The 144179-nt window shown below is 33.9% G+C and overlaps 1 pseudogene; it reads right to left on the minus strand.

Annotated features, from left to right (window-relative positions):
• Positions 1 to 120226: 120226 nt before the first annotated feature.
• Positions 120227 to 123001, minus strand: LOC149538276 (1-aminocyclopropane-1-carboxylate synthase 3-like; annotated as a pseudogene).
• Positions 123002 to 144179: the final 21178 nt, after the last annotated feature.

The following is a 144179-nucleotide window of genomic DNA, read 5'->3' on the forward strand; positions in this document are numbered from 1 at the left end:
ATGTTCAAGCTCAAAAATAAATGTGTATCTTGAACCTTTCCTCACCTTACATTTTTTTCCACTTTTTCCAACTGTCTGCATACTTTAATTAATACAAAATAATCTAGACAATGTTGGGACCACCTCAGTGGTTTACCTTCATAGCCTCCAATTCTGAGATAGGTGAATTAGGGAAACTGGGTGAAGTAACTACCATAGATATCAACCAACTAGGGTGGCTTCTTCCATCAACCTCATGTTTTTCTTTCCCTATAATTCAAACACCAATATAGCTAAAAATGTGTCTTGAACTATTTTGAATCCATCTATGTTTCTATTCTTTTGTAAGGGAGTGTAATATTCACAAATAAGCATACTTAGGTTCCAATTTGAGTGTGGTAGACCTTTCCATTCTTTACCAAAAGCTATGATATAGAAAAAGTAGGAGGTCATGTAAAAGATAGAGGTTCTAGAAGCCTACGATAGTTCTTCTTGTAACCTAGTTGCTATTATATTAGCCTAGTCAATGTATTTATCTTTCCCTAAAATAGTTTGAATGAAGAAATACATCCAATTTTCCCAATGGAAGGCATGTGGATTTTCCTTGACCATGTTAAGCAATGTGATGAAATACTTGATTTTAGGGATCATATGCTCTCTAGTCAATGGTTTTGCAAGATGAGAACCCTCTCTTTCAAACTTGAAATGCTAACTTTTAGCAATGTTGTTGTTAAACTCTATGACACTTGTAGAGAATTGGGCATAGGAGGAACTGATGGTCCAATCTTCATATACTTCATGTGGGAGAATTCTGAAAGCACCCATAACAACTACTCAACTCACATATACTAGAACATCACTATTAGAGGCACAAATGCATTTTTTAACAACATCATATCTATCCCTGCATGCTAAAACTAACTCAGGTTAGGGAAAAGCTTCTAGGAAAGTGAATGCAACAAACCACTGTTTGCAACCTTTTGTGAGATGGAACTAAGTTTTGGGTTTTCAAAACTAGCCAAAAAATTTCTCATATCTTCCTTGGCAAGGAAAGTATCTTCCATATTGGGAAGGATACTAGTAATAACTGACTCTCTAACCTTGTCAGGTAGTTTTGTGCAGAAAGGAGTGGCCATGATGGAAATGAAACTAGAGAAAAATGATATAGAAGAATGCACAACTTCTCAAGAAATGTAAAAGGAAAAGATGCTTGCAAAATTAAATTTTAGAGGCTCACCAAGTTGAGTGCATATAGGTTTTAAAATAAAGGCTTAACCTATCACTACAAAGCACCAGATAAGACAAAACAATTTTACCAAAGTAGAAATAGTAGGGGAATGAAAATAAGGAAAGCTTCATTTAAAACATAAGACCTAAGATTAACATGTGTAGATGGGTGACAATATGGATAAAAAGACAAGAGTTATGATCATTAATAGCTCACCCAAGTTTTGAATGTGAAGCAACATACTTCTTCATTATTACTCTTAACTTCTTATTAATGCAAATCCCTTTTATAGATTTAGTAATATTGCAATGCTGCTGAGCTGTCCCCTAAGATATGTGACACCAGAGGCATCAATCTTTATGACCAAGTGAACATGAATAATTTAACTATAAAATAGTTCAAATTTTGAGTTTAATAGTTGCGATATATGGGAGACTATTCTCATGACTAGACCGAACATGAAAATAGACTTGTGAACCTTGAACCTTGAACAACATGTTAAAGGTTCAAGTTCAACTTCAATGATGAGAATTAGTATTTAAACATGACTAACTTAATAAATCAACCAAGATACCTAATGAATCTATGAAACTTGAACCTTGAACCTTGAATGACATGTTCAATGTTCAAGTTCATGGATTTGTTCAACTGAGAGGCTTAAAAACAAGGAACGTCGAAAGAGTTAAGATTTACAATGAGACTTAAATAAGAGATCACCTCTTAAAGAAATATTTAATCAAATATTACTATGAATATGTATCTAATAAATGTGGACTATAGATGGGTAATAATTGTCATCATGTAATGCGTGAGAAGAGTTATTCTCCATTATAGTATTAAGATCATGAGTAAAGATGTGGGTGTCATCATGAGTCCTAGGAAGAAAATAGGAATCATGATCGGAGGAGCTCATGAGCCTATGAATTCACCTAATGGGATGCTAAAGGTTTTACAACATGTAATTAAGCTCATAAAAGAGATCACAAAAGGAAAACCTGATGAGATCTAACCATAAAAATATAAAAAAAAGAGCATAAAAGAGAGATATAATCACACACAAGATAGCCAAATCTAACTCTATGAAAGACAATAATATAACTCAAAATAAATGAGCTAAATCCAAAAATAAAGGGGCACAAGTTAGGTTCACTAATATGTTTTTGTGAAGGCGATGCCAAATAAGAGAGGTAAACAAATCTAACTCTAAAATAAAAAAGAGGGGACTCGTTGGGTTCACCAAAATGTTTAGTGGTAAAATGGAAGAACTTTAATAAGATGTATGTGTCTACTTTATGGGGTCACTAAGACATTCAAATATGTGTGTGAGGGAAAGAGAGGAAATTCCAAATATGATTCCACTTATGATTCAAATCAGATTAGCTAGGACTCAAAGGAAGAAGGGAGCTAATACTCAATTTGAATTACAAGGAGGAATGGAATAGAAGGAAATGCACTCTCTTTGGATCTTAATAGGATAATGTGAATGTAAAATTGAACTAATTTCTCAAATAATGTAAATATGGATGCTATATAAAGACAATTATCCCAATTAAGATGTAAATCTATGGTAAAGATATCAAAGGAAATAAAATATAAAACACTCACCTTGAAATGTGTAGAGGAAGATGTATTTTCACTCCAAAACTCATAAAGTTAAATTGTATCTAAATATCAATTCACAAATCTTGGAATGAAATGATGAAAGGAACAAAACCCAAAAATCTCATGGAACCTGAGACTAAAGGAATAGGTCAACTTGGCAAGATGTCCTACAACTAGGTTGACATAGTCTACTGATCTATAAATGACAACTCTAGATATAGTCTACTGATCTATAAATGACAACTCTGGATAGCTTGTGAATAGCAGGTTCCAAATCTATAATCATTTATGCTTCCAAGTTGAAAATCAACATAGAGAAGAAAGGTTTGCGGTTGGATTTTGATGAGGGATTTCCATGGTCAAGACCTAGGCTAAGGAATTGATTGTAATTAAGAAATATAAATATAAATGACTGAAAGACAAGATAAAAATTAGTATTCACCTTTCCTGAAACCCTTGTTTGTAAGGATTTTATGTTAGGATTAATCATAGACATAGATAATAATTATATACATATCAAAAAATAATGAAGCACAAAGATGAGAACACAAGACACAAGGATTTAACATGGTTCACCCAATCCTTGGACTATATCCATCAACAACAAGTCCAATATTATTATTATTATCTAGTAATTACAATCTACAATCCCTTATAGCTCAATACCACTATAAGAAGCTATAATATCATAATTCATTATGAAATCCCTAACCCTAAGTCATTTTATACAATCTTTTACCTCTTAAAAATTAGGGCCAAAATAAGTCATCCAATAGAAAAACAACAACTAACACCTTTTAGAATAGTAGAGTCATTTTTGGCTTTAGGGGTACTACCCCTCAAAACTCTTATAGGGGTATTGCCCCTTTATCCCACCCTATACTAGGATGGGGAGCACACTTGGAGCACTACTCTAGGACCCCACAAGAGGCACTATCTCTTGACCCCATCTTTGGGGCACTGCCCAAAACCCTTAAAGAAATAATTTGGAGGGAAACTATGTCGAATAAACCTTTGAGCCTGATTAGGCTCCACATCACAACAATCTCCCACTTGGAGATTGATCAAACTCCACAGCAATAATATTGTGTATGTAAATGTAATGTAGATCTCGAATTAGGAATGTAGGCTATCTCTACTCTTTGCAACCTTAATCCCGTCATGGTGTTATGGATATAAAAGTGCATCAATGAAGAAGATGATAACCACTTTAATACAGATCTTCTCCCTTTATGGCCAACAATAAGCTAGATATTAAAGACAAAATTCTCACAAAGGATCCTTCAATTCTAGATAGAAATATCCTTGCTAAAATGCTTGAAAGTATTGAATACATGAATTCTTTGAATACAAAAGATAGAAATCTTCACTTGAGAGAAAGAGCTTAAAATATTGGAATTGAATTATGAATATGATATGAAAATGAAGCCCCCAAGCATCCTTATATATGAGTTTTTGGGTGAGAAAAAAATAAAGGTTGATTGGGTAATGGTAAGAAACTAATTAAACCCTTGAGGCCTTTCGGACCCTGAGCTCTATAACTATCATAGCATAGGTTGACATGAGTTGACTTGGTCAAGGACTAGGTGAACATGAATTCCAAACTAGGTCAACTTGAGTTGACCTAATCTTTGGAGGTCAAGTCCTGGGTGCCACAAAAAAAAGGGGTAAGTTCCAGAAAGATAGGGTGAAAAGATGAAGAAGATAAGAGAAAAAGGAGATCGAGAACATGCATTAACATGCTCTACAGAGGGAATTATAAATATGGAGCTAAAAGGTCTTAAAGTTTTTACCCACATATTAGCTATGTCACACCTATTTGTCACATGTCAAAATAGAATTCTCTTTTCATAAATGAGTTTGTAGTGTGAAACAAGAAGTCAAGGTGTTCTTTAGTTTATAATTTTTAGGCCCCTTCCTCTTAAAACATTACATCCTTATCATGAACCTTAGGTTGAATACAAAATTTGAACACAATATATTCAAAGGTTCATAGTTCATTGGTTTATAGGTTCAAAGTGTCAGGTCAGTCTAGACTTAGGTTAAGTTGTCAATCATCAGACCTTGTCACTCATTATTGAAGTTGAACTTTGAACACTTTATGTTCAAGTTCAATTTTTTACTTGATAGAGTTTTGTCTTTTTATGAGTGTCAATTCTAAAATTTTAAGACTCATGCACTTGAACATTTAATTTTTTCTAGGTAGTTCAATCATTCATAGTTCATAGACCGAGAGGTTCTTCCTGGCAACGACAGGTGTAAAAACAAGTGGTGGCACAAAGGTTTTTTTCTTTCTTTCTAAGATCATGGGAAAGATACACATTTATTGGTAATTAATGGTAATGATGATGAGGTATGCTCCAATATGTCTGAAATTTAAGGAATGATTTATAATGGAAAGTACCCTATCTTTTCAATTATGCTCTTTTCCATCCGCACACTTTTCCCTCTAGGTTGCATGCCTTAAAAGGCTATTTTATTTTTATTTTTCCTTAGTTATTTAAGGTAAAAAAAATATATTATTTTTTGGAGATATAAGGAGATAGAAGTAGACCACATTATCAGCAATTCTTATACAACCAACACAGTGAGTCCTCTATTTTATTTCTGTTGGCTATTGTTTCTTTTCTACAGATTGAATGCTTGTCTATGTATTTACTTTTCGTCTTTCCTCTACTTGTTGTAAGTCAAATCCTTCATGGCCACTTTTCACCCCAAACTATATGAGAAAGATAAACTATTGGCCATAAGTAATTTTCTACCCAAGATTAAAGATACATTCCTTGCTAATGAGGACATTGGTAAGTTAGTTGCTAGATTCTCTAATGCAAAAATTGGGTCAATACTTGAAAGGGTCTTAGGGAGTGTGTTGTTGGAAGCCTCTAGCTTTCCTTATGCTATCCCATGTCTAGAATTGATTCTAGCATACTGTGATAGGTATGATTTTGATGAAAGGTGTATCTGCAATACAACGATGAAGTCTTGGTATATGTGAGCAAAGTTTCTATTATGGGCATATTGAGAATTCCTATACACAAAGTTTATGAAGATTGGAATATCAACTCTTCCTATGCAAAATTCACTACCAATTAAAATGAGTATAATAATGTAATTTCCAAGGGTTGGTTACTCAAGCTTGAAAGAGGTGGTTTTGATCTTCTGTATCCTTTGAATAGAGAGCACATGATCCTAGAAATTAAAGATATCATAACCTTTCTAAAAAGAGTGAAATGGAACTCTCATGCCTTCCATTGGGAAAATTGGATGTTCTTTTTCATCCAAACTATTATAGAAAAGGATAAGTTTATTGATTGGACTAACATTATTGCACTAAGATATCAAGAGGAGCTTTCTCAAGTATTTGCAACCTCTAGTTTTAATATGTCATTATATCTATTTTACATTCTAGCCTATGACAGAGAATGGAAAGGCCTCCCTCACTAGGTGTGGAACCAAGACATGCCCATCTATGAATACTAACCCTTATTACAAAAGGATAAAAACTTAGAAGGTTTTAAGAGAGGTCAAGATACCTTTTTGGCCAAATTAGTGTTCAAACTCCAGGGGAAAGAAAATAAGAGGCTATCAAAGGAAGCAACTCACCTAGTTAACATTTTTGGTAGTTTCTTCATTGAGTTTCAAAAATCTATGTACTTAAAGATTGGAGGATATGAAGTAAAACCTTCAAGAATTCCTAGACATTACCTTGACCATTATGTGTTAATTGAAGTATGCAGGCAAGTGACAAAGGACAAGAAAAATTGCAAAGCCCAGAAAGGCTCTAGTTATACCTTTCTAGTAGAAGTTGGACATTATAGATGTAAATATTTTCAAGATGCTCCGAGCCTAAAGGAAGAGAATAAAACCATGAACCTCTCATCCTATGCTCCTCACTCCAACTTTGATAATCAAGATTTTTCATTAAAGTATTTTGAGATGCGTTCATCTTTCTCCCATGTTCCTCAAATTGAAGATTATTGTGCAGATTGCTGAGATGATTATGAAGTTAGGAAAAGATTGTGGTTGAGGCTTACTTTGAAGGAAATCAAATATTTCAATCTTTAACTTGACATCTCATGAGTGCTCAAGGAAGTTAATGGAGAGGTAGTTAATTTGGTGTATATTGAATAGATTGAAGCATACCCCCTACCTGATATCAGTTGGTCAACATAAGAAGAGGATGATTTTCAAGATATAACTCTAGCCATAATAACCATAACTGAATAATAGATTGCAAGAAAAATATGACCCTTACTAAGTGTTCTTAATGTTCAAGGCACATATGCTAGCTCTAGTTCAACTCATCGTATTTGTGACACTAATGAAAATTTTCCCTCTCACACTGCATATTTTGCAAAGTAGAACATTGAACTTGAACTAAATATTCAAAGTATTTTGAGATGCATTCATCTTTCTCCCATGTTCCTCAAATTGGAGATTATTGGGCAGATTGCCAAGATGATTATGAAGTTAGGAAAATATTGTGGTCAAGGTTTACTTTGAAAGAAATCAAATATTTCAATCTTCAACTTGAAATCTCAGGAGTCCTTGAGGAAGTTAACAAAGAGGTAGTTGATTCAATGTATATTGAATAGGTTGAAGCATACCCCCTTCCTATTGTCAATTGGTCAACGTCAGAAGAGGATGATTTATAAGCCAAAACTCTACTTGTAGTAACCAAAACTAAACAATGGTTCACAAGAAAAAGATGACCCTCACCAAGTGCTCTTAATGTTGAAGACACATCTACCATCCATACTTCAAATAATTGTATGTGTGACACTAATGAAATTATTCCCTCTCACACTATAGGTTTTCCAAAGAAGAACATTGAATTTGAATTAACTATTCAAAGTTTAGTTCAAATCCCTCCCTCAGTCAAGTAGACTTGTTCATGCAACAGGAAGAGGTTAAGTCATCAAAGATCTATCAAGGAAACTTGTACAAAGCCTATTGAAATAGATCTAAAAGAGAAATTTCTATGACTAAGAGATCAAGTAACAAAATGGATCAAGTAAGAAAGCAATTGAAGGAGAAAATAATTTAAGTTAAATGGCACTTGACACATCTTCTACATCTCAAACAACTCATCTAAAGGATAGTTATTTGGTTCCTAATTGGTTTTATTTATCAATAGGGAAGAAAAGAAGTCTGGTTCCTACAACCCTCCCAATTGAGGAAATGGTGAAAAAATGTCTTGGGAAAACTCCTAAATACAAGAAGTCAAAGGTCAAAACTATACTAGAAATTAATGAAAAAATTGAACATTGGTTAGAAGATGTTCTAAAGCCAATAATTAATAAGAGTTTAGATGAAGTACTTCCTCAAGATTATGTTGTGGAAATGACCAACCTTGGTGCTACGTCTAGGGTTGTAGACATGAAGATAAAAAGTACTAGAAATTCTAGGATCTCTCATTGTATTTGGAAAGACAAAAGGGATAAGTAGGAACTCAAGCAATCCTTGTGCAAAATGGAAGAATATATTTATGAACTTCAACATCCAGATACATAGACCCAGCCAAATGCAATTTCTATAATGGATGTTACTTCTCCACCAACAAGGGATTCATTGAATAGGTAAAAATAGACTAGTTAGTCCCTCATGCTTATGAAAAATGGTTAAATGTGGTGAATGCTTAAGCAACTAGCTATTTCTTCCATTTCACCAACACCAATGCCAAAGCAGAGAATTTGATGACCACTCTAGAATTTGAGATGAATGCATGGGAGTCTGAAAAGGTAAAGTGGGATGAATATATAATTGATATTTCTAAAGTTTAGGATTATGGAGTGAATATATTTCTAGCCAAAAAACATGCAGCTAATGTAAGAAATGATTTCTTGTTCATAGCTTGAGCCAACCTTGAATGGAGGAACATTGTAATTGAATAATCTCTAGATGAATGTGTTGAGTTACAAAAAGAAATGAACTGCCTAAAAGAAACCCTAGCTACTGACATCAAATGTATTGATGCGAAGATCATGGAAAACACTGACTAACAGGGAAATACTTCTAAAGAATTTGAATTGGCTACCCTATCCAAAACAAATCCATTGAAGCAAGTGGAGGAGATTACTATTAAGGATCTCACCATAGGAGCTAGGGCCAATTCAATGATGATATTTTGTGTTGATCACCTAGAAATATAGGACAAGAAATTTGAACATGTCAATCAAATTATAATGATGTGGAAGCTACATCTATAACAACTCAAAGTTCCTCAATAAAATGAATTGACTAAATTTATATCCATTCACAAAGCCTAGAAGGAAGCTAGTGGTAGTTACCCTAAGACTTAAGAGCAGAATGTTGATGCTAGAAACCTAGCTAAAAATTAGTTAGGGATCTAGGGGAAGTGGGTCATAGTGATTTTATTACTTTTGGTTAATAGTGTCTTACGAATTGTTTTATTTGATAGTTGGTAACTCCTTAAGGAGTTAGTTTTTAAAATTGATTCGAAAGCCTTACATGGCTATTTGACTTGTTTTTGGTTAGATCCTCAGGGTCAACTAAATAGTAGATATCATTTTTGGTTGAAATATGCTAGTAAATAAATGACAAATAGTGATTAATTATATGGTTATTCTCTAGTTATCACTCATATGATCGTATGTTTGTTTGAATTGATTGTAATTTTCTGTGAAATTCAACCTCCCTATGATGGCTTATTTTCATTGATTTGTTGAAGTAGTGTATGTATTTACCTTTACGATTCAATAAGTTTGATCAAAAATTAGAAGAACATACTGATAATGTTGTATGGCATAAATTGTATAATATCTATCCTTAGGATCTACAACCTTCTTTTGTGTTTATAAGAAAAAAATTGTTTTGTTATGTTCTTTTAGGTTAAAAGAACCATTATTCAAAATTATTTTATAATAATATTTTTCATGATTAATCTTTCAAAAAGGGACTTTTGCCTTTAAATAGAGAGAGTCTTTCGTTTGTCTTTCTAAAGTGATAATAAGACTCATTTATGGCAAGTTAGTTTTTCTTTTGTTATTAAAAGATAACAACTCTCAAGAGGGAAAATTGTTTGTTAATAGTTTTTGGTGACTCTACTAGGGATATACATTGAAACAAAGCATATAATGGTCTTGATTCATCAATATATTTTATGTATTCTCCAACTAGGCTTAGGTTTTGATAATACCCAAGAAGATATCATCTTCGATCTAAATACATTGGCCTAAAACAAAAAAACTAGTACTAAGCAATATCTGTGGGTTAGCCAAGTTCTTAAGCATAAAAAAGAATTTACAAAACTAATATGAGGTATACTTGTAGCCCAAGAAGAAATAGTGGTGGAAAGATTAGTTCAACAACTAGGAATAAATAATAATAATAATCTAGTTCAAAGACCAAATCCTTGAATTTTAATTTAAAAAGGCTAGCTAAGAGTAACTATTCTCATGGTGATAAATATAAGGGTTCCATAGATGAATCTTATGAGTTTGTAAAACCATAGAAATTCACCCTTGACCTCACCCATAGAAAGAAAAGAATTAAAAAGTGTAGGAGTAGGCCGCCTTCCCCTAAAAGGCCCACACCAATTACTACAATCCTATAGGCCTTAGTACTACCTTAAACCCTAATCCCAACACATTTCAATGCACAACCAATTAATTATATACTACCAAACATGGATGCAAACCCTTGGGGTGCCTAAGTAGGTTCTCTTGCCCTAGGACCTAATCCCAATCCTCTTCCAAAGAGAGCTAGGGAAATCCTTCCCAACTTTAATGATGATGGGAAGAAATTGATAGATGAAAACTTGAATGTATTTTAACACCACCTATGGAGTTCTTTCAGTTTCTACTAGAAATGTAGTAGTTAGGTTGTTTGTTCAAACTTTGATTGATGATGTTGTCGATTGGTTTCATCGTCCCTCAAATGGAGCCATTACAGATTGGCCCTCTACAAGGACTGCATTTGAGGAAATTTTTAAGATTGTTGATGATGAGCATAATTTGTTATTGAAATTATCACAACTTAAGAAAGATGTCCATGAGTTTGTGCACAATTTCATAACAAAGTTCAATAGGATCCTGCATAAAATTCTTTTTGCAAAAAGACCTAATGCAAGAAATAGGAAAGGCTTCTTTTTTTAATGTCATGTCACTTGACATAAGCTTCCATCTAAGATGTCAGAGAGTAATATACATTGAAAATGTGAAGATTGGTTTGTGAGTTAGAGGATGATATCCTTGCCGCAAGTAAATGGAGAAGAGATATGCAAACTCTAAATTCATAGGTGTCCACTTTTGGTTCAATGGACTCTCTAGTTCAAGGGTTTTTGAACAATGTCTCAGAGATGAAAATAAAAATTCTGAGAATAGGGGCACTGTATTTTGATATCCCTAGGAACTTCCAACATCCTGGGGTAGGAGGAAGACAACCTAACATGCTACCAAGTAATTAGAAATTGGCTATTGAAGGTCCTTCAACTAGAGAACAAATATGTGTGTCTTCCATCTTATAGATAAACATGATAAGCTTTCCTATTTGGAAATGACATGTTATCAAAAATTGCAAGCCAATAAGGAGACTATAGAAGAGGTACCCACTAATGAAGAGTCTTCAAGAGGACTTGGAGACTTTATAAGTTATTTCCTTAAGTATGAGTCTAGCTAAGAATGAGGTGATGATGTTTATACTACTATTGAAGATCCTTGATGTATGGTGTTCCCTAGAAGAAATAATAATGACAAGTCCCCTACTATTCAATCCTCCTCCATGCCTACAAGCAAGTGACATGAAAAAATAGGATAGTGCAAAGACAAGTTCAAAGCTCAAAAAAATCTTGTTCAAGAGGTGAAGTTCTTAAAAAGACCCAAATCTAAACCCATATTTGTCAATTTTAAATTTTGTAAATCTACAAAGATTCAAATTTATCTTTTGATTATTTGAAATTTAATCCCAATGAGCTAGATAGATAGATTGAATATGTTAAAGGTTTTTTCCCCTCTAGTTAATCTCAATAGAGCAAGGGTACCCATTGAATGTATAGATGAACCTAAGATAGATAAGTCTACCATTCATGTCAAAACAATACAAACTTTCTCTATAGATGAAAAAACTAACCCATTTTGTATATTCCTATTTATCCATGGTCATAAATTGAGCAATTGTATTATTGACTCTAGAGATTCTAATAACGTAATGCTAGCTACAGTAGCCAAAGCCCTAGATTTACCCTTGACCAAAATATTTTTAAAATGTTATGCTATGGATTCCAAGAAAGTCCCCTTAATGGGTTAGATCAAAGATGATCAAGCTTCCTTGGCCAAATTCCCTAACAAAAGAGTCAAATTGACTATTCTAGTTGATGACATGCTGACTAGCTATGGGTTTCTTTTGAAAATGACCTTTTGCAAAGATTTGGGTGGGGAGGTTAAATTAGATTGGTCTTAGACCACTATACCTAGTGGGCACAAAAAGGTTATCTTGACACTAGAGAACAAAGCCAAGTACACAATTTTTCCATCTAAAAATCCTAGGTCACATATCCTATACCATGAGATTGATTTTGTTAAATGTCTTGTGCTCCTTGAAGAAGACATTGCATGACCAGAAGAGCTGATAGATGAATAAATATGGATGTTAGAATTTGATGGGAGTTGTGCTTCTATTGGTTCTAGAGCAATATTTATTCTCATTATGTCCTCTGGTAAGATGATGTAGGAGCATCTTGAGTTGACATGTTATCTTGCTCATTTGTGTTCATTTGAGAAGTTTTTGTTGAGTTTTAGTCATTACCGAGTTGCAACAATTGCTAAGTGCTAGTAATTTTTTAGTTTAAGCCAAGTTGAGGTTATCCCACATCATGTTAATACGTAGGTTAACATGTTATCCCATCTCACTCAGCAATGTGTGCTAATTTTCATAGTGTGTGCCAAGTGATTCTTCATGTGCTGAGTGGCTCTTCATGTGTAGAGTTTTCCTATTTATGCTGAATGTCAACATTTTGGATGTGATTTTTGTGTTTTTGGTGTGAGTTGACTTGTGGGATTTAATTTGATCATGACATTTATGATGAGATTTTGCCTTGGGATGTGTCTTGACTATTGTCAGGTTAGCCTTCCTATTTTGTAATATTCTAGAATGTTCTATAAGCCATTTTAGCAAGTATAAATAGAGGTCTTGTGGAGTCTTTTGGTCATTTAGTTTTAGAATGAAGTATAGATGCAAATTTTGAAGAGCTAGGACTACAACTTAGGAACCAAAGAATAACTTGGTGGACTTGAGGGTACAAGTGTGGATTCTTTTTGGTGTTCTTGTCTAGTTACAGATTTGGATTAGCTGGATTGGGTTTGTGAGTTAGATCTTGTGGGATCTTGTAGAACTATTATTGTATTTGTTTTTTGGTTTTTCCCTAACCCAAAAGGCCTTACAAATGGGCATATTGCATGTAAATAATTTTTTTATAAATAAAGAGCTATGATTTGGTATCAAATCTTACATTATTTCTTGTTGTTGTTGTGTTTCTATTGTATGGTTATTTGCTAGGGGCTAGGACATCTCCTTTGTGGATTCTCCTACCTTGCATTGTGTCAAGTGGTATTAGAGTAAAGGTTGTTCTTGAGCATGTACATAGATTGCCAAAACTGAGGTAGTTTGCACTAGGATCATGGGTTAGAGAAGGTTGATTTGGTGGAATCAATTGATCTTTTGGATTTGTGGATTTATTACTCAGGGTTTGTGAAAACCTTGGAAGATGCCTCCAAGAAGATCAAACACTAGGGATATTGATGATCTTAGTGATGCTGTGGAAGAAAAAATCTTAGGGAAGGTTAAAGCATATTTAAGATCTAAGATGGAGGAGTCTAAAGCCAATTTTAGGATCTTAAATAACATTGATGAAGAGTGACATGATTGCTGAAATCATAAGTGCTTTAGGTGGCATACCTAGGAATGTGGGTACTGAAGATGGTTATGAGGAAGTTTCTAGATTGAGTGGTGAAGAAAAAACTAATCATGTGGAGAGACCTATTGGAATTAGGGCTAGTTAGTTTCTAATTTTTTAGGTACTTTGAATCCTGAAGATCTGATTGATTGGATTGGTGAATTGGAAGACTACTTTTAGCTTAAGGATATTGAGGATCCACTCAAAGTGAGGTTGGCACAAATTAAGTTGAAGGTACATGTTTCTCTTTGGTGGAAGGAATTGCAAAGAGGCAGAGAGGAGGGAGGTGAATGAAGATCTCTAGATGGAGATTGATGGTGACTAAATTGAAGGCTAAGTTCATTCTTTCTAATTATGAACTTGAGTTATTTAAGAGGTTGTAGAATCTAAAGCAAAAGGATATGACTATGAAGTGTTAGGATTAAACCACATACATAAATAAAAATTGCATGCAAATATAAATAATATCAAAAAATAATATATCACACAGAAAAGAACACAAGACACCAAGATTTAACGTGGTTAACCCAATTCTTGGGCTATGTCCACCAAACAACAAGTCTGATATTATTATGATCTAGAGATTATGACTTGATTGCAATCTCTAATCTCTTACAATTCAATACTGCCACAAGAACCAATTTTTGCATCACAACAATGAAACAATCCCTAACCCTAAGCCCTTTTATACAAGTATTTTTATTGCTTTAGGGTTATAATTAATAATTACATGTATAGTACTTCCTTAATTAGTCACCACAAACTGAAAATCTTCCACTTGGGGACTGATTAGACTCCACACTAGATGACAATCTCCCACTTAGAGACTGATCCTATAGCAATACTAATAGATCAAACCACTCAGGAAGTTGCTGTTCATTTATTCCTGTTTAGTCTAGAAGACCAACCAAGAATTCAACTTCTCCCTTGTCACTACCTTTGTAAACATATCCACTAGATCTTTTTCTGTATGTATCTTATCCAGCTTTAATTGACCATCATCCAAAATTGACTGAATGAAATGGTACCACAATTGAATGTGTTTAGTCTTTGAATGCAGAGTTGAATTCTTGGCAAGATGAATGACACTTTGACTATCTGTAAACAAATAATTATCTTTTTAAGGGTGTCCCAATTCTTCCAAAAAGAACTAAATCCATATAATCTCCTTAGCTACCTCTATAGCAAAAATAGACTTAGCCTTTGTAGTGGATAAAAAATTTAACCTTATGTAACCTAGAAACCCAACTCATGGCTACCCCACCAATAGTAAAGACATAACCTATAGTACTCCACCTAGTATCAATATCCCCTACCAAATTTGAGTCAACATAGCCTTGTAAATCAGTAGTAGAGCCCCCAAAGTGTAAACACTTATTGGATGTTCCTCTCAAATATCTAAGAATCTAGTTGATTGCATTCCAATGCTCAATTCTTGGATGACTCATATACTTGCTAACGACTCCCACTACATGTGAAATATCTAGCCTTATACATACCATAGCATACATAACACTTCCTATAGCTAAAGCATAGGGTACCTTTGACATCTTCTCATCCTCTTCTTGTGTCTTGGGACACATCTTCTTAGTCAACTTCAAATGACCAGGTAAAGTTGTGCTAATAGCTTTAGCATTCTCCATAGAGAAACATTGCAACACCTTCTCAACATAATTAGCCCAAGATAGTATCAATTTCCTCTTCTTCCCATCTCTACAAATCTTCATACCAAAGATTTGTTTTTCTGCCCCCAAATCCTTCATAGAAAATGCATGTGCTAACTGGCATTTCAACCCCTTAATCAAATCCATGATAGACCTAGCTACAAGCATATCATCAATGTATAAACAAAAAATAATGTAGTCATCATCCAACCTCTTAAAGTAAACATAATGATCTAAATGACACCTACTATATCCATGCTCATGCATAAAACTATCAAATTTTAGATACCATTGTTGAGGTGTTGCTTCAAGCCATATAAACTTTTCTTCAATTTCCACACTAAGTTCTCCTTACCTTTGACCTCAAATCCCTGTGGTTGAGCCATATATATTTCTTCATCCAAATCACCATGAAGGAAGACTATTTTAACATCAAGTTTCTCTAAGTGCAATCTTCAGTAGCTACAATACTTAAAATAGTATGTATAGAGTCATCTTAACAACAAGATTAAATATCTCATCAAAATCAATGTCCTTTTTTTGTGCAAATCCTTTTACGACTAACCTAGCTTTAAATCTTTTCTTAGCCCCATCCTCTTCTTTTAACCTATATACCTACTTATTCTGTAAAGCCCTTTTACCTATAGGCAACTGGTATAAATCCCATGTCTTATTTTTCAGTAAAAATCCATTTCTTCTTTCATTGGAGACTCTCACTGAATCTTCTTTCTTCTCATGTTGCTGCAATAGTTCTTTGTACAACACTTTCTCATTGAATATGACATCCTTACTTCTTACAATTTTATGATTTTCCAAATCCCAAAGCCCGTAACCAAATTCATTAATACCATATCTGATAAATACACATTTCTTTGACTTAGCTTCCAACTTGGTTCTATTTTTAGAATCTATGTGAGAAAATGCTTCACAACTGAAGGTTTTGAGAAAAGAATAAGTTACCTTCTTATCAATCCATGCTTCCTTTGGAATACCATAACCTAAAGGAGTAGAGGGACCTCTATTAATCAAATATACAATAGTATTGATAACCTTTGCCCACATGTGTAAGGGCAACCCAACATGTAACCTCATGTTCCTTGCATGCTCCATTACAATCCTATTCATGCATTCAACTACTCTATTTTCCTATGGAGTCCTTGGAATAGTTTTCTGTCTACAAATACCATTAGTGGAGCAATAATATTCAAATTCATGACTACAATACTCACCACAATTATCATATCTAAGATATTTTAATTTCTTACTAGTCTCATTTTCAACCAAGCATTTCCATTTCTTAAAAGTTTGAAATACATCAGATTTCTATCTAAGGAAATAAAGCCATACTTTTCTTGTTGCATCATCAATGAATGTAACATAATAATGAGAGCCACCAAGGGAAGATACCTGAGCCAGTCCCCATACATCAGTATGCACAAGCTCTAATATCTCCTTTTTATTTTCCTTCCCAAACTTCACAAAACTCACTCTCTTTTATTTTCCATACACACAACTTTCATAGAAATCCATATTAATAGATTTTAGACCTAGTAAAAATTTCTTTGAATGAGGTACTTTCATACTTTTCTCACTCATATGCCCAAGTTTTTTGTGCCACAACACTGTATGAAAATCTACAATAGCTATTTGTTCTCTCTGCTCAACTGCAACAATTGTTCCTGAACATTCATTTTTCTTTGAAACAATTAAAGTAGAAGGAACAATATGACCTATACAAAGATATAAGGTGCCTACTTTCACATCTTTTCCTAATACAAGGGAAAATTTTGAAGCCTTCCAATTTTTATCATTAAAAGTAACTACACAACCCTCATTACTGAGTTGCCCTGACAAAATTGAATTCTTACTCAGCCTTGGAACATGTCTTACCTCATATAGTAGCCAATGATTCCTATTTTGCAACTTAATCTTAACTTTTCCCTTTCCAACAATCTGACAGGGTTCATCATCCCCCAAATAAACAAGTCCAAAATCCCCTTGGACATAATCAATGAAATAACCTCAATGAGGTGTAGTATGAAATGAAGCACCAGAGACTAAAAGCATGAATCATCAAAACTTTCTAAAGACAAAAGAAAAGCATCCTCTTTGGATTTGTTACTTACCACATTTTCCTCATCTCCATCTAGTTTATCTCCTTCATTTTTCTTTTGAGTCCAATAATCTTTATTTTTATGCCCTAGTTTCCCACAGTACCAATAGTAGTTCTATCCTCTCGATTGAGACCTCCTCCCCTTTGAATTTCCTCTTGATTTCCCACAATTTCCAGAATTACTTCCCCTCTTAGTCATTTTGTCTTGACTTTGTGCATTCAAAACACTTCTTGATGTAGATCCACCTGAGGTTTTCCTATGATTTTTCTCACTCAAAATAGCACTGATCACATCATCATATTTTAGGGTACTAGATCAAGGAATAGAATTACTCATAGCCATTACCAAGCCATTCCAGCTTTCAAGAAAAGAACACAAAATTAAGAGAGCCCTAATTTCTTCATCAAAATTGATACCCATAGAAGATAACTAACTAGTAATAGTATTAAACTAATTTAAATGATGCACAATAAATCTACCTTCTGCCATTTTTATATTAAATAAACACTTCATGAGAAATACCTTGTTTGAAGCAAAAGAATTTTCATATAGTTTCGCTAGGGTTTGCATCAACTCTTCTATCATCTTCTCTTTTGTAATATTAAATTCCATTGATGGTGCTAGGCATAATTGAATGCTTCCAAGTGCCTTTCTATCCAAAAGATCCCAATCATTATTTGACATAGATCCCTGATTCTTGGTTTTTCCTTCAAATGGCTTCCATAAATCCTTCTGATAAAGATAGTCTTCCATTTGCATCTTTCATAATTGAAAATTATGCCCATTAAACTCGTCAACCCTCAGCTTACCCTCATCTACCATTGCTCCCACTAAATTGTGAGACACCCACTCAACCATGAGACTTTCCTATAGAGGATAATTGGAAAAAATAAATCACAGACATAAATAAAAATTACATGCAAATATAAACAATATCAAAAAATAATAAATCACACAGAAAAGAACACAAGACACCAAGATTTAACATGGTTCATCCAATCCTTGGGCTATGTCCACCAAAGACCAAGTCTAATATTATTAAGATCCAGTGATTACAACTTGATTACAATCCACAATCCCTTATAGCTCAATACTGCCACAAGAACCAATTTTTGCATCACAATAATGAAACAATCCCTAACCCTAAGCCCTTTTACACAAGTATTTTGATCTCTTTAGGGTTATAATTAATAATTACATGTATAGTTCTTCCCTAACTAGTCACCACAAACTAACATGAAGAATTATACTAAGGAGTTCTACAAGTTGACTATTTAGTCTAGGTATAGAGAATTGTCAAAGGAGAAGGTAACTTGGTACATTAATGGTTTAAGATTCAATATTTAGGATGAGATTGGTATGCTAAATATTCCTTTGGTTGAGGATGCTTATCAATACACTTTGAGAGTAAAAGAGAAGCTAAAGAGGAAACATCAAGGAAAGGAGAAGCAAGATAGTTCAACACAAGATAAACTGAGTGTAGAAAGTGAACCAAAACCTGTTGATCAAAAAAGGAGGATAGGTGGAGGTGTGTTCAGAGGTAATTATTTCAAACGTGGCAAAGAAGGGCATAGATCTTTTGAATTTTTGATTGGTAGGACAATTGCTGTTGTAAATGAGGTTGAAGTCTAGGATAGTCAACATGAGCAAAGAGAGAATTTGATAGCTTGGTGAATATTGGTGGGCTAGAGAACATTGGATTCTTGTCAGAGGACTAGTTTGTTTAGGACTTCTTGTAAGTCTGGTGGTAAAATCTACAAGGTGATTGTGGATAGTGGTAGTACTGATAACCTTATTATTGAGGAGATGGTTTAGGAACTTGGTTTGAAGAGAGTGAAACATCCTCATCCTTATCAAATTGGCTGGTAGCAAGGTGAACATGCTTTGGAAGTGAGGGAACAATATCTTGTTGATTTCCAGATTGGGTAGTCTAAGGATCAAGTTTTGTGTGATATTATGGATATGAATAGTTATCATGTGTTACTTGATAGACCTTGGCAATATGTTCACAAGGATGTGCATGATTGTGTTCACTATTGAGAAAGGTGGTAGGAAGTTTTCCCTAATTCCTTTGCAGAATGAAGAGCTCAGTAGGAAGAACCTGAGTGTTGGTAGTTGAGTTGAGTTGAAAATTTTTGAGAAGGTTGAAGATCAACATGGAAAGTAGACTTATGGAACACCTATGGTGGATGTGAAGAACAAGAAGAAAAATAAGGGAAAGAGTGTGCAAGTTGAAGACTTGGAGGATATGTATGTGAAGAAATGTGAAGAACTAGTTTGGGATTTATGTGATAAACCTCAGAAGCTATTCTTCTAGCTTCTAGAAAATCTTTTTGAACCTAGGGTGTTTGATGTAGGAGCATCTTGGGTTGACATATTATCTTGCTCATTTTTATTCATTCTGATAGTTATTGCCAAGTTTTAGTCATTATTGAGTTACAACAATTGTTGAGTGCTAGCAATTTTGTAGTTTTAGTTGAGTTGAGGTTAACCCACGTTGTGTTAACACTTAGGTTAGCACGTTATCCCATCTCACTCTATAGTATGTGTCAAGTTCCATAGTGTGTACCAAGTGACCCTTCATGTGTCGAGTGACTCTTCACGTGCTGTGTTTTCCTATTTATGCTCAGTGTCAGCATTTTGAACATGATTTCTGCATTTTTGGTCTCAATTGACTTGCAAGATTTATTTTGATCATGACATTTATTATGAGATCTTTCCTTGGGATGTGTCCTAACCATTTTTGGGTCGGTTGTCCTATTTTTTAATGTTCTAAAATGTTCTGTAAGCCATTTTGGCATATATAAATAGGGGTCTTATGGAGTCTTTTGGTCATTTAGTTTTAAAATGAAGTATAGATGCAAATTTTGAAGAGCTAGGGCTATGGCTTAGGAACTAGAGAATAGCTTGGTGGGCCTAAGGGTACAAGTGTAGATTCTTCTTGGTGTTCTTATCTAGTTACAGATCTAGATTAGCTGGATTGGGTTTGTGAGTTAGATCTTGTGGGATCTTGCAGAATTGTTATTGTATTTGCTGTTGTATTTGGCTCTAACCTAGAAGGCCTTACAAATGGTCATATTCATGTAAATAGTTGTTTTATAAATAAAGAGTTTTGATTTGGTATCAAATCTTGCATTATTGCTTCTTGCTATTGTGTTTCCACTATGTGGTTATTTCTTAGGGGCTAGGACATCTCCTTTGGGGATTCTCCTACCTTGCACTGTGTCACAAGATCATTCCAAAGAATTTTAAGCTTGACTTTGAAAATATAAATAATACTACTAAATATGAGGCCCTCCTTTTGGGTATTGAGGAAGCCAAGAGGAGAGGGGTTAAAATACTAAAAGCTAAGGAAGATGTTGAACTAGTTGTCAAGAAAGATAGAGACATCATTACTATAAATAATGTAAGGCTTAAACATTATAGAAACAAAGTAAATAATGTTTCTAAGCCTAGGGAATACAATGCTAGAGTGGATGTGTTAGTTGGTTCAACTTCTCTAATGATACTACGTCATAATTTTTTTGACTATGTATATACCAGTTTATTAATACATCACCCTAGCATAGCAAAAAATGTGGCCTCCTGGAAGGTTATTGGCAATGACTTACATATTAATGCATTTCTCTAAGGAATTGAGCAGTTTTAATCTTCTCATCCTGAGGGTTCAGGTCATGAATACCGAGAAACCCCTTTAGGAGCAAGGGAGGGTTGTGATGATAATATTGTTCAATTGAAAGGAAATAATATTCTATGAGGTTTGGTAACCTTAGAATCATTATTTGATAGGAATGATTGTTGTTTCAACAAGAATGCCAATATAGAGGAGGAACTTTTAGGGGAATGCAAGAAGATCAATATTGGTATCGATGACAATCCAAAGTTGATTAACTTAGGTAAGTGTTGCAATGAATCTGAGAAAGGAAGATTCTTAAAATTTCTAAAGGATTTTGGAGATGTGTTTACATGGTCTTGCAGAGACTTGAAAGACTTTTAACAAGGAAATTTTAAACATTAGATTCATTTGAAACCCAAAGAAACTCCTTTTCACCAAATATTGAGGAACTATAATCCTAGGGTAGGTAGTGCCATTTTCAAGGAAGTAGATAATATGTTGAAAGTACATATAATATACCTGACTCATCACTCTACCTAGGTAGCCAATATAGTCCTTGTCGAAGAAGAAAGTGGACAAATTAGAATTTGTGTAGATTTCAGGAACCTAAAATAGGCTATCTTAAGAGACAATTTTTCCTTACCACGTATGGATCAACTTTTTCAAATGGTAGCAGGTTCAAAGATGATATCCATGCTTGAAAAATTATTGAGATACAACCAAATCAGTGTGCCTCCATAAGATTAGCACAAAACTACCTTCACTACTCCTTGGGGTAACTTTTCCTATAGTATAATGTCATTCAGTCTTATCAATGCAGGTGCCACGTCCAAGAGTGATATGAACTCATCTTTCAGGAATTTGTTGAAAAAGATAATAGTCATATACCTAGATGATATGATAGTTTTCTCAAGGAGGAGAAAGAAACATCTGTGTGACTTGAGGCTAGTTCTTCAGAGATGTAGAGAATATGGTGTTTCTCTTAATCCCAAAATTTTAATGTCTTGTGTAACTGAAGGGAAATTTCTAGGACACCTTGTGTCAAAGGATGGAATTAGGATAAATCTTGAGCAAGTTCAAGTGATCAAGAAATTATGTTTTCCTTCTAACTACAGTGGTATTTTCTCTTTCTTCATCTAGATCAAATTCCTTAAAAGGCTTGTGCCTAATTTTGCTGTAACTACTAAGTCTAATGAACATTTTCTTAGTGGAAAGGTAACTTTTAAATAGAATGATGAAGCTAGAAAATGTTTTGACAAAGTGAAGGTTTCTATTGTGAATGCTCAAGTTCTTTCTCACCCTAATTACAAGAAGGATTTTATTATGCACTCTTATGCCAGTGAGCATACCATGTCTTCCATTATGTTGCAAACTGATGAAAATTGTTTTGAAGTTTTGATATACTTCATGAGTTTCCCTTTGAAAAATCATGAATTAAGATATTCTCTCATGAAGAAGCAATCCTTTTTAGTAGTTAAGGTAGTAAAGCACTTCTGATATTATATCATGCACTCTCACTCCATAACCTTTCTTCTGAGAATAGCTGTAAAAAGTATTGTTACCCATTAGGAATTTGTTGTAAACAACAAATAAATTTGGGTTTCAAAGGTTCAAGAATTTTATTTAGAAATCAAGCCAACTAAATTGGTGAAACGACAAGGTTTATACAAATTAATAGCTGAAAATATGTAAAGAGCTAAAGAAGCAGAATCATTGGCATTGTTCGTGGGCCTAAAAGACAATTTATTTTTAGACATTGCCTATTACCTTACCTATGGTAAATTTCCCAAGCATCCAACTCACAAAGAAGAAAGGAATTCGAAGTTAAAATCTATTAAGCATGTGACTGTTGATGATGTTCTTTATAAGAAGGATCTCAATGGTATATTCTTGAGGTGTGTAGATAAGGATCAACAAGATGAACTCCTTCATTCTTTCCATGATTAAACTTGTGACATTCACTTTTCCACTACCATGATGGCTTTTAAGATATTAAGAAGTGGGTATTATTAGCCTGACATTTTTGAAAATGCTTATAAATGGGTAGGCAAGTGTGAAAACTGCAAGTTATTTTTTGGTAAGCCTAAATTAGTAGCTATCCTATTAAGACCTATTGTTATAGAGAAACCTTTCAAATAGTGGGATTTGGATTTTATAGGACCTCTCAACCTAACTACTAGTGTAGGGAATACTCATATCTTGAATGCCACTAACTATTTTACCAAATGGGTTAAGGCAACGGTTGAAAAAAAAATACTTCAGAGGTGGTGAGAAGCTTTTTGATGGAAAATATTTTGGTTAGGTTTGGAGTCCCAGAAAATTTGGTGATAGAAAATGCACAAAATATTTCATCAAGGGAATTGCAAATTTTTTGTTATAACAATGGGAACAATCTTTCTCATTCTTTCGATTATTTTGCATAGGGAATAAGATAGGACAAGTCCTCAAATAAGAACCAAGTCTCTATTATGAAAAATTTGGTGAATGAAAATGCTAAATACTGGCACAAGAAGATCTATGAAGCAATGCAGGTGGATTGCACAACCACTAAAAGAGATATAGGTAAAACTCCTTTTAAACTAGTGTATGGGATTGAGGCTTAGTTATCTCTTCCTCTTAAACTGGTAGCTATCAAACTTCAAAAAGTCCTTGAAGATGAAGTATTCCAAGATGCTTTAGAAAAGTGGATTTGTTATCTCATGAAGATTTAAGAAGATAGAGAAAAGGTGGTCAACCACATAAATTCCCATAAAGCCCAAGTTAAAAATATTTTTGATTGTAAAGCAAGGCTCCAAAAATTCATGGAGGATGAAAAAGTGTTGTTATGGGATAAAAGAAGAGAACCTAAAGGGTTACATGGTAAGTTTGAATTACTTTGGAAAGGTCCTTTTGAAATCAGCAAGGTGTTGGTAGCTATTTCTTTCAAACTAAGGTATTTGGATGAAATTGAAATGCCCTTTTCATATAATGGGAAGGATTTTAATCTTTATCAACTTTAGTCATACCATTTGTATATTACAATTTTGTTGTGTCTTAGCATAGTCTTTCCTTCCTTTCCATTTTAGCTTAGTTTTAGTCTAGTCATTAATCTTAGTATGAAACTAGAAATGTCTAAATTCCTTTTTAGTCCTTCACAGTTTGAATCTCTAGTCAGAGCCAACTATTACCCATGTATTAACTATGTCACACCTATTTGTCACATGTCAAAAGAAAAACCTCTTTCTGTAAATAAGTTTCCAATGTGAACCAAGAAGTCAAGTTGTTCATTATTATAGAGTTTATAGACCCCTTCCTCTTAAAACATTACATCCTTAGCATCAACCTCAAGTTGAACACAATGTGTTTAAAGGTTCATAGTTCATTGGTTCATAGGTTCAAAGTTTCAAGTTGGTCTAAACTTAGGTTAAGTTATCAATCATCAGACCTTGTCACTCATTATTGAAGTTGAACTTTAAACACTTTATGTTCAAGTTCAATAGTACACTTGATAGAGTTTTTTCATGTTATGAGTGTCACTTCTAATATTGTAAGAACCACAAACTTGAACATTGAACTATTGCTAGGTAGTTCAATTGTTCATAGTTCATGGGTCAAGAGGTTCTTTCTAATATAGACACATGTCCAAGAAAGTGATGACATGGATCATTTTTCCTTTCTTTCTAAAGATTGTGGGAAAGATACACATTTATTGAAGGAACGAGTAATGATTAAAAGTACCTTATCTTTTTCGTTATGCTATTTTTCATCATGCCTTAAAAGACTGTTTTAGTTTCATTTTTCCTTAGTTGTTTAAAGTAAAAAGAATTATGTTTTTTCTAGAGATACAAGGAGATAATAGAAGTCCACATTATTAGTAATTCTTATACAACCAACATGGTGAGTCCTCCATTTTTTATTTGTTGGTTGTTTCTTTTCTATAGATTCAATGCTTGTCTGTGTATTTTCTTTTGGTCTTTTCTTTGCTTTCTATAAGTCAATCCAAAATCCTTCATGGCTTCCTTTTTTCCCAAACTACCTAAGAAAGATAAAATGTCAGCCATAAGTAGTTTTCTACCTAGGATTAAAGATATATTCTTGGCTAATGAGGACATTGGTGAGTTAGTGACTATATTTTTCAATGTGAAACTTGAGTCAATATCTGAAAGGGTCTCAAGGAGTGGGTTGTTGCAAGCCTCTAGCTTTCTTGATGCTATCCCTTTCCTAGAACTAGTTCTAGCATGTCATGAAAGGTATGATGCCACTAAAAGGTGTATCTACACATGTAGTGCTGAAGTCTTGGTTTATGTAAACAAAGTTGATGTTATGGTTGTGTTGAGAATTCATCCATGTAAAGTTTATCAACACTGGACTATCAACTCTTCCTATGCCCAATTCACTACCAATGCCAATGAGTACAATAATGTAATTTCCAAGGGTTGGTTACTTAAGCTTGAAAGCGATAGTTCTCACCTTCCACATCCTTTGATGTCCAAAGAGCACATGATCATAGAAATTAAAGATATCATAACCTTGTTGAAAAGAGTGAAAGGGAACTCTCATGCCTTCCAATGGGAAAATTGGATGTACTTTTTGATCCAAACTATTATAGGAAATGATAACTTTATTGATTGGGCTGACATTATAAAAACAATATTGCAAGAGGAGCTTTCTCAAATATCTGCAACCTCTAGTTTTTATATGTCATCATATATGTTTTATATTCTAGCTTGTGGAAGAGAATGGAAATGCCTCCCTCACCAAGTGAAAAAATAGGACATGTCCATCTATGAATACTACCCCTTATTATAGAAGGATAAAAATCTAGAAGGTTTTAAGAGAGTTCAAGATGCCTTTTTGGCCAAACTAGTTTTCAAACTCCAAGGAAAATAAAATTGGAGGCTATCAAAGGAAGCAACTTAGCTAGTTAACATTTTCAATAGTTTCTTCATTCAATTAAAAAAAATTACTTACTTAAGGATTGGAGGATATGAAGGGAAGCCTTTAAGACTACTTTGACATTTCCTTGACCATTATTTGTTAATTGAAGTATATAGGAAATTGACAAAGGTTGAGAAAAATAGAAAAGCTCGAAAGGCACTGGTTATACCTTTCTAGTAGAAGTTGAACATTACATATGTAAATATTTTCAAGATGCCTTGAGGCTAAAGGTGGATATTAAAACCATGAGCCTCTCATCCTATGCTCCTCACTCCAACTTTGATAGTCAAGATTTTGCATCAAATTATTTTGAGATGCATTCATATTTCTCCGATGTTCCTCAAATTGAATATTATTGGGTAGATTTCCAAGATGACTATGAAGTTAGGAAAAGATTTTGGTTGAGGCTTACTTTGAAGGAAATCAAAAATTCCAACTTTCAACTTGACATCTCAGAAGTCATTGAGGAAGTTAACAAATAGGTAGTTGATTTGGTGTATATTTAATAGATTGAATCATACCCCCTGCCTGTTGTTGATTGGTCAACATTAGAAGAGGATCATTTACAAGAAAGAACTCTATTGTAATAACTAGAATTGAACAATGGCTAGCAAGAAAAAAGATGACCCTCATCGAGTGCTCTTAATGTTCAAGACACATTTGCTAGCCCTAGTTCAACTCATCATATTTGTGACACTAATGAAAATGTTCCTTGACATTGTAGGTTTTCCAAAGTAGAAAATTGAACCTAAACTAACTATTCAAAGTTTAGTTCAAATCCTTCCCATGGTCAAGTGGAATTGTTTGTGCAATAGAAAGAGGTTGAGTCAGTAGAGCTATATTGAGGAAATTTGTATGAATCCTATTGAAATAGATCTAAAGGAGAACTCTATGGTTGAGAGCCCAAGTAATGAAATGGATCAAGGAAGTAAGAAAATGGTTGAAGGTGTGAATAGCTTGAGTTCAATGGCACTCAACACTTCTTCTATATTTCAAAAAAATCATCCAAAGGATAGTTCTTTAATTCCTAATTGGTTTTATTTATCAATAGGGAAGAAAATAAGTTTGGTTCTTTTAACCCTCTTGATTGAGGACATGGTCAGAAAATGCCTTGGGAAAACTCCTAAATCCAAGAAGCCAAAGGTCAAAACTATACTAGACATTGATGAAAATGTTAGACATTGGGTAGTAGATGTTCTAAAGTTGACAACTGATAAGAGTTTAGATGAAGTACTTCTTCAAGATGATGTCATGGAAAATACCACTCTTAGTCCTACCTCTAGGGCTATAGACATGAAGATATGGAGTGCTAGAAATCCTAGGATCTCTCATCACGTATGGAAAGACAAAAGGGATAAGTAAGAACTTGAACTATCCCTACCCAAAATGGAAAAATATATTCATGAACTTCAACATCTAGATAAAAAAACCCAACCAAACATAATTTATGTAATTAATGTTACTTGTCCCACCAAAAAGGGCTTCATTAAATAGGTAAAAAGGGATAGGTTGTTCACACATTCTTATGCCGAATGGTTAAATGTAGTGAATACTCAGGCAACTAGCTATTTCTCCCATTTCACCAACACCAATGCCAAAGTAGAAAAGAAGATGATTACTCTAGAATCTAAGATGAATACATAGGAGTCTAAAAAGGTAAAGTGGGATGAATACATCATTGGAATTTCTAAAGTTCAGGAATATGGAGTGAATATATTTCTAGCAGAGAAACTTTGTGCTAATGTAAGCGCAAATTTCTTGTTCATAGGCCAAGAAAACCTTTAATGGAGGAACATTGTAACTGAACAATCTTTGGATGAATGTGTTGAGTTAAAAAAAGAAATGAATTTTATAAATGAAATCCTAGTTGCTGACATCAAAATTATTGATGTGAAGATCATGGAAAACATTGACCAAAAGGGAAAAACTTCTAAAGAAGTTGAATCATTTTTCTTGTCCAAAATAGAGGCATTGAAATAGGTGAAGGAAATTACTATTAAGGATCTCAACATAGATTCTAGGGCCGATGCAATGATGATCTTTTGTGTTGATCACCTCAAAACACAAGAAAAGAAATTGGAACATATCATTTGAATTATGTGTTGAAAATAGATTGATGCAAACATGATAAATATGTTTCAATTATTGTTTTGTCACTGATGTCAAACTTGCTAGTTTTTGGTAGGACAATTGCTTATATGATTTAAGTACTATCACTTATTTGATTGATGATGAGGATTTGATCAAAAGATGTAACAATAGCACCTAGAGAAAAGGTTGCGTTATAATATAAAAAGGAGTACACGAATTAGTTAATATAGTGATAACATAGTGCATTGATAATCTACTTAAGGTTGCAAAGGTTGGTTACATTAAGAAAGTTAAGAATAACAAGTTAAAGAAAGTTTTTTTGCCAAGCTTGACCAAGTGGACAATAGGTGCTAAGAAAAGTTAGTTCAAGCCAAGTAGAAAATCAGTTGGAGTTGAGTAAAAGTCTATTTTAGTGTATGCTGAATAAAATAGTTGATGCTGAGTAAAGTTTAGTTGATGCCGAGCAATAGTAAACTTTAGTTCATGCCAGGTGATTTTATAGAGGATGTTGAGCAACACAGTATGTGTCGAGCATCAGAAGAAAGTTAATGCTGAGTGTCATCATTATTTGAAAGATCATGAATTTGATAGATCTAAACTGACAAGTTTGTTTTCTTGGATTGTGTGAACCATGTGGAAGATAAGGTTGATGAGATGGTGACATAGAATCCATGGTAAACCATTTTGAGGTGAATTCAAAGAGGATTTAAGAAGAAGTTTCTAGAAAGGGATGAAATGAAATAAGGGGTAGATTCATTGAATCCTACCTAATCTAACCTAACCCTAAATTGGACGATGGAGAATGAATAGAAAAATATCTTAATTATCAATTTATAGGGATGGCTAGTCAAAAGAAAAGGTTGTCATGTGTGAGACCCTAAGGAAGACATGGAGTCTAGGGTATTGCTTCATTCAGTGACCTAGGTGAAGATTCTACATTGGCATGATGAGAAAGAAGGCTTAAGGATATGGATTCTTGAATGGTAAACAAGCTATTAGAGCTGAAGTGTGTGAAAACCAAGTAAAATGGAGGATTGAAATAGAGATATGTAATCTACAAATGGAGTTGTAAGTTGTTATCAGATCAAACTTTACTATTACTCTCTAATAATTGTAATCATTCTAGGGTAAATCCTTTGGATTAATGTTGACCTAATAGTCATTTGTAAATCCTTTTATTGGGTGATATTCCAAGTAAATGGTCTAAAGTCCTCTAACAAGGCTCACTCCTAACATTTTGATTGAAATCCTTTAACTAGGTCATATTTAACTGTGTGCATTGTAACCTTTAATAGGGTTGGCTTTTCATAGGCCATCACTTCAAAAGAGTGAGAAAGAGTAGCATGTTACTAGTGGTTTTTTTGAAACTGGGTTTCCACATAAATCATTGTGTCAAGCGTGTTATTGAATCTGTTATGTTTCATGTTTACATTTTTGCAAATTGATTTGATAGTAACCTAAAAGTTTTTAAGTGATTACATAATCTTATGGATGCATGCATGATGATAAATGTTTTATGGGTTCACTAAGCTATAAAAAGTTTTAATTGTACATCTAGACCTTGGATAATAGATTGACTCCCCCCTGCCCCCAACGCCCCCCAGTTATTCTAAAGAATTCCACCATTATAATGATGTGGAAGTTGTGTCTAGAACAAATCAAAGTTCCTTAGTAGAATGAGTTGGTTAACTTTTTGGTCACCCACAAATCCTAGAAGGAAGCTGGCAACAATTACCCTATGAATGAAGAATGGAATGTTGATGCTGGCAACTTAGCTAATAATTAGTTAGGGATCTAGGGGTTGTGGGCCATAGTGATTTTATTACTTTTGGTTAATAGTTTCTTAAGATTTTTTTTATTTGATAATTGAAAACTCCTTAAGGAGTTAGTTTTCAAAACTAATTCAAAAGCCTTGTGTGGCTATTTCACTTGTTTTGGTTAGATCCCTAGGGCCAACTCTATAAATGTACAAAAATTGATAATAGTTCTTTTTGATACAATAGATATGATAGTAAATTAATGAAAAATAGCGATTAATCATATGTTTATTCTTTGGTTATCACTCATATGATTGTATGGTTGTTTGAATTGATTTTAAGTTTGTGTGAAATTCAATCTCACTGTGATGACTTATTTTCATTGATTTTCTAAATTGGTGTATGTATTTACCTTTCTAGTTCAATAAGTTTGATTGCAAATCATAATAACATATTGATATATGTCACATGACATAAATTGTGGAATAGTTATTCTTTATATTTGCAACATTCTTTTTTTTTATAAGAGAATTTTTAATATCCATATGTTCTTTTAGGTTAAAAGATTCATTATTTAGAATTCTTTTATAATAATGCTTTTCATTATTAATCTTTCAAAAAGGGAGTTGTGCCTTTAAACAAAGATAGTCTTTTGTTTTTCTTTTTGAAGTGATAAGAAGACTCATTTGTGGCAAGTTAGTTTTTCTTTTCTTATTTAAAGATAACAACTCTCAGGAGGGAAAAACTATTTTCTAACAAAGGAAAAGTGCATCCATTTTAAGACTATAGAATACGTATTTATTAACTAGTGACATACACTTTTTTTACTATTAGCAAATGTAATATTTGAATTGTTATAGGTAAAAAAATCTATCTTTTGATGATAAATAGTGGTAAAGTGATTAATTTTACACCTTTAATTTCACTAGTTTACTTTAGAGGAAAATTGAGCATTATCTGACAATTGTGCAAGAAAAGATTTATTTTTCAAGCAAGGAAATTGTCATTGAGATTATCATGAGCCCTACCTAGTCATTTATGAGCTACTAGTTTTTATTATTATTGAATAATATTTTATATAAAAGAATGGAAAATAATGTGAAGATGATTTCCTTGATTAGTGACAAGGAGGAATTAAGACTGGTGTGCATGCCAGAGGTAGATAAAGTGTTGTCCTTAATATCCTTGAGATTTCTACAACTAAAAGATATTAAAACATTTATCCACTATAAGATTGAGAAATTGGGAGCTAAGAGTATCATAAATGTTTATGAGAACCTATGCATAGATAATTTATTGAAGGATGAGCACAAGCATCTATAAGAAAAAGGATTAACCTATATTGTAGACATCCCTATTGAGCTTCATCCAAATTGGATGATATTTTTATTGAGAAAAGTACATGACCATTATATGTGGTTGGATAAACTACATAGGTTTTCAAATAGAATCAATCATAGAGTGATAGGATTTCAATCTCAAGGAAAGGATTTGAAACTTATGGATAAGAATGAGAAAATATTTTTTACCCTTGAAGAAATGGTTGTAGGTACTGTAAAGGAGATGAAGACACTAGTCAAAATACAAAGAAGGTTTACAAATCAAGCCTTGTAGACACCTAGTGAAGGAGATAGAATATATGGTATATTAAATATGGTGAGTAGGATCCATCTATAAATATTCCCTCTACCTACCTAAGAGTAAAGAGAAAGGCTAATAGGTTAGCCAAAAAGGAAGGAAAGATATAATCGGAAAGGAAGAAGAGAAAACTAACCAAAGAAGATGCTAGGAAGAAGAAATTTCATAAGAAAAAATAAGATAAAAAAGAAGAATAGTTTACTAAGTTAGATCTATAGGCCACTAAACTAAATAAAATAGGAGTGTAGAGAAAATAAACTATAATTGATGAATTTGTTAGAGGTATAGTACAATAAGGAGGTTTAGTAGGTTTAAAGAGAAGATACAGTTTGGAAAGTGAATAAAATTAAAGAGGTAATTACTGTATATTTGCATAGGTTCAAGAGAACACCCTTAAAGGTATATTAACTACTTCATGATGAGTTGCAAAAAAATTTATATGCTATGTAGACATATTCATTGCAAATGGACAAGTATATAATTGAGAAAGCCTTAATAAAATCTCACATGGAGTTAAACTCAAAAGATGCAAACAAAATATATGAAGATCATAAGAATAAATTTGGAGTAAAGAAAATGGATACCAAAATTCTAGTAGAGGACACTTAGTCATTGCATCATGAGACAATAGAAATTTGGAGAAATATTCTAAATCTTGATGATAATTCACAAGGACAATTATCACCAATACAGATTGGTGATACTTTTAATATTGAAGAGATAATTGGCAGTGTGGTATAGGACATTCCTGAAGAGGTAGAAGAGATAAAATAACAATAGATGAAGAGACCAATTGGTGAATCTAGGGATGCTAATACAACTAGTTAGTCAAAAAAAGTAGAGACACTTGTATTAGAGGAGAAATTTGAAATGGTTGGAGAAATGCAAAAGGAGAAATAAGAAAAGAGTGAAAAAGGGTTCCAAGTAAGAAGAAAGTTAAATCAAGAGCCAAGTATGAAGAAGAAAGGGAAACTAGTAAAAATTATAATAGAAGAAGTTAAAGATATAGGTGAAGCGGAGATCATTCCTATACCTATGGATGTGAAAAAGTTATAACCTAAAGAATTGATGGAGTACTCAGAAAAGGTAAATAGGAAATCCATTAGAGATAAAAAGAAGAAGAAACAAATGCTAAAATATGCAAAAATTATTTTAGTAGAATTGGTACCTAAAGTGGATTACAAAAAGGATGAATCAATAATTGATCACCTAGATAAATTAATCAAGCATAGCTATGATCAAGACACCAATTTTCAATTTTTAGCCATGAGCATGGTCTAGGAAAACTTGGAAAGAATATGGCATAGGAAATTGCTAAAGTTAGAGATTGGCTTTACTGAGTTAGTAAAAGAAGTAAAAGAAAAATTGAGTGCAATAACACACTTATTAACAAGTATATGAAATTATTCATAAACTATGAAAGATTTGGAATAATAGAAGGAAGAAGTAAAAAATGAATTGGGGGGCCTATGAAACCAACTATATTCATTATCAAGTTCAATTACCTTATTCAGTGAAGGTGTGAAGAAAACACTAACCAAGATCTTATAACTATAGGATGAACAAGATAGAAGAATGTTGGATATACTAGAAATACAATCACTTATAACTCCTATCATTGAGGCAATGGAGAAAATAATAAGGACAACAATGGAAGATTTGGAACTTCCAAGTGCAAAGTCAATTGATAAGTTGGATGACATTGGAACCAAGATGCAAGAGTAGGTTATTGCATTGGGTCATCTAAAGAAGATATGGGAGACATCCTTAGAGTTAGTCTAAGATAATTAAAAGGTTATATTTGAAATATAGTAAATTAATGTTGATGTTAAAGATTACGCATTGGAAAAGTTGTAAAAGGGGGAGAAGATGACTAAAGGTTGAAGATGATAGAAAAGTGGAGAAGACTGAAAAGATTGGAAGAAGACTAGAGGAGTGAATTGGGAGAAGAAAAAGAAGATAAGTAGAAGATATGATCTAAGGGGGAGTATATTAGTGATCTCAAGTATTAGGAGTTAAGAATTTAGGTGTATTTTCATTAATAAAAAAAGAGGATATTGTTGAGATAATTGGCATTGAAAGATACAATGAAGATGATTGTCATTACCTAATAATTTCTCTTGTTGGAAGGCATATGAATATAAGATAGTTATCATTGATGGAAATCATACATTGATAAAGCTGTCATCAATGGAAATCATACATTGATATGTGAGAAATATATTTTCAATAGAGGATTGGTAATCAATATGTGACAAGTGGTGATTAAATAAAAACAATCAGAAAAATGGTCAAGGAAGAGGTACATTTGTTAATGTCAATCCAAATAGTGAAGGATAAGAAAAGATATACATATTACCCTAGGATATATTATATTATTGGACCCCATATGTAATATTTTTTGACTAGTTCAACTGGTGGACAGGTAAAATAGAGTTGAAGGCTGACCCATTGAAATCTAATCATTGAGATTTGTGAAAGGCATAAGAAGAAAGAGAGGTGGAAAAATTTAAATGAAGGGTTGGGATTAAGGGGAAATAAGTTCACATGTAAACACATAGGATCTATAATAGACATATTGACATGATGGAAAAGGGTATTTTACCAAAAGAAGAAGTAACTAGTGAAAGATAATTGGTGCATAAAGAGAGTGATCTAGACATAGAGAAGATAATTGCACATTGAAGCATAATTAGATAAGATATCATAAGAGATATCATAGGAAAGAAATTTTTATAGTAAGATTAGATATTTAGTTATTTCCCAATAGTTACAACTAGTAAATCTCTTGATCAAGTGGACTCTAACAGGTTCTAAGCTATAAATCCCTTAATAGGGTAGACTCTTAAAATAGTTATGTAAATCCTTTTACAAAGTAGATCTTAGAAAATATATTTGTAATTGTAATATGGTAAAAAGTCACTCATAATAGGGAAAACCCCCAGAAAGGGTAGTTGTACGCTTTTAATTGGACAAATTCATTTACTGCAATACAATGAAGATTTTTGGGTACCATTCCCACTACAGTTCTCATCTTCTAGCCAAGGGGTTTTTCAAAACCAACATAATTGTGTTATGTGTCACATATTTGTCATGAATTGATTTTATTATGATTTATTTGATGATATTGGTTATATATTTAGTAAGTGTGATGTCCTTGACAAAAAATAAATGTAATTAATTATTTTGTATAATGGGCCGATTATTTTAATTTAACTCGGACCCAAATTTAATTTTTGTCATAGTAATTTGTGTCACTATTGGCTAATCTTTGTACACCCTCGAAAAAATTTTCTTGATGGGTATTTAAGCACAGCTCATAGTAGTCAATAGGTATGCCTTTTGGATTTCAATTATCTGTACTGTGGATTCTTGTTGGAGTTCGGTAATTATTCACCATTTTGGAAGTGAAAGACCTTCCATATTTGGCCTGCGTAGTTTCGATGGGATTCAACCCTCACCCTATTTTGTTGGTGTCCACCTCAATTTGTATTTGGTAATTCGAAGACTTAATTATACAAATATCTCCGTTGGTGATTGCTCTTGGTTTGGTATTGGCTAATTTTATATGTAATTATTGCAATTAAAGTGGCATTTTTTAGTTTATGATGATTTATAGGAGTCCCCTGTGCAGTTCAAGATATTCATTCTAGCTGTACGACTTGGTATTTTTCCATTCAACTCATTACCATTCATTCCCTATGGAATTCATCATTTTCGTATGCCATATCTTTGTATATACATCCGTACAGTATTTCCTATGCTCGTACAGCCTTAACCAACCACTGTACTGTTATTCTAAGCACATACGACCTTTCCAAGGAAATCCTCAACACTGTACGGTCAAACTAGTTTGTATGGCTTCCTTCATGCTTGTTATTATATGACCCACCTTTTATGTTTTTTGAGTCACACCATATGGTCTTTCTTGCCCCCATATAGACACACTCCAAACTCTGTATGGACTTTCTATAGGAAAATTTTCCATCCAGTTCAGGGCTTAACTTGCCTTGGAACATTACAATGGTATCAAAGAAATTGATCCTACTAGCCTGTGATCGGTGAATGCGATTTTATAGTCAAAAGAGAAGGACACATTCCGTTGATCAAATGGTTGAAGAAAAAGAATAGGAATGAGAACTGATAGGTGCCAAACTCATTGCACTTCTAAGGAATCTTGCATAGAACCAAGTACAAATCACTAATACTTAGTGGGTTATGGAAGAAACTCTCAAAAAGTTGGCAGAAAACAAATTTTTTGGAGAACCAAATGGACATAGCATAGATTCAGTGGTGGGTAGATCACACCCTCACACTGCACACTCTTGACCATCCATGTCAAATTTCCCACCATGGAGAGAGACTTCCAACCTTCGAGGAAATATGAGAGGATTGGTGGAATGCAAATCTTGAAGAAGACATCTCCTACAAGGATTATGCAGATCTAAGAATGAGATATGTAGGAGGTGGAAATAGAGGAGGATTTTTTAATAATGACCTAATGAGAAAATTGAGTAAGGTGAACCTGTCTCCATTTGATAGTTTAGGCTCCATTTCAGCATAGGCATGGGTAATGAAAGTTGACACTTACTTCCAGCTAAATCCTATGCCTAAAGAAGAAGTGATCAAATTCGCCACGTTACACTTGGAGGGCGTTGCACATGAATGGTAGCACCATGACACTATCACTCTTGGGCATGATCAAATAAAGACTTATGTTGAGTTCACAAAGAGACTAATTGAATGATTTTATGGAAAAGACCCCAAGCTCAATTTCAAAGATCTGGCATAGCTGAGGCAAATGAGATAAGTAGATCAATTCATCACAGAGTTTTAGAGACTTTTTGTGTTGGTGATAGACATCTCTGAATGAAGGCGGGTCGTTCTCTTTATGGACAACTGGTAGAATCACTGAAAGGTTGGGTGAAAGGATTCAACCTGTCAACCTTGACGGAGGCAATTAGTAAGGCACGAAGCATGGCATCGTCATTAGCATCATCCTCATCCTCTCAGATTCATTCGCATCCAAAACCATCGATGTTCTCGAGGGACAAACCTCTGCCCAAGAAGCCATCACTAGATGAAGCATCCTGACAAGAAATTTGAAGAAAGAAGTTATGTTTTAATTGCAAGGGGCCTTGGGAACCTAGCCATTGATGCCTCAACAAAGGGAAAATTCATTACATCGAAGTGATGTCTAATGAAGAAGATGAGTAGGATCGAGAGGAAATGCCAGTGGAAGACATCCAACCTAGCAGAGACATTGACATGGCCAACTTCAACCATATAGAGAGGATTGCCGCTTTAATAAAATGTGGAGGTTCCATTGCCTTGGCTTGCATTCAGAGGTGCAAAGTTTTCCATGTGCGAGGTACCCTTTAGGGACAAAGGGTCACAGTGATGTTGGATAGTGGAGCTACATTGAATTTTATAATTCATCTTTAGTATAGTGAAGAAATCTTCTGATGAAAGCACACGTGGGCTTTCAGGTCAAAGTTTTCAGAGGGACTTTCCTACCCTACATGCACCTAGTTCCTCAGTTGAGCATCAGGATGGTAAATCACACAGTGACAAAGGACTTTTTCATAGTGGATCTGGCTGACATGGAGGTCATCCTCGACATACAGTGGATGGAGATGCTTGATGAATACACTCAGAGTTTCAAGTGAATGGAATTCACTTTCATGGTTGACAGGAAGAAGGTGGTCCTTCGAGGGATGGAAAATGAAGGATTGAAGGAAGTGTTTGTGCATCGGATGGAGGAAATCCTATGAAATGATGATGTTACGTGGGATGCACAATGTTTCATCTCGGTGAAACCTATTAAGGGCACCAAATGCCTCCACAAGATAAAGAGCTTTAGTATATTTTAAGTAAGCATGTAAGGGTTTTCACGGATATTCCTCTTGGCATACTGCCACATCGAGGATTTGAACATACAATAGAGTTAGAACCAGGAGCAAAACCTGTTATAACCACACTGTACTGCCACCGAAAGAAGTTCAAAGATAAAATTGAATGGATAATCTAGGAGTTACTTGATAAGGTATGGATCCATCCAAATTGTAGCTTGTTTGCATCATCAGTGGTGTTGGTCAAGAAGAAGGATGGAACATTGCGTATGTGTGTGGACTATTGTGCACTAAACAAGAGGACAATAAAGAATAGGTACCCCATTCTGAGGTTCTAAGTATCATGGAAGAACAGTCCCTATTTGCCAAACAATCCAAATGTGAGTTTGTAATGATGGAAATATTGTACTTGGGGCATGTTGTCAGTCAATATGGGGTTCAAGTGCATCAAGAGAAGATCCAGGCTATCCTCGATTGGCCTCCCCTAAAATCACTCATGGATCTATGAGGGTTCTTTGGATTGTGTAGCTACTACAGGAGATTTTTCAAGGGTTTTTCTCAGCTCAGCATACCTTTAATAGATTTGATGAAAAAAGGGGATTTCTAGTGGAATGAAGAAGCACAACTCACATTCAATAAGCTAAAAGGGGCCATGAGCACTTGTCTAGTGTTGGCACTGCTTGACTTAACCCGACCAATCATTTTGGAATGTGACACATTAGGGGAAGGTATTGGAGTGGTTTTGATATAGGACATACACCCCATCACCTATGAGAGTAGGAAGCTTACACTAGCCAAGCAACTGTATTCCATTTATGATAAAGAAATGTTGGCCATTGTTCATGCACTGACCAAGTTTTGATAGTACTTGGTTGGTGCCAAGTTTGTTTTTTGTACAGATCATAACAACCTAAGATATTTCTTGGAGCAAAGGCACTTGAATGAATGACAACAAAAATGGGTAAGCAAGGTTCAATCTTTTGATTTTGACATTGTATATGTAAAGGGAAAAAACAATATTGTTGCAGATGCCCTGTCCTAAAAACCCACCATCTTCTCACTAGAGCAGATCTCAGCTGATTGAAGGGCATAGCTACTGGTGGAATATTCCAAAAATAAGGTGGTGAATGACATCATTTATTATAAGGATCGGATATACCTAGCGCCAGAATCCAAGCTTAAGTAGAAGATCCTAAAGCATATGCACAACTCTCACTTGGATGGTCATCCTGGCTTCCTGAAGACTTATAGAAGTATGTGGGAAAGGTTATCATGCAAGGGATTAAAAGGGGACATGTTGTAGCATGTCATAGAATGTACTATTTGTCAATAGAACGAATCCAAACATACTAGTCTTGCCAGATTGTTATAGCCTCTATCGATTCTCGAACATAAGTGGGAAAGTATATCAATGGATTTCATAACAGGTCTTCCCTGGGTGAATGGAAAGGGATTGCATCTTTGTGGTAGTTGATAGATTAAAAAAGTACACTCACTTCTTCACATCCGCTCAGACCTTTGGGCTACATAGGTCACCGATCTATTTTTCAAAGAAGTCTTTCGTCTACATGGATTACCCCGAAACATCATTAGTGATCGGGATGGACGCTTTTTCAGTATCTTTTGGACAAAACTATTTCGGATGGCAGGAACTGAACTATCATCAAGCACAAGTTACCACCCAAAGAAAGATGGCCAAACTGAAATTGTGAACAAATGGCTTGAAGGTTATCTATGGAACTACGTCTCAACACAACAATGCACATGGGTGAAATGGATCCACCTTAGGGAGTACTACTACAATACCACTTATCACATGTAAATCAGGATGATACTGTTCAAGGCTCTATATGGGTACAAACCACTCTCCTTCATCGATATAAAGCTGGGCGATAGCTGCACTCCAAGGGCCAAGGATTTGCTTCAAGAAGGATAGGACATTTTGAAAAGCTTGAAAGAAAACTTGCAACAAGCACAAAATTGAAAGAAGGTATACGCCAACAAACATCAGTTAGAGAGGAGTTTCAAAGTGGGGGATCTAGTCTATCTCTAGTTACAACCTTATCAAAAGTCATCATTGAAGGGAACAAGGAAGGAGAAACTAAAGCCCCAATTTTATGGCCCCTACCATGTGATCCGACGCATTGGTAAGGTAGCATATGAATTGGAGCTTCCTGAAGGTAGCCGCATTCATAATGTCTTCCATGTTTCTTGTCTGAAGAAGGCTATTGGAAAAAACATCACCATCACTACAGATCTTCCACCACTCAATGAAGAGGGGAAACTCATCCTGGAACCTATTGAGATTCTCAAAGTGCACAAAAAGGTCTTACATAATCGAATTGTGAGAGAATATTTGGTGCGTTGGTGACATCTACCACTAGACGATGCAACGTGAGAGGATGAACACATTCTACAACATCCAACACTGCATTTACTTGAGGACAAGTACATCTTGGGGTAGGAGGACTATGATGTCCTCGATGAAAAATAAATGTCATTAATTATTTTTTGTAATAGGCCAATTGTTTTAATTTAACTCGGACCCAAATTTAATTTTTGTCATAGTAGTTTGTGTCACCATCGGCTAATCTTTGTACAGTCTTGAAAAGGTTTTCTCGATGGGTATTTAAGCATGACTCGTAGTAGTTGATAGGTATGCTTTTTGGATTTCAATTATCTGTACTGTGGATTCCTGTTGGAGTTTGGAAATTATTCACCATTTTGGAAGTGAAAGACCTTCCCTATTTGGCCTATGCGCTTTAAGTGGGATTTAATCCTCACCCTATTGCGTTGGTGTTCGCCTTGATCTACATTTGGCAATTTGAAGACTTAATTATAAAAATATCTTTTTTGGTGATTGCTCTTGGTTTGGTATTAGCTAATTGTATATGTAATTATTACAATTAAAGTGGCATTGTTTGGTTTATGATCATTTACAGGAGTCCCCTGTGTAGTTTGAGACACTCATTCTAGATGTATGGCTTGTTATTTTTCCATTCAACTCATTACCATTTATTCCCTGCAGCATTCATCATTTTTGTACACCATATCTCTATATATACATCCATACGACATTTCTTATGCCTATACAACCCTTGACCAACCACTGTACAATTATTTTAAGCATCGTACGGCCTTTCCAAGGCAATCCTCAACACTGTATGGTCAAGCTAGTTTGTACGGCTCCCTTCATGCTTGTTACCATATGGCCAACCTTTTATGTTTGTTGAGTCACATCGTATGATCTTTCTTGCTCCCATACAGACACACTGCTAACTCTATACAGACTTTCTATAGGAAAATTTTCCATCTAGTTCGGGGCTTAACTTGCCTTGGAACATTACAATAAGTTAGAGGTTGGCATTTTAGGTTTATAGATCAATAATTAAAGTTTGTAAAAGTTTGATTGTATTGATTCACCCCCTAGTATACATACACATTGATAGGTACTAATTCACCCCCCAGTACCTGTCAATGGATATGTTTATGTGTATGTGTATGTGTATGTGCATGTGCATGAACATGTGTATATATGTATATGTATATGTTACATATATGTAACATACACATACATATACATATATCACATGCTATTCACTTAATGAACCTACAGATTCACATATCTTTTTTTGTCAACCTTGCTAAAACCCACCTAATATCTCCACACTTGTTTTCCTATTGTACCATCTTAAAGGTTGGAAACCATTAATTTGGAAGGTAAAACTCTTCTTAGGCCCCACTTTAGCAATATATTAGAACATGGATGCCTTTATTGTGTCTTTTCCTTGAATTTATGTTTCGAACCTAGTCATTTTCTTCTCCATCCCCAAGATCCAAGAGGGCATCCTGATGTATGAAAACCCTCATGTTTAGGTAAAGGTCCATTGTTGGGATTAGGATCTTGGGACCATTTTGGGGTTTATAATTTGTTTTTCACCCATGTGATTGACATTTTTTATTTCGTGAAATTTCTATAAAACAGGGCTTACTCATTTTATTTGATGATCCATTTTTTCTACAAGTAATCCATACTTCCAAGCATAAAATCCATCATTTGTAATCAATATTTCAAGAATAATTTAGGAGTTCAAGAAAATAAAATATAGATTCATTTGAATACCTCATTTAATGTTATCAATCATGTATTTCCTTCTATAGATGTATCTTATTTCTTTATTGAAGATAGTGTAGTTGGCCATCAAGAAAGGAGATCCACATCCATCCATAATGTACAAGCATTAAATAATTCATCCGCTTAAGCATTGTAGCATTATTACATCCATGGGTGTTTGAGTTGACACTTGTATATTTATTGCATTTTTTGAGACATCCTACATCACCATACTTTTACATAAAATCATTCATACATATTTATGGATAACGGATTTGAATCCAGCCATAAAGGTTTGGAAAATAAGGTGAATATTTATTTTTATCTTAATTTTACATGTTTTATTATTTGAATTTTAATTCCTAAATGAGGGCTTGAACAAGGAAGTCTCCCTGCTCCAATAATTTTCATTATTCTTTTGTAGGAGAAAAATCACATACTTTTGGATTGATAAATTCTAGATTATCAATCTTGGATTTTTTCTTTATGTTAGAGCTTCATATTTGTATTTTTTTTGTGCAGAGAAAGTTAATGTCAACCTAGATTATTAATCTCAATTTTGATCCTCTAGTTTGATGAGACATTCATATTTTCCAAGTTTACAAATTCTAGCTTCCTAATTTTGGATCCTATATGATTCCAGTTTCTTATGTAGTTGACAATTCATTTTCAAATCAGAATTGATATCCTCTACTAGCCTTCAAGGTGAGTTTGATTTCTTCTTTTTCATTTAGTAACACTTAGTTTTACTTGTTGGATTATATCTCTTCATGTGTTAGGTTATCATATGTGTTCTTGCTTATAGAACCACCTAGAAATCTACCATAGGTTTTACTCCTTTTGAGCTCATCTATGGAAGGTAGATGTAATGTGTGTAGAGTTTAAATATAAAACATTGAGATTGCTTTGGAGCTCTATATGGAACTCAATATTACACAACAAGACCAAATCCTATGTTTAAATGGTCTTGATGAATGATGCAAATCTACATTAAATAATACCAAACTCATCCAACATTAATGGAAACAATGACATGATAAGTTTATCAAAGATAAAATGTTTTCTGTAGGGGATTGGTTAGTTCTTTATGATTCCAAGTACCATCACAATCTCAGAAAGTTTTGGACTCACCGGTTAGGACTGTATGAAATTTTTGTTGTATTTCCAAATGGAGCAGTCTAGTTGTCCACTATTGATCCTATTAGATTCAAGTTACTCATCAATGGGAATTGCCTCAAGCTCTACAAAAAACTAGTAAGTCGTAAGGAGTTCTTGCAATAGTTTCAGTATATCAAAAGATATCCTTGTTCTCGTAGCCAAACAATTTAGATCTTCTACCTTGATTGCTAACAAATCTTGAATGCTTTCTTGGAAGTACTTTCTCCATCTTGCATTTTATCTCACCTTCTCTCTTTACCATCCTTCTACCCCATTCCATCACTCCATCATTTCTGATGATCTTTTTCACAACTCTTTCCTACAGTGCCTACTAGGTACATAACACATACTTTTACATATATTTTATTTTATTCACTCTTTATTTAGAAATTCATGTTGTTTAACTTTATTCCTCTTGCATTTCCTAGCTTGGTGGGGCCCATGCCTAAACTTCTTTGGGGGGTGGGGGAACATTCATTTTTTCAAAATTTCAAATCATACGTAAAATTTAAAAGCTATTGTCTTATATAGTGTTTGTTGTCACACATTGATGACCTATCCTTCTATGATTGCGTCATTAAAGGAGTTAAGGACATTAAAGTTGAGATTAACCTTTAATGATAATTGGCAATGTGTTTAGGGTGATAGACCTATACAGGAGTGTTAATTATGAGACTAGATGTAAGGAAGGATATCATGAGATTGTGTGCATTAAAAACCTTTATGAAGCATGAAGTGATAGTACGCCATTTTCTTTTTCTGATGCCATAATATTGAAAATTTAGTTAACTTTCCATTGTTGAACTTTGGAAAATGCCATGATCTTGTCAAAATTTTTCTATGAGTAACAATGGGTGGAGGTCTCTAGAGGTATGAACCAATTGATCACAAAGTTTTTTTGGGGGACATGACTAGTTGCAAAATGTTTTAGAGAAGGGGATGGTTAGATTCCTTCCTTCATCTTAAAGGATTTGATGAGGAGTTTACCTTCAATTTATGAGCACCTTGTATGATGGTTTTGTAATGGTTAAGGTCTTTAGAATTTAATTTATAGAAGAAGTGGTAGTTGAATTATTGGGTTTCCTCAGGAAGGAGAAAATTGGGCAAAAGATTTTGACTTATGAATGGCTAGGGCACAGTTTAGTGTACATTCTAATCCTCCATTGGATATTGATAGGAAGGAGGGTACCTCCAAACTATCATTTCTATTAGAGTTTATCCAGCCAACAACATTCATCATTCAATACTTCACTTGTGAAGGTCATTACAAATACCTACATGCCCTACATTTCAAGATTTTGGCTCATCTACGACACAATTATTGACAGGTATATCTTCCCAATTTCCTATTTAACATTGTCAAGAAGCAAGTTTCTCTAGTACAATTGGGATAGGATCAATCTATTTCCCATCATTTCTTAATAAAATTAGTTATGGAAAAAGAATTGAACAAATAATCAATTGGGACATGGGAAGACCTTTTGCAGTTAAAAGAGGTAGAGCCTAGGTTGGTTGGCCTTAGAGGCCAAGGGGTTGGATGAAGGGAAAATAAATCTACTAGTTTTTGTAAGGTCATTCCCAGGACTAAAAATGTTCCTAAAGCCTCTCCCTCTAGTTCTAGACTAGCTTAGAAAAGAATCTAAAAAGTTGATGCCTCTATCTCTAGCAAAAAGAAAAGTAAAAGTAGGGAAGCTGCCAGTGCCCCCAAGACCCTATCATTTGTTAAGACTAGGTCTACTATTAAGGGAGGCAAAGGTAAAGCTATGTAACTTGAACACAAATGAGAACAATAACTTGATGATAAAAGTAATGATAATGAAACCTTGAACTCGCAAGAAGAGGAAATTTCAGAAAAACCTCCTAAAGCACCTATCATTGAAATGACTATAGGAAAGAGGAAACAAAAGAATCCTCCATGCCTATCTACATCTCGTGTGAGGCTTTCTAAGGGAAATATAGTTACTAAATCTTCTATTCTAGTGGTTAACTTGGAATCTTCTAAGGTTGAGGAGTCCTCTTTGGAGGAAAAATTGCAACAAAACATAGCTAATGATAATGAGTGTAATAACTGGAGTCCACAACCTGAAGTTGACCTTAGTGTTAATTGTGTGATTGTTGATAGTGATAAGGAGTCTAATGAGCTTGAAGCATTTGAGGAATTTGAAGAACACCTTGTTATGCAGGATATTGGTGAGGATCCAAAAGACCTTCCTTTTAAGGACTATCTAAGATTTAGGCAAGAAATTATTAAGTAATGGAAAGGCTCAATCAATATGGGCTAGATACACTGAACATAGATGCATCTGAATCCATTAAGGAAGAGAATGTGGTGACAATAATTGTCATAAGAGAAGGAGAATGCTCCACACCAAAAAGTGTCAACAAAAAATCCTCATTTGACATTTGAATAAATAGACATTTTAAACCAGGAACTATTGCCACCACCCAATTTGTCCACACCTTTGTCTATAGGAATTAATTTGTTTCAACAATTGTTATGGGAAAGAGCTCAATAGAAGCTAGAAAAAGAAAAATTGAAACATGTTATTTATGAACAGAGCTATCAGTTGAAACAAAGATTAGATCAAATTAAGATTTAAAAAGGAGGATTGAATAAGTTATAGGATTGATTCTTGAAATGATGGAATGTAGATCACCCTCACCAATGTATACATTGTTTCTCAAGGAGCAACTTGTAAATTTTATGTTGACTAGAATTGTGGAAGGGATTAATCCCTCTATTGCAACTCTGCATGAGTTTTATGATGCATTCTAATATATTCCAATGCTTTTAAAGAATCTATAGTGTGAATTTTATCTCCATAATTTAGCAATGTCCAATGACATAGAGTGGAACTCACTCTTGTATGGAGGGGATGTGCAGTTGAGAGTAGTGATGTATTGGATGTAGAATGAGATAAGTAGAACATCAAGTTGCACCTTACAAGAATAGTCAAATGATAGTACCTTTGCTCATGAGACTAGAAGTTCAACACTCTAGAAAGACATTTCTAGATTGGATTTCTATTCTAGGTAGCCCTACTAGAGCTAGTAAAGTATGCCCAGTCAAAGAACAAGCCTTTGTAGATTGGGAACAATACTCCTCTCAAGATGTTGAGACAACTATTGTTGCTTCAAGATAAAGGTGGATACAAATGCCACATGACCTAAAGATAAGAGAGCCCCACTCTCCTCAAAATTTAACTCTTTCTACTATTAGGATTCCATGGTATATTGATTGAGAAGGAATCCATGTAAATATTGGCTTCCATTAAGTATCAAACCCCTATTCTCTTGCAGCCACTATTAGTAGTGAATGACAATGCAGAGGGGATATGACAACAAAAGTTTGGTGATGAAAAAGGCTCAAGGAAAATTATGGGCACTTTGACTATTTTAAGAATGAGCTAGGGGAGAGGATAACCAATGATTAGAGAGTTTTGGCTAGAATTAGAAACATCATGGTTGCTTTGGACCAACAATAGCCAAGTTGGGGGGAATGATGGGCCTATAAAAGGCCATTGTTTTGAGATCTTTTTATCTTACTTTTAAGAAGTTATCTTGTAGAAAAAATCATGACTTTATGGTTTTAAGAAAATGGACTTATGTTTTCATGTATATGCTCTATATATGATGAGACATTAAGTAGAAGTATGAATAGTTCAAATATGCTATAATTGCTTGGATCTATAGAAAAAATCGTATAATGAAGTGATTTTGCATGCTGATAAATGTTTCCTCATTTATGCTAATTTTTTTGGTAGTTTTCCTCTTGTAGCCATAGGATTTGCAAGAGTGGTAGTTTGAACTTACACCTTTTCTAATATTGATGATAAAATAAATATATGCATGTAGAAGTGGTGTGCGCATTGAATGCTTTTTAGGTACTTGTCACAGATATTCAAGAGTCAACACCTTACCATCAAAGTTAGAGCCAACTAGATTGTTGAATCATCATGAGTGGAGCAAGTCATTATATGCATTTTATTGGACTAGTGCACGAATGTAGCTTTTGTAACTTGCTATACTCTTGGAGGATTTATTCATGGTTAATGGTTATTTTGTTTCAAACTTTATGAGTCTATAAATGATCCTCATAAATAGAGTGATCATAGAGTTAGGGAGTAGTTTTAGTTTCCTTTTAAATAATGCCTGCTATAGCTTCAAGAGCAATTTTTGAAAAAGAAGAAGATAGGTTGATTTTCATAGTAGTTAAATGGGATTTGATTTTTCGTCAAGTGTAATTTCTTCACCATAAATGAATAGAATGAGAAGTTCAAGTTTATTTCTCTTATCTTGATTATATTTTCTATTCACTCATCCAAGGGGGCCCACTTAGTGAGTGAACTATTCTATTAGAATACATTTCATTTCCTTGTTTGATTCCTTGCAAGATAAAATCATGTTGCTCCTACAACCATTGATAATAGAATCAATGGATTATTCTTGTAGCATAGGTGGATAGATAGGTTTATAGTTGCAATATTACTTTCAAGATTTAAGTTGAGTTGTTATTTTAGTTTCTAGCATAGGATTCCTTCAACATTTCCTTCACATTAGTTGTAATGACTTGAAGGAGAATTACAGCATAGACTTTGTAGTCATCCTTTCAAGTTTACACTCCCAAGTTGAAAAATTAAATGAAGCTAGTGTACTATTTTAAGTAAACACATGATGTTATCTAACCATTAAACCATTGTGAAAGGATGTCTAATCCTTTGTTATTAAAGTAATAAGTTGACCAGACAGATGGTATGTCAACCCCCTAATACATATCTCTAGCTAAAGATGATGCACCATCGTGACCACCTTTAGATGTCAACTATGAGCATGTTATGAATTTGTGCACTTGATTAGTATACATCTCATGCACCTAGGTTGAAATAGTGGAAATCCTCTCTTAAAATTCTCTATGTGTATTATATGCTTCTCTATCTCCAACAATAACTAACTCTGAATATTTTTACATCACCAAAAGGTTTGGACCAATCAATGCCCATCTATTAATGGGAATAAAAGAATTAGGGTGTCTAAATTTATCTAAAGACCTACCCTAATTCTGCCCACCATGTATATGGATATTCATATAATCAACATGATGATGTAGATGAAATTCTACAAATAATTGTTTACATAAATTGAGGGGAAATTCATCCTCTTGGATCCACATGTGATATGCAACCAACCAATGATGATATATAATGAGATCCACCGAGGGGTCAATACACCGTGCCATATGGTACTCTCTAACCATTTTAAATGGTTGAACATGCTCTTTACATTCTATACTGAGATCATATCATCTATCTCTCTCCACCTCATACCACCATTGACACTGTGGGAGAGAGCACTATAAAATGTGTCTAAAATCATACTATCATAATGGTTAAAACCTTGAAGAGTGTTGATCATGCCAATCAACTCAGCTCTAATTGAAGTTACCTTGTCCCTGTGTTTTAGGGTAGGTACTGAAGCCTATAGACTATGATCAATGAAATCAAGTGCACCCTATAAGTATTGAAGAGTCTCAATGAATAATGTTTGCCTATCTTGGGTGGTATTCATAGATCTATGTGATGATCTACTATGTGAACGACCATGTACAATGGCCTCTTGAGAATCACTACCACCAGATGGAACAATTATGAAATATATTTACAAACAAAACAAGAGATCTAATAATAGAGATTTGCATATGCACACACACACACACACGCGCGCGCGCGCGCGCGCGAGCGCACATTATTTTAAAAACTAATGTAATCAAAATATACTATATGAACCCTTTTAAATGAATCTAAATGAAATTTAAGTACAACTTAAGTCATATTTTACAACATAGAAATAAAACTTAACTACGTTACATTTTGATTTTAGTAATAGGTATCAATCAAATTTCTAATAGTTTAAATGAACCTAACCATACTTAAAAACATAATCATGATTAGAGAGATGGTGTTCAGAATTATAGAGACAGGTTTATGAGTTAGATAGATGTTAAGGGATTAGAGAGATGAGGTGAGGAGTTAGATATAGGTTAGGGGTTAGGGGGGCGAGAGAGAGAGAGAGAGAGAGAGAGAGAGAGAGAGAGAGAGAGAGAGAGAGAGAGAGAGAGAGAGAGAGAGAGAGAGAGAGAGAGAGAGAGAGAGAGAGAGAGAGAGAGAGAGAGAGAGAGAGAGAGAGAGAGAGAGTTGGGTTGAATTTTACTTTTAATTTTCATCACTCTTCATTTGTTTAATGTTTCTAAATATTCTTAAATAACATTTTCAATTTAGTGGTAAAAGTTTATATGTAATTTTCTAATCTCTTTGAAAAAGATTAATTTTTTCAAATATATATAATTTGATAGATTAAAAAGATAATTTTATTTATATGATGGTTTTGGTTTAATTTTATCCAAAATTAGAGCACTCATAACCTCTACAATAACAAGTCTTTGGATAGCTTTGCTTTGAAAATCAAGAATAAATGATGGAGCAAATGTTTTTAAGGAAAGTCCCTAAATACCAATGCATCAACAATTATGTTCCTTTCAAATAAACTAGAAACTAACACTGAAATACATCAGTGATTTAGTTACTTTAGTAGATGCACTTATATTCCTTTCCCAACATATGACACACTTCAAGAACTCTATGATGAAGGGTCCTCCCCTTAATACCTTAACACATAACAAAAACAAAGAAATAACAACAATTTGTGAGAACAAAATATGGGCTTCTTATTATTGTCATAAATGTAGAATTAAAAAATTTAGAATTACAATATGCTAACCCACATGGGCACCTTCATTATAGTAATTTGCAAGATGAAGCTGTGAACTATCACCCAGTGCTGTCCTAGAAAATCTATGGGCATTTCTTAAATAGATAATTTTATGTCACTCGGGAAGGTTCTAGACACTCAAACTTAATACCTAGGGCCAGCAGAACCTAACAATACATATAGAGTCAACCAAATACACATTTGACATTTATTTTGGAAGTTTTGCTTGGCCCAACTTTGGAAGGCCATGGATTTTAAACTATTGCTCCAATTTTCTATTATAACCCCTTTTCAGAATCCCCAACTTTTGATCTACATGCTTGGATCGACACAAGTGCCCAACCATCGAGCTTTTGAGCCTGATCTAGGCATATTTAGGCCTTCAAAATTGAGCCTAAAGTTCTTTTACCAAAAATTCATACAAAAAATCCACACTAACTTTATCGATACTTATGATATGACTGAGACGAACCTCCATCTCTAAAATTAGGACATTATGAGCTTGCATGATTGAAGTGGATGAAGAGCAAGCCTCCACAAAAAGGAACTCTACATTAAGACAAACCTTATTCAAAAAACTAAAATGGAATATTTTTGGTTGATGCAAGATATCTCTTACACCTAGGTTGCTCCTACATCACTTTGATTGAGTAGATAGAAGTTCATTGCTTTTAAAGCTATTTCCTTGTTTAATTTAACAAGTCTCTATATAAAGGAGAAAAAGCACACCTATTTTTATCCATTACTTCTCATTTCAAATGCCTTCTTTTCTCATTAGTAAGTAAACCAACATGAAGTTGTGTAATACCATTACCATCTCCTTTCTTATTTTTCTTCTAGTTAGAAAGTTTGTAAGTTAGAAAGTTTATAAGCTCTACTTTTCTTGCAAATTCATCCACATCCAATTATGGTCTCCCTACCATGTTCATCTTTGGAGATTCTCTTCTAGATAATGGCAATAATTATCATATTATAAGATGCATTAAGGCCAACTTCTTGACTTATGGCATCCTTATGGTATTGAATTTAACTTCACTCTTACAAGACATTTCTCCAATGGTAGAGATATTGGTGAGATTGTTGGTAATGCTCAATTCTATCATTGTTGGTATTGACTTCAATTCCACTCCCACATGATATTTTCTTTTAAATTTTGCATTAGATTGGATATTTTTTAAATAAATTTTTTGAATTATGGTGTATATATTTTATTTGAAATTGGATTTTCCCAAAATGAGTGTTTTGGCTTTATGTTTTTGACAACCAAAGAAATGGGGCTGACACAATCTCCACCATCCTACCTTGCACCCAATTCCACTAGAAATGTCATTCTACAAGGAGTTAACTATGTTTTTTCTTTAACTAATATTTTGGAGGAAAGAGGCAACTCCTTATATGGCTTCCTTCCCAATGATTTCAGTAATGCCTTGCTGAACAATATTCTATTGACCAACATATACATGGTATGTACCCCACATCACAAAGCTCATTGAAATGCTTCAAAAGTTTTGAATTATTACAATAATTATAAATATTAAAAGGAATTCAATACTGATTCATAGATGGTACAAATATGACAGGATTTTAAGAATGATTGGCTAGAGTTTGATACCACCACAGTTCTGTTTGTCTATTTTATTAGTGAATTTTAGATAATTTATGTAATCGAATCAAAGTTTTGAATGTTTTATTTGAATAAAATTTAATTTGTAGACCATAGCATATGCTAAAAAAATAAGTTAAAAATTAATGAATTTAATCAAAGATTTAAATGTCTAATTTAAATCTTTGATTTGTTTCAATTCCCCATCTAAAATTGCACTTATTTTCTATGAAGACCCATCTATTACTGTGGTTTTATTATTTGCATTAACAAATCACTTGTATAGATCATATCAAAACAATGTGCAGATTTTTCTCAATTGGATTTCTTAGTTGTGGATGTAGATAGGAAGGGTGACCTTGCAACAACAAATACTCTTCTTTGGGAAAACTAGATCTCAATTTATCAGCATGTTGGGAGAGAACAAAACCAATGACTTGATTTCTAAGTCCTTATTCATTATATATGTTGGCTCCAATGACTACCTTAACAACTATTTATTCCCACTGATCTTTGATCATTTCTACAATCAATACAAGACAAAGAGTTTCAGGGATTGTTTGGTCCAAACATTGAGCCATCATATAAGAGTAAATTTTGACTAGTTTGAAATTTTGAGACATAATTTTATATACATTCTTTCTTTTTTCTTGTGAATATAGGAAATCTTATAAAATAACCATTAAAAAAACTTATTTTCTTTTTTTGCTATATTGTATTATAAAATGTACTCAAACAAATAGGGTTTTGTTTTTGCTAGACACTTTATGAGATGGGGGCATGAAAGATAGTTGTGGTTGGGATTGGGCCCCTTGGATGAAATTCAATCCTATGTTCAATACTTGTGAAGTTTGGAAATGGATGTGCATTGGGTCCCAACATCCTTGTCAATGATTTCAATGCTAGAACAAGGGAAATGATCACCCAACTCAACCAAAATTTGTCTGAATTGTTCATAATCCACATTGATACCTTCACTATCCTATTTGATATTGTTGCCCATCCACATAAATATGGTAAACCAAGTTATTATTTAATGTGTTGAAATAAAAAATATCAAGAATTTATACTAAATATTATTATATTATATTTGATTAATTGATTGGTTGTGATTAAGAAGGCTTTACGAATTCTAAGGATGCATGTTGTAGTGTTGGAGGACATTTTGGTGGCATTATATCTTGACTTCCTTTTATTAAATACTATAAAGATAGAAGGAAAAGTGTGTTTTGGGATGATTATCATCCAACATAAGCTACCAATACTATTATTTCCAATGCTATATTAAGTGGTGATATTCAATGAGTTTATCCCATAAATAGTCTTCAGTTGTCTAGCCTTTAGCACTTCTTTCTATGAATTTATCTCAAATTTTAAGTTCATATTCTTTACAATGTAATTATCTATACATAATGTCCTATATAAATCTATGATGTTTTTAGTCTCTTCCAATGTTATTTGGTCTTTTCTTTCTTTGGTTTAAAAACCAAAAATATATGCTACTTCAGTTTCTTTAAGCATATGGGATTGAAGTTTATTTTGGCCTTCTCTTTTGGGCTCCTGTGACAAGATACGATTATATTTGAGATAGTGATGAATAGTTTGGAGCAATTTCATCTTTACAATTTATGGGCTCCAGTCAATTGGGATACTTAATCAATTAAGAAAGAAGTTATAATTTCAAATTTATTACTATTTCTTATGAATTTAAGAAGTTAAACTTTTAATAGGTAAATTTTTTTTCTTTTAATTGGTACAATTAAAATTGCCTTATTGTATTGTAGCATCCAAATTTAATAGATTTTCTTTTAGTTTGCAGCAAGTGAGGACATTATAAACATTTGAAAAATATATTGTTAAATATATTTAGTAATAAGTATTCTATAACTATTAGGTTATTTTAAGGATGTAAAATAATGTATGTGTGTAGAAGTTGAAAATTATTTTTATACTATTGTATTCTTAGTATCATTTATTTTAATTTATTTTAAATTTTTCTATATATTTTATATCATATAAAAAATCCAAATTAAATAAGGTAAAAGTATAAAACATAATTCTAAATTATAAATATTTTATAATTGAGGTCTTAGGTTTGACACTGCTTGAGCTTATCCAAGGCACAATCCTTCATAAGAAAGAACAATTGCACATAGTAAACAAGTTCCACATAAGCTTAAAGAAAGAAGGTACTTAGAGAAAATGATAAAGAATATACAATTTTTCTTGCCCCCAAGCACGTGACAAGAAAATGGAATCTATGATGGATTATATAACAAGATCTTGAAGAATATGAAGATGAGTCATAAGAAAAATTGATAGCCATGCACAAAATGTAAACTCATTATATCCAACAAGAGAGATATAATGATATACAATAGAAAGGATAAAAGAAAGAAAAATCATAATATAATCTATTCTAAATAGAGAAAAAATATCACATATGTAGCAAGTTAGAGATGACCATGATACATGAGAAGAATTTAGATTCAAGATATGATAGACACTTTGTTGAGAAAAATACATAACCAATAGATAAGAGTGTTCTATAAAATAAGACAAATCTATAGAAAAATAAAAGATGTGATTATGACATCTAAATAAAAATAAGAAATATAGTGAAGAAATAAATCAATACTCATGTAATGTGATATAGAGGTAATACATCCAACAAACATGCAATTAGGAATCACCACATTGTATAAAAAGAAAAGAACATATAAGAAAGAAGGATTAAAATTTCAATCCCTATGTCATGTTGTTTATTAGTGTCAAACATTTAATCATTCACAAGGCAGGTTTATTTGGTCATCATTGTGACCATGTCATCTTATATAGGCCAAGATAAGTATTGAGGACATGTATATATTTCAAGTTATGTGCTAAGAAGAATTTACTACTGAGCAAGCTAGAGGTTGCTGAGTACTTTAGTGATTGCCAAGTTTATTAGGGATAGTAGTTGACATTGAGTGATAAATAGTTTGAGTAATCTAGTATATGTTGAGCATAGGTGAGGTTGAGGGACAACATAATGAAATGATTTATGTTGAGTGTCAGTATGGTGTTAGTGCCAAGTGATACAGTTATACATATTTATTTGGAATGACACAAAATCTAATGTTAACCATTTTTATTGAGCTAGAAGCATATTTTGAAGATTGAGGATGTAATGAAGGATTTGATTACAAATCAAATGGAAGATCACTAATCCCTATGTGAGGAAATCCACTAGGAAAATAATTGCAAGGACTAAGTGGAAAAAGAAACAATTCTAGATCATTCATTTGGATCTAGAAGGTACACCCAAACTACTACATAAGGATGGTTTATGACCTAGTTCATTTGTGTTTATGCATGAAGAGTTTGGTTGCATGTAAAGTTTTTGGGGTGAATTAGAGTGTTAATGATGCAGGTAACTTCCCTTAATACCATAAACTCATAACAAAAACAAATGTGAGAAACAAAATATGGACTTCTTATTATCACCGCAAATGCGGAATTACAAAATTCTCAATTACAATATGCTAATCCAAATGGGTGCCTTCATTACAGTAATCTACAAGATAGTGTTGCAAACTATCACCCAGAGCTATCTTAGACAATGTTTAGGCCTTTCTTAAATAGGCAGTTTTATGCCACCTCGGAAGGTTCTAGATGCTCAAACTTAATACCTAGGGCCAATAGACCCTAACAATACACATAGAGTCAGCCAAATACATCTTTGAAAAATAGCCCAACTTTTGAAGGCCATAACTCACGAACCATTTCTCTGATTGGCTATTATAACCACTTTTTGCAAACACCAACTCCTAGTCTACAAGCTCGAAATAATGCTAGCATCTTTCTATTGAGTTTTCAAATCTCATCTGGGCACTCTTAGGTCTCCAACGGTGAGCCTGAAATTTTTTTTGCAAATTTTTCCACTGAAAATCTGCAATAACTTCTTTGATACTTAAGCTGGAGCAATGCGATTTTTATGGTAGGCTTATATCTCTAAAATGAATCTTCCTATAGAAAATGAGAAAATTCTAACATCATATGACAAACTTACTATAAATAGCAAGTTTCCATAAATAGTAACCACCCTATCTACTAGTCCTTCTTAAAATAGAAATGGCTGAAAATAAATTATTTTTGGGTGATGCAAGATTGCTCTTACACCCAGGATGCTCCTGCATCAGTTAAAGACATAAGAGACTGAGAAGTGAAATGAATGGCTTGAACTAGAGATAAAGAAGATCAATCATAGTAAGGTGATATTATATTGCATAGAGGAGTTTGATATTAGCATTATAAGTGCATACCAAAGGATTAGACACTTAAAATTCTAACAAGTGTTTTAGAGTTTAAATATCTTAGCATAGTAGCTTTAACAAGCTTTTATAAATATCCTAATAGAGGACTCACTTAGTTATGATGTTAAAATTCTTTAACCAAGGTAGAACTTAGTATTTCTTTTAGCCTTTAATGGGGTAGACCCCTCATAGGGTAGATCATTAGAAGTGATCAAAATATTGTAGCCTTAATAGACACACTTTATTGCTACAGTAGTGAAGATTTTGTAGGTGTCGTCCCCACTATAGTTTTAACTTCACCTTGGAGGGCTTCTACATTACCAAATCCTTGTGTCAATGTTTTATGTGTTTGTGAGGAATAACATTCTAAATGAGGAAGTTAAAGCATTGAAAAGAGAACATGAGATAAAATCACTAAAGCTATGTGAAGTGACTGAACAAAAGAAAAAGGTTGGGGAAGATAAAGAAAAGGCTAAAGAAGGCAAGGAAATAATTGATGAAGACAAAAGAAAAATGACTACAAGGCTTGATGAAAGGATCAAATAAGTATAGAAGCTAACCACAATCAATTTGACATGATTAATTGGTTACTAAGGGAAAATCATGAGATTGCAAGAAAGGAGCTAGAGATTGCAAATTTGAAATATGAGAATGATAAATTGGTGAATGAGTTGAAAGATGAAAAATAGTTTTTTGAGAGGTTGAATAAACCTAAATAGGCTATGAGATTTATTAATGAGCATATGAATGCACCATGGATACCTTGTGACATCTCTGGACTAGACTATGTCGAGTTCCTATTTGGTGACAAGCAAGAAGAATCATCAAAGTAAGGAGAACAAAGGAATATGAATGGAAAAGATGTTGGTATCTCTAACCATTTTTGTCTATTAGTGTCAACACTTACTCATTTATAATTTAGATTCAGACGGTCATCATTGTGACCAAGCTACTCTATATAGGATGAGTCATGTACATAAACAAGAATGTACTGAGCTTTGTAGGAGCTGAGTAATTTTTTGGGTCTATTTTCTATATGAACCAAGCTCATTAGTGACCAAGAAAATTCCAAGTACATAAGTGCCAAGTTATATAGTGTGTGTCAAGAACAATAATTTTCAAGCATCAGAAGGGTAGTATAGACCAAGCAACAAAAAATTCTAGCATCAGGAAATAGTAAAGACCATGCAATACAGAGTTTTACATAAAAGTAAGGAATGGAACAAAGTTTGAGGCAAAAAAAAAATCAAGCTAAGTTGGAAGGAATATTTAAGTTTTGAAGAGGTTGTTACAGAACATTTACTACTTACATAGGTTGTTATAGAATATTTACATGACTTGGATCACAAATCCCTATGTTGTGTGTTCAACGATCAAGATGAAGAGGAAAAACATGGAACCTTCTATAAAATGGCTCATGAATCACTTTAAATAGCGATGATCTTAACCTAGATCATAGGAATGTGGAGTAAGAGAAAAGACAGAGAGGTGTATGCATGCAAACAAGAAATAAAGAACAAATTAGAAGTCAATGAAGGGTTATGCTATCATCTAATAGAGAAAGTGACCCAGTCATGGAAATGAAGTGAAAGGGAAAGATTAGTGATATTGGATTAGAGGAGAGGATTAGTTGGCAAGGAGAAGACTCAAAGTAAGCTTGTAGAGAAAATCAAGAGTCAGGTATTGAATCAATTTTAATAGACTTTAATTAGGGTAAATCTTTTAAGAGAGTTGTCTTATCAGATCTATGTAAAATCTCCTAATAGAATCCTTAGTTTTAATTGTTAAATCCTCTAACAAGGTGAGACCTAACAATCTCTTAAGCCTTTAATAGGATAGAATCCTCACAGGGTATATCATATCTTATGATGAAATATTATAACCTTAACTAGTTAACTTTATTATTGTAGTAGTGAAGATTTGTGGGTGTCATCCCCACCCAAGTTTTAACTTCACCTTGGAGGGTTTTTGGGTAACAAATATTGTGTTATGTGTTTTATTTTCATGCATGCAATTGATTAGATTTATATGTTACAAAAAATTTACATTACAAGTTTTACATGCACAAGTTATTGATCATAGATGTGAATGAATTGGTTAAAAGTTTAAATTTTTAAAGATCCTGATTCACTCCCCCTCTCAGCATTTTTATTATCCTATTTACTCCATATATCAACAAAATCTAAGAACAATAAGCCTACATGCTATCACTATGGAAAATCAAGCCATACAATAAATAATTTTAGGAGCAAGGTTGGTAAGTAAAACCCTAAACCTAAATTCACTAGTTATTATTTCACTTGTAACAAACAAGGTCATCAAGCACATGAGTGTAGATCAAAAAGAAATAAGACACTAATTACATCTATATTTGAAGTTTATTGTTATGCATGTCAGAAGTATTGTCATAAGGTGCAAGATTGTACATCTAAAGAAAAGAACAATTAAACACCTAGAGGTCAAGGAAAAGCACCTAAGCAAGGTAATGCCATTAATTGGGATTACAATACTTGGATGAATTTTCAATATTGTGGAAAATATGGACATATTGCAAAAAATAATGCTAGAATACATCTTAGAGGAAGATACGGGAAATAGAATTTTTTTGGACTAGTATATTTTGATTGTTAGAATGTTGGTCACCTTAGAAAGGATTGTATGAACTGAGCATTAACACCTAATGTTGAAGTGAACAATGGAAAGGAAAAGGTCAGTGTTGAAGAAATAAGGAATGAAACAAATCAAACATGGAGGAATAAGTTTGATGGAGGCAATAGTTCCAATGGTAAAGTTGTGATCACCAAATCCAATAGATTAGGTGATTCCCCCACCTCAAACTAAAGTGAAGAGATGTGTACAAAACTATGTTTAAAATTTCTATATCATACGCTAGTTCCTAACGCTATATGCATATAAATCCAAATCAACATAATGATAGATGTACAAGGACATAATATAAAGTTTGAAAAGGGAATGAATTTTGATGTCAAGTTGAGAATCTAGTAAGAACCCAATGCTAGTATTGAATGTCAGTATGAACTGAGTTGTTATACTGATCAAGAGAAGTTGAATTGTGTGTATGTTTCAAGTTTCATAGAGTTGACCAAGACAACTATTGGGCACTTACACTATGTACAAAGTATTAATTGAAGACCTATTTTGACCATTTGAACTTATATAGCAATTTTGAAGCTCATTTCAACTCATAAGGTTCTCAAGAATTTATAGAGTAAAGTACTTAGGTGATTGCAGAGCAAGTTTGTGCAAAGTTGCAAAAGATTTAAGTGTGTGTTGTCAGCTTCACAAGTATTCTGCACATAGTTGTATTTGTACTAAGTTGTGAAGTTGTTTTGTTTTAAATCATAGACTGTAAATATGGTGTCTACCACATCTTCTAGTGAGATGAATGAGGTATTGAAGGAAAAAAATGCTCAAATTGTTTGGATTGAAGCATGTCCTCCACTAAAATTCAAGGCATACCTAGATATCACATTGACTGGAGATTCTTCAAGGGAATTTTTAGGTATTCCACAAAGGGTAATTATGGTTCATGATGTTAGATCATGCTACATGTGTAAAATCAGAGAGATTGGAGACTATGAGATGAGGAGTGCATATGATAAGCTTTGTGAAAATGACAAATTGAAAGACAAGCATAAGGTAGTGGCCAAGAAAGGGTTAATACCTGCCCTAGATTTTCCAAAGGTTTTTAAAGTGGAGTGGATCAAGATTGTGTTAAGTCATATTCATGAAATGGAATTGTGGTTAGACAACAGACAATGAAGATCACAAATTCTATTATTCATTATGTGACTGGATACTTTGTTTTGGATAGGGTAAAGATCATTTAATGTCAAGGAAGGGATGTAATTGAAAAAAACACAAAATAAAAATGTAACAACATAGGCATGTCAATTAATACTATTGAAGATCCAAAGATTGAGTTTTTTGTTCAAGTCATTGCACACAAGTTTTATTAGTTGAACCGACTAAACAATGTGTTGTGTGTAGCTATAGACATGGGCTAAAAATTGTTAAGAAAGAGCATAGTTATGATCTGGTCAAGCTAAAAATTACCCAATTGGTAGAGAACCTAGGCAAAATAAGGAAAATGAAGAATAGCTCATGTAATTTTGGTTCTCTCATATTTTATATTTTATTTTATGTGTAAAATTCATTTCCCATAATAGGAGTTGTAGTATGGGACAAGAAGAAAGCAACCACCGAGAAAATCAATAATTTTATTAATCAAATAGGTGACAATTTTAAAATAGTTATGGATGAATATTTTGAGAAATTTAAACAAAAGATGAAGAAGGGGTTCAGGATCCCTAAGTTGGTCATTGACCAATATTTTGATGACATATGCATCTTAGTGGATACTAACTACACATATGCACAAGTTGTAATTCCAAGAGTTGCATGGTTAAGACCTCTTCATTATGAGGTAAACATTGATGAAGTTTCAAAAACCATCACACCATTATTGGTTGATGAGATAAACAAGAATATAGACCCTTTCAGTACTTATGGGATAGCTAAAATCAAGACAATGATTCAGACCAATGTTCCTAAGATGGATATAAAAATAAAGAAAATGATAGAAAGCCTAAAAGATACATTTGGTGAGGCACCATTACAGATCATAGAAGGGAAAGGAGAAGATCTTAGTACTGAAGATGATGAAGAGAAAGAAGATAAAGAAGGTATAGGTAAGGAATTGCTATTTGTTGAGATCAAGGAAACTAAGGATAAAAAAAAATTGGTGGTAGATTGAAAGGTGAAGAAGAATCTGAAGAATATGGCTACCATGTCTACCCCTACACCACCAAGGGTAACTAGATAGAGAACCAAGGCAACTAGTAACCTAGTTGTTGAGCCACCAAGGAAAGATGTAGTAAAGATCACTTGGAACAATCCTAAGAAAAAGACATTAGATAACATAGAGGTTGAGGAGAAAAACAAGAAAAATAATAAATTGAGAAGGAAGTTGGTAGTAAAACCTAATGATAATGAAGATGAGGTAGAGAGGAAAAAATCTGATGATTCAGGTCAATTTAGAGTGGCTACTCACAAGAAGCCTCAAGACATTGATGAAATATGTGAAAATTTGAGGAGTACAATAGGGTTAACAAGATTCAATTATATAAAATATGATACCTTTGACAAGATTGATAAAGAAAAGGTAGAACAAGCTATTATTGACTTGATGATGAATATTAAATACATGCCAATTGAATTAGGCTAGGGATTACCTAAATAGTTGTACAATAAAATTGATGCTAAATAGAAATGGGCATTAACAATTGAAAGATAGATGGAGGCTATATTAGCCCAAGTAATGCATGAATTAGACAAGCAACATATGTTAATAGCATTAAAGAACTATTCTAAAAAGTTTGTACCTAAAATAAGAGTCTATATGATTTTGAAAACTAAGATTGAAGAAGTTGAACATGAGAGCAAGATGCAATGGAAGAAATTTTTGGTCTAATACCTGCTGATGAGGAGAAAAATGATGAAGAGAAAGAGACTAGAGGAATTGAACTTGACAATAAAGAAGATATCTATGATGATGGTGAGTAGTTGGTAGAGACTATACATCAAATGGCACAATAAAGTGAGAAACAAATTGATGTAGTGACAATAGAGGAGGAACCCATAGAAAATCCATTGAAAGATGTGATTGAGGTAGAAGTAGAGCTAGAAAAGACTGGAAAGACTAAGAAAGAAATGAAGGAGAAAGTTCTTAAACCAAAGCCAATAAGAGATGCATTATTGGACCCCAATCATGTCATTGTACAAATCAAAGAATATCCAAAGATTAGAGGTCAAGAGATATCTCAAGAGGTAATTGTTAATATAATTGATATATCTACAATTCTTATTGATACAAAATTTTAAGCTCAAATAAAGACAAAGGATGATGCTACTATTGCTGAGAAACAAAATGTGCCAGAAAAATGAAGAAACTAATGCACAAGATGGAAGTATCCATGTGAATGTTTAAGGAGAACTAAGAGAGAGGGTTCATAATGATTAAGTAGAGAAGCATACTACTGGTGATATAAGATCAATAGCCTCAAAACCTCTCATTGAGGGAAAAAAGGAGGTAGGAGAACCAAGTTCCACTAGTAAAGTCAAACCTATAGAGATTGAGCCTAAGAAGGCTGAAGAAACAAAAGTTGAGACTCAGAGCCTATGTGAGGATCTCCAAATGCAAAGGTTACAATTCTCAATGCTGAGCATGAGCAATCTAGGTAAAAGGATTAAGAATAAATGACTCTAGTCCCCAATCTCATTCGAATATAATGCAATTACACTTGATGAAGACATAGTAAAACCTAATTGGGACAAGTATAGCCTGAACGAAGAGGAGATGAAAATAATGAGTGAATTGTTTTTTAGGAAGGCAAAGTAGGCTGAGCTAAGAAGAGAGCATCAATAGAAATAAGCACAAAAATAGGTGTTACATGACATAATGGATATTTTTCTTGATTTTTATTTATTGATAATTTATACGATAATATTCCCACTATTGAAAAATTGATTAAGATTATAAAAATAATAACTGATGAAAATATTGATGTGAATGGAAAATTCATGAAATGACCATACAAGAAATTTGAGAATAGAGTAATAGAAAAGGTAGCAACATAAATTAATGTCAGATAGGTTGAGTTGTCAAAACTTGTGACGAATTTGGAATAAATTTATATTAATGTACATATAATGCTTAGAAAGTTGTGTTATAGCTCTACATACACAAAGGACTTTAGAGAAAGAATGGATAAGTTAGAAGCTCATTTGTAGTATAGTGCCAATGCACTAACTATGGATGCTAGTTCCAGTGATGTGCACTTATCCAAGGTCAATTTTCAATAGGAAAGGCTTACAGAGTTGACTGTGGAGTGTAGTTGAATAAGAGAAAAAATAATTTCAATTCAAGCAAAGATGACACCTCATCTTGAGGTTATGCTGATGGATTTGAAGAATGCAAAGGAGTTAGTCCTAGTAGATCCAAATCTATAATTTTTTGATTTCATGGTTGATTTAGTAGTGAAATTGCAAATAGAGATTCATATCATTGAATCTATTAGAACTAACTGGGATATTACCTTAAGTAACATTTTGCAAATTCACAAACCATTTTTGGATAATTTTGGTTTGAATCCTTCACCCCACAAGCCATAAGTGACAAAACCAAAGGGGAAATGTATATAAAAAGGAGGATAGTGATAATGATTAAGATGGATCTGATAATGAAAATTTGAAGCTTTGCATGTATATATCTAGTGCAGCGTAAGAACAAGTACTGATGCAGGAGCATCTAGAGGTATAAGGGCAATCCTGTGTCACCCAAAAAAAATGTACTTAGACTTAGTTTCTGTTTCATGTCTTTACATTTTTGGATACCCATTTGGCTCAAATAAAGGTTCCAACTCTCATAGTTCAACTATTAGTGCATTTGAAAATCACAAAAAAATAGGAGCATGTATCTGGGCCATCATTTCGGTAAACTAGAAGGTGTAAATTGGCTAGATGAATGTAATCATGATTTAGAGCATTCCAGAAAAAGAATTAGGTCAATAGGCCCCACGGTTTGAAAGTTATTGCAATTTTTCGGGTTTTGGAGACCTCCTAAGAATGCTTCAAAGTCAGGTTTGGGGCATTAAATGACCTCAAAAAGGGTCAAAAAATGAGGGACGAGCGAAGCTTGTCCATAGGGCTATAGAGCGCTTTCTGAAAATGTAAACGGTTTGTTAATCGGAGCTACGGTTCAAAAGTTATGCCTCCCGAAAGTTCGGCTACCGTTTCTGGATTCTTCTAGATTTGCACCGACTTCTAACACAGCTTCTGGAACCTTCTATTTTGTCGGTGGATGCCTACTAGCACTTTCTAGAATGTACTCCTAGTCCTTAACCCTCCGAGGTCTATTTAAGGAGATTTCTGGCATTGTAAAAGGCAGTTCGGATTGGAGCTTGAGAGGAGGTGCTAAAAGGAGAAATATTCTCCAGATTTATGCTATTGTAAGCCTGTAGGGCATGTTTTGAAGTTTATTTTCTCTGCACTGTTTGTACTAGCTTATCTTCTCAGTTAATATAATTTTCCCTTTCTGTTGGTTCCATTCTGTTCTTGGGTCGTGTTCCCATCAAGTACAAAGTTTGCTGAGTTAAGGTGTGGATTATATTCTAAGGGGGAGTACTTGTGTTACAATTTATGTAATGAAAAGTTTTGATCATGAAAAAATATTTTTTCCACTAATGTCAAAGGGTTTGATTTTAGATTCCTAATTCATGTTCTCTACTATTGTTAAATGCTTAGTCCTTCACAAGGTAGGGTTGTTCTATCATTACTATAACTGGGTCATCCTATATAGGCCGAGCTAAGTATTGAGGACTTGTATATATTTCAGGTTATGTGTCAAGTAGTAGTTACTATTGAGCAAGCCAAAGGTTGTCAATTACTCTAGTTATTGTCAAGTTTGTCAAGGACAATAGTTGACACCGTATGATATAGAGATCGAGTAATCTAGTATATGCTGAGAACAATTGAAGCTGAGGGATAACATGATGAAACATTTTATGTCAAGCGTCAATATGGTGTTAGAGTCAAGTAATATCTTTTTACACATTTGTTTTGAATGAAACATAATCTATTGTTAACCATTTTTTATCAAGATGGAAACATGTTTTGAAGATCGAAGAGGTAATCAAGGATTTGATTACTCATAAGATGGAAGATTGTTAATCCCTACATGAGGCAATCCACCAATCATAAAATTTCAAGGACTAAGTGGCAAAATAAATGAATCTAGATTGCTGATTTAGATCTAGAAGGTTCACCAAAACAACTATTTAATGAGGGTCTATGACCTAGTTTGCATGTGTGATTGTATGGGTGAAGATTTTGGTTGCATATGAGGTTTTGAAAGTCAATTAGAGTGTTAAATCCATAAGAGACCAATTACTATAGTGAACTATTTCAAGAAGAGAAAAATATTATCAATTACAATAAGATGATATTATATTACATATAGGAGATATGATATCAACATTGTAAGTGCATATCGAAGGATCAAGTATTGAACAATCTAATAGGTGTTTTAGGTTTTAAATATCTAAAAAAAGTAGCTTTAATAGGATTTTTTAAATCACCTAATAGAGTACTCACTTAGTTGTGATGCCAAAATCCTTTAACCAAGGTAGAAGCTAGTAGGTCTTTTAACCTTTAATAGGGAAAACCCCAAATATGATAGATCATTAGAAGTGATAAAAACATTGTAGCCTTAATGATGTAGGGGAACCTAAGCCATTCTAGGAATACAAGGGCAACCAAAGGGCTCCAAGCATGAAGATCAATAATCCATACCATGGTGGAGTCAACTATGTAATTTTGAAGCTTAGTATGCAATTACGACATTAAAAACTCAAAAAGATGTAAATGCTAGGTTTGAAAGTCAAAAATAGGCCATGGATGTAATAGGGAGAAAATTAGATTAGGTTTGTCTTTAGGAATTCTTAATAATACCATCTAAGCCATTTAGCAAGGTTGGATTAGTTAAAATGCTCTTAAAAGCCAAAATTTGTAATGTTGCAAATTCAAATTTTTGAATTGCAATGGTTAGTAGGTTTTAGGAGGGAAAAGGGTTTGAATAGTGTTTTATTCTTTTAATCATCCTTATACAGACCAAGGTTGGTTGGGAAGGTTATTTAGAAGGTTATTATTGTAGAGAATCCTATGGTACAAACAAAGAAGTAATTTGTATGGATGACACACAAAACTAATAAGGAAAACCTCCATTTTTGCAAGTTTCATGAGTTTGTTCATTGTTTTGGGTGTTATTTGTCATATTTTAAATCTTGGATGAATCAAGGACATTGATATATGATTTCATCTTCCATTAAATATTTGGTATAAAGGTTTTTCAGTAGTTTTTATATTCATTTTGTGCTAACTGTCATAACATTGTTAAGATTTCCTTGACACCTTTGGGAATTCCTTGTTGTGGAATGGTCATTCTATGAATGTAAGGCCTGGTTCTCATGGGACGACTCTTTCTAGGCATATATAATATTCTAATAACTAATTAATATGCATTTTTGAAGGAGGAGAGAAGTATCTTGGTGATCACCATATTGATTTGAGGATTTTTACATTAAATATACTTGGTATGCTACAAAAGTAGCACATTGGCCTCAAGGAGTGGCTATTTTCTATTTATATATATGAAATAAAATGTGTTCCATCCTTTAGTTCTTGGAGAAAGCATTGGAAGAGTGTAGATTGAGGAAGCCCTAGTTCTTGAGGGTTTTGAGGCACAAATTGGGGCTTTTATACTTAAAGGGACTTAAAATTCAAATTCATTGTAGATTCCTCTAATTAAATCCATTTTATGAATTTTTTGGGAGTCCTAAGGTTTGGAAGTCAGTTTGAATCATAGTTTCTTTCCAAATCCATCATCTAAGAGGCCTAAATTACTGATCAAGCATTGAAACAAGGACTGTTTTCCAAAGTGACCCCATCTATCCTTTTGATATGTTGAAGTACTCAATAAAAGGTATTTGAAAAGGTAATTGGTTTTCTTTGTGTATTTGAATTCTTAAGAGTTATGCATTTTAGAAGCTTGCTAGAGACCTAATTGGCAGGGCTACTAGGCCTATCTTGTGCATTTTCTAATTTATGACCAAAGTGAATTTGGGTAAGGGTAAAACTAGTTGAATCATCTTGTAATTGATGTTTTAAGACTATTCAAACCACCTTGGATCATAGTATAGGTCTTGGACAATCATTTAGGTGTTGGAGGCATTAAGGTTTATTTCAATGCAATGAAACTTATGGATTTTTGCATTCTCCTTACTCTTACCAATTGGGCCTTTTTTCCACCATAACCCTCTGCATCACTTAACATTCATACTTTATTGTTGTAGTAGTGAAGGTTTTGTGGGTCTAATCCCCACCATAGTTTTACATTCACCTTAGAAGGTTTCTATGTTACCAAGTCATTGTGTTAATGTGTTATGTGTTTGTGAGTTTTTATTCATGCAATTAGATGTAAGATTTGATAATTTATTGTAGTAAATGTAGTAAATGGTTGATGTGTTTTATACTAATATTGAGATAAGGGTTAATGGCAAAGATATAAATATGTTTCATGTTTGAAGTGTGAGAAGTTTTATAGATCCTATTGATTCAACCCACCTATCTTAGTATCACATTTTTGCTATTAGATTTCCAACATAATAAACTCTACCACCTACATAGGAAACTCTTAAGTATAGGAGGAATAAGAGATCATTAGAACAAACAAAAAAAACAAAGAGAAAAAATAATTCTTGTTGGGTAAAAGTACAAAGTTGTGTCACCTTTCAGGCTGACTCATTTTGAGTATTTCTATCTAAAAAATGATTTTGTTCAAACATATGATCTTGATAAATTTATTCTAGCTAAGCTGTATATGGTCTCACACTTTTCCAATCTGAAATGTCTATTAAATGCATGCTTCATACTAGTTAGCATCTAATTACTAAAGAAATACAATTATTTCAAAAAACTGATGTTTCAATAACTCTTGCTATTTGTTATGATTTTTTTAATAACATATAAACACCATTTTATAGAGCTCAAACTCAAGAATATTCTCATATAGAGTTCATAGTATTTTAATTAGATATAGTATATTATAATTTAAAAATACTACAATTACATATTTTAACACTCAAGAAGATGTTGGTTTTGAAAAAGTAAAAAATAAAAAATCATATTAAAAAATTTAAAAAATACATGACGTTCTAGAGGAGAGAGTCCTCTTCTAGAATCTATATTTTTCTTTTTGTTGGATTATATTTATCTTGAAAAAAGTGGTGGGAGATGAAAACTATCGATTTGAATAAGCTGAAATTTGAATCATTATAAAAGAAAAAATATAGGTCTAAAGTCCATTTCTATTTTTGACTGTTCTAGCTACATATGTTATCTATAACATAATCTGAGATCAAAGGTAAATAAGCTTATTTACATGTTGTTTTGTGGTGGGAACTAGACCCCTGATTTCCAACATTTTTTAGAAACTAAAAGTTATCTTTAAAAAATAGGAAAATATATAATTTCTTGTTTCAAATAATTATTAAAAATTATAATCCTAAACTTCATCCATTTCTACACATTTCATTAGCCTACTTCATTTACAAATTCTAAATAATAATACTAGTTTTATGTCATTGAAGGTGAACAACTATACTTTTGTTAGCCTTTTCCTTTGTAAAAGGATAACACAGGGTTGTGCTTTTACCCTACCCCCAATAAAGGGAACAAGAAAAATAAAATATATTGGGAGATTCTAAGTGCACATTGTGTAAAATATTGGAGAATCTTCTCAAGTAGGTGAGAAGAAAGATTAAGTGAAATTATGAAAAAATTGTAACACTTCATGCATATAAGAAGTAATTCCTAAAGAATATTTTTCCTTAACATTGATGAAAAATTGATACAATTAATAATCATGTGAGAATCATCAAGAGGAATGTTATTTATGTTTTATTTTAGTAATAGCTACTTGAATATACACCTTCAAAACCAAATCCTATAAGTATCTGTATAATCAAGTTTAGGAGTAGATGAAGATAAGGTCATCCAAGATATTCTTTCACTATTTTAGAAGGAGAATAACCAATACAATGTTTGTCTACATTAAGAGACATATGAATAGGGATTTTAATACCATGTTTGTTAGTACCAAGTCCTAAGCTTCTGTAACCTTGTTCAATAATTATTTAATAACCTTTAGGATAATTATTCATGAAATCTTCAATGGGAGGACATTTTTCACCATAATCATAAGAAAAGGTAGTGCAAGGAATGATAATAGGAGGAGAAAAAAAATTAACTTTGTCTTTCCCCTTATTATGAGTAGAAAGAGGAGAAGGTTCATCAAGGAATGTAGTAACATCTACATCATGAACTAAAGTTTGAGCTTGAACATATGCTTGAGAAGTGTTAGGAGATTAAGGGGGAGGATTAAGAGGGTTAGATAAAGGATTATGAGGGTTAGGTAAATTATGAGGGTTAAGAGGATGAAATTAGGAGCATCAACAATTAAATCTCTAACCAAAGAAGAAATAAGCCAACCACATAAAGATCAAACCATAAACTTGAAAGAAGTAAAAGATGTATTCACTAACCTCGTAATAGTATAAGAAGGAAGAGCATGAAGGGTCATGGACACCATAGAATGGATGAAACTCTCATATAAATAATAAGTGTCATAAAGAGATGCCATTAGGATAATATTGAAAATGATAGAATACACCAAAAAATCTTCATAATGCAATATATAAGTCAGCGAAGAGAACACAAATATCAAGATGCAAAGAATCTAACCCAAAAAAAGGGTAGACAATGAGTTTACAGATTAAGGTAAACACATAATGAAAGGCAATTTAATGTAACCCCAAAACAAAAGAAGAGTGCATAGGGTTCACCAATTTATGTATGGTTGGAAAATGGAAGCAAACCAACCATACATTAATGATAGGGAGAAGACCAAGGTCGACCCCTTTGATTAGATTTTATGGATAAAAGAGGAATTATCAATGCAAATGGATGAATAACTTGGGTTTATTTACCTCCCACCTCTGCCTTAATAGGGTTTAAGAAAGAAGATAAATAAAGTAATAATGATATATAAAGTATAGAAATAAAAAGGGGTAGATGATTTTTGAGCTGTCATTTTGCATGATGCTTAATGGAAGGAATCCTTTCAAACTCCTCTCTTGAAAAGCTAATTTGGGATCAACTCCAAGGTTCTAGGCAATCTTGGGACCTACTGAAATCCACTCAATTGAAGATAAATGTTTATGTTCATGAGGAGGCCTTTGCTGTTTTGAACCAATTTTGGATAATTTGTTTGATGTGTTGTTGTTTGAAAAAGTAACCACAAAAGAGATATATTTTGGTATTTTCCATTTTATGATGAATGCAATCTATCAATGTAACTATATGAATTCCTATTTTAACAAAGTCTTAGAAAAGAACATAAAAAAGATAGGGTAATGAGAGATTAAAGCAAATAATTTTTAAAGAGAAATTCTTAATGGACATAAACCACCCTAACAACATGTCTACAAGTTAAATTGTCAAAAAGATCAGGTAGGAAACCAATGAAAGTAGGAGCCACACTTCCTCAATTCCACTAATGCAATCATCAATGGGAACTCTATAATAAACAAAAGATATTTTATTTCTCATTGAATCACAAGGCGGTAGAAAGTTCACTCATGCGAGACAAGAAGCTATGCAAGAACAATGCATGATCCTTTCTCCAATTTTTTATGTTAGCAAAATTTGTCAGCACACAACAAACACTAGAAATAAAAGGTCACACAATCAGAACAACACAATAAAACCATTAGCTCCATTATAATTCATGAACATGCATTCAAAAAAATAAAACACTCTAGAAAGAATAACTACACTCAGAATGAGAGCATTAATAGCATATATTATTGCATCCAAATAATGGTTTGGAGTACATATTACATCCTTGTATTTATAAGAAGTCTTCTCCTCTTTTTGTGTTGAGAGTGAGAGCTCTTAAAATGCAAATATATGCTTAAAATTAATAAAATAAAGCTAATTATATACAAATTGACACTCTAAATGGTGCTAAGTAGGTCTTCACCCTTGCTCATATCAATTAATGGGTGCATGAGCCTTTACATGAGTTAAAACAATAAAAGAATGAGAAGATAAGAAGAGGGAAGTTGGAAGATGATCTAGAAGTCTTTGGAAGCTTTGAAAATGGAAGCTTGTCCTTCTCTAAGAGTTTCTAGGAGTTCAACTATCGTGATAGTTAACTATTGGTGCACTGCTTCTTCTTCAAAATTGTCAGTGCACCTTTGAGAAAAGTGCACCTACGCACCTATGCACCTTGGTGACAGGTTCCAAAAATGCAAAACTTTTACAAGTGTCAAAATTGAATTTCCAGCATCTGGGTTTTGTTCTTCTTTACCCTAAAGCAATGCCAAGATACTCATTCTTGAATTTATTAATTATCTTTGTTACTTGGAAAAATTTAGGAAAATCCAAAGCCCCATACTTATCCTTCACCATTTTCTCATAATTATTGAATTCTATACGAGTTACCACAAAATCCTCAAGTTTAATGTCTAGTTCCAACAATACCTCTTCAGTCTTAAATGCTTTCCTGGTATCTTCATCTAATGAAGCATCTTTGAAGGTTCCTTAGTATCCTTGAACTATTGATTGCACTATATTTATCTTGGTCATTGACTTGTCTTCAAAAATTTCAAGGTAGGCAGCATTGTAGTACCCCTGCTTCCAAATTTTGGTTTTGAGTTTGATACCTTAATTTTTGAATATCCACATTTAGTCTTTCCATGACCTTATTTTTGACAGATATCTTCTCATTCTAATCATCAAGTTTGTCTAGCTCCTCAGTAGTAAATACCTCCATGAGTGTACAATACCTTTGGCCCTTTATCGATTGGAGACTTGAAAGTCTTTTTCCCAGGTATGTATCTCATCCATCAATCCAAAATTCTAGTTCACTATAGACACTAGTTTATCTGCACTTGTTTGAATATGGTGTAATAGGCCTAAGTTGCCCCGTATTATTTGTACACCTTTTTCCTCAAAATCTTCATGCCATTGTTGACATGCTCCCAAAAATGAATCCAAATATTTAGTACCCTTTTCTCTTCTCTTTGGTGCCACCACAAGAGTGATCTCTAGATTATCCAGGTGTATTGGGCCCATAAATCCATGCAAATAGCCTCTCAAAAGCTTGTTTTGTTTCTGCAACATTACCAACTCAGACTCATCTTTGTCCATATGTCTAAACACCTCTTTTATGCCCACAGTGATCATGACTTTTGTAGTATCTACCATGGGCCTTCCCAACATGACCTCCTTGATTTGGTAGTCCTTAGGAGTCTGTTCCTTGGTATTAATGTGTGGAGGAGGAATAGCTATATGTGCAACCAAGTCTTGATTGTGGTTCTTCATAATGAAGGCCAGTGCTTGTGCATCACCTGTAGGTGGCTCAATTTTCTTGATGGATTTAATTATCTCTCTCATTCAATCATCAAAATCAAATCTAACTACTTCTTTTTCTAAAACATAAATTCCCTCTTTAGCCATGCAAGTGTCATGCCCATTGGAGACATATATTTGACTAAAGAGGTGGTTTCTACTGCATGCCCTTTCCCCTTATTAGTCCTCTTTGGAGTCATCTCCCTTTGAGAAAAACCAATAGTTAGAGTTTGTGTATATGATTGGGCTAAGGTCCTACCCTCTATATTGCAAGGAGTTTGTTGAGGTTCTTCAAGTATTTTCCCCTTCTCTGATACTTCATCAACTTTCAATTTTTGGGGCTCTTCTTTCTTCACTACTTGTATCACTATTTCTATAGTAGAAGGAAGTGGAGTCATTGAGCCTTTTTATAAGAAAGACAAATCATGAGATGGTAGTGGAGGTATACCCAAAGGTCCTTGAGGCAGCAATGTCAATTTATTCCAATCCTCTCCTAGGGAATCATGTGTGGGAGTGTCTCTTATCTTCTAAACCACCATCTCAGTGCCCACTAGCATTAAGTCAAAATTAGGGAGGTCAAAGAAATCTATTTGTTGCCCTTCCATGTTGGCTATCCACTATTTCTTCTCATCCTCTAAAGTAGAAACTTGAATAGGCTCTTTTGGAATGGATGGAGGAGTTGTGGTTGAGCTCCTTCTTCTCTCCTCTTCTGTATCCCTAGCTGAGTGAGTCCTTTGACTCAAGAGAACATATCAAATTTTTTCATCCTCCTCTTCTTCAGCTTTAGCTTTAGGAATCAACTCAAGAACCTAAGCAATAGGAGTAGTTTCCTTCTTTAACTTCCAAATTTTTGTACCTACCACTTGAGTTTCAACTCTCACTCTTTTAGGCACTAAAGGGGAGGATTCTTCCTCTGTAGCTGCAAGAGGAACATGTTTTTCTTCATCTTTCTATTCTTGTGCTTGCTATTTCTCTTTCTGGGGAGGAACTTTCTTAGTTTCTTGGGCTTGAGCTCCTAGGTCAGCTTGGGGCTCTACTTCTTCAAGCTATACATGTTCTTTTTGAGATGCTTGTGTAGGACCAGTTTTCTTCTTTCCCTTAGTTGGATCTCTTTTCCTCCTTACTCCCCTATTAGATTTTAAATTATCAACCTCCCACTCATGCTAATGCACTATTTCTAGCCTTATTGGGGATTGAGCCAAGAAGGTCGGTACCATGAATTTTTCATCTTTATCCTTCACTAAGCATGTTGTGGCTTGGAGAGGAACAACTTGAGGAACTATATCTAGTCTAAAAGGCTTCTTGATCCATTCTCTAGTTAGTTGGAATTTATGGCGAGCTTTATGATTGATATCAGAGTTCTCATCCCTTCCAATTTTTGCATTCATTATAGATCGATCATAAATTTTGACCCTATTATATAATGTATCTAAGACATCTTTAGTGTCTTTCTCAACATCCTTTAATGTGATCTTTATTTTGAGGGCCTTCTCTGCCACATGTGGAGTCATCCTAAAATAATCCCTTTTTTGAATATCTTAGTCATCTATTGCATTCATCCAATGATCATCCAATGTATTTTCATATATGGACTTCTTCCCTACCAACTGCTACACCAACCCAATATTGTCAAAGTATGGGTGAGGGGAGTTGTACTCTTCCAATGGATATTAATCTCATTTTGAATTAAAAGTAGCAATGTCCTACTTTTTCTTAACTTCAAAGGGACTGATGGTCATGGGCCATGCCCAAGTTTTCTTATGTTATTTTCTTGCTCTGTCATATGTAGACATGAGTTGCCTGACTATCTCCAACAAAATGAGCCTATATGATGAATACCACAAGAGTTTCTTCAGATTCTCCAATGTACCAACCACCCTTAGGTAAGTGAATATTTTAAATTAGATGTAGTATGCATCAACCTCTATGATCCTGGCTATTGCTTCTACTAACATCCTTTTGGCATAATCACCCTATAAGAATCAAATGATCAAAAATATAAAATCATCATTCAGCACCTTGCACTCCATATTCTTCTCTGAGAGTTTCTTCTCAACTAGTTGAGGGTATACAACATAAGTCTAGACATTAGCATCTTGCATGCTTCCCTTCTTATAAAGCCCTAGGTAGTCTATTGTTCTAGCTACGAACAAGTACACCAAATATGATGTCATATAGAATTGGGGATCAATTTTAATATCTACCAATCGTTCATCAAGGTTGTTGCTTATAATGGTGGCCCAGTTAATTGGCACTCTTGCCGTCTTGATTGTCTCTATGAATTGAACGATCCAAGTTTGAAGATGTCCAACCACTAGAAGTCCCATTGCTCTACTCAAAAGCACAATTGTGTAACCAATATCATTCTTCATATACCCTTGGGTCATGTCCACTTTATTGACTTTGTGGCCTACTTGTGTTCTATCAATCAAGAAGGATGATTGAATTATCTCTTTAGCTTCTTTCTCATTCTCTTAGTACCATCTCTTAGGTCCTTTATATGTTATCTTCAAGTATTGATCTTCTCTTGGGAGATGGAATACCTTCGCAATATTTAGAGGTCAGAGGGTGAGAACTATTTCTCCAGTGGCACTCTTGACAACCTTTTCTTTAGAGACACAATGTTCTATCAAGGTCATAATCAACTCTAATGAATGTATTTAATTCAGATGTAATGCTATATTGACTAAGCCCGAATGCATAAGTGTGGATACCATGGAAGACCTTTCATTAGGCTTACTATAAATGATGAGGAACACATTCTAGTTAATATGTCTGAGCTTGGTATCTTAGATTTTTGCATGTCTGTCTTGAACTAAGATTTCTTTGGTGGACCTTGTTATTTGAAAAAGAAATCTTTTGTCATTGAGGAGGATGATGACACCATATTATCTACACAAAAGAGGAAGACATTAGTCCATATAGCTAAAAAAAAACCCTAACAGATCAAAACCTAGCATAAAAACTATCCAAAATAGTAAGAAATTAGTTTATTCCTCTCAATATCCCTATAATTCAAATTACTGCACCTAGCACACCCTTATATGTGTGCTAGGTCTGCTAAATGGAATATATTTAACCATTTAGGCATAGTCAAGCACCTCCACTTGTATGCCCCTAGGTGAGGTACGCACATGCACAACTATACACATGCACTGTGGCAATATATATGAGGGAAAAGACTAAGTTTTGAGGCTTTGTGCATAAAGGGTGTGTACATGTGCACCTTGATGGGGTGTGCATGTGTGCACCCTAATATGCCTTGGTGTATTAGAAAGTATAGAAAAGGCGTGCATGTGCACACCTTAAGGAAGTACACACATGCAAACCTTTTCCTTTGCTTACTTTAGTTTTAGACAAAAAGGTGTGCACATGCACACCTTTTATGACTTAGACTATTTGTTCTTTTAGTTTGTTAAGATTTTTTTAAGTGAAAGAAGGTTTACACCTACACACCTTGAGGAAGTGCACATGCGCACACCTTCTTGTGTCTTAGATTATTTGTCTTAGGTGCAAGTACCAAGGATGAAGTGCATGTGATGGGGTGCAGAGGTGCGAAGAAAAATAGAGTAGAACAAATAATGAAAGTGTTGGCGGGGGGGGGGGGTCTAGGGTTTATATAGACCCTAGGCTTGGGGTGTGCACCCTCTGGAGGTATGCACCTGTGCACATCTTTAGATGGAGATGAATGTACACTTGTGCATTTAGTGTACCCGGACACCTTGATGGGGTGCACATGTGTGCTAGTGCGCATTTTTTCTCTAAAAATACAAAAGTTTCATTTTCTCTCCATTTTTGACACTTGGAACTTGCCTAGTCAGAGACTAAGGCTTGACCTAGATTCTTAGGGGATTCCAAAAATGACCCAAGCCCTAGACTAGGGGTATAGGAGACCAAAAATTATTAGGGGGTCCCTATTTCTAGGAAAAATGGGGCATGCATTGTGAGACCACAACAAATAGCCCCAACAAAAAGGAAGAAATGACAAAGGCATTTCTTCATCAACAAGCATTCTTCTAACATGTGTCCAATGACAACTAAAACATGAACACTTCAAAAAGCTTTCAAGTTCCTTGATAGTCAAAACTTTAGAATAAAAAGTCTTCAAGCTTAATGTATGCACAATGTCTTCATTCCCTTTGATGTTTCAAAATTTAGTCTATCATGAGCTTCTAGCAACTTGGAAATAATCTTCCACTCTGCCGGTCCATTCATCAAGAATCCTCATAGAACTAGTATATGAATCACTATCTGACCAGATGAGAGAATCCATTTTGAGGGCTCTTAATGGTTATCATTTTTGCATTTTAGGTTCTTTAGTAATCACTTTTGATTTTTCTTCATAGATCTTGCATGTTTTCATTTAATTTTTTCCATAAAGTTTTTTGTATAGATAATGGATAGTCATTTTGGAGTGCATATCCCTATTGTCAGATTACCTTATTTAGACCTTTTGGAATATTTAATTCTTAACACCATCTTTCCTTTTTTTTTTTTTCTCTGTATACCCTGACCATGCTTAGACTCCATGGCTAATGCATTGGTGTCATTTCTTAGATTCTTTCTTTATTTTGATAACCTTTGTGTTCCTCTTTTGTGAACCTTTGGAAATTCTCATGCCAAATAATGAGCTTAAAAATTCTTTGAAAAGACCTTTTGTTTGAACCAAAAAGTTTAGACTATCCCTTGCTACTACCAACCTTGATTTGAAAACACCAAGATAGGCAATCTTTAAATTTGTAAAGTGTTGAGAACTATTCATCCATAATTTTGATGTCAAGACTACAAGTCCTTACAATTGCAAGTAACATCCATTCTTAGTTGCTACAAGAAACAAAATCATTTGAATTCTTTGATAGAGAAACACTTCTTCCTAAAAGTCAAGACTATAAGGAGTGATCTATGAAATGCATCAAGAATGAATCTTGATTGCACCTAACCCTTAGATTGACTAGAAAAAAAAAACACAACTTTAAAGAAAACACATGACTAAAAATAAACACACTTGTAGAAAAGTAAACACACTTGTACGAAAGTAAACACAGTTTTTAAAAAAAAATTTAAATTTTTTTAAAATGTTTTCCACTTTTAGGCCTGGAAGTAATGTTTTAGGAATAGGCCATTGATGGGAAATGGGGCAAGGAACTCAACCTAAAATTATTCTCTCCCAAAATCTCCATTATTTGATAAGGACCAATCCACAAGCATTGAAACTTAGTGTGACAACCTAATTCTTCTTTCTACTTGTTCCATAGGAGAACAAGGTTAGATATTCTAAAATATTTGATGTGCCTTGCTTGCCAAATCATTGTTTGATGATAGTCTGATCTTTTGCCACATGCTCCAAAGTTGTCATTCTTTTCTCATCCAACTCCAAGAGATTCATGAATTTGATTTGAGCTCTATCAATGTCCTTAGCATACCCCTTCATGAATTTCAACACTAGGATCCTAAGGTTAAGTAGGAACACTGGTTCTTGTCCACAAACAAGTAAATATTGAGACGTCCCCAAAGAATTTTTAATCTTGACTCTATTCATCCATAATGTATATTTCAGTTGAGTGCTCCAATCTTTTGGATTGTTCTTCAACAACTTCTTTATCACTGTGATCAAGTTCTTATTGGTGGATTCAACCACACCATTCCCTTAGGGATAATGATTAGATGAAAAATTAATTATAACCTAATTGTCTAACACCCACTGTGTAAGAAATATTGATGTGAAAAATGAAACATTATCACATATAAGGAAGAAAGACATCCCAAATCTAGAAACAATGTGCTCATCCAAGAATTCTATAACCACTTTTGTCGTACAATTATGGAAAGTCTATGCTTCTCTCCAATGAGTATAATAATCTATAGATGTGAGGAGATACATGTGTCTAGTTGATGATGGTGGGTTCATTAGACCAATAAAGTCTAGCCCCCATTTAGCAAAAGGGCATAACTCAAACATTGGTTGTAGAGGCATAGTTAGATGTCTTTCTCTATTAGTGCTTGTCAGACCTATGTGGCAAGAATGTACATGCTCAAATGTATCCTTAAAGATGGTAAGAAAAAAGTATCCTGATCTTAAAATCATGTGGGTCATAATTTGTGCTAATCCATGTAATGTTCCATACTTATTATGAAATTGTTCTAAAAACTCTTTCACTTCTTCTCTTCCCAAACACTTCACATAAATACCCTCATAATTTCTTTTGTACAACTTCCTATCTTGAAGCATTTAAGACTCACATTTCATCTTGAGTCCTCTTCATTGGGAACTATTCATCTAGTTAGGGTATTGTTTCTACAAAAGATAGTAAACAATATCTTGATACCAAATATCCATAATTATTCCTTGACCAATATCCACTTGAGACACTATGATCTTTTGTTGATTTTCAGTACTAATCTCATGATCAAATCCAATTTTATTGTTAGCACTTACCTTATTATTAGCTATCATCTTAGAAAACCCTTTTCCTCTTATCAAATTTATTTCTTGAATCTTTAGATAAAATTCTTGCAATATAGCCATCCATTTCCCTTGTCTTTCATCTAATTCATTCTGCATTAGTAAACATTTTAACTACAGCATCAGGCACAATTGCATATACCTTACTCCTAAGTATATAATGACAAAATTTCTTGACCCTCATTACCAAAGAGAAAGACTATTTGTCAATATTATAATAATTTAATTCAGCATTCTTCAATGGACAACTCATGAATGCAATGGGTCTCTCATCTTCTTTGTCTTTCTTTTGAGTTAGAATTCTGGCACATGAATGTTCTAAAGAAAAAGAGTAAATTTTGAGTGGTAGATCATAATCTGGACTCACAAGTACTGGAGCCTTGGAGATAGCCACTTTGATATCTTCAAAGGATTTTTTAATTTCAGGAACTCGTTCTATTTTTGCTCCTTTCTTTAGCAATTTATTAAGGGGGCATACTATTTCAGCAAACCTGCTAATGAACCTAGGTACAAAATTGATCTTTTCAAAGAAAGACTTGAGTTATTTGTGACTATGAGGTGTTGACAAATTTAGAATTTCTTCTATTCACTCAAGGTCAATGGACATTCCTACTTTAGAAATTATGTGACCCAAAAGTTTTCCTTTAGAAACCCCAAATGAACATTTTTAGGGTTAAGTGTTATGCCATATCTCTGACATCAATTGAACACTTGTTTGAAATCAGCAATATGTGTATCTCTATCTCTGGAAAACACACTCAAGTCATCCATGTAAATAACTATGCACTTGTTTATCAGTCCTTTGAATGCTTCGTTCATCACTCTTTGGAAAGTAGCTCCTACATTAATCAACCCAAAAGGCATTCTTCTATATGTGAAGGTCCCTCATTTTTTCATGAAAGACATCTTCAACCTATCTTCTTTGTCCAACATTACCTAAATATATCTTGAATATTCATCTAGAAAAGATATCATCTTGGATCTATTCACAATCTATAATACTCCATCAAGGGAGGGCAAAGGGAAGTTATCTTTCTAAGATGCTTGGTTTAGATTATGAAAAAACTAGAACCAAGTTAGAAACCCATGTAGAATTTCAAATTGGGAAGATAATTTTAGCATCAAGTAACTTTTGTACTTCTTTCATGATCAAAGATTCAATAATGCGATTGATGGGTCTCTACCACTGACAAAAAGGTTTGACATCTGGCTTCAATGGGATGTCATGCATAATGATTTCAAGATCATAGGTTTTGAGTTCTTCACAACTCTATTCTATGACATCTTTGTATCCTATAAGAAATTGAAGCATGCTTTCTCACTCTTGAGGAGTACAAGCCTTTTCTATTGTTACCATCTTTGGATCTTCTTCTATGTCTATATTGTATGAATCACATTCTCCAATCCCTTTCTCTTCAATAGTTCTCTTGCTATGTGTTGACTCATATTTATTGAAGATGCATTCTAAATCTACCATCCCCTTAGGAATAGTATTGGTTTCATCATTCTTAGGTTTATCCTTAGGAATATCATCCATCTCTTATCCTTTAAAAAGGCCATTGCACATGATGAACTCGAGAATGTGTTGGTCATCTTGAAAGACTTGGAAGTTCATAATATTTTTTGGGATAGATGGGGTAGCAAAAAATTCCACTAAGAATATTTTCAATCTTATTCTTTCAACTAGCTATAATGCACTAGATGAAATTGTAAGAGTGTCATTTACCACATTTCTACTTGGAATAGATCTTATGTTCAATGATTCAAAATATCCCATTAAGTCCCAAACTATCTTTTGATATGCAAGTAGTCTTCTATCATTACAAGAGTAGATTAATTTGACCTATCTAATAACTAACTAAGACTCTCCTTCTATTATGAGTTCTTTCACGTCCTTCTCCAATGCAAAGAGACATCCACAAATTAAAGCTTCATACTCTGCAACATTGTTAGTGCATCTAAATTTTAATTAATATGCTACATAAAAAGGCCATCCTTTAGGATTAATTAATTCAATACCTACACCAAATCCTAGTTTTCATTTAGAGTTGTCAAACCTAAGCATCTAAATTAGTTATTCTTTGGGCTTTCTAGACTTATGTTTATTAGTACACAAATTTTCCTTCACTTGAGTTTTAAAAGATTTTTTTTTTCTGGGATCCATTTTAATATTTCACATGGTGGACTTGGTGAGTTACCATAATTTATCTTTGATATTGGGGGAGTCTTTTTTCATTTTTGATTTTGGATATCCCCTATCAATTTCGTAATATTGTTAATTTGGGGTAGTGGGTGAACTACAATTGAAGTCCAACCTTGGCCTTTTACAAAATGTCTTATTCTCAAGACTTTAATCATTTTGGGTGGAGGATTAGACAAAACACCTCCATCTTAAGAAGTGTCATTGTATGACACATTAGGATCTTCCTTGTCCCCTTCATTAGTCACCATAGATTTAGATGTGCACATGGGACTTGGATTTTTTTTTTATATTTCATTTGGAATTTGGATAACTTTGAATTGCATCATCTGAGTTAGTACCTTAGCAACTACTTGTTGACAGTGTGAACATTCAAATTCAGAATGGAAAACTTTGTGTAAGATGTGAAACCCAGAGAGTAAAAAAATACTTGGATCTTCTTCTTCACCTAAGTACCATAGATTAGCAACCATGTTGTCTATAAACTGATTCATTACTTATTAATTGGGAGCAAGAATCTTGGATTCCTTATTTAGATTACCTAGTTTCATGGTTGAAGTTATGTCAAGAGTTATCACTTTGTAAGAGTCTTACTCTAATTGAAAAAATGCCACCTCATTTGGAGCATTGTACTTTGTAATCATTATCTTCAATTTTGGCTCATCATCTATCTTGATTTAATTATTTAATTCTTTCCAAGGTAATAAAAAATGAGTAAAATCAGTTGAGAACCATCCTCTCAAACATTTCATCCATTCTCTACTCATCAACATTTCATAAGTCTCTAGAATTTCCACGACATGTTTGTCTATAATGTCTTGAATTTGGGGGTCTATAGTTAATTGTATCCTAACATCCTTTAATACCCTAATAACCTTCACTTATATTTTATCAAGTTGTATCACTATCTAATTTGAGAGTTGAGGAGTAACTCACAACCTTTGGGCTATTGAGAGTGGCATGACATTACAAGAAACTCCTAAATCTATAAGACAATTGTGTAAGTTTCTTCCAAAAATTATGAGATGGAGCAAGAAAGGAGATACTTCAACCTTGTCTTTGTACATAGTTGGCATGGCCTTAGATGTATTGACTCATTGTGAAGAAGTCTTTTGAGGTACCATATTTGAGTTGGGCATTGCCTTGGTATGATCAAGAGTCCTCAGTAGTGCTTCCCTTTGATTAGGATAATTTTGTAGCATATCAAACATAGACATATTAGCCTTAGTTTTCTCTAAATCTTCCACTGCATTATACTTTTTAGTATTCCATTCCTGATTCTTTAGGATTGTAGTTATATTACCTTGATTTAGATTTTTCTATCCAACAAAGGGTGATCTGGTAGGTACAATATTGTTATTAGCTCTTAGATTAGGAGGCATTGGCTGTAAGGAAGGATGAATACCATCTATCATGGGCTCTTTTCAGTTATGTAAATTTTAAGTATTCTGATTATCATTTCAAAAGGCTAACATTTCTTTGTATTGATGATTTGATTCTTGATTGAATGGGAAGGAAAATTCTTTGTGAGCCAGTTATTCTATTTCCATATTTTATGGAGAATCATAGGATTATAACATCATAGAATTATACTACATGGGAGAATCATTATTATTGCCTTGTGAATTTTGGTTCACTTCTTGATTTCTACTATAATATCATCCACCATCATTAGGTACACTTTGATTATTGTCATATTGGTTGATGTCCACAAACTGAGCATTGTTGTTGTTATCTACAGGGATGCTTCCTTTATTTGGATAGGTATTCCATTGTCAATCTATCTATAGAAGCCATTGTTACGATCCAAAGGATCATAATTATTTCTTGCATTTTTATTCCCACTAAAGTTTTTGTTGTAATTTTGACATAGTTGTTTTTGTAAGGGCCCACATTTGTTCTTTGGAAGTTACTATTCTGCCCTTGTGATAATCTTAGACAAGTTAACTCATTGGTAATTTGAGACATAGTCTTTTTCATTTGACCAGTCTTAGATGCCACATTGTTTTCTATTTCAGCGAGTGTTGCAACTTGTGCTCAAAGAAAGCCTCTTTTGGAGGCTCATATCCCAAATAAGTTATGGATGGGGTCGATACAACTGGTGCTTATTATAAAGGAACTAGATTCATTGGAATGATTTGACTAGGCACCATTGGTGGTTCCATAGGATATTGTGGCATTGTTGTAGTAGCTTGGGTTGGAACCATCATTTCTCCTCCATTAGGATTTTCTTTCTTGGTGAAAGTAACTACTTCTTCAAAGAATTTTTCTAATGTGTCAATATTTGTAGCTGGTAGCCTTCATAGAAAGATAGTAGTGAGATGGTCCATAGCATTGAAATAAATCTAGATTGTAGCTTCAACTGGTACAGTATAGGGTGTTTCCAACTTGTGGTAAGCCATGTGAAAGTGATGATTGAAACATGAAATGTTCTTCGTAGCATCCCTCTTGATTGAAAAGTTTTTTTGATGATGTATCACAATCGGGTTGATGAATGTTTTCAATTGTTCTAAGAACAAATTTTTGGCATCCCAATCCTAGATGCACCCTAGTGGAAAATTCATCTACCAACAAAAATTAACTTCTCCCAATGAGAATGGGAATAAATGAAGGACCATGTTCTCTTGTTGAATTTTCTTTTGATTGCAGATTGCTTTGAAGACTTTGATATGGTCCTCAACTGTTTGTGTTTCTCCATAGATGAACTTATGGCAAAATTTTTCAAGATTCTTAGGAAGGTCATTGAGTGTACCTTGAAAATTTATTAGTGAATCCACTGCATTTGCAAATAAGTCCATCAGTGGAGGATTTGGTGGAATGACAGGTGGAGGTAGATTTGGGGGTGGAACAGGAGATAATGGAAGTTGGAATGGAAGTGGTATAATTCTTGGTAGTCCCTTTGTCACTACGAGGTTTCTAAAAATGAGTGAGTTCTAGAAACTCTTGTCCAACTTCTAAAGATATTAAAGCTCATTGAAATAGAGATGTCAAATCAGGATCTTCTGGTTTGCATCAATTCTGGAAAAGTGCACTTTTGTAGAAGTACACTCTTTTAAAATAGTGCATCTATGTACACTTTATAGAATGAATTTTTTGAACATTTGAAAACTTTAGAATTTTGAAGTAGAAAGTTTTTTTTTTGAATTCAAATAGTTTGTAGGCCCTCCTTCTACTACCAACTTTTTTTGAGCTATCATTTTTCATGATGCTTAATGATAGGGATCCTTTCGAACTCCTCTCTTGAAAAGCTAATCTAGGATCAACTCCAAGGTTTAGGATGATCTTACAACCTATAAAATCCACTAGATTTAAGATAAACATGTATGTTCATGAGGAGACCTTTTCTAGTCTGAACCAATTTTGGATAATTTGTTTGATCTATTGCTATTTGAAAAAGCAACCACAAAAGAGATATATTTTTAGTATTTTTTTGTTTTATGATGAATGCAATCTATCAATACAACTATATGAATTTCTATTTTAACCAAGTGTTAGCAAAGAAAATAACAATGATAGGGTAATAAGATATTAAAGAAAATAACTTTGAAAGAGAAATTCCTAACAGACATAAACCACGATAACAACACATTTGAGAGTTAAATCGTTGAAAATATTAGGTAGGAAACCAATGAAAATAGGAGCAACACTTCCTCAATTCCATTGATGCAATCATTGATGGGAACTCTATAATAACAAAAAGATGTGTCACTTCTCATTGAATTGAAATACCTTGGAAAGTGTACTCATGTGAGACAAGAAGCTATACAAGAACAACAGGTAATCCTTTCTCCAATTCATTATGTTAGTAGAATTTTTCAACACATAGAAAACACCAGAACTAAAAGGTTGCACAATCATAATAACACAATAAAACCATTGGCTCCATTATAATTCATGAACATGCATTCACAAAAATAACACACTCTAGAAAGAATAACTATACTCTGAATGAGAGTACCAATAGCATATATTATTGTATCAAAATAATGGCTTGGAGTACATATTACATCCCTATATTTATAAGAAGTCATCTCCTCTTTTTGTGTTGAGAGTGAGAGCTCTTAAAATACAAACATATGCTTAAAACTAATAAAATAAATCTAATTATATACAAGTTGACACTATAAATGGTGCTAAGTAGGTCTCCACCCTTGTTTATATCAATTAATGGGTGCATGAGCCTTTACATGACTTAAAACAATAAAAGAATGAGAATATAAGAAAAGGGAAGCCGCAAGATGATCTAGAAGTCTCTAAGAGCTCTAAAAATGGAAGCTTATCCTTCTCTAAGCATTTTTGGGAGTTCAACTACCATCAGAATGTGTTTTTGGTGCATGGAAAGCTCTATATTAGGAACTGATAGTTAACTATTAATGCACTACTTCTTCTTCAAAACTATTGGTGCACCTTTGAGAAAAATGCACCTACACACCTTGGTGATAGGTTCCAAAAATGAAAATTTTTCACAAGTGTCAAAATTGAATTTCCAACATTTGAGTTTTGTTCTTCTTTACCCCAAACCAATGTCTAGATGCTTATTCTTGAATTTATCTATTATCTCTATTGCTTGGGAAACTTTAGGAAAATCCAAAGCCCAATACTTATCCTTCACTTTTTGCCGATAATTATTGACTTCTATATGAGTTGCCACAAAATCCTCAAGTTTAGCATCTAGTTCCAACAATACCTCTTTAGTCTTAAATGCTTTCGTGATATCTTCATCTAATGAAGCATCTTCAAAGGTTCCTCAAAATTGTTGAACTATTGATTGCACTATATTGAGCTTGGTCTTAGACTCTTCAAAAATTTCAAGGCATGCTACATTGTATTACATCTCTGCTTCCAAAATATGGTCTTGAGTTTGATCCCTTAATCTCTAAATATCCATATTTAGTCTTTACATGACCTTATTTCCAATAGATATGTTCTCATTCCAATCATCAGGCTTGTCCATCACCTTAGCAGTAAATACCTCTATGAGTGTACAATACCATTGGCCCATTATTTATTGGAGCACTTGAAGGTCTTTTGCCTAGGTATGCACCTCATCCATCAATCCAAAATCTTGGTTCACTATAGACACCATTTTATCTACATTTTTTTGAATATGGTGTAACATGCCTAAGTTGCCTTGTATTATTTGTACACCCTTTTCCTCAAAATTGTCATGCCATTGCTGACATACTCCAAAAAATGAATCCAACTATACAATACCTTTTTCTCTTCTCTCTAGTGTCACAACAAGAGTGATCTCTAGATGATCTAGGTCCATTGGGCCCACAACTCCATGCAAATAGAATCTCAAAAGCTCATTTTATTTCCACAATATTAGCAACTTAGACTCATCTTGGTCCATATGTTTGAACAACTCTTCCATATCCATAGTGATCATGACTTTTATGATATCTACCATGGGCTTTCCCAACATGACATCCTTGATCTGGTTATCCTTAGGAGTTAGTTCCTTAGTATCAACATGTGGAGGAGGAATAGCTATATGTGCAACAAGTCCTAATCTTGGTTCTTCATAATAAAGGCTAGTGGTCATGCATCACCCATAGGTGGCTCAGGTTTCTTGATCTCTTTAATTATCTCTCTCATTCCCTCATCAGTAGTTAAATCTAAGTACTTCTTTTTCCAAAACATAACCTCCCTCTTCATCCATGACAGTGTCATACCCATTGGAGACATATATTTGATTAAAGAGCTGGTTTCTACTGTAGGCCCCTTCCCCTTATCAGTCCTCTCTAGAGTCTTCTCCCTTTGATAAAGTTCAATATTTGGAGTCTTTGTGTTTGCTTGGGCTAAGGTTCTAGCCTCTATATTGTGAGTAGTTTTCTTAGGTTCTTTAGGTATTTTCCCCTCCTTTGATACTTCATTGGCTTGCAATTGTTGGGGATCTTCTTTCTCTACTACTTTTCCTACTATTTCTATAGTAGAAGGAAGTGGAATCACTGAGCCTATCTAAGAATGACAAATCCTAAGATGGTGGTCATGGTATATCCAAAGGTCCTTGAGATAGAGGTGGCAATTGATTCCAATCCCTTCCTAGGGATTCATTTGTGGGAGTGTCTTTTGTTTTCTCACTCACCATCTTAGTGCCCACTAGCATGAAGTGAAAACTAGAGAGGTCAAAGACATCTATTTCTTGCCCTTCCATGTTGGCTATCCACTATTGCTATTCATCCTCTAAAATAGAAACCTGAATAGGCTCTTCTAGAATGGATGGAGGAGTTGTGGTTGAGATCATTCTGTCCTCTTCCATAGCCCTAATTGAGAAAGTCATTTGACTCAATGGAACATATGCAATCTGTTCATCCTTCTCTTCTTCTACTTCATCTTCAAGAATCATCTCAGAAATCTAAGGAATAAGAGTAGTTTTTCTCTTTAACATCCTCCTTTTTGTGCCTGCCACCTAGGTTTCAACTCTCACTCTTTTAGGTGTTGAAAGGGAGGCTTCTTCCATTGTAGTTAAATGTGGCACTTGTTGTTCTTCATCTTCCTATTCCTATTCTTTCTCTTTCTCTTTTTGGGGAGTCATTTGCTTAGTTTCTTAGGCTTGAGTTGATGGGTTAGCTTGGGGCTCTACTTCTTTAGGCTTTACATGTTCTTGTTGAGATGCTTATATAGGAGCCATTTTCTTCTTTCCCTTAGTCAAAGCTCTTTTCCTCCTTACTCCTTTGTCAACTTGAAAATACTCATGCTCCCGCTCATGTTGATGCATTATTTCTAGCTTTTCTTAGGATTAAGCTAGGAAGGTTGGTACTGCGACTTTCACAACTTTACCCTTCACTAGGTGTGTTATGACTTGAAGAGGAATAGCTTGAGGAACAAGATCTAGTCTAAAAGGCTTCTTGATCAATTCCCTAGTAATTGGACTATATGGCAAGCTCTATGATTGATATCCAAGTTCTTGTCCCTTCCAATTTCTGCATTCATTATAGGTTTGTCATAAATCTTACCCCTATTATAGAATGGATCTAAGACATTTACAATATCTTTCTCAACATTCTTTAATAGGATCTTTATTTTGAGAGCCTTCTCTGCCAGATATAGAGTCATCCTACAATAATCCCTTATCCATATATTGTAGTCATCTATCACATTCATCCAATGATCCTCCAATACATCTTAATGTATGAACTACGTACCTGCCAAGTGCTACACCATCCTAATATTATTGAAGTATGGGTGAGGGGAGTTGTACTCTTTCAATGGATATTGATATCATTCTGAATCAAAAGTAGCATTGTCCTACTTTTTCTTAACTTCAAAGGGACCGATGGTCATGGTCCATACCCAAGTTTTTTTTATGCCATTTTCTCACTTTGTCATATGTAGACATGAGTTGCCTAGAAATTTCCAACAAAATGAGCCTATCTAATTGATACCTTAGCAATTTCTTTGGATTATCCAATGTACCAGCCACCCTTAGTTAAGTGAATGTTTTAAATTGGATGTAGTATGTGCTAACCTCTATGATCTTGGCTATTACTTCTATTGACATCCTTTTGGCATAATCAACATCTATGAATCAGATGATTAAAATCATCATTCACCACCCCATACTTCATACTCTTCTCTGAGAGTTTCTTCTTAATCAACTAAGGGTATACCACATAAGGCCAAACATTAGCATCTTTCATGCTTCTATTCTTATAAATCCCTAGGTAGTCTTTCATTATAGCCACCAAAAAGTACACCAAATATTATTTCATGTAGAATTGGAGATTGGTTTTAACAAACACCAATGGTTCATCAAGGTTGTTACTTATAGTGGTGGCCTAGTCAATTGGAATTCTCACCATCCTGATTATCTCTATGAAGTGGACCATCAAGTTTGAAGATGTCCAGCCATTGGGAGTCATATTACTCTACTCAAATCACAATGGTATAACCAATATCATCCTTCATTTACCCTTAGGTCATGTCCATTTTACTGACTCTATAACCTACTTGTGTTCTATCAAACAAGAAGGATGATTGAATTATCTCTTTAGTTTCTTTTTTACTCTCCTAGTAGCATCTCTCAACTCCTTCATATGTGATCTACAAGTATTGATCTTCACTTTGGAGATGGAATACCTTCTCAATATTCTAAGGTCAATGGTCGAGAACTATTTCTCTAGTGACTTTATTGACAACCTTTTCTTTAGAGACATAATGTTCTGCCAAGGTCATAATCAACTCTGGTGACTGTACTAGAGTTGGATGTGATGCTTTATTGATTAAGCCTAAATGCACAAGTGTGGATACCATGGAAGACCTTTCCTTGGGCTTACCACAAATGAAGAGGAACACATTCTAGTCAATATGTTTGAGCTTGGTATCTCTAATTTTTGCATGTCAGTCTTGAAAATAGGATTTCATCAGTGTACCTTAGTATTTGAAAATAATAATCTTGGGAGAAATATTTTCTACCATTGAGGAGGATGATGACACCATCTTATCTATACAAAAGAGGAAAACATTAGTCCAAATAGCTAAAAAAAAAACCCTAATTGATCATAACCTAGCACAAAACCCTCCAAAATAGTAAGAAATCAATTTATTCCACCCAAAAGCCTTGTAATGAAAATTAGCACACCTAGCTCACCCTTATAGGTGTGCTAGGTTTTCTAAATGGTCTCTATTTAACCATTTAGGCATAGTCATGCACCTATGCATGTGTGTAGTTAGGTGACATGTGCACATGCATATGTGTGCAACTACAAACATAGGTTGTGGTAGTATATATGGGGGAAAAGACTAAGTTTTGATTCTTTTTCCACAAAGGGTGTGCACATACACACCTTGAAAGGGTTTTCATGTATACACCCTAATATGCATTAGTGCAATGGAAAGTATAAAAAAGGTGCACATGTGCGTATCTTGAGGAGGTGTGCACATGCACACCTTTTCCTTTTCTTAGTTTAGTTTTAGAGAAAAAGGTGTGCATGTGTGCACCTTTTATGACTTAGACTATTTTTTCTTTTAGTTTTTTAGGTTTTTTTTTAAATGAAAGAAGGTGCGCACCTATGCACCTTGAGGAGGTGTGCATGTACACACCTTCTGGAGTCTTACATTGTATGTGTTATGTGTAGGTTCCAAGGATGAAGCACATGTGATGGGGTGCAGAGGTGCATCAAAAACTAGAGTGAAGAAAATAATGAAAGTGTTGGGGTGGGGAGTCTAGCATTTATATAAACCTTGAGCCTGAGATGTGTACCCTCATAGGTGTATACCCTCTAGAGGTGCGCACATGTGCATATCTGTAGAGGGAGATGAATGTTTACTTGCACACTAAGTGTACCTATGCATCTTGATGGGGTGTGCATGTGTGCTAGTGCATATTTTTGTACTAAAAACACAAAAGTTTCATTTTCTCTCTAGTTCTAACACTCTGAACTTGCCCAATCAAAGACTAAGGCTTGATCCAAACTCTTGGGGGAGTCCAAAAATGACCCAATCCCTAGACTAGGGTTCTGGGAGACAAAACATTACTAGAGGGTCCCCATTTCTAGGAGAAATGGGGCATGCATTGTGAGACCACAATAATGATGTACCTCACAAAATAAAAACTGCTATAATCTAAGATCTATGGTGAAAACTATGCAATGGACAAAACCCATGAATCATTTGGTGATCTGCCAGCGATGAACTAGAGCACCATGGCTAATTTGGTGGACATTGAAGGATTAGGGCTCATCTGATAGGCCTTGATGGAATGAGTGTGATTCTCATTGTAATTTTGTTGTTATGAAGAAAGCTAAAAGAATTATCCATATATGCAACCTATTTGCCAATTTGAGATCCAAAACCTACAAAATGAAAGATTTGTTTGTTTGTTGTTGTGGGAGAAAGGGGGCAAGGTTTCCTTATTCAGACCTCAATTTAGGAATTAACCTTGAATTGAAATAAATATAGAATGATAGATCTAAATTCTCATTAATTTGGAATCTCATCTAATATGTAGATGTAATAGCCTTGACTCAACTAAGTGCACAAAGTTGTAGAAAAAAAAAATGCCACATTTTTTTTTTTTATAATCTAAGGTATAGTGTGATCACACAATGGTTTGGGCAGTATGAACCTATGGCTCATGAAATTGGTAGAACGATCATGCTATTTAAAATAATGAATTAAGTAGCATGATCACATTGTTGAAAAGTTTTATATTATAAAATACTCCAGTCATTTCATTTTTCTCTCTCTTTTTTCTCCATGACTTTGGCATTTTTGTTCTCTTCCGAGGAGCGTGTACATCCTATTGCTACCCATTTTGAACCCCAATTTGCATGAGATAAGGCTCCACGACATTAGAAATCACAAACTGCTAAAAGAGGTATGAATTTTAACTCTTGTTTTTGTTTATTTTTAAAAAATTTTAATATTTTTTTAAAATTTTGATTGGGGTTTGTTTAGTTTTTAAAAAAATAGTATCTATTTAATAATTAGGTAATGTAGAGAATCAACCACCTAATCCACCAAATCCTTCATAGGATCAACCTAAAAACCCTTAAAAATGAAGAACAACCACTTTCATGACCTCCACCAATCAAAATACCTCCTCCTCCTACCCAATAAATTTTTTTGAATGAAATTGAAAGAGGGAAACTGGAGTTAGAAATAATTATTAGGAGGCTAAAGGGTTTACTTCATAATAATCCTAGTAGTGCATTATTGGCACAATCCCTTAAGACCATTGTGGGTCATGTAGCATATGTTAGTGGTCAACTAAATCTATGGCATAATAAAAGAGAAGAACAAAAAAGATATTATACTAATAAATTATCATATGAAGATGTAAAAAATAAGTAGATTATCAAACATGATATATGTTCATTGCTTAAAAAACCTTGAGAAAAAATACATTGCCAACTACAACTAAAATATTTTCCATCTATTGGTGCATTCATGAAGGTATTAAAAATAATTTTTGGGATAGATGGTGGCTGGTGTTTGATGCCCCTCCTTGTAACAATCATGAGGTCCCAAAGTATTTCTTAAATAAATTGTACTGTGAGTTTTTCCTTGGGGATATCCCCAATTATTTTGAAATTCTTCCTTCTCAGGGTAGAGGTGGGGGATTATGATTTTCTAGGCTAGGGGAACTTAATGACCCTAATATTGTTAGGGCACTTGTTGAAAATCCATAGGTGGACCACGTTACTATTCCTTTTTTTGTGAAGGAACATGTAGATGCCAACACTCTAAGCACTATTAGAGGTTTGACTTAGAGCCTCATTGATCATGTCTCTCCTTTGGTTATAGATGAGCCCCATCATACTAGTGGTCACATGTACACATCATGTGGATTTCTATGCACATTTGACACTTGTAGGAGACTAGATGAAGATACTAGGATGATGACAAATGACTTCCTCAATGTCATATTTGGAATTGATACATAGATAAGTAGAACTAATTATATTTTAAACTATTTTAACCACATCCCATATTTATGTGAAAGATTGATAAATTACTATGTCTTAATATAGTTAAAAAAATCAGAGCCAGAGTGTTGCTAGCACTAGCATTGATCCTTGGCCTCCTTTTACACCACATTGACATCTCCACAGGTATGTATCAATTTATTCATTTAAATTAAAACATCTATTTATAATATAATCATATCAAATGTTAACTCAAAACTTTTATCCATCTTGATTAGTTTTGTGTTGGACCATCAACTTTCACATTGGACTTTGAGCATGGGCATGATACCACTCACATAGAGGTATATTTTTTTTCATATTAATTTGATTCAATTGAATATGCTTATTTAATAAATGAATGAATCATTTATTTATTTTGATTATTATATGATAATATGTAGAATCAAAGTGGTCATGATGATGTCAATATGAGGTCACATGTTATATATATTCCAATGCATTTTAATTTGTATGTCTACAGTATATTTTTTTGCATATGAATGTGATTGATTTTTGATATCTAATAGATTTACATACATGTGCAATAGATAAATGTTGCACCTTCAAGATTGCCACTACACAATGAAGGACACAGTGCTACATTCACAAAGGTAACCAAATATTTTAATTGACAATGTGGCATAAGAAAATATGTATTCTTAATAATTGTGTCTGATTCTTGTGTTGTATCATTTTTAGCTAATGAAATCCAAGAATCCTCCACATCTTCATCACTATATTGATCAAGGAATTGTTGTTGCTAGTTATAAGCCATTGACTGAGGTATGCAATATTTTTCATTCAAATTTAGTTAGTATTGAAACTAGATATGATTTTCATAAGTACAAATGAGTGATAACTTTGATGATTTTTGTAGGGTCTTAGTACTCTCAATCATCCTTGTGCCCCTGAGGTGGATGTAGATCAGGATTATCAGCTAGTGGTAACAAAATAATCTATTTTATGTGTATGTATATTTCATTTTTGATGTATAATAGTTATTGATTCACATATACTTTTGATTATAATAGGTCAAGTTATAGAAAAGTCTAGAATGATGCACTAGTAAGCATGTTAGGAAGACCTCATCATCTGTAACATCTCCCTCTTTTCATCGATCAAAGACAGCTAGGGATTTGTTTCGTCCCCTAGTAGGAAAGAGTAGATATCTAGGGATGTACATTTTATGCCTATATGGTGTTATTGAACATTTTTTAAAAATATTATTTTTAATTTATTTCATTTTTTATTTATACACTAGTAAATTTGGACCTAATTTTTGACAAATTTTGGTCAAAATTTTGACCAAATAGTTTGTCACAAATTTTCTCATTGAAAATTTGACCAAATTGTAGGTTGTTCAAAATTTTGATGAATACATTGCTCGAAAAGTTTTTGTTTCTACTAACCATCATTTGTCATTTTTGGTCAAAATTTTGACCAAATATTGGTCAAAAATCACCAAGAATTGGTCAAAATTTTGACCAATTCTAGCCCATCCTATGACTAGGATGCCATGGTCATGATCAAAGGGTTGGTCAACATTTTGACCAATTCTTGGTGGAAAAATTTCAAGAATTGGTCAAAATTTCAACCAATTCTGGTCCATCCCACAACTAAGATGCCATGGTTACGACTAGAGGGTTGGTTGAAAATTCGACCAATTATTGATGGAAAACCTTGAGAAGATGGTCAAAGTTTTGACCAAACTAAGTTTAAAAAAAATAAAGCGGGTGAATCCCCCAATGAATGCCCACCCATGGACTCTATCTGAGATCATCTTCTTCCATCACTCGACCAACACAATTTCACAAGAGGCTTGGCAACAGTTGCCATATTGTAATGAAAGAAAATTTGTACACTTACAATGCTCTATAAACTGCAAATAATGTAGAAGACAAAAATTATATGATGCATTCATTGAAATCAAACAAATTTCTATAAATAAAAATCAAGACCCATCATACTTGACATTGATTATACCTCGACAAACATTTCATTGATCATCATCTTCATCCATGTCTTCATCATCACCATCATCACACTTGTCACTTTGATCATCACCACCACCAACACCAACTTCATTGCCATCATCATCATCTTCATCACCATTATCATTACCATCATCATGACCATCATTGCCATCATCATCACCATCTTCATCAGCATGATCATGATCATGATGATGATGATGATGATCATCATCATTAGCATGAACAAAATTTTCATCATCATCTTCTTCTTCTTCATCATTGGGTAATAGTCATTCATGATCATCATTTACTTCATCTTGTGATTCTTCACTATCTTCTTCTTAAATAACATTATACTTTACTAGTCTTCCTCTTGGATCATGTCTAACAATAAATGACCAACTTAGTTTGTGTGGAATACCAAAGTAAAACACTTACTCGCATTGGCTTGGAAGAACATAGGGCTCATCTCCAACTGGCTCAAATGAGCTTGTATTAATCATTGTAAATCCACTATCATGTTTAATAACAATCCTATTAGGATCATTTTGATTCAACTATAGCATGTACCATTTGATAAAAAATAGAACTAATTTTAATGAATTTAAGTCACACTCAAGTATATCATCCAAAATATGATAGTATTGATTTTTAGATTGTTGAGGATGTATGTTAGTTCTAGACGAAATATTGGTGACTGCAAAGATTTCACTAATCCCAAAATTACAAGTTTCCTTCATTTCATCTGACTTTTTAATGCAAAATTTATGACCATGGTAGTACATAGCTTTATGGTGTTTTACCTACAATTATTCAAACATGCCAAGATTATTTGCATCAATTTGTGAGTTGATATTAAACTTATGGCTCGTGATTAGTAATCTTTTTCATACCTTTGTATCTCTTAAGCCATATACTAGATCAAGTACCTTTGATGTAACATTGAGATCTCCATTATAGTGAGCTTCTTTAACAAATGATGAAAAAATGTCCCATATTAATGAGTAACCATTTTCTTGAGACTGTTCAATCCATACCATCATCCAATCAAGATTGTTTGCAATATACAAATGTAATGCATCCCACTCAAGACCAACTATAAAGAAAACAATTAGACAAGTTAGAAACAACTTATATTGATGATGGATAAGAATTAATTAAGTACAAAAAAAAAACTTATAATTACCTCTCACTCTCCTTAATCTACCTTTCCCCGTCAGGTACTCCCCTTCAAATTTGTCAATAGAGTTGGGATCTCAAATGTGATCTACATGGATATTTGCTACAAACTTAGGAAGATATTCACTAATATACACCATGGTCTGGTATACCATATATCCCTCTATTAGACAACCCATAGGACGTTCTCTTTGTTGAACCAAGCCCTTCATAAATTTCAAGTGCCTATCAACCATCCACATTGACCTAGTTTGTACAGGTCCACACAATTCAATCTTCTCAACTTGACGTATGAGGTAGCGTTCTTGAGCATTGAAAAAAGTTGAAGGTAGAAACTTTTGCATTTCACACATAAGCTATGAAATTTTTCTCTTCCAATATTTTATATATTTTTAAATCAATTTCTTTAGATGACAACAATCTAAAAGAGATTCAACATGCAATAACAAATAAACGAGATTTCAGATAAAATTATACAAATCTAAGAAAAAAACACTTCTAACCTCATGTATTTTTCAAGATCATATATAACTTGTTTAACACTATTGTTAGTGTGGGAGGGATAGAGGTAGGACATACTATAATCATTAAAAAATGATCATTTCAATATATTATTAAACAATGTAATAGGTAGTACATTCAATTTTACAAATATATTGTAAATAGAGAACATGGCTTACCTTGATGAAGGTATGCCAATCATGTTCTTTCAACCCTAGTATAAAATCTCCTTTCTTTGATACAAGAGTGCTTATATTTGTAGCAAATCCTATGAGAAATTTTGTTTTTTTATGACTTCTTTTAATGCATTACTTTGTTGCTCTGTTAACAACCAAGGAAGGGCACTCTTATTTATGTGATCTCTGTCGCTATTTGGTTAAATGAAATCTTTTAGTGTATGATTGGATTCATGAATATCAATACAAATTTTGGCAATTTTTTCTCTATCACACCTTCCATCCAATTTTTTCCATAGTGTATTTGTTACATTCTTTCCAATATGCATAGCATCAAACAAATACACAATTGGGAGATCCTTGTAGTACGGTAACCTACTAAATTGAGTAGGATAAATTTTTATTCCTCTAAGAAGTTGTTCATTGATGCCTTGATGAACTTCATGAGCATCAATTAGATCATTTTTAAATATAAGACAATATCAAAATATAAATTTCAAACTTTTGACCACAAACTTGACATTACCTAGACAATTTAGTCGATCATATTCCAACTTCCATAGATGAGGTGCCATTCTTTGTGGCCTTGATGATGTCTCTTCTTTACCATTAAGAAGTTTTTTTTGGTAATTCAATACTTATGATTATTATGGAGAAAGTGCCTAAACTCATTGAACACCTACTTTCCTAAACTTCTTGAATGATGAGATTTCATCTTCAGACCATAAACTAGACATGCAAATTTTTCCTTTGTCTAAAGACCTAAAAGATCATGTACAATTGGATCATGCACAATTATCATGCACAACTTAAGCATACAAAAATAATGTGTAAGCACTATAATAGACCAAAAATATGTGATCTTAACAATATAACATACCATAAAAATGAGTTAGCTCAGAGGCATCATGTATTTTCCATACAAGCATTACATGTAATTGAAATTGTCTTTATCCTATTGATCTAGAGATATCATACATAGTGATGCCATTCCATAACTTCAATAACTTGTCAATTAGGGGCTCAATATACACATTCATATCTTTAACTTGGTACTTACCTAGTAAGTGAATGAACATAAATATTACATAATTATTATGACCATTTTTATGCACTATCTATAAATTAATTTAGATAACTATTAAATGAAAAAATACCTAGTACAATCGTTGACAAAATTATGTGCTCCCTCTTTATGGACATCCAAGGAGGAATGTTAATAACAAAAATAAGCCACACTGAGTAAACAAATCTCATATCTCCAAATGGATTGACACTACTCGCTGCCAATGAAAGCTTCAGATTATGGGGTTCTTCTTTAAAGTGTGACCATGTTACTTCTATCTCTATAAATGCAGAACCATCTATAGGCATTCACATAATGTCATCTTGACTTCTATTGCATGCATGGTAATCCATAAATTATGCCAAGCTAGTGCACCTAAATAATTGTTGAAGATGTGGTATAATGGGAATGTACCAAAGAACCTTGTGAGGCACCTTTTTTGTTATTTGATCTGACCGATATCTAATAATATGAAAATTAAGGTATTTAATAAAAAATTCATATTTTTTATGATATAGAATGTGATCATTAGAACAAATATGCATTGTTAATGTAATGAATAGTAATTGTATGCCAACTTTGAAAATGACAAAAATGGCATACCTTAGCATACGTGACATTGCTAAATTGGATAAACCATTCATAACCTTCAAGTTCACCAACAACATTATAGTGGAGAAGAGAGTTATTTGGGAGCCTTGGTATAGGGGCTCATGTGCCTTCTCAAGTAAAGGCATATCAAGACCATCTTCATCATCATTATCAAATGTGCTAATACCATCATCATGAGCATCTTCATCACCTTCTCCAATGCCATCTTCTTCAATCATGTCCTCTGGCACATTATCATCTTCTTTCATGGGAGTGTTATCCTCAACTTGGATATTCACACCTCCATGTTTTTCTAGTAGAAAATTCACATTCAACAATGGATGAAAATCATGGCCTCCTTCAACATGACCATGTTTCCTATAATGAATCTAGGCTTTTGTGATTAGAAATTTTCAATTCCTTAAGCCCTTACACTTTTTGAAAGGACAATTACATCTATCAGCTTTTCTTCGAAACTGATACCACAATGTAGCCACTATCTTGTTATTTTGTTCTAGGTTCATATTGTTAGATGTGGTCTTTCTTTATAGGAAAATATATTTGCAAAAAGATTGGACATGTTGTACTTAATGTTTATATCTGCACATATGGTTTTGAAAGAAAAAATTGATCTAACTAATGTGTATATTATCTGCAAAAAAAAATTGGACATGCTGTACTTAATGTTTATATCTGCACTATGGTTTTGAAAGAAAAATTTGGTGTAACTATTGTGCATATCTGCAAAAAATTGGACATGTTGTACTTAATGTTTATATCTGCACATATGATTTTGAAAGAAAAATTTGGTATAACTAATGTGTATATATGCAAAAAATTGGACATGTTGTACTTAATGTTTATATCTGCACATATGGTTTTGAAAGAAAAATTTGGTATAACTAATGTGTATATTTGCTAAAAATTAGGCATGTTGTACTTAATGTTTATATCTGCACATATGGTTTTGAAAGAAAAATTTGGTGTAACTAATGTGTATATCTGCAAAAAAATTGGACATGTTGTGCTTAATGTTTATATTTGTACATATGGTTTTGAAAGAAAATTTTGGTATCATCAAGAGTTGAATTGTTCTATGAAAGTCCTAGTTTATTCATACTTGTCCAAAAATTGTAAACTTTCTATTCATATGTTTTGATGGATTGGTGCTCACATTAAAATTCAACCCTTTCCCTCTACATGATTTAGTATGTAACATAGATCTTTTGGACAGAATTTTATTCTTGGACTAAGAGCTCTTATCCATCCATAAATAGCACCATCAACCTCCTCTATGTTATACTTATTGTTTACCCTAAGTCTGGATTGATAGTTTAGAGGTAAATTTTTATTTTCTTTCATTCTCACAACCCAAACTTCTTGGTAACTAGTGGATAGTTGTAATGGAGGTGAAGATAGTATGCAAAGTGAGGATATTGGGATTTTTCATCAGGTGGAGATGCATCACTAAATTTCATGACCATGACTACAAGTTTAACGTGCTAATTGTTAAGAATCACAACACAGAAGGTGTTCTAGGATTGTTGAAGGAAAAATATCTAGTGGAAAGGATGGAAATACCATGCCAATGATTTTTTTGGAAGAATTTTCTTCATGGGTTTCATAAGAATGAGCCTATAAGGCCAAACAACATTTTTAAGCCTAAAAGGCCTAGGAACTAGGTCTTGGTAGACAAGAGCTAAAAACTTGTGATCTTAAACCAATATTAGAGATTTAGATTTTTTTTTACACCTACTAAGAGATTATATAAATATTTTTTTGGTTGTGTGGAAACTAGTGAAGTTTAGAGTAAATTTGGCAAAAAATAGGGCTACTAGGAATGAACCCTTTTTAGGCCTCCTAGTGCAACTTTTGAATTTGGAATATTGGGAAGGGCTAGACCTGTTAGGTGGCCAATAAACCTTGTAGAAGGTTAGAGAATGAGAAGATAAGGTGTATGGTGACTTAAGATCCTGGAGGATGTAGGTGAAGAGAGGTAAGAAGGAGGTGGGTTATTAAATATGTTAGAGGTTTGCAGCTATAGTTGGACTTCTCTAACCGATGCAATCAAATATATAAGTGGCATGTTGGCCTTGAACATTTGATCTAGATCCTTTACCTTATTAGAATTTATCTCTATGATATATATGATTAATAATCAACAAATAATAATCATCAATTGTGTTTATGCATTTAATAACAATCATATTATTAAATACATGTACATGAATGATTATATTGAAATAAATAATAATCATATTATTGCTCAAGTTCATTGATAATTAATATCAATATATTATGGTGTATTACAACATATATAATCAATCATGATTGCGATAATGATATGACTGAGTAAGGATAATCAAACAATTGTTAATGGTAACAAATGATAAGTTCATAAATGACATGTCTCACATAGAGACATGTCTATATGTGAGATGTGGATCCATGTTACCTTATTTATTAAAGTCATTCCAATTCTTAGAAAAGAACACAAATCATCTTAAGTGTAGAGAAAAAAAAGTATACAACCATTCAACTAATTATATCTCAGCAACATTAAAGTCACAATAGATCAATATTGATAAACTTATCTTGGTTATGAATTGAAAACAATGGTCATTGAAGGTTATAGATCTCTATAAGGTTTTATGCATATCCCATTGCTTGTTCTTTCAACCAAAATAATCTCAATAGTATCTTAGCTTTCGTGGCATGTGGATTCATTGAGGAAGATATTTGGGTCTGAATAAACACTGTTGAAATTTTCTTCTAGGGTAACCTAAGAGGAAAAAATGAGATATCTTGAATGTAAGTGATCATGAAAACCCCAAAATTTGGAGGAAGAGATAAGAGGGGCCATATTTTATTTCTCCACAAGTGCAAGTTGGCATGCAATAGCTTGCATGTGCTTTGAGTCAAACGAAAGCGATTGTGTAACTATCTCTGTGTTACCATAACAATGACAAGGTATTAGATTAAGGGCTTTATCCATTCAAAGAGTTGGAGAGTGCTATGAGAGTTAGGAAAAGAATATTGGGTAGTCTAATTGATCTTTGAGTGGTTGTGTACCCAAGGAATTATCTGTTCAATGATAGTTTAGTAGAATGGGTGATTGTCCTATAATGACACTAAAAGATGTAAACAATGTTATTGATTGGGATTTGAGATTGAGTGTGTTAGTAGGCATTGAGGATAGAGTGGTAAAATTCCAATGTGTTTTAAGGGATAGAGTCCCAATGGATTAAGGGATTTGGTTAGGGTTACATCTTATTTGTAGTGGCAATGCTATGTTAGTAGAGTTTGGGTATGAAAAGATTCTTTAAAAGAGTGGGATATGATGGAGGGATCAATGGGAATGCAATATGATCCAAGGTTGTGTTGAAGAGGATGAAATGTGTTCATAGGGTACAAGGGAAGTGTTATGCAATCAGTGATCATGAAGATAATGAATCAATCAACATGTGTTGACAATACAATTAGTGAATGAGATGTGATTGAAAAATGAGTGTGATTAGAGATTGAGTGTAATTAGTATGTAGAGTATAGTGGAAGGGAGAGATATCCAATGATTAGGCTTTGGCCATTAATAGTTCTTGAGAGTGTGTGATTAGTTGAGAGAATCTTTGTATTGATCTAAGAATTGGGATAGTGTCTTTGATGAAGACTAATGCTGTGAGAAGTTGTATCGCACTAAGAATCTAAAGAATTTGTCCTAAATTAATAGGACTTTTTATTGGGCCCATTATCTTCTAAATCATAGTGGTACCAAAGCAAGGTATTAGATCCTTGCAAGCTAAAGATGGGTCTAACAAGGGAAGAGAGGGAAATGATAGACTTCTTGAGTAATGAGAAGAAGAAAAGAAAGGAAGAAGAGAGAAGGAAACAAGAAGAGAAAAGAGATGATAAAATGAGGCAAGAGGATTTGTGAAGCATAAGACAAGTTCTTGAGGAAAAAATGAGGAATTTGGATGAAATTATGGAGCAGGATATGAGGAACACTAAGAGATGGGAAAAATAGTGTAGACCAACTTTAGGAGCCTAGATGGATATAGAATACAATTACAGAAAAGACAAGAACCCACACCTATCATCTTTAAAGAAAGATAAGAATGTTGTTGGTTATACCCACCCAACCAACTATATCCATCTGGGCTCCTAAATACATGTTTTAGCTGCTACAAGAGAGCTTATCTGCTAGTCTAAAGGATGAAAAACACTTGAAGGAACCAATTGAAGGGAAGCAATTTCAAAAGGAATATTTAGGAAAATAAATGTGTATGTTGCTACAAAAGAGCTTTGTTGCAAGTCTAAAGGATGAGAATCAAATAGAAAATAAGGGATTAACAAGCCAAAGAGTGCATAGCCAGTGGTAGTGACTCTGATATTTGAAATTGGTAACTTGTGTAGAGAAGGGATTCACTAGCTTAGGTAATTGCTAATGAGAATGACACAATTTTATCAATAGGTTAGTTGAAGGATAGTTAATATGGTTGACAATATGTTATAGTGAAATAAGGAAAGCGACTAATGATCTAAGAAAATGAAAAGTTTAACATAAACTTCTAGGACTATGATGATAGTTTATATGGTTGTCTTAACAAATAGGTCAAACCCTTATAAGATGACTATAAGGACTCAAGAATTATGAGTTGTTAAGTTGAAAACCATGATGATCATGAGGAAGCTAAGTTAGTTGAAAAGGTCCACTATCAAGATGAAAAAGAATTTGTTGCACTTAGAAAGATCTCAGATAAAGATAGAATTGAAGATTTAATGCCTCATGATGAGCTCTTGTCAAACTTGAGTGTTTAATCTAATCCTAACACCATGGAATAAATTATTTTGATATCAGCTAAAGATAGAAATGAAGATTTAATGCCTCATGATGAGCTCTTGTTAGACTTGAGTATTATATCTAAGTCTAGCACCTTGGAATAAATTAGTTGTTTGAGGTAAGTGCAACATAACCCCACTTAAGAAAAATGAATATCTATTAAGTCCCTATGGTTAGTATATACAAACATAATAGAAGGTTGATCCATGTTTTGAAACTAGCACTAGTGGATTATTCTTGTCAAGGTCAGGAAGAGCTAACACTCTATTCTAGGCAACTAGAAAAACCTATCTTTAACAACACCTAGACAATATATGCCACATGTCCTGATATGCACCAAAAAACAAATATGTAACTGAATGCATTTATATTACTACTAATGAAAGAACATTATATAACTACCAAAATCTATTCTCTATCATGATCATAATTTTAATAACTACCAAAAATAGAACATTATATAACTACCAAACTATATTCTCTATCTATATAGAAAATATATGACTGATCATGACTATATTACTACTGATGAAAGAACATCCAATAATGTGTATAGTCAAAAATGTGTAACTTGAATATCTTTGAAGTGAGTGGATAGTGATATGATAGAGGCTTCATACATTACATTTAGTTGGATTTTGTGCAATCATTAACAAGACAACCAATTATAAATGGCATAATATCATTTTGATGAAACCCTTACCAAATACATGCTATGAAAAAAAATTACTTATCGATTTGATGAGACCCTTGCCAAATACATTATGTCATAATAAAAGTTGTAGATTTCTACCACTTAGTAATGGCAACTCAAAACCTTTCAATCATTTGCAATGGCAACTCGAAACCTGTCAAACATCTACAATGGAAACTAAAACTTGTCAAACATCTGCAATGGAAACTCGATCAACCTACAAACCATACAAAAAATGAAAATATGAACAACAAAGGCACCTAAGGCAACTCAAAATACAATAATAGAAAAGGCATAAAAGGAAACTCAATAGAAAATGGTTGCTTCTTAACTAAAATGGCACCTGTACTCGATGCAATCATTCCTTGTCACACATTAGCTCATTGATCGATCCCTCTTGGCAATCAACTATTTATTAGCTTCAAGGAAAAAAAGGAATCACTAAGTGAGAGCCCTTCCAAAACAATAGTAGCTACTAAAAATTCCTACCCAAACAAAGTGGTAAACACTAAAATAAACTCACAATAATTAGTTATATTAAAAAAAAAACTTACTAATATGTAAAGCACAGTCAATGACTTAATAGAAATTAGGTTGGCCAAAATCAAGTTGCATTATATATATGTGTGTGTGTGTGTGTGTGTGCAATAACCTAGAAAACACCAAAGATAATTCATCAAAATTGTGATTCACTCTAGTATCTAGAACTTTTGTATTAACTATATATTTTCAATGTTTTCTAAAACCATTTGTTTGAGACATTTCTTCTTTTGACTATCATTTGTAGCATTTATAAAACTCTGCAATTTGAGAGTTTGAAGAGTTGTAGGAAAAAATATTCATGATGGGCTGGCATTCAGAGAGTGTAATAAATGCATATCTTGATACAATAAAACTAGTAAACTCTCTTGAAACTAATTATCCTTTCAATTTAATATAGATAATCCTAATTAAGTTGTTACTCTTTGGAAGGCATGTAATATGGTAGAGAATCGTAATTTGGTCTAGCAATTCAAAATTGATCAGGGTGCTTCAAAAAATGGAGAATTTTCTATCAAACAAAATGTAAGAGATCAATTTTTTCTCAGAGGGAAACTCCATATAAGAATTTAACCAATATCTTAAATTCTAAAGGGTTTTGTTGGCATAGCCACTATATAGTGGGTTCAATGGTATGTGGTTGTATTCAGCTTTATCATATAAGAGGTGTTGGTATAATGATAATGACTATATCTCTAATAAAATCCCTCTCCACCATCTATACATACATAAATTTTAGTGTGATGACAAGATCTAAAAATTTTGTGAAGGGAGAAACAATTTTACAATGTTCATCCTTAGAAATTATTAGTCTAACATTATATATTCTTGTTATTTGTAGAGAATAGAGAGAAGATCCAAATGGTTGGAGGATAGCGAACCTAGACAAATGAATTCATATAATCTTTGGTAGTGGCAATGAAGGCACAACTTATTGTACAAGTTTGTTCTTGTGTAGCTTCCTCCACTATTGGACTTACAAATGCTGCTCGGCATACTGAGGGCCAATTTATCTATATTTTAGAGGAGGAAGAAACTCTTAAGGAAATGCAAAAGACTATAAAGGAACTAAGCATGGAAGATAGTGTAGAATTTGTTGTAGGAGATGCCCAACAAATACTTCCCACTTACAAAATATAGATTTTTCTGTTATTAACTACAAGATAGAAGAATATGGTATTCCCTTAATGAATTTTATGACCTTAATGGGTTCATTAATGAAATTTAAAACCATATTAAACCACTTACAGTCTCTAAAAAAAAATTGCTTTTGATATTTAATACTATAGACTGTTACAATAGTGGTGCTACTTGCATGAGTTTATATCCATCATTAGAAAGAAGAGAGCAAGACAAGAGAATAGAATTCATCATAAGGATGAATATGATCAAATTAGTTATCCTTTCAGGTCACTGAATCTTATTAGTTGCATGAGTTTATATCCATCAACAACAAGAAGAGTGCAAGACAACAGAGCATAATCCATCATGAGGATGAATATGATCTAATTGGTTTTTCTTTCAAGTCATTGAGTCTTATCAGTTGCACAAATTTATATCCATCATCAGAAAGAAGAAAGAAAGACAAGAGAACATAATCTTTTGTCTGAATCTATAATATGGTCAAATTGATTTTCATTATGGGTTGTTGAATCTTGTTCAATTAACTCAAGTTACAAGGCTAAATATTGGGGACAATAATTAGGATTGACACAATCACAGATGATCTTTTGGAAAGTGACTCTACAACTCAGGGATCATATTAAATTGGGGTTGGAATTTGTTCACTTCTACAAAAGGTAAGGTACCAAATAATCTTAGGGATTATATCAAATTAAGGTTGGAATTAGTACAATTCTATAGAAAGTAAAGTTCCCAATAGTCTCAACATTTCAATGGAAGGTTGGCCCAATCTAAAGTGTAGAGTACTAATAGAAATGAAACTTCATACATATTGTGGATCATAATACATGGGATTCCATTAAAGGCTTTTTGTTCCTTGACTAGCAAGGTATTCCATTCATCCCAAACTTCTCTCTTTCTTGATAACCTTCTCTTTTGAGACTGATTGTGTGATAGTTTTTTGCATTGACATTTTTTATCATTATCTCTTTCTTTCTTGACATTACAAGTAGGAAGGCCAAGGTAGAGACAAGCTTGAGGGGAAAATTCCATAAGAGTAACATTTGTTTTTTTGAGGAGAGCATTATGCATGAAGAAAATGGACAAGTTAGAGGAAAGAGGGGAGATGGGGATGGGGATGGGGAAAAGGAAGAAGTAATTGTTGGAAACTTTTTGAACTTTGGTAATATTAGAAATGGATGTGTCATTGAAGAGAAGAGTGAGATAAAGGTAGAAGAATCAGCCCCTATTTTGATTGAGAGAAAAGTAGAGGCATGCATTAAATTGGAGAAAAAATTAAAGGAAATTGTAATGGAGGATGAAGAAAGTTTGGTGGATATTCAGGAGTTTCTCTTCTATTATGTGAGGCCTTGCCCCAACCCATCATAGCATAGTGATACATTATTATTTTGATACTCATGACTTGATATGTTGAGACACTATTAGATACTTTGAACATATTATATTATTTCATGTTGTGTGGAGTTTTACTTTCAGATATTTGGTTTTGTCATTTAATGCTTTAAGGACATGTGTATTGAAGTAAGTGAATGCAAAATTAACACTTTGATTATGAAATTTTAATGATTGAGAATATGAGTAGAATGAGACAAACCCTAATTAATTGATTGATGCATGTTTTAATTTATGTGATTTCCCTGATACATATATACATATGTACATGTGATTTTATGGGGCTACTGATGTGTGCAATAAGTGTGTAGGATATTTTAGTCAAGAAACCTGATGGAGAAACAGAACTGATCCCTATGTGCCATTTGTGGAAACCTTGTTGTTCATATCTTAATTGTATTGTGAGATGTATGAATGTATCATTCTGTAGTTTAGTAAATGTTAACATTTTGTAATAATATTTTTATAGTGTCGCTTGACACTCGTGAATTGTTTAGGCATTCGAGCATGTTAGTTAGGGTTAACTATGTAACCTATGGAACTAAGTCAAACTAATTTAGTGCCCTTTTCACTAATCTATTTTTAATCGAGTTTAGTTACCCATAATCCAGATTAGTGTTTAATCTACTTTTTAGATAGTCCTAAAAAATTCCTAGCATTTGTTTGGTCCCAAATAATTTCCTATGGCCTTAAATCATAAAATCTTAATACCCATGGGGTATGGGTATGGGTTGGGGGCATTTTCCACCCCCCTAGCCCCTTTTTTTGACTTTTGAGGTCACTCAAAAAGTCCATTTTTTCTTTAGTGCGAAAACAGAATGATTTCACCATGGGTTGAATGACCCTAACCCCACCTTGAGTTTAGCCTTAGGTTTAGTTGAGTTAGAAACCTCTAGATTTTTAGGAAAGTGTGGGAAGTTATTTCCCTTTTTAGATGGTTGAGTTTGGATCTTATTTAGAGGAATTTTTGAGAAGTTTTGGTTGTTACCCAATCTCTAGTTTTAGAGGGAAGTTTTCAAAGATTGAAGGAAAGGAAGGAAAAGCTCTTCTCAACTTCTTCATTTTACCATAATCTCTTTGTGAAGGTAGGAGTTCTTCATCTCCTTTATTCATGTTGTTCATGTTGTTTCATGCTTGGTTCATGCTTATGTTATTCTGTTGTTCATTGGTATGCTTGGGAAGGATTGAAACATGTTTTCTTGAATGATTTTCCTTTATGTTTTGCTTGAATTTTGAAGTTTTCTTGTATGGGTGTTTTGGCATTACTAACCCTTAGATAGGGTAGAAGTGGCCAATTTTGGAAAAGGTCTTTAGTTGAACTCCAACAGTGTAGAGTCTCTTCTTAGGACAAGAAGAGGGAGAAAGGGTAGGGTGTTATGGGCCCCTACCTATCAACACAAACTACATATGAGTTTTGGCATGTAAGAATGGAAGTTCTTGAGTTATAGCCCCTATTGGGCACTTGTTTTGGTGTTGTGTCTAACATCTCTTGTTGGAAAAATCCACCTTCTCCCTAGTGTTGATTCAATGTAGAACTTGTTGTGAGAACTTGGTTTGGGAATGAATGACTGATGTTGTCTCCTTGTTATGTTGTTTTTTCACCTGGTCAATTTTCATTCTCTCCACGATCTCACCAATGTATTGTAGAAAATGAAAGGAATCCCTTACTAAAGGCCATGATAGGAAATTTAAATTGTTGTTTGGAATTTAGTTATGCTCGGGATTGAAATCCTGTGTAAAGTGTTTTTAAAACTATTTGTTGTAATGGCAATGATGTCGAGTTTTCCTCCTAGTTCATTCCCGGTGGAGTCTTTGAACCAGGTTGTCAATAAAATAGTGTTTGAGTGGTATCATTCTTATGAGGTTTTTGTATTTTCTTTTTAGTTATAGGAATGAATATCAAGATAAGATAAAATGATGATGTTCAATTTTGCAAATTTCAAGTGCAAATATGTTAATGCAAATTAACAAATAAGTAAATAAATGATATTATGTTATGTATAGAATGTTGATTCAATTTCATAGTAATAGAAAAAAAAAAAAAAAAAATCAATCTTGCAATGTTGTTTAAAAGATTTTTTCAATTTCTTGGGTTACCTATGTTTTAGCAAGATTTAATAGTGTTAAAAAAAAAATATTACTCTCTTGTTAGAAAAACACATTGCTTGAAAAATCATCACTTAGGAAAAACTTAGAAAAAAATAAAAATATGTTTCCTAGAGCAAAAGCCCTCTGGATTTTGTATGGGCTTGGTGTTTAATTCCACATTACAATAGAGAATATTTTTGGGAATCTTTTTAAGTTTAAAATTCAAAAAAAAAAAAAAAAACAAACAAACAAGGAAAATGCATAAAGATTGATGAGCTAATAAACTAAAATTACAATAGAGAATATTTTTGGGAATCTTTTTAAGTTTAAAATTCAAAAAAAAAAAAAAAACAAACAAACAAGGAAAATGCATAAAGATTGATGAGCTAATAAACTAAAGATCTTAAATATCCTTTTTTTTTCACCTAACTAACTTTTAGCATTTACCTTTTTTTCTCCTCCCTCCTAAGATGGGCACATCCTTGCTTTGTCATGTCTGACACAATTTAATGGGATTTGGGGGGGGGGAGCAGTTTGTGTGTAACCCAAGTTTTATGCATTGATGGGAATTTTCCTTTGTACTCCCACCTTAGAAATTTGCAGCCCCCTTTGTTGACCACGTAGTTTGGTTTGGAAGGGCATGTGATTAAAAAAAAAACATTTAACCCAATGCTTAAACACAATGCCTTAAAACTTGCTCCTTACCTTCTTTATCACCTGGGGAGTCTTGTTTTGCAAGTGGGAGGCCGGTACCTGCTGGTGGTAGTGTGGTCAATGCCTAGGTATGATGGGACAGCCTATCCCATCCCTTTGGTAATGCCTGTGAAGTGCTGAAGTTGGTTAGAGATAGTTGTTAAATTAATTAGTTTTAGGTTAGTTTATTTGTTTTGTTAGTTTGTTTGGGTTATGTTATTGTTAAGTTAATTGAAATTTTTGATTAGTTTAAATTTATGTTAGTTAAATTTATTTTAGTATTAGTATTAATGTTTTTAAACATTATTAAGTAGTGATTAGCAAAGGGTTTAATAATTGTCTTGTTCTTAATTATATTATTTTAGTATTTTTTAAATTAAATAATTTATGGAATGGTTAGTAAATTTTGTTATTAGTTTTAGGGTGTTAAGTTATTAGTATTAATTAGTATTAGTTGATAGTGTTTAGATTATAAGATTAATTTAGAAATTAATTATGATTTAGTAGATATTTTATCAATATATTTTAAGCTGTTAGTAAACTACGTGTGAGCTATTATCTTGTCTTAATATGTTAGTACATGATAGATTAATAGATAAATGTTAATTTTTTTTGTTTAGTTAAATTTAAGTTCAATTTATATTGTTATTCAAATAATCTCAATATTTTGTGGTCTTAATGTAATAATGAATCAAATGTTGATACCAATTTAATAACGAGAATTTAACTTTAATGATGTATTCCTTCTCATGATTATAAACTTAAGATGTAATGTAGTAAACCTATTTCTTCACTTGCGAATCAAACTCTTTAACCTTAGTGAACCTAATTATCATTACTTTTTTTAAAAAATTGTGTTTTTTTTGCCCTCGTATTTTGGGCATGACATTTTGGTATCAAAGCCTAGTTTCAACACTAGGAACCTTAAACCCTTATGCTTCTGAACTTATACTAAACTTTATTTTGTGAAGGATGCCTCTTGTTACTCGAAGCAACCGATGAGGCAGAGGTCATAGGGCGAGAGGTGGTTGAGCAGGACAAGAGGATGGACCACCACCACCTCCACCATCACCAAACCCAAACTAGGACATTATAGATGCCCTTCAAACTTTGATTGGTGTAGTTTAGCAGAGGGTACTACCTGTAGTTCAGCCTGGATAGTAGATTCTTGTAGTGGAAGTAGAGGGACCTAGAGGAGGCGGGCTTGGAGGCAAAGAGAGGACTAGGAGCCCCCCACTGAGGTAGTTAGAGGGGCAAGGTGAGCACGAGGGTGAGTCAATACACCAGAGAGGACCCCCACTTGACAGACCTCCTAGGCATAAAGGAGATGATATCATGGAATTGATACAACTCGGGCTGCCATTATTTATCGGTTTGACTGAGGGGGCAATAGCAGAGGCCTAGTTACAGAGCCTACAATAGTGCTTTGGATTATGTCCTTATGGGAGTAATCTAAAGGCACATCTAGCAATCCATCAGTCAAGAGGAGATGCCTCCAATTGGTGGTATCAGGAGGAGGCTATAGGAGGAGTGAGGATGGATACCCTCACATGGGAGTCATTCTTGGAGAGATTATGAGAGAAGTACCTATTAGAGCACTTCAGAGAGAAGTAGATAGAGGAGTTTCATTCTCTATATCAAAGGGGTCTTATAGTAGCTCAGTATGAGAGCAGGTTTCTCGAGCTCCTTCCTTATGTTGAATACATGAAGGATGAGAAACTGTGAGTGCATCACTTTATCATGCGTTTGAATTTATCACTTTAGGGTCTAATTCGTATGGCCTTCCCTACCACCTTTAGATAGGTAGTGGAGATAGCACTAGTTGCTGAGGATGCTCAAGGTAGACAGGAGTCACGGGATTGGTCTCAGAACCAAAACTCCACCCAGCAGAAACCCCCTTGGAAAGGGAATTAGAACTACAAAGTAGGGTCCTCTAAGGGCCAACAAACTTAGTAGTAGAAACCATAGCAGCAGCAAAAAACTTCACAGGGTTATCAGCGCTCCAAGCCCAAACAATGGCAGTCACATTGTCCCTGATAGGATCAAAAGGTATAGGCCCCATAGTCACAATCAACAAAGACTCAACAGTCTTCTAGGGGTGGATACAATGGATCTAGTAGGTCAAGAGGCCCACAGTAGTCTGGATCATAGGGTGCATGATGTTATACCCGAGGACCATGCTACACTTGTGGTGGCATGGGTCATATAGCTAGAGAGTGTCCGCAGGGATAGGCATCTGGTGGTCAGAGAGGGGCCTTTTTAGAGCCAACAGTTGGTGACATGGGTAGATCCCACAGAGTTTTTTTAGTGGTTGACAACTACCAGGCTGAGCATCAGGCCATACTTATTGAGGCTACAGGTATTATACAGGGCTGTATGGTTGCAATTTTATTTGATTCTAGAGCTACTGACTCTTTTATATCTCCATATGTAGTGGAGAATTGTAGGCTAGTGGCAGTTAGACAAGATGTCAGTTGGGAAGTAGAGTTAGCCTCAAGAGCCAAAGTGTCAGTTAGTTCCATGGTGCATAATTTCTAGATGCAGATTGGAGACATGTCCACAATGTCTGATCTACGCATTACCCCTCTAGGTTCTTATGATGTTGTTCTTGGCATGGATTGGCTTTATGCCCACAACACCAAGATGGATTGTAGACAAAAGAGGGTGGAATGTGTGGATGAAGGTGGCATCTCTAGGGAGATCTTTGGAGTGAAGAGATCAATATCCCTTCATATGATTTCTGCTATGCAGCTTAGACGGTGCATGCGAAAGGGTTGTCAGTTGTTCACTATCACCATTAGTGATAGAGAGGAAGATTCAAAGGGGGAGCCATCCCTTGATTATTTTCCAATCCTATAGGAGTTTGTAGATGTGTTTCCTTTAGAGCTCCCTGGTATACCTCCACCTAGAGTAGTGCATTTTCACATAGACCTTGTGCCAGGAGCCAAGCCAGTTTCGAGAGCACCATACAGGATGACCACTCATGAGCTTAATGAACTAAAGACTCAGTTGGAGGAACTCTTAGAGAAGGGGCATATTCAACCTAGTGTGTCACCTTGGGGTGCACTAGTGATCTTCATAAAGAAGAAGGATGAGTCACTTAGGTTGTGTATTGATTATCGACAATTGAACAAAGTGACCATCAAGAACCGATATCCTCTTCCCAGAATCGATGATCTCTTTGACCAGTTGCAGGGTGCCTAAGTATTTTCAAAGATTGATCTAAAGTCAAGTTATCATCAGTAGAGGATTGTGGATAGTGATATCCCTAAGATTGCATTTCGTACTAGGTATGGTCACTACGAGTTCACCATGGTACCATTTGGCCTCACAAATGCTCCAATTGTATTCATGAGCCTCATGAATGGAGTATTCCATACCTTTTTAGATAATTTTGTGGTTGTTTTCCTTGACAACATTTTGATCTATTCTCATGATGAGAAAGAGCATGAAGAGCACCTGAGGTAGGTATTGCAAAAGCTGAGAGAGAATTAGTTGTTTGGCAACTTGTTGAAGTATGTATTCTACAGACCTGAGATACATTATTTGGGTCATGTCATATTAGGTGGTGGTGTCTTAGTAGACCCATCAAAGATTAGAGCCATCATGGATTGGCCAAAACCCACCCATGTCACTGAAGTGAGGAGCTTTATGGGGCTAGCAGGTTATTATCGATATTTCATTTTAGGATTCTCTAGATTGGCACACTCTATCACATCTCTTTAGAGAAAGGGGAAGAAGTATGAGTGGACAGAGAAGTGTGATAGAGCTTTTCAAGAGCTCAAGAGAGCCCTCATAAGTGCACCAATTCTTGCAGTACCAAATCCTTCTGCAGATTTTAGGGTGGGCACTGATGCATCTTTGGATGGTATAGGGGCAGTCTTTATGCAGGATGGATGACCTATTTCCTTTGAGTCTAGGAAGTTCAAGACTCATGAACTCAACTATCCTACTCATGACCTAGAGCTTGCAGCATTGGTTCATGCTTTAGTGAGATGGCGACACTTCCTTCTAGGTCATAGATTCGAGCTTCATTATGACCACTAGAGCTTGCAGTACATATTTATGCAACCGAACCTTAATGCTAGGCAAAGAAGGTGGATGGAATTTCTTTGTGAGTATGATTTTGATGTTCATTACATCAAGGGAAAGGAGAATGTGGTTGTAGATGCCTTATGTAGAAGGTGCCATGATCTTTCATCTGTGACTACTTGCACTGACTTGAGAGAGTGGATCTTACAACACTTACCTGCAGATGAGCTTTATGTAGAAGTGAGTTAGATAGTGCATTCTCAAAGACCCTTGGAAAGGAAGTATTCAGAGTATTCCTTGGAGTTTGATGGACTTTTACATCATAGAGGACATATGTATGTACCTTCCATTGGGGGTTTGTGTGAATTCATTGTATTTGAGGCTTATAGATAACCTTATGCAGTGCACCTCGGTGTTAAGAAGTTACATGCATATTTGAGACAGTTGTATCACTGGCTAGGCATGAGAGTGTAGATTGCTAGCATAGTTGTGAGATGCCTTGATGTCAGAGGGTGAAGGTAGAGCACCGTCATCCTAGTGGGCTTCTTCATCTGCATGAGATTGTAGAGTGTAAGTGGGATGTTATATCTATGGATTTCATTGTTGGTCTCCCCATGTCATCTCGCCACCATGATGCCATTTTGGTGACAGTTAACACGTTGACCAAGGTTTCCCATTTCTCACCTGTGCGTACCACTTACATAGCATGAGACATAGCTCAGGTGTTCTTATGAGCACTAGTATATTTGGGTTCATTTTTTGACCTTTATTGGTCAAATTTTTGACCAAGTTTCGACCAAATTTGACCAACCCATTGGTCGATATTTTTCCAAATTTTGACCAACCTATTGGTTGAAAACCTTCCAAAGCCATTGCTTAAGTTCAATTAGGAATTGGTCAAAATTTCAAACAACAAAGGTAGAAAAAAATTTAGGCATTGGTGGAAATTTTGAACAACAAAGGTAGAAAAAAAATTAGGCATTGGTGGAAATTTTGACGAACAAAGGTAGAAAAAAATTTAGGCATTGGTGGAAATTTTGACCAACAAAGGTAGAAAAAAAATTAGGCATTGGTGGAAATTTCAACCAATGAATGTGGAAATTTTGACCAACAAAGGTAGAAAAAAATTTAGGCATTGGTGGAAATTTCAACCAATGAAGGTGGAAAGTTCGACCAACAAAGGTAGAAAAAATTTTAGGCGTTGGTGGAAATTTTGACCAATGAAGGTGGAAATTTTGACCAACAAAGGTAGAAAAAAATTTAGGCATTGGTGGAAATTTTGACCAAAAAAGGTGGAAAAAACCCAGCCATTGGTGGAAATTTTGACCAATGAAGGTGGAAATTTCCACCAACAGCTAGGTGTAAATTTTTTTTAGGCATTCTATAAAATAGTTCACATGCCTTGCCTATGATATGACATTTTGCATGCATCCTACACTCTCTCATCCGATTGATGATGGATTACGCAGAGTGATTTGAAACCATAATTCTAAAAAACATACACAATCAAATCCAAAATGAACTTGTACTACAAATGGATTGTGGAAATCTGATATTGTTAATTGTGCATGCATGTCTACCAGGACAAATATATGTTTAAGTTGTGATTGTCCTGGTAGACATGCATGTAATTTTACCAATATTAGATTTCCACAATCCATTTGTAGTGCAAGTTCATTTTGGATTTGACTGTGTTTTTTAGCATCATGGTTTCAAATCACTCTGCGTAATCCATCATCAGCCAGATGAGAGAGAGTGTAGGATGCATGCAAAATGTCATATCATACACAAGGCATGTGAACTATTTTATAGAATGCTTGAAAAACACTGACAGTAACTAATATGAAGAATATATGATTAGTTATATGATTGAGACAAATCATGTACATTGTATGAAGGCAGTCCATGGCTGAAAAGGCCCACCAAAAGATAAAACAAAAGAATTATTTTCATGTTTTGAACATATGGGGTACACATTACATGACTTACTATTGCACAATTCAACTAAGTTTAGTTAATTTCCATAGGGATTGTCCCCATTTAATGGTGAACATTTTGCCACATTTCAAGCCTTTTGATTATATAAAGAAATGGATAGCATGAAAAGTTTAAGTAATGTCAAGCCATTTATTTACTTGATATATAATGTGAATAGAACTATTATATTGCTCAACAAAAACCATCAAATAAAATTATCATCATGTACCCAAAAAGGGATGGATGGAATGTCAAAACTGGCCTCCAACTAACTACTATCACCATCCCTCTATATTATAAGTTATAGTGGTGCTCTAGATTTGCTCTATTCCATCATACACTTACATATCATACACTTTACCATAGTCCATATCAACAAGGTCAAAGAGATCAGTTTCATTTGACTAGTATGTGGAAGACCTTGATGTTGAGAAGTTGTGTGATTTACATGGAGTGGAAGGTTTTTTGGCCCCTTGGAAGGAAGCTTCATCTCTTTTACTAGCTTCTTTATTTTTACTTGGAGAAGCATATTGCTTTGAATTGTCCCCATGGCTCCTTGTAGATGATTCCAAGAGTGTCCTTGCTATTTTCTTTTGCCATAACATAATGTTCACAAAGTGTTAGAATTGTCTCTAGATGAAAAGAAACTATAGAGGCTTAATTGACATGTGATCTTAGTTAATGTAGAAGATAGATTATGAAATATCATCTGAAATGTTGATACAAAAGTCTTCGTAAAACAAAAATGTAAACCTCTTCTTGTGAAATCCTCTGGACTTGCTCCTACAAAGCATCATTTGACAATGTGACTTGCTTGGGATAGCAATAATGAATCATGCACTACAAAATTAATACCAATTTCATACGCACAGTTACCAATCTCACCAATTGATTAGATTTTGGCAGTTATCAGGGTTGACATTGAAGGACATCAGCTTAGTATTGAGGAAGCAGGTAGATGAAAATGAATTTTTTTAATATAAATTTCTTCCTCCATTTAACTTAGATTTTGATCATGATGAATAGATTTCCTATGGCTCTAACAATGTAAACTCATTAATACAGGGTGTCTAAGACACTTTTTTGACACAATACCACGTGTAATAAGCTAAAAAATTGAAAATGTACATAAATTTTACTTCCAACAATACATTCACTGGTATAAAAGAAAAATAGCAGGAATTTGAAGCTTGTGTAGGTATTCTACCCACAGTATGTTACAACCATTATCTAACTTCCTTGTTTGGGCATAACCTTCAAAATAATCAAATTTGGTGTTCATTTCAAAACTCAACTACAAGCCCTCAACAAAGAAAATCCATTACATATCTTTTTCAACTTACATGTCGAAAGGCATGATCTACTTCCATTTGGGATTCCATTCTTGGTGATTCTAGAGCTACTACCATTGTTGGAAGCTTTGGAGCTGTAACATATAAGAAATTATTGATAGTCCCAAAAGTGGGAGTCATTATAGGTTGTTGAACATCATCCCTGTAGTCCCCATCAACAATAAACTTGTACTGCAAAATAGGAGTAAACATAATACTATAAGTAGGATGGTTCAAATAAGACACCTATGGAAAGCTATTTTAAATATGCTACATGAGACCAAAATATATTTAAATTAAAAACAAGAAGAAAACACTGGTGTGCTTCAGATCATGTTTGTATAGCCTACACAAATAGACAAGTATCACAACTCATAATTGGATGCATCGAATCAAAATTATTCCTCTCCAGGTCAGTCTCATAAACTCTTCTCGTGGGCTTCCAAACACTCCATCAACAATAAGAAAGAATTCCCCCAAACATATTATACGCATTGACTTGAATGCAACTTAAAAAAATATGAATTTAATAATTTATGTTAATTTTGATTATAGCTCATTAACAACACACAATCTTATGTGAATTTCCCAATATGTTACAGTTTTAAATTTATCATGATTATTTCTCAAGCTTTAATATTTGAAGTGCATTTGCTAGCTCGCACTTATGAATATTTGTTCTTTGCCAATATTTTTTTTGATTGAATAAAATTATTTATATTCATCTGGAAAAAGGATAGCCTAATACCCTTTTACTTCACCTAGTTTCTTCCAGTCTTCCTGATAACTAACATGAATTCTATTGAAACCATAGTTGGACATTCGCCAATCACACAATATTTCTAATTTTGTTTCAGTTTTTTGTTTTTGCATCAGCATGTTGTTTATCAAGCTTAATTCAATATTTAATTGGTGTGAAACATTGATACAATACTGATTAATAGTAAACTTTATCCCTTGTAGAACTCATAAAGTGCGAGGTGGTCTACAAGTGTCATTTTAAAACATTTGGTGTTCATTCCATTTTCATGAATGCATGTTTGCCCATATATATCCATCTCTTTTGAGGCATTTTGTTAAACATTATATGCATATATTTACAAGTACATATATAAATACACATATGCATACACACATCAAGAAGTACATACGTATATATACATGCATGCATGCATACATATACATATATGCTTACATACATGCATTATACGTGTGTGTACATACTACATACATATACTAACTCTGAAAAAAAGTCACTGAAAACATGGCAAGTGGTACACAAACTCTGTCATGCTATCAACAAAGTTGATGAGAAAATAATGGCTAGACTTTGGACTCACATAAGTTCATAACCCCACAAAAGCATAATTATTTCTAAAATGAGATGAACCAAAGCCTATCTCTCTAGACCTACTGGTCAAATCTATTTCCAATTAATGAGAAGTAGATCTAAAAATATTGGGGTTCTAGAGCTACTAGATTCTTGAGCTCGAGAGACAATTTTTGCAGCCTCTAAATGAAAATATGGATGTCAGTTAAAATTTGTTTTTAGGCCAGAGGCTAAGATTGTTACACACTGACAGAAAGTTGTTTACCCCTGTATGAGAAATATAATAAGGTGTTAGTTACTGTTAAAAAAGGTGATGCCATTTCAAGTTTCTTGCATGCTGGATGGTATTAAGAAACATGATAGTAGTAGCAGTAATATTAAATATTGTGCAATATATATTCCAATATTATGAAGCTAATCATATGAAAACTTAAAAAATAGAACATAAAGATATGCTTCTAATTTGTAAAATGAAAAAGAAGGTGACAACTGATACAAATTATGGATGTCAAAGAAGAGGAATTATTTTAGATAATGTAAAACTTCATAGCCTAACTAAGGATTCATAAAACAATCCTTACATGTCACTCAAGAGCGTTGTGCTAGCTGTACTCTTTTAGAGTTAAGAAAACCACAAAGCTCTGTGCCAAGTACCTAGATCAGTCGCTCCTTGGGCTACTTTGCTACGTATTTAAAAGAACCACAAAGCATAATACACATTCCAAAGAAAATAAGATTTTATAGATCTCATGACATCAATACTACTACTGGTATTCCATTTATAATGAAAATCAAGGAAAGTTGATATACCTTGGCAAAAGGAATTATAGATTTATTTTTTAAAAGTGCAAAAATTGTAACATATATATTCAACAATAAAAGAAACAACAGAATATTCCAAAATGTTACATGAGTATACTTAGTTATTGTTATGAACAAGGGACTGTTAGATGTACCAATCTGTCATAGGAAAAAGAAACACAAGAAATATTTGCATAGTACATATCTATAGTTGTAATAGATCAAAAATACATCTCGAGAATTTGGAATTGGATTACACCTAAAAAAAACATGCCTATACAAGTCAACATAATGCCTACAGTAGAGATCCAACCCAAGGCATATGAAAGGAAAAACACATACAGGAGGTAAATAATTGGATAGAAGATAAGTAATGTGAAAATTAGATTTTATGGCTAAATTATAAAAACAGGAAGAGAATTATTGAATTGAAAAAAGTTGAAGCAAATGACAAGCCAATCTTTATATTTGTGACTTAGTTCACTAAAAAATTGCATCTAAATCCATCCCTTGAAAGCAATTCATGTAAAGGTTTGCTTACATTTTGAACTGTGATTGACTCTATGTATACAAAGCTTCATAGAAATCTTGTTCTCTTGCATCAAATGTATGCCTATAATGAAAAGAATGTGACACAGAAAATAAAGAGAATCTACCTTGTCTAACCCCTCTAAAGAAAACTAAAATAACAAATATGACTACTATTATAAAGCAATCTAAAGCCATAGGTGAAGAAATATAGACTGTTCTAGGTGGAAGGGCAAGATCTACTGCTCGTTCAATTTTTGTATGCCTTAGAACTATGCTATTCAATACATTGTACTTGAGTAGAATTAGTGCTTTGTGCCTATCATGAGTGTAGCCCCATTTCTTTATTGGATTTGCAACAAACTGTAACATGAAATATAACATAAAATAAAATGTTCAAATAGGAGGAATTTGTAGGAGCATGCCAGTCCAAGCAAGGAAAATAATAAACCCGAATCCTTGTTTTCCCCTACATAAGGAAAAAAGGAAACCAATGATATTATACCGTGTTCCACCAGCAGAAGTGTTGTGGGGCTGAATGACCACAATCATCACACTTCTACTCATCCTTCCCAAACCTAAAGAAAATTAAAAATTCAATTCACCAACATAGTTAATCATCACTTTAAGTGTTCAATATCATAGCATTTAGCTTTACATCTATCTAGATTCTATAGTAATAGTTCCAACATTTCTAATTGTTAACAATTATTTTCTTATCCCAAGCATCAAAATAGCATGATTCAAAACTATTTTCATTGCAAGCCTCAAAAGAACAATCATTCATCAAAAAAGTAGAGAAAATATCTGAAGAATAACATAAAGTACACCAAAAGGCCATACAAGGTTTCACGTACACTGAAAAGAACTAAATATGACATAATTTCTCTTAAACAAGCAACTTGTATAGTAAATTGAAAGAAGCTTTGAGAAAACACCTAACCAAACCATTCAAATTATTTCCCAATGCAGTTTCTCTAGCAAACATTAAACATTGTTTCATGAGATCAATAAAAAAATGTCAAATGCATTTGAGGTACAGAACATGATCAACAAACCAAAGGATTGACGAGGATATGTTGATGTAATAATTTATAGTAAGCTCTTTTCTTTATTCTTATCAAAATAAGTTTTATAATAGGCAGCTAAAATACATATATGCTTCCTTAATTGAAAGCATCAGGTATCACCACAGCTACTTCAAGTGCACCACTCACCTTTGTTGTCAAGTTAGCACTTTCCCTACATGGTTACACCTCTTATTTTCATTAACTCATCTCCTCTTGGGCACTAATCACAACGAAAAATTTGTGCAAGAGGCTATATAATCCATTGAATACATTATATAAAATAATGACGAGACTCCACTCCCATAACAAAAATTGATGAGGATGCTACAAATACACAATGAGGGCTGGTTGGTATCACTTTGAAGGAGCTTGACCATGGGAAGACCACTTCCAAAAGTTCTAGTGATAATGAGGGATGTTAACATGGATTAGTCTACATTTGAACTTAATTGTGTTCTGATGCCAAACAAGATATGGATAAGGAATTAAGGTGTGCATCCAAATAAATCATACTATTTTTTGTGTAAAGTAGTAAGGAGCCATTGTGAGGATGGTTTTTGTTGCTGCATAGACTAGTGTAAAACTAAATTTCAATACAAACATTGTACAACAATTGGTGCCAGTTGCCACATAAATAGTTATAATATTATATTTCAATACAAATATTGTATAACATAATGAATGCTTTGAGTTACATACTGAAATGTACACTTTCTTGTTGTAGTACTCTTTGTAAGAGTTAGGGACAAGGACAAATATCTTTAGCAGGTTCTTGTAATAATTTGATATGGCTATTAGACAATACAACCATTCTCCTTGTAGTTAAAAGGAGGTAATAATTCAATATTAGGTAATTTTAGTGCAAGGATTTATATTGTCTTGCAAAGTCTTCAAATCGTTGCAAGGAAACTTCCATGGTGGATATATTCATATCAGCAAAGTAAACTCTAAACCAGCCAGGTTCCATGCATTTGAATGAGGATCTAGGTGATACATTCAACCTAGCTTCATATAGTACCTTTTTCCATAGCTTTACTTCTCCCTCCAAATCTTTTGAGGGAAGTAGATGACTCATGTTAACCCAACAAAAAAGACCTGGATTTCCTTCCAAGTGCTTAATGCCAGACCAGGCAAGCCCTGAGAAAAAAACATTATACCTCCCTTGTAATCTTCTCTTATTCTCTGCAATATAATAATTAACTAACCCTTTATCTAATAGCATAGTAGCCAATAAATGTTGGGTTTGAGATGATACCATGCAGAAACTAGACATTCTTCTAGCTATTGTGACCACAATTTTGTTGTAAGAGTAAATTGCCCCTACCGTGAAACCTGGAAGGCCCAAATCTTTAGATAAATTGTAGACTATATGCACATTGTTAGGACTATAATTTTCTTTGGCCACAATTTCTGCAATACTGTTAAACCTTGGAGAAGAGAAGATTGATCCTGAATATATCTCATCATAGACTAGATGTATTTTCATCTTTTGAGAAAAAGAAAACAACATCTTCAATGTTTCAGCACTTGATGTTGTGCCTAGAGGGTTACATGGATTTGTTATGAGAATTCCTTTCACCTTCTTATTAAGATCTTTGGCTCTCTTGTATGCTGATATCACTGTTGATTCGGTGATCTCAAAGTTATTGGAACTGTAACAATGGATGGGCATAATTTCTACCCCTATCTTCCACCTTAGATCTATGTCAAACCTGAAGTGAAAAGAAATTATCAGAAAAAAATACCAATCCGAGGCTATTGAAAATACCCAACAAAGAAATTTCATCTTTGTACATAGAAAATACCATCCATTAAGGGTCAAGATTAGAAAAAATTTATTGATGCTGATAATGGACTAACATAATAGTCTTTTCCAGTGGTTGTATGGGGCATTAACAAGTTTAATCTTATAGTAAAATGACACATTAAGAAGTTAATAAATAGTAAAATGACAATCCTATCTTATAACAACTGATATCATACATTGGCTTTATAAGTCTATTCATGGACAACCTATCTTCTATCAAATAGATTAATAGAGATGTTTCAAGTGTTTTGATTAATAGAGATGTTTCTAAGTCTTTTGTTAAAAGAAAAGATAGCTTACCCTACATAGTATGGAGTGGGCACTAGGAAGACATTTCCTAGATTAGCAAGGCAAAACATTAATAGCTCATTGGCTATTGTTGCCCTAGTTGTATTTACTATCCTTTTTGCTTCAAATTTCACTCTATTTCCTCTCAATGCCTCCATGAAACTATCCATAGCACACAATATTAAGAAAAATTCTTATATTTTAAGGGAAGAAAAGCTAACAAGCCCAGAGAATCATAAAAGTGTAGTACAAATTAGTTGTGAAAATATAAAGGATCATGTAAATAGGCATAAGAAACTAATGCTCAATAAACTCTTGAAAATATGTTAGAAAATAGAATAAGAGAACAACGTTCAACAAGATATAGATAAAATTGGTAGACACTTCACAATATGTCAGAAAATAGAAAAAAGAGAATATCATTCAACAAAATTAGGATTTACATAGAGAAATGTATACCAAACAAAATATTAGTATTCATATTTCTCAAGAAATAAGTTACAATCCTTACAGATGCTTTTACAGACCTAAAATATTTCCTCCTCTATCATAATTATAGTGTACCTAACAAGTTATATGGTATAATCCAAATCTCAATCAAAGTTGTGAATTTTTACTTTATTGTGACAATCATCTAAGAAAATCATGATAAGTAGAGGGAGCCTCTTAAAATGGATTTTAAAATTCAAAATAGAATCAAAACTATGAATTCATCCTAGCATTTGACAACCTTGAAATAAAATTATGATCAGCAGTCCAAAAATTTTTTTATTGAAGCATATTAGAAAGTCTTATGTTACCTTTCTGAAAGCTTCCAACCCATGGTAGTCCTGATAAAGTGCCAATTCTTTGAATAAACTCTTTTCAGTCGATGCCATTAATGCTTCTAGGTGCTTTGACAACCATTTTTCCAATAGATTAGATGATAACTACAATACAAATGTAGAAACCATTAATGTCAATTTACCACTTTAAAATGCTACAACCATGCAAGTACACATCAAATTCCTATCTTAGGCAATCTATGGTGTCAAAGCATTTGACATATAACTATGCTGATTTCTCCATATATATCAAAAAAACAAAATACAAAACTATTCTAAGGAATACCCTAGAAAGCTGCCTACATTGATTGAAAATACATCATACTTAACCATAAAAGCCAGATTATATAATATTATAGAACATTTCTTAAAGGTTACAACTCATACACAGTCCAATCTAGAAATAACATTGCTTAAAATTATGAATTATGTCATAAGAAAAAAATTAACATAACAATTTTGGCAATCTTCAATCTAGAAACAATAGTCATATGAAAAAACCCTATTCTCTGTAAGGCCCATCTAGATAACTCCCTTAGGATTGAACTTTTCATCATATGGATTCTTTCTATACTCATCCCACCCAACAAAATAAGGAGATTCCTCTCCATGGGTATTGCATGTATCCCTCCTAGAAGCACTTGTTGTATTCTTATTCAGACCTAAACCCATACATTTTTCCTCACATATGCTCATCCTCATTGTCAATGGTGAGAAAAAAGTAGCAACTCAACTCTAGCTCAAAAAAAAAGTTGAATTCTACACTTCTCCAATCTAGGAAATGATCAAATATAAATAGTGTGGGCACCTTTGAAATCAATCAAATCATGAGAATCTGAGCTTGACGAATACCTCTTGATAGTATAGTGGCATCCCTCTGTTCAACTATATTCCTTTACATAGTGATTGATAAATTCAAATTTGTGTTGAATGTGACACAAATGTACCTTCAAAAATTCAAGGTACATTGTTTTGCTTTTAGATTGCTACATAGTCATTTAGGATAACCTTGAATGTAAATTGAACCCCAATCAAACCAAAGCTCGATTCCACTCCATACTTGATTTTGGCATTACTCATATGAATCTTGAAATAACCAGCTTTCAAGTTGATTCGGCAACGTAGCTTTCAAACAACAAGTCACTCTATAATTAAAATAGTCATTTCTGCATAACCTCCAAGTTGAGAAAAATACTTAATTAGACCAATTGTGAATGCTGCCTAGACCAACATAACCTTAATTTCACATACCTCTTCAAGAAATGTGGGATGCTTTCAACAATGTCTAAATTGAATAGAAAGTACCACAGGTCTTTCTTTGATTTCTAGAATTTACTACTGCTATATGAATTCTGTCTCAAAAAGGCTCGTGCTCTCCAAGAAAGTTGGAGTTTGCAAAGATATTGGAGAGACTATAAAACAAGGACATTACAAATCTTTTACACATCCATACATGCAGTGAATCCAAAACAATATGTGTAGAATATAGGTATAGTTGTTCCTATTGTTGACAAAAGCTGAAGAAGGGCCTCTTGAAGGTCTTGAAGACAACTTAAAATTTTAAGAAAACTTAATAAGTTAAGAGTTAAGATTTGAGTGGACCAAATTCACAATACCTCATGGCTATAAACTTATGGCAAAGACAAACAGATTTTCTTTAGCAAAGTGTCATCTATAGGTGACTATTTGGGCCTATCACTCGCTTCCTATTTGCCCCCTCTTATAGGTTTTTAGTTCTCTTGTTGCCAAGAGGAATTGGATGATATATAGCTCTATCCACTTTCTTTAGAGGAACAAGAAAGTGGGGAAGATTGTTGCTATTCATGATTCCTTGAACCTCATTTGTTTCAAGAGATGAAGTATAAAGATAGCCTAGCAACATGATCTCATGTACAACCTAAGCAGCCATAATATATTAATGAGAACTATGTTTTGGGAGTGGTTGGGGTCCTGTTGTGGGAGGCTTGGAAGCATTTTCTTGAGAGATTCATTGGATGATAACTCCCTTTCTAAGCTTGTTGCTCAATGCAGCTAATGTAGTATGTATGCAACAATTTTTCTGGCAATTCTGAGCTCTTACTTATAAATCCTTGATTGATGAAATAATTAATCTTGATTCTTATTATGATGTTTTAATGGGATAATAGCTTTGCATTATGATGGTTGGATGAGATGATGATTCTCATAATAATTATTACATAGCTAACACATCACATTGAGTACTTTACACTTGTTACATTATATTTATTAAAAATTACTTATAAAATTTTAAATTAATTAATTTATAAGTTATTTTAAATGCTGCCCCCAAAATCAAGAGAACATTTTTTGTTATATAACAATGAGAAACTGCTTATTGGTATTCTGATAGTGGAATCATCCTTATCTTGCATTCATTCTTTCTTCTTATTGGGCGTTCATTTTGCACGAGGTCAACGACAAGAATCCATAGTGTAATTCCTCTCTTGAAAAGAAAATCTTTTAAAGGATCCACTCCAAGGTTCAGTGTTTGTCTTGCGACGTACCAAAATCCGCTCAGTAGAAGATAAATGTGAATGTTCACAAGGAGGCCTTTGCTGGTTCCAAAAACTCTTTTACCTTGGAATCAAGTAAAATTTGTTTGCTGTCTCAAAAATATCACACCAAAAGAACAATATTTTGTATTTTCTATTTTTCAATGAATGCAACTCTAACAATGCAGCTACTATGAGGTCTTATTCTAATAGGGGGGTTAGCAAAGCAAATAACAAAAATGAAAGCAAATAACATGAAATCAAATAACTTGAAATTGAAATTCCTAAATGGACATAAGCTACAGAACACAACACGGTGAGAGTTAAACCTTTGAAGAAATCAATAGGAAACCAATGAAAACAGGAGCAGCGATTCCTAGAATCCACTGATGCAATCATCGATGAGAATCTTTAATAAATCAAATGGTGTTTCACTCTTCATCAAATCGCAAGGCCATGGAAAGTGCACTCATGCGAGACAAAAGCTATGCAAACACAATCGAGTGATCTCTTCTCAAGCTCGTTACGTCAACGAAATTCATATATCTGTAGAAAACACCAAAACTAAAAGATTGCACAACCAGAAACAACGCAATAAACCTTTGGTTCAATCACAATGTCATGAATAAAATCCATAAAACAATGACACATCTAGGCAAGAATAACTACACTCTGAATGCTAGCACCAAAAGCATAATTTTATTGCATAATAACGATGGCCCTTTTTTACATTTTACAATGGGGTATTTATAAGAAATCATCTCCTCAATTTGTGTTGAGAGTGAGAGATATCTTGATGCAATAAAATGCTTTTAAAATATTTAAACAAACTAAATATATACAAACTGACAATCTAACTGGTGCTTAGAGGGACTCCATCCATATTTTATTCATTAATTGGATGCATGAGCCCTTTAAATGTCAAAAACAATGAAAGCATGAGAGAGAAAGTAGGAAGAAGCCATCAATTGAAGTGGAAGTGCATGGAGACACCAAAAATAAAAGATGGCCCTTCACTTGACGTGTGTCAGTGTTAAACTTGCCATCAGAATGTGCTCCCAATGCATGGAAAGTGATATTTTTGGAACTGGCAGTCAACTGTCAGTGCACCTCTGAATTGCGGAGCTACATGAAATTGCAGAGCTGCGGACTTGCGGATCTGCGGAGCTGCGGATCTATGGAGCTGCAAAGCTACGGAGCTCAATTCGCCAAAAAATCAAAGTTCTCAATTTGAAAACGGTTTCTGGGTTTTGCTCAAATGAGGTTTTAGATCACTTTTTTGTATACACTCCATGCCCCTTTTTGATGATTTACACCCTCTTTATAGCCAATTACTTTTTATAAACTTCTACTCCCTCTACTTCTTCAATCGAAAATCTCAAGGCACCTGTATTGAATCTTGTCCCCAATAGCTGCATAAGATGAGGAACCTGATTTGCTTTATGTGTCAAATGACCTTTGTCTTCTCTCCACCTGTCCAATCCTTCCCGACAAGAAACCATGTGATCCAGATTATCCAAGACAATCAAATGTTTGCAACTTTTTCATATTTTTTCACAAATTTTCTAGGCAATTTTAAATGACCTTTTTGGAGGTCTTTCGCTCAAAATTTCAAGTTGGAACCTTTGTCAGTCCCTAAAACTGAGCAACTGAAGGCTCATTGTTTTATGGATTTGAAATTAGATCTTCAGTTCTTCTTTCCAATGGTGTAAGCAGTTCTGAATTTTGAAGCTCAAGTCAAAAGTTATGATCTCGACAAGTTGAGGATGCCATTTTTACCTACAAAAGAAGCAAATATTAGTCCATAGAGTTAACAATGCATAGTAAAGACACATTAGCCATTCAAACAAAACTAGAGGTGAATCCTGAAATCTGGCTGTGTCTAAAATTTTGAAGCCCTAAAATTTAGCTAAGTCTGGATTCCTAAAGCCTTAAAATTTGGCTAAGTCTGGATTCCTGAAGCCCTGAAATTTGGCTAAGTCTGGATTTTTGAAGCACTGAAATTTCCTAGAATCTTTACCTTATCTCCGGGAGGTCTGAAACCTATCTCAAAAGATTCGTCGCATATATTAAAATATATCTTAAGTATAAGAAATTAAATATACGTCAACTTGACAAGCACACAAGGACCTTAGGAGTGCACGGTGTGAATTTGCATGATGCGGGAACCATGGGGAGGTGCACTGCAAGAGCGCAATGCATGAAAGTGCGAGTGCGCTGTGCACAAGCGCGATCACGACACGCGGATGCGCACGCACATGAGCACGCCGCATGAATGCGAGTGCACTTCTTCACGTTGCACGTGTCGCATGAACTGCGTGGAGGCATGCCGCGTGAGCGCGATGTGTGGAAGTGCCTGCGCGAGTGTGGACGCGTGTGCATGAGCGCGGACACGCGCGCTGCACGAACCGCATAATGTGGAGGCGTGGACATGCGCGCAGTGCAAATGTGCTTGCTCTTTGAAATTTTATTTTATTATTATTATTATTATTTTATTTTTAATTTTTGAATTTTTTTGTATTTTTCAATTTTATTTTTTTTGTGATTTTTTCAATTTTTCAATTTTTTTGTGATTTTTGAACTCAACTCTAAAATCCTTCTCCTGACTCAAATTGTGAGTCCAAGAATCGAAAAAAATAGGGGGTCCCCATTCCTAGCGAGGAATGGGGCATGTGTTGTGGACACCACAACAAATAGCCTTGAAAAAAGGAAGAAATGACCAAGGCATTTCTTCATCAACAAACATTCCTCCGACGTGTGTCAAACACCAACCGAATTTTGAACACCTTGAGCATATTTCAAATGACTTTGTAATCAAAATCTCAGAAGCTGAAACCTTCAAACTCAGTGTGTGCATTGTGTATTCATTCCCTTTGATGTGTTAGGATGCAATTAATCAAAGTTTTCTAACAACTCAAAACAATCTTTCACTCCTTTCAGCTCATATTCAGAATCTCCACGAAGGCTCTTTATCAATCAATTGCTTGACTAGATGAGAGAATCAGTTCGAGGGCTCTTAGCGAGATTTCACGTTCTTTTAATTTCTAGCCTTTTGCATAATTGCTCCATGTCATTCAACATGTTACTTTTGATGAAATAGTATTTTTGAATACAAGACACTTTGTTTTGCAACATATCTTTAGCTATTTCAGATCTTTAGAATCCTTCAGACTTAACATTGTATTTTCTTTCTTTCTTTCTTCTTCCCTTTTTTTTTTTTTTGAATTATGTATCATGAATATGCTTAGACTATGTAGTCAGAACATTAGTGTCATTTCTTGGATTCGATCTCTTATGAACATCCCTTGCGTTCCTCTATTAGAACTTTTTAGGAAACTCTCATGCTAAACAATGATCTTAGTAACCTTTCAAGGAGACCCCTCCTGCTTGAACCAGTTGAAGTTTGGATCATTCCTCATCATCTTTGACTTTAATTCAACAACACCCAAAGCAATCAAATTTTAAAATTTTCAAAGTGTTGAGAGCTTGTTGGTCTATGCTTCTAATTTCCAAACTGAAAGTCTCCTAATTCCACAAGAAATGTTTGTTGCTTGGTTGGTATAAAACACACAATCGTCCAAATGTTTTGACAAAGAAATACCTCCTCTTGAAATCAAGACCAAAGAGTGGTTAGTAAAATCTTGAAAAAAAATCTCAAGTACACCTTATCCCCTAGGACTGACATAACTTTGAAAGAAAACACATGACTGAAAGAAAAAGAAAAAAAACAACGCAACACCTAACTAGAAAGACTAAAAAGACTAAGAAAAACAAAAACAAAAACTTATTTTTAGAAAAACTCAAATAATAACAATGTGGGTTAGTTATTAGTAGATTTCTCATCATGTGCAATAGTAATGAACCACCCCATATAGTTCTAAAAAATGCTTACTTGTCTTTGTACTCAGAAAAATAAAGTCTAGAAAAGCTTGGTTCAAATTTGAAGCACAAATCACACAAAATTAGAAGTTGTGGTAACTCTTTATGGCCATGATTAATCCACAAACAAGTTTTCTTACCTTTAGCATCATATTCAAATTGAAAATCATCAAACAGAGAGGGATAATGGAAAGATATCACCTGATCCAGCAAGTCCTCCATCGTAGGGGTACACTCACACATTGTAATTTCTCCTTATGGTGGTCTCATCTCATGGTACACCACTTCAGGCACACATGGAAACACTTTAGGTTTCACTCTAGGCTCCCTTGGACTAGAAAACTCAATTACCAGCCTCCCTTTCGAATTACAGGATTCATTACTATCATTGACCAAGATGTTTTCTGCCTCATATCTGAAAGAAGTTTGTTCAAAATCATACTTTCCCTCCATTGCGATCTCCCAAGCTAACAAGAAATTGGGGAAACTTTCTTCTAAATGGAACCCAAATGGATGGATTCTACATGACTCAGTTATTGCATGGTTTGATATGTGTGTAGAATACCCATAAATAGACATTTCCTTGGTCAAACTTGAGACCAAATTGAACACTCTATCCATCTCTTCTAATGACATATCTTGTTTTGAAGGAGGCAACTTATCGTTATCCAATGGATCAATATCACAGCAGGAAGAATTGGTATCTTCTTCTTGATGACTTTCTTATTCAAAAATCTCACCAACCTCAGGATCTTTTGCATTTCTATCACCTTTTGCAACTTCATGAAGTTTTGGAACTTCAAAATTTCTTGTGTCCTCAAGATCTCCTAGCATATCCACACTTATTGCGACATCAACACTTGGAATAATTTCTTTATTGAATGGGAATGCAAACTCCTCTTGACCATCTTCATCATTTTTTCCTCATGTGGACTTATCATGTGATTCAAACATCATTGCACTAAACTGGAAAGGTTGTTTCTCCATGATTTGGGGAGGCTAATCTGAAACATCATTGTGCCCATACCCATTTTTACTTGGACTCATTCCTGTAATATGATTATTCTCATTGTTGATGTTGTTGTAAAGGCCAAAATTTCCACTCTGATTTTGAGAATAATTGTTCTGGGTAGAAAGTTGTCTTGGATGATTGCCTTGGTTTCTTGAAGAATTCAACTTTATTCTTACAAGTTCATTGGATAAAAGAGACATCGTCTCCTTCATGGCCTTAAGCTCTCTAGCCACATCATTTTCTACTCCAATGGATGCAACTGCCTTCTACTCAAAGAAAGCGATCTTTTGAGACCCATATCCAGAATATGTAATTGTTGGCATTGGAGCAACGATAACCTGATTCGTGAATGTAACAGCCTCTTTGAAAACCTTTTCAATGGTATCAATGTCTTTGGGTGGGAGTCTTCTTAGAAAAATAGAAGTTAATGAATCCATTATTCCAAAATAGATCTAGATGGCAGCCTCCTGTGGTACAGTGTATGGAAACTCCATTCTTTGATACATCCTACAGAAGCGATGATTAAACTGTGAAATAGTCCCATGGGGATCCCTCTTAATCAAGATGAATTGCTGATATAGAAGAGCTAGATCAACATAGATCTTGAATTGTTCCAAAAAAATTCTCTCAAAAGAGTTCCAACCCCTTATTGATGCCGATGGAAGATTGAGGTACCAATTGAATGCCATTTCCCTCAAAGTGTAAGGAAAAAGGTGACATACCACATCCATATGCTGAATCTAGTTTTGATTATAGATCTCCTTAAAGATTTTGATATGATCTTTTGTTGTTCTTGATTCTCCATAGATAAACCATGGGCAAAATTTTTTGAGATTTTTGGGCAAGTCATGTAATGGTCCAGTTAGGTTCAAAGGTGAACTTTGGGCATTGAAGAAAGATATGGTGCATAATGATGGAAATGTGTGAAGTGGAATGTAAAGTGAATAATGACGATGAAATGTTTAATGTGAATGGGTGGAGTTCTTGGAATCCCTTTATCACTGTGACACTTATGAAAGTGACTAAGTTGTAGGAATTTGTGTTTATTCTAGAAAATCACACCTCTAGAGAAGCACACTTTCTCAAAATAGTACACCACAAAATTTTGTAGAGCTGCAGATCTGCGGACCTGCGGAGCTGTGAGTCTGTGGACCTGCAGAGCTGCAGACTTGCTCACCTGAATTTTTGAAAAACTCAAAAAATAATTTTGAACTTGTACGAAGTGCAGATTATTGCAAGAGTGCAAAAATTTTGAAACTTTATCAAATCTTTCTTGTTTCGAAGAGTAGCTTCTTTGTTTTGTGCCCTCCTTCTAGCGCCACTTTTGTTGGGCGTTCATTTTGCACGAGGTCAATAGCAGGAATCCATAGTGTAATTCCTCTCTTGAAAAGAAAATCTTTTAAAGGATCCACTCCAAGGTTTAGTGTTTGTCTTGTGACGTACCAAAATCCGCTCAGTAGAAGATAAATGTGAATGTTCACAAGGAGGCCTTTGCTGGTTCCAAAAACTCTTTTACCTTGGAATCAAGTAAAATCTATTTGCTGTCTCAAAAATATCACACCAAAACAATAATATTTTTTATTTTCTGTTTTTCAATGAATGCAACTCTAACAATGTAGCTACTATGAGGTCCTATTCTAATAGGGGGGTTAGCAAAGAAAATAACAAAACTAAAAGCAAATAACTTGAAATTGAAATTCCTAAACGGACATAAGCTACAGAACACAACACGCTGCGAGTTAAACCTTTGAAGAAATTGGTAGAAAACCAATGAAAATAGGAGCAGCGCTTCCTAGAATCCACTAATGCAATCGTCAGTGAGAATCTTTAACAAATCAAATGATGTTTCACTCTTCATCAAATCGCAAGGCCACGAAAAGTGGACTCATGCAAGACAAAAGCTATGTAGACACAATCGGGTGATCTCTTCTCAAGCTCATTACGTCAACAGAATTTATAAATCTGTAGCAAACACCAGAACTAAAAGATTGCACAACTAGAAACAACGCAATAAACCTTTGGCTCAATCACAATCTCATGAATAAAATCCATAAAATAATGACACATCCAGGCAAGAATAACTACACTCTGAATGCTAGCACCAAAAGCATAATTTTATTGCATAATAACGGCGGCCCTTTTTACATTTTACAATGGGGTATTTATAAGAAATTGTCTCCTCAATTTGTGTTGAGAGTGAGAGATATCTTGATGCAATAAAATGCTTTTAAAACATTTAAACAAACTAAATATATACAAACTGACAATCTAACTGGTGCTTAGAGGGACTCCATCCATATTTTATTCATTAATTGGATGCATGAGCCCTTTACATGTCGAAAAAAATGAAAGCATGAGAGAGAAAGTAGGAAGAAGCCATCAGTTGAAGTGGAAGTGCATGGAGACACCAAAAATAGAAGTTGGCCCTTCACTTGACGTGTGTCAGTGTTAAAATTGCCATTAGAATGTGCTCCCAATGCATGGAAAGTGATATTTTTGGAACTGGTAGTTAATTTTTGGTGCACCTCTAAATTGCGGAGCTACATGAAAATGTGGAGCTGCGGACCTACGGATCTGCAGAGCTGCAGAGCTCAATTCGCCAAAAAATCAAAGTTCTCAATTTTGAAAACGATTTCTGGGTTTTTCTCAAATGAGGTTTTAGATCACTTTTTTGTATATGCTCCATGCCCCTTTTTGATGATTTACACCCTCTTTATAGCCAATTAATTTTTATAAACTTGCACTCCCTCTACTTCTTCAATCGAAAATCTCAAGGCACCTGTATTGAATCTTGTCCCCAATAGCTGCATAAGATGAGGAACCTGATTTGCTTTATGTGTCAAATGACCTTTGTCTTCTCTCCACCTGTCCAATCCTTCTTGACAAGAAACCATGTGATCCAAATTATCCAAGACGATCAAATGTTTGCAACTTTTTTATATTTTTTCACAAATTTTCTAGGCATTTTTAAATGGCCTTTTTGGAGGTCTTTCACTCAAAATTTCAAGTTGGAACCTTTGTTAGTCCCTAAATTTGAGCAACTGAAGGCTCATTGTTTTATGGATTTGAAATTAGATCTTCAGTTCTTCTTTCCAACGGTGTAAGTAGTTCTGAATTTCGAAGCTCGAGTCAAAAGTTATGATCTTGACAAGTTGAGGATGCCATTTTTACCTACAAAAGAAGCAAACATTAGTCCATAGAGTTAACAATGCATAGTAAAGACATACTAGCCATTCAAACAAAACTGAAGGTGAATCCTGAAATCTGGCTGAGTCTAAAATTTTGAAGCCCTAAAATTTGGCTAAGTCTGGATTCTTGAAGCACTGAAATTTGGCTAAGTCTGGATTTTTGAAGCCCTAAAATTTTCTAGAATCTTTACCTTATGTCCGAGAGGTCTGAAACCTATCTCAAAAGATTCGTCGCATATATTAAAATATATCATACTTAAATGATATATTTTAAACCCCTCTCATGACTATTTGGACAAAATTGAAGGTTAAAAAAAAAAAAAAAAAACCTTGACAAGCACACAAGGCCCTTAGGAGCGCACATCACGAATGCGCATGATGCATGAACTGCAAGGAGGCACGCCGCGCGAGCGCGATGCACGAACACGCGAGCGCAACACACGGATGTGGATGCACGAGTGCAATGCATAGACATGCAAGCACGAGACGAGGAGATGCGCGAACGTGAGCACAAGACATAGAGGTGCGCCACCCGAGAGCAACGTGCGAAGCATGCATGCGAGCATGAAATACGAAGGCGCGCCACGCACACGCAAGCGCGAAACTCAGAGCAAAACGTAGAGGCACGGACATGCACGCAGCACAAATGTGCTTGCTCTTTCAAATTTTATTTTATTATTATTATTTATTTTTTTAATTTTTAATTTTTTTTGTATTTTTCAATTCTTTTTTTTGTTTTTTTTGTAATTTTTGTAATTTTTTGATTTTTTTGTGATTTTTTCAATTTTTTGATTTTTTTGTGATTTTTGAACTGAACTCTAAAATCCTTCTCCTGACTCGAATTGTGAGTCCAGGAGTAAAAAAAAATAGGGGGTCCCCATTCCTAGTGAGGAATGGGGCGTGTGTTGTGGACACCACAACACTTCCTTATCTGAGATTTTATTATCTTCTATTCCACAAAGAGGGTTGTTTAAAGTATAGTTTTTATTTACTGACTATTACGCTCCTTTTTTTTCTTTTGCTTCATCTTCACATTTTAAGGTAAGCATCTGAGGCAGGATTCTCTTCTATTTTCATGAAGAGGATTTTTGAAAATTATCTTTTATCATAATATTATAACCTACTTTTTGATAGTCTTTCAAATTTTAGTATACAACAAATCAAGATAGAACCCTTGATCTACCCATTTCTTGAATGGATGCAATGCTTACCAAAGGGCTTGGTAATGGATGAACTACCAAATCTATTTAGGAACCATATTGATATCCTTTATTATTATATACTTGTAAAATCTACATCAATGTTTAGAAACTAGGCAACATTTCTCATTTTAGCAATGGTAGGCAATGTCTTTCTTGTGGGTTTTGTTTACCAATGCTCACATTCATTGGAATTTCCTATAGGCATGCACTCTTCACAGATTCAATTTTTGTTTTCATTTGGACTAAATTTATATCAATTCTATTATTTGATGGCATGGTTCCATTTGGTTTTCTATTCCTAGTTTTGGCTCTATTTTAGGAGATACTCTAGCTATTCTATTTTGGGGAGCATTTTATGTATTGACATAGGCATATAAGTTATATGATTTGTGATTATAAACTTCATATTCAATCTTATAAATCTCTATTTACCTTTAGATTCTGATTTAACATGATAAAAATAGATAAAATAGGTGAACTATTCAATCATCTCGCATCCCAAGTTTTAGTAATCATGCTTATAGTAAAATGCAGTGATTAAGATATCTTTCTTTAAGTTATGATTCCTGTTCACTCTGAATTCATGAACTTGACTATTCATGTTCTAATTGACCAGACCCTTGTAATTGTTGAAACATATCATGGGTATTAACTCAAAACATTTGTATATCTAAGTTGGTTTGATGTGGTTAGTATTAGAACATTGGATCCTTTTAGGTGTGCCAGAGATTCCTTATTGAATCTATTCAGGTATATATCTCCTCGATGATGATAAGTTATAACAAAAGATCAGCTAGGAGATGGGACTTTTGAATTTGATAAAATGTTTATTTAATTTTTGTCTTGGTGATTGGTTGTATCTGCTTTTGTATCCTTCTGCTAGTTGCTTGTTTTCTATTTGCTTGCAGCAACTGTTTTGATAACCAAGCTCATATACATGTTGTTGGTTTTCTTTGATAACACTACTTTTTAGATAGGGGCAACATCTAATAACATGATTGAGGATTCAACAATGGTGGAGAGGAATGGGTGAATCCCAGATCCATAGTACTTGGTAGTTTAAAGGGTTGGAATGAGGAGTTGGACCTTACTTTTGTAGATTTATGCCCTGCCACTTTGAGAAAAAACTCCAAGGGAAATGTCAAACTCATCTCCTTTTTGTTGTTCTTTCCTTGACTTTTCTATGCTATATGTGGGATTTGTAATTATGTTTTCTTGTTTTCACCAGTTTACTAGCTCTTTCAATACATTCAAGGAGGTGACATATCTTACATCTAAAGATTATATTTTGATGGTTAACTGAGTGTTTGCATCCAAGAACCTTCAATTCTACAATATTATTTTTGGGAGGGTTTGTTCTAGAAAATTATTTTATCCATAGTCTTTTTTAGAGGAGGATACTAGGTCAGAAGCTCAACTTCAAATCTTCCATGGGTTCCCCTATAGAATTATCAATTGTCCTTGTAGACAATTCTTCCCATATTTAGTTCCCTCTAGTGGAACCAAGCCAAGAATATGCTTGGATGAGTATTTGTAGGTTTGAATTATAGGGTCCATCTTTTTGAAAATGACTAGGTTTGTTTGCAAACCACAGGTCCTCTTGATAAAGTCTCATTGGTCTAAGGAAAAACATGACCATAAAGTTTCTTGTGGGCATCGGGAGGATGACATGTTTAGCTTGGAATCTCTGTCTCATGAATGAAAAATTAGTGCTTTCTCTTTTGTAAGCTTGACTGCTTTTTAATTTTAGGTTGGAAAATCATTTTTACTATCCTTCAATTATGGAATTGTAGGAATTTGAGCTAAGCTTTCCTTGCTAGTGCAGGGTGGTCTGGTTGGTGGATTGGATTAGGAGATATTGAGTGATGATTGGAGTTGTGTGGAAACAAGGAAAGGATACAAATTTGGGCATCAAGAAATGTGACACACATGTGAGTGTAGAATGTTTTGGATTTGTATCATTGACATCCTATTTGCATGTTCTATGTTGCTACTAATGTGACTTAGAAGCAGTCACTAGGATGGCTTTTTGTGAGACATCTTTGCTAATCTACTCTACTACCTAAATTTCTTATGTAGCATAACATGGCATTGGTCTGAGTGAAACTCCCCAACTTAAGGCTTTGAATAGGTTTGTAGTTTCCTACCTAGAGAGTATGGATATAAGCTATTGATACAATGATTGCTAGCTATGTTATTATTTTGTCTAAGATTCTTTTTTGGCTTCTTTGTCTTGAACAAGACAATAAGATACAATTTATTTAATATGTGCTTTTCAATCCAAATTTGACACTTACTTAATATAAGATTTTCCATTATTGACAGATCCAGATTTTTGATTATCAGAACTAGCCAAGGAAGTGTGGATGCCCTCACTTCCTCATAGAAGAGATGCATTTCCATTTTCCCTAAAAGTGGCATGTTTGTATTTGTGCTTGTGTGTTCTTCCATTCTAACCCATGCAGACACTCCAACTCGATCCATTGCACACTGCTATTGTCCTATTTTTCTCTTCTCCAATGAGAAAACAAGCTACATCTAAGAACGTATCCTTCTCTTCCACATCCAGTACATCGTAGGTAGCTAGTAGCCTTTGTTTGATTTCACCTGACTGTATTCTTCTGACTTTAGCTAATTAGCATTCTGAGTAATCTTTGGACTTTCTGTATAACTGTCCCCCAAAAACCTTCAGTGACAAAGGCAAATAGTTGCAAGCCATCATGAAATGTTCAACAAGATTTTGGAATTTGGGGGCTAGAGAGGGTTGCAAGAAATCATGTTAACAGAAGAGTTGATCGGCATGTGACCTTTTAAAAATGGAGGCCCCAAGATAGGAGAACTACCAAGTCCTAGGTTGTCACAATAACCATGCTTTGGGATTCAAGCTTGTCTTCTCTAATGTACCTGAGTATTCACTGGCTAAAACTTAGACTAATAATGAAATAGGGTGCCAAATAGAACTTTTTTTATTTTAACATGATGAAGCCTGTGTTGGTTGAAATTTTGACCAACACTTAGGGTGAAATACATGTTGGTCAAAATTTCAACCAACACGGGCATGGATTTAAAAAAAAAGATATTTTTCCTTGCCTATTCCGACCAAGTTGACCCTATTTTAATAGATGGTCAAAAATTTTGGTCTAAAAATAGCGTCAAATGTACTAGTGGAGACATTGTCAGACTTCATAGTGTACCCTGTAAGATCATCTTCAATAGGGACTCTTTGTTCACTTCTTCATTCTAGAGAGAGTTGCTAGAAACTTTGGGCACTAGGCTCAATTTTAGTACAATGTACCATCCTTAGACCGATGGTCAGACTGAGTGAGTGAATTAGGTTTTGGACGACATGCTATGTATGTACATGATGGACCATTAGGTCAAATGGGAGGAATAACTACATCTTGTTGAGTTTGCCTATAAAAATGGGCACCATTCCTCAATAGGTATGCCACCTTATGAGGCCTTGTATGGAAGGCCATGAAAAATTCCCTTGAGTTGGGATAGGATCAAGGATTGAGTATCTATTGGTCATCAGTTAGTTAAGGAGATGGAGCAGCAAGTGACCCTGATTAGATAGGGCCTGAGAGAGGCACAAGATAGGGAGAAGATATGTTGATGCGAAGAGGATAGATCGAGAGTTGCTGATAGAGTGTTGTTGATGGTGCGACTACACAAGAGTTTGATTCAATTTGGAAAGGGCTCTAAGTTGGCACCTCGATTTGTTGGACCATTCAAGATCCTAGAGAGGATAGGACCTGTTGCTTACCATTTAGCTTTGCCACCTAGCCTGTCACGCATCCACGATGTGTTTCACATTTTAGTACTTAGAGAATAAATTTATGATGAGTCTCATATTATATATTAGGATGCTTTGTAGGTGGAGTTAGATGGATAGCTAGCACTAGAGCCTATCTGTATTATTGCTCAACAGACCCTAGCACTTCGAGGCTGAGAGCTGGACCAGGTTAGGGTCTAGTGGGATTGTTATGATGAGGTCACAGCTTCATGGGAGGATGCAGAACAGATGTGATCTCAGTACCCTTATCTTTTTTATGAACTCTAGGAGGAAGTTCATGCCTAGTGAGAAGGATGTGAGGCCTCACCCCGACCAATCATAGCATAGTCATAAATTATTATTTTGATACTTATGACTCGATATGTCGAGACACTATCAGATACTCTGAACATACTATATTATTTCATGTTGTGTGGAGTTTTACTTTCATATATTTGGTTTCGTCATTTAATGCTTTGTGAACATGTCTATTGAGGTAAGTGAATGCAAAATTAACACTTTGATTATGAAATTTTAATGATTGAGAATATGAGTAGAATGAGAGAAACTCTAATTAATTGAAAGATGTATGTTTTAATTTATGTGATTTCCCTGATACGTATATACATATGTGCATGTGATTTTATGGGGCTACTAATGTGTGCAATAAGTGTGCAAGATATTTTAGCTGAGAAACTCGACAAAGAAATAGAACTGATCCCTATGTGCCATTTGTGGAAACCTTGTTGTTCATATCTTAATTGTATTGTGAGATGTATGAATGTATCATTCTGTAATTTAGTAAATGTTAATGTTTGGTAATAATATTTTTATAGTGTCGCTTGACACTCGTGAATTGTTAAGGCATTCCAACATGCTAGTTAGGGTTAACTATGTAACCTATGGACCTAAGTCAAACTAAGTTAGTGCCCTTTTTGCTAATCTATTTTTAATCGAGTTTAGTTACCCCTAATCCAAATTAGTGCTTAATCTTCTTTTTGGAGTTGTTAGATAGTCCTAAAAAATTCCTAGCATTTGTTTGGTCCCAAATGAATTCCTAAGGCCTTAAATCATGAAATCTTAATACCCAAGGGGTATGGGTTTGGGTTAGGGGCATTTTCCATCCCCCTACACTAGTACATTTGAGACCATTTTTTGACCATTATTGGTCGAAATTTTGACCCAGTTTTCGACCAAACTTCGACCAAAATTGACCAACCCATTGGTCAAAAAAATTTTGGTCAAAATTTTGACCAACCAAAAGGTTGGTCGAAATTTCAACCAATACGTTGGTCGAAAAACATTGATAGCCTTGGTGCAACTTTTGCCAAGAATTGGTCAAAATTTCGACCAATGAAGGTAGAAAATTTTGACCAATAAAGGTAGAAATTTCGACCACTAAATGTAGAAAAATTTGACCAATAAAGGTAGAAATTTTGACCAATAAAGGTAGAAATTTTGACCAATGAAGGTGGAAATTTCGACCAATGAAGGTAAAAAATTTTGACCAATGAAGGTAGAAATTTTGACCAATGAAGGTCAAAAATTTTGACCAATAAAGGTAGAAATTTCTACCAACGCCTTGGGGTAAATTTTTTTTGAGGCATTCTATAAAATAGTTCACATGCCTTGCATATGATATGACATTTTGCATGGATCCTGCACTCTCTCATCTGGCTGATGATGGATTACGAAGAGTGATCTAAAATGATGATGCTAAAAAACACACGCAATCAAATCCAAAACGAACTTGCATTACAAATGGATTGTGGAAATTTGATATTGTTAATTTTGCATGCATGTCTACCAGGACAATCACAACTTAAACATATATGTTTAAGTTGTGATTGTCCTGGTAGACATGCATGCAAAATTAACAATATCAAATTTCCACAATCCATTTGTAATGCAAGTTCGTTTTGGATTTGATTGCGTGTGTTTTTTAGCATCATTGTTTCAGATCACTCTTCGTAATCCATCATCAGCAGGATGAGAGAGTGCAAGATGCATGCAAAATGTCATATCATACACAAGGCATGTGAACTATTTTATAGAATGCCTGAAAAACATCGACAGTAACTAATCAAACTATTGTAAACACCAATAGTAACTAATATGCTTCTTCATTAATATGCTTGATACAATAAGAAAACTTGGCAACTATGCACAACAAGTTATACGCTAAAAGGAAATCATTTAGGAGATACAGAATTTGAACAACCATATGTTAAGATTCAAAAACCTCATGCCAAATAGATATTGGTACTAATCAAACAACTAGAAAGAAGGAGAAAGGGCAACATCATGCCTTATCAAGATGCCACTATCACTTTCCATTGATGATCTCAGAGGATCTGTCAACAAACAATGAACTCAACTTGCCTCTATTCAAAATCCTTTCAAGCTTAATAGCACAGAATTTGGGCACTCGTAGACAAGGAGATGGAAGATATGGAGTGGCTAGGTTCAATTTTTCAATCCTTCCTACAAGCCTAATAGAAATAAACTATCTTGAAATAAGGAAAATAAACTCAGTAATTAATGCTAGAGAAAAGGAAAACTACACCAAACTTCAAAATCATAAGTGTCTTAGTAACTTACACATTCTCCCACATTCTGATTTTGTTGCAGGCATATGAGAATATGATGGAGATTCCTAGTGTGGGGAAGATAGCAATAATTGGTAAGAGTTATGTTCTAGAAGGAGCTTGTTATTGCTTATTGTTTCTACTTATTGGGTTGATGACTACTAAGCCCAAAAAGAAGAAGAGAAGGGGAAAGAAGAATGGGCATGTTACAGCTCACAAAGGGATGTGGGAGCAGATGAATCAACATATGAAGAAGGAAAGGACAGTCTTGAAGAGTTTTAGGACACAAGAGGACACAAGGTGTCTACAAGACACATGCAAGTGCATGAAGAAGAGGAACACATTGCAAAGACATCAAGATATGTTTTCTAATATTTATTTTGCAGGTACACAGTTTCCCACAGACTGGGAAACATTTGAAGTCAGGGAGTTTGGTGCAGGGGCACCCAACGCACACAGGAAACTACAGGGTACACCAAGATCTATGAAGGAGACCATGAAGGTACCAAGGGAAACCCATGCCTAATGAAGACATATCAAGTCAATTGATGAGGAATCATGGCTATTGAAGACATTAAATGTAAGAAATATAATAAAGTTGTCAACATGTAATGCCTTGGCAAGAATGGGCAAATTAGCATAAATAAGGAGTCAAAAGTCATAAAGGGTCATTTAGGTGTTGTTAAATGTTTCCAAGGTCATGAATAATGTAATAGGCTATTAAAGCCTCTAAATGATGTAAAATGCACTCAAAGTGCAAGATGTGGTAAAATTGTTAACATTGACAATGTAAGCCAAATGCGGCACCTTAGAGGAAATTAAGGATAAAGGTGGAGTCTTTAGGTGACTTAGGTGTCATAAAGTCGTTTAGGCACAATAATAAATGTTCCCAAGATCTTAAGCGAAGAAAGTGGTAAAGGGAAACCAAATAAGTAATGACTATCATTTAAAAGTTATCAAAAATGCTTGTTTATTGTCATGTGATAGTTATATGGGAGTTTGGTCAATAGGAGTCAGTTTTAGGGTAGTTAGAGGGCAAGAGGTCTTTAAAAAGAATGCATTTTGAATGTAAGAGACAATGGTGGTCGAGGAGGAAGTAGTTTGAAAGAAAGAATAAATAAAATCTCTGTCATTTTAGTATTTTTTTTTTATTGTCATAACAGTGTTGTCCATTATTGTTTGATTTCAAAGTATTTACACGTTTCTTGGCATGTAAAGTTGGTGTTTTGTAAGATTTAAGGTTGATTGAAGAATATCAATGATTTTTTAAAAGTCTCTTTAACATTGGAGTCAAATATATTGTAAAAGTTTATTGGAACAGTGCTGAATAAATTACTGTCTAACATAAGCACGTGACAATCACCTTGCTATTTTGTAAAGTGCTAAGTGACAGTCAATAAGAGAAGCTAAGTGAGAGACCTAAATTAAAGTTCTTGAATAGGAGTTCAAATAAAGTGCTAGCAGTAAAAAGTGATAACAGATTCTACCTGAGTAACCATACTACTGTATAATCATAAAAAATATGCAACACAAAATTATAATCCATCAATGAAGTGACCCATGCAATCAATATGTCAATGCATTTAACTTCCCCAAAAATAAACATGCAATAAAACTACACAATCTATTTTCTTAGAACAAATCAAGTTTCTATACATAACAAATAGAGAATAAAGATAAAATATTGAATAAAAGCATCATAAGGTCTGACCCAATTATAGCTCACAGAAAGACAAAAATAGTTGGTTCATAGGCAATACCTACCTCAAGCTTGAAAGCTATGTCTGGATATCTTTCCCTGCTATATGGTGTCCATGTGCACAAATGTCAGCACAAATACTGTCAAATACATTTACCAGATGTAATGAATCATATTTGCAGTATTGTCAAAGGCAAATTGATTAATTAAATTTTCCAGACATAAAAGAAACATTAGAAAACTCATAAGATAAGTATAGTGCATAAGAGTACTCTAAAATAAATGCATAATCTTCCAAAAAAACAAATTGTGACCATACCTCCCTCATAACTCTAATTCAGTCAAAAATGAATGAGTGTTTCTTTTAAATATCTAACCATCATCAAATCATATAATAATAAATGTAGATTGACATATACTTTTCAAGAATAAATCATATTTGATGATTAATCTTACTATTGTTTCTAAAACAATGCAATCAACAATTATCCTCATGTCAACCAAACCTTTCAACAGTCTTTTTCGTAAAGTATCTTCTTCATTGATCGGTTTTCATGTGCACACATAATTCTTTTTTCATGAGTCAATCTTATTTTTTTGTCTGAGTTTTTCAATACAATTCAATTCTTAATCTACTCTTGCATTATATCTTTCAACATGCTCTTCTTTTTAAAGAAAAATGAAATCTGCATCATAGAAAAATGTGAGCCATCTTTCTTGTTTCAATCAATATTATCACCTCTTATTATTTTGTTCAAATCAGTTATGAAAACCAAATTCTTTTAAATCCGATAACTATCTTTTTTTTTAAAAACTTGGCAAAGATCTTTATGACATAATAAATCTGTTTTCCTTGAAATAACATTCTTCAATCATAGTAAACAAGTTTTCTTAGACAAGTGTTTGAAGTGAACTAAGTAAAGATTAGTTGAAATTGTTGAACCATACTTCATCATTTCTCATTAAATTGATTGTGTTTGTCCAGCTAACCAAGTATAACAGAGTTAGAAGTAGTTACTTCTAACCCTGAAGTTGTATGGAAGAGGTAAAATCTCTAAATCAAGTTATCCACATTATTCTCTTCAAGCTCAACATATAGTTCAGTGTCATCTCCAAATTGGATTTTCATTATTGTCATTGTTGGGTAGGGATAAACCTATGATCTTAGTAGTCAAAGTTGATTATCTCAGAAGATAGAATATAGCATCAGATGTAATAACAAAGAGTGTAGAGGCAAGAGGACATTCGTACCTAATTGACCTCTCCAAAGAGAATTGCTCTGAAAAGGGATCCATTAACCTCTACTTGAGCTACATCATCTTTCAATAGTTTTAACCATCTTTCTAATTGACCTCTCTAAAGATAATTTATTTGAAAGGGATCCATTAACCTCTACTTCAGCTACATCATCTTTCAATAGTGTTAAACATCTGACAATTTCTTTTAGAAAATTCAAATTCCTCAAGGGTAACCTTGAGAAATGACCACTATGCCCCATGATATGTTTTTTCAAAGCCTAGAGGAAGGACAAAAGAGTTCTGTTTGAAATATCTAGCCCCATCACATAGCCTCCAAAGTGGTTAGGAGGTTTTTGAAAATATATCTCCATTTTTTGAACCTTGTTTGAGTCACACTGATGAATGGGGTATGTCAACTAGTCTCTAGCTAAGATCTCTTCAAGGATATGAATTCAGAGGTCCTCTATGGTAATTTGAGAAAGGACCACTCTGATTGTTGGTACTCTCAATTTCCTAAGAGTAGCATGTTGACATCTGGCTACAGATGCCCTATTTTCACTTTTGAGCATTAATGCCCCATGAGTTTCATGCTATATCAAGTGAAATATGTTTCCCCATCTTGAATTCAACCCATACATTGCATGTCCCTATACTTCAGAGTGAAGTTGTTTGGTAATGATTCATTTCTAACTTGTCTCAATCTGCATTTTTTCCTAGTCTCAAACTAGTTCAACATGCCTATTTTGCAATCAAATATTTTAGTCCTTATTGAGTGTCATGGCCTAC

This window comes from Cupressus sempervirens, chromosome 9 (assembly GCF_028749045.1).
Source record: "Cupressus sempervirens isolate cs-2001-9-10 chromosome 9, ASM2874904v1, whole genome shotgun sequence".
Taxonomy (NCBI): domain Eukaryota; kingdom Viridiplantae; phylum Streptophyta; class Pinopsida; order Cupressales; family Cupressaceae; genus Cupressus; species Cupressus sempervirens.